Source organism: Sorex fumeus, unplaced genomic scaffold, assembly GCF_029834395.1.
Source record: "Sorex fumeus unplaced genomic scaffold, SorFum_2.1 ptg000047l, whole genome shotgun sequence".
Lineage (NCBI taxonomy): Eukaryota > Metazoa > Chordata > Mammalia > Eulipotyphla > Soricidae > Sorex > Sorex fumeus.
In genome coordinates, this window is record NW_026606104.1 from 42924094 (window position 1) to 43067974 (window position 143881).

The 143881-nt window shown below is 44.3% G+C and overlaps 2 protein-coding genes across 6 annotated transcripts; both read left to right on the forward strand.

Moving 5' to 3' along the window:
* The first annotated feature begins 13361 nt into the window (after positions 1-13361).
* Positions 13362-109786, forward strand: ARID1A (AT-rich interaction domain 1A). Of its 2 annotated transcripts, none has more exons than XM_056123723.1 (20): positions 13362-15215; positions 49366-49578; positions 50550-51005; positions 52938-53054; positions 87101-87341; positions 87634-87723; positions 88428-88595; positions 89593-89905; positions 92511-92656; positions 92751-92860; positions 94688-94897; positions 98240-98447; positions 99786-99918; positions 100249-100424; positions 100978-101128; positions 101217-101348; positions 101426-101525; positions 101926-102817; positions 103510-103640; positions 106718-109786. In XM_056123723.1, the coding sequence occupies exons 1-20, from the start codon at positions 14064-14066 to the stop codon at positions 108452-108454; spliced, it is 6876 nt and encodes a 2291-aa protein (XP_055979698.1). In that variant the 5' UTR covers positions 13362-14063; the 3' UTR covers positions 108455-109786. The 2 variants fall into 2 exon arrangements, with proteins under 2 accessions (XP_055979698.1, XP_055979699.1); XM_056123724.1 differs by having other exon boundaries at positions 100252-100424.
* A 7826-nt stretch (positions 109787-117612) lies between these two features.
* On the forward strand, positions 117613-133016 carry PIGV (phosphatidylinositol glycan anchor biosynthesis class V). Of its 4 annotated transcripts, none has more exons than XM_056123212.1 (5): positions 117613-117874; positions 118003-118097; positions 121446-121580; positions 127873-128994; positions 132337-133016. In XM_056123212.1, the coding sequence occupies exons 3-5, from the start codon at positions 121500-121502 to the stop codon at positions 132616-132618; spliced, it is 1485 nt and encodes a 494-aa protein (XP_055979187.1). In that variant the 5' UTR covers positions 117613-117874; positions 118003-118097; positions 121446-121499; the 3' UTR covers positions 132619-133016. The 4 variants fall into 4 exon arrangements, with proteins under 4 accessions (XP_055979187.1, XP_055979186.1, XP_055979189.1 ...); XM_056123213.1 differs by having other exon boundaries at positions 117629-117749; XM_056123211.1 differs by having other exon boundaries at positions 117613-118097.
* Positions 133017-143881: the final 10865 nt, after the last annotated feature.

Below are 143881 nucleotides of genomic sequence, written 5' to 3' on the forward strand. Positions count from 1 at the left end.
CGAGCCACCAAGAGGGAGCAGGTGGAGTGACAACACCCTTTCCTCCCTGGGGTGGCCAGGCGACAGTAACATACTGTGGGGTCCGGATGCGTTTCTGCCAAAAGCCACTGGGTTTTGAGATTTGTTTCTGAGTCTCTGGGATCATGGCCGTTAAGCAGCTGGATCAGGAGCCCGAGAGGCCATTCGTAGGCGATGACTTGGGGTCTCGCTGGGGTGGGGAGGACAAGCCCGGCTCCGCCCCCATCTTGTGAGGCCCTGTGTGTCTCGTCACTGGGGGCCCAAACCTGACTATCCAGTGGCCTCTGAAGGATGGCGGCCATTGGGCCGCCAGGGGGAACAGGACAAGGCACAAAACCTATTCCCACCTGGGTTGGCCCAGCACCGGTAACCTACTACAGGAACCGGATGCATTTCTACCTAAAGCCGCAGGTTTCCAAGATTCGTTTCTGAGTCTCTGGGATCATGGCCATTAAGCAGTTCAATCAGGAACCAGAGAGGCCTTGCCTCCAATTATATAGCTGAGCCGGAGGTGGTTTGTGGGTGTGTTTCCCACATACCTAACTTTTGGCTGTTTACTTTCTTGGTAAACTTTGCCCCAAGTTTTTGGGGTCTGGCCAAAGGCACAGCAGCAATTTTGGGGTATCTGGAAGTCTGAAGGCGCCATCAGGCTACTGATGCACTCGCCTCACAGGTACAGATTGACCTGCTGGCGGCACCATACCCCCTCTATTTATTTTTTAAATTATAAAAGACTCTAATGTTTCCAGTTGGTAAATGTTTAAAGTAAACAGGGCCAGGGGCTGGAGCGATAGCACAGCGGGTAGGGCATTTGCCTTGCACCAGGCTGACACGGGTTCGATTCCCAGCATCCCATATGGTCCCCTGAGCACCGCCAGGAGTAATTCCTGAGTGTAGGGCCAGGAGTAACCCCTGTGTATAGCCAGGTGTGACCCAAAAAGCAAAATAAATAAATAATAAATAAATAAAAAATAAAAACAAATAAAGTAAACAGGGCCAGAGTGATAGTCTAGTCGGTAGGGTGGTTGCCTTCTGTTCAGCCAACTGGGGTTAGATCCCTGGCATTCCCTATGGTCCCCCAAGAACTGCCAGGAGGAATTCCTGAGTGCAGAGCCAGGAGTAACCCCTGAGTACCTCTGGGTGTGGCCCCCAAACCAATAAATAATAAACATCAATCCAACTGTCATAAATATTGAAATACAAAAGTTTTTGAGGTGTCACTTTTATTTTTTATTTTATTTTTTGGATGAGTCACTCCAGCAGCACTCAGGGCCCCAGCTTGGTACCAACTGTTGATGCCAGGGATCAAACAGGGGATCTCACTCTGGTTACACCTGTGCCCACCCCTCACCCACCCTTTCAGCTATCTCTGTAGCCCCTGGAAATGCCATTTAAACAAACAAAAACCAAAACCTGTTTTATAGAGTATTATGTTGAGTATGTATTTTCTTTTTTCTTTTATTTTTTTTTGGACGGGGTGGAGGAAGTGCCACAGCTGGCAGTGTTCAGAGCTAATTTCTGCCTCTGTGCTCAGGAATCACTCCTGGCAGAGCTTGGGGACCATAGGGTGCCAAGGATCTATCAAACCTGGATGGGCCACATGAAAGGCAAGCACTCTACTCACTATACTATTGCTTTGGCCCCTGAGCATGTATTTTCTGTTTGGAAAAGAAAACCAGAGGTTCAATTTGTTTGAATGTTTAAGATTTTTTTCTCTTCTGCTTTGTATAGTGCTGGCTGAGGTGCTCACAAAGGTTAAATGGAGAGAAGAAGTGCTAACTGCTGGCTGGGGCTTCCCACTCACTTATTTTGAAATCCCCAAACACTGATCTAAAGATCCATCGCAAGCAATAGAGCACAATCCTAGCAAATGTAAAGCTCTGAGTTGGATCCTAGCACCACATGGCCCCCAGCAGCTCTGGGTATAGCCCTAGTGGTTCTGGTATATCACCAACATGAATACCACAGTTTAATTAAAAAAAAAAAAAGTAAGGACCAAATTTTAGTCTTCAATAGCAAAGACTGCAGGACTGGAAGTTGATACTCTGATTTCTCATCTAGCGTCAGGAATCTGTTGGAAAGTTCAGTGAAATGAACTCTAGATTGGCCTTACTCTTTCTTTTCTCATCTGTCCAGTTAAAGAGATTATTTGATTTGGTACATTTTAGCCATTTATTTTGGTAGACAGTTTCTCTTGTGACAAAGCCTACTGGCCAGAAGAGATAGTAGTAGGAGATAGGTGGCCAACCCCTATTTGAATCCCTTGTCCCTTGCACACTGCCAAAGAATAATCCCTGAGCAAATCCAGGAATGGCCAAAAACAGAACAGGCAGGACTGGAGAGACAGTGCTGATGTTAAAGCAATTGCCTTGCACTCTGCTGACCCAAATTTGATTCCACATATGGTCCACAAGCACCACCAGGAATGATCACTGAGAGTAGAGCTAGAAGTAAGTTCTGAACATAGCTTGGTGTGGCCCCCAAAATAAAAACAAAATTAAAAGACCAAACAGTCAACCAAACAGAATTGTCTCCCAATTCCATGTAACTGTTTCAAGCTGCACTGGGTTCCAATCCATGCAGGAATTCCTGGCAAGAACCCTATTGGATACTGAAGCCTGAATTTGAAGAGCCACCACATAGCATAGCCCCATGGCCATTTTCTAAATAAAAAAAAAAGTGCAGTTTAGTCCAAGTACATTTACCCAATGTGAGAGCCTTATTCACTCTGAGACAGTTTCAGAGAAAGATGAGAGAAAAGAGAAAAGCATTAGAAGCAGGAGGAGAGGAGAAGATACCTTAATTTTCCTTCAGTGGAAAACAGTGACTAAAATATAACTTTAGTGTAAGAATATAAGTAATACTAAGAATACCTTTAGTAATTATGCCAGTAATCTCAAGAGTACTTTTAACATTCATTATTTTCTTTGTAAGGTATCATAGAACAGGAATTACCATGTCTTAAATCTTTCCTTGTTTTTCAGTTCTTTTTGTCCACCAAGTTTCTTGAAAAAATTAGAGATCTTGAGGGCAGAGAGATAGTATGGAAGGTAAAACATGCCTTGTATCCTCCTGACCTAGGTTTGAGTAGTGGCACCACATATAGTCCTCCGAGCACTACCTGGGGCACTCTGGGAGCAGAGCCAGAATTAGCCCCTTCTGAGCACTGCTGGGTGTCGCTCTAAACAAAAAAGATGGAAAGAGAAAGGAAGGAAGGAAGGAAGGAATGAAGGAAAGAAGGAAGGAAGTGAGGGAGTGAGGGAGGAATAGAGGGAGGGAGGGAGGAAAAAAGAAAACTTTCATCTTTTTGGGAAGTATGATTTTTCTTTTAGGTAGAGATCAGAATACAAAGTAATTTCTGGGAGTTACAAAGCCAGTGTGTGTACAATGTTGTACATCACAGGAGAGTATTTTCCATTTAGAGTCACTAAATGAGACTGACATCCGAAAACTAAAAAGTGGAAAATTCCAGACTGCTTTGAAAACATCAAAGTGAAGAGATGGTCATTTGATTTCTTGGGAACAACTTCTCAGATATGCCTAGTCACAAATCACTCATATGATTAGATTTGGTGTCTACTGGTCATTTCAGTTTAGAAATTGATACAGTTACTTAGAAATATGACAGAATAAGTTTGATCATTTGTATCAAATATTAAGATGGTTCCCAAACTGTAGGCTCCTTGCTTTGGATACTTGGGTTAATCTTCCTTTCCATCTTATTCTCCTCCACACTCCTCACTTTTATTCCTCTCCAGGAAGAACACATCTAGTGGAGTTTTCATCTATCTTTGCAGTGCTCCTGCAAATTCCTTCACCGTGTTTTTATTCAGTTTCAGTTTTTTTTTTTGTTTGGTTTTGTTTTTCAGGCCACATCCAGAGATGCTCAAGGGTTACTCCCTGATCTGCTCTCAGTGGACCATATGGGATACTGAGGATTGAACCTGGGCTGGCCAGTACAAGGCAGGCTCCCTACTCACTGTACAATCACTCTGGCCCCATTGAGTTTCATTTTGTTTGAAAGATGGCAGTGTAGAATATGTTTGTCATACCCTAATTCTACCCAATACCTGTGATTCTTTAAAAATTTATGGAGTTATGCCATGGCTTGGAGGCCAGCCACACATGCTAGGGGAAAAGGGAGCTCAGGTAGAAAAGGGAGCACCAAATAAAGGGTGTTGGGAGGATCCTCCCAGGATGGGAGAGGCATGCTGAAAGTAGACTATAGACCAAACATGATTGCCACTCATTGCCTCTTTTGCAAACCACAACACCCAATAGGAGAGAGAGAACAAAAGGGAATGCCCTGCCACAGAGGCAGGGTGGGACGGGGGGATGGGGGGTGGGAGGGATACTGGGATCCGTGGTGGTGGGAAATGGGCACTGGTGGAGGGATGGGTATTTGATCATTGTATAATTGAAACCCAAGCACAAAAACTTGTAAGTCTACAACTGTACCTCATGGTGTCTCACTAATAAAAATTATAAAAAAAAAATTGTGGAGTTATGGGACTGGAGTATCAATAGTACAGTGAGTAGGGCATTTGCCTTACACATGGCTGATCTGGGTTTGATCCCCAGCATTCCATATGGTCTGAACACCACCAGGAGTAATTCTGGAGTGCAGAGTCAGGAATAACCCCTGAGCATCGTTGAGTGTGACTCAAAATGGCCAAAGAAAAAAAAAAGTTTTTGGAGCTAGAAGAGAGCTCCCCAGGCTAGAGGACATGCCTTGTATGCAGGAGACCTGCATTCAATCCCTAGCACTGCATTCAATCCTTGAGCACCACCAGGAATGACTCCTAGCAGTGATCTGGGAGTAACCACTGGGTGTATTTCCTAAACGCACAAATATCAAGTAAAATTTATATATTATTATGTCTGTATGTGTGTTCTGGAATTGAAAGGATAGAAGTATAAAGCCTAAATAAAATGAAAAGCATTCCTATCATCTAATTCCCTTCTGTATTTTTCACTGTGTAGAAAATGTTTCTCCTGTTGTTCCTGTTAAATATTTCTCAGATTTTGGCATCACATACCGAAACATGATGTCAGAGGTGTGCCTCTGTGAGTGAAGTGTGTGATAGAGGTGAGGGAGAGTCTAGGTCAGCTAGCATAGTGTGTTCAGTGGTGAAGAACTTACTCGCTAAATTAATTAATCTTCAATTAGCAGATCACTGAGGATATGAATCACTCACTGGCAGTCAGAAGGTGATGTCAGTGAGCGGTTCTGGCTCAGCATGACTGCTTCTGTTTGCCATTGCGTTTCGTCCTAGCACTACTGCTACTGTAGGGCTCTCCTGTGTATTTTATTGTGGGACTGTAGAATGTCTACTGCCAAGGAGAGCATTAACAAGTATTCTAGGTGATAGTTCAAGCGAAGGACAAAGTACTTAATTCAGTGTGTAAGTATGGCTTTTGGGTTGATGAAGTCATGCTATTCTTTTCTAACTGAAAGAGTAACATGCTCCTAGGATTGCTGAGCTCCAGGTGGAGACCCAATGTGGTGGAAATGGGGTTATTCCATTAAATGCACCATTCATTAAATGCACATGCAATTTAAGATTGTGAAGAAGGGCAGGAATGTAAGGTAAAGTTGCTTCAACATGAAAGGTAAAGGCTGAAAACTTGGTCAAGGAAGGAAGGTTCTCACCTGCATGTGGCCAGCTCCAGTTTGGTCCCCCAAACCACATACGGTCCCCTTAATACCACTGGAGTGATCCCTGAGTACAGAACCAGGAATAGGCCCTGGGAATAGTTTTATGTAGCCCAAAATAAAAAATGAACAGAGGCTGGAGAGATAGTACAGCAGGTAGGTGCTTGCCTTGCACACAGCCAACCTGGGTTCTATTCCTGGCACCCCATATGATCCTTCAAGCCCACCAGAAGTGATCCCAGAGTGCCAAGCCAGGAGTAAGCCCTGAGAACAACCAGGTGTGGCACTAAAACAAACAAAAAAGCCCTATAAAAACAAACCAAAAATCATGAAAAGTGCATTTTCAAAGTGGAGACTGTGCCTTTGATCTTCTACACTCTATTAAGTTAATAAAATAATTCCTGTCTAACTGCTTCTGATGAATTACTAAAGATCATCAAGTTGGATCTGCATGTCTCTAAATGTTTCCTCAAGATTATCTTTTTTAAGGCCATGTAATACCTTAAATCTCCTATGAGTCTCTCTTGGAAAAACTATTATAAAAATCCAGAGGATATATATGGACCCAACTCATATCTTTCTTTTCTAGAACACTTTAGACTTATAATTTTAGCTGCACAAAACATAACACCATTCATGAGCTCTAGTTTTTGCTGGGCAGAATGTTCATATTTTTAGGTAGCTATTATTGATTAGGGAAAAAATACTTAAACAAGCTCTAGGACTTTGTTCTGAGGTCAAAGGGGACATCACATTTAAAAATGTGTGATTTGGAGTTGGAGCAATAGTACAGCAGGTAAAGCACTTGTCTTTACCCAGCTGGCCCAGGTTGGATCCCTGGCATCCCATATGGTCCCCTGAGTGCATCAGGAGTAATTTCCTAAGCAGGAGTAACCCCTCAGCATCACTGGGTGTGGCCCAAAAACAGCGCTGTAGCACTGTCCTCCTGCTGTTCATCGATTTGCTTGAGCAGGCCCAGTAATGTCTCCATTGTGAGACTTGTTACTGTGTTTGGCATATCGAATACATCACGTGGAGCTTGCCAGGAGCTTGCCAGGCTTTGCCAACTTTGCCACGCAGGCGAGATACTCTCAGTAGCTTGCCGGGCTCTCCTAGAGGGGTGGAGGAATTGAATCCAGGTCGGCCCTGTTGGCTGTGTGCAAGGCAAAGGCCCTACCCGCTGTGCTATCACTTCAGCCCAAAACAAGCAAACCAAAAAAAAAAAAAAAGTGAAATTTTGAGCTGGAGAGATAGCACAGCAGATAGGACATTTGCCTTGCATAGGCCTGACCTGGGTTCTATCCTTAGCACCTTATGTGCTCCCCCAAGCCCTGCCAAGAGTGATCCCTGAGTGCAGAGCCAGGAGTAAGCCCTGAGCACAGTTGGGTATGTCTCTGAATATTAAATAAAAAAATTTTAAATGTGTAATTTACGTTCTGGTCTTAGTGTTTGGGGCAAAAATAGTATCTAACATTGCCTGGCACTATATACTCTTATATTTAAATTAATTTATATGCAGGAAGGCTTTGGGCCACGCACAGCAGGGCTCACAGGTTACTTCAGTCTTTGTGCTCAGAGGTGCCAGAGATTGAACCAGGGTTTGCTGCAAGCAAGGTCAACTATCTTTCCAGCACTATAGATTGTAGTTTATGGATGGGCTCTATTTTAGAAAACACACGGTGGCGACCAGGGTGTGTGTGTTTGTGTGTGTGTGTGTGTGTGTGAGAGAGAGAGAGAGAGAGAGAGAGAGAGAGACAGAGACAGAGACAGAGACAGAGACAGAGAGACAGAGAGAGAGAGAGAGAGATGTTGGAGAGATGTTGTTTTTAAAAGCCCTGCTGGTGAGGCTCAAGGAAGAGTATTGGGTTATTTCTCTTTTGTCTCCTTTCCCTTCCTCAGCAAGACTGGAAGAACAACACACACAGACCTCAGAAGTCTTCTGACTTCAACAACAAGCACAGACCTCAAAAGTCTTTGGGGGACACCCTGCTGGTTCCTCCTCCGCCTCATCCAGTGGATTCTGAATCCAGTTTCATATTGTTAAATTTCAGGGCAGAAAGTGATAATTTGGAAAAGTGCCAAAACTCACTGTCACTGTTCCTGGTAGCTGAATTTCCTTGGTGTCATTGTTAAGTTTTGCATCTCACCTACGGGCCATGCCACTACCACTAGAGTAGTCCCTCAGCTGACCTTTTTTGTTCAGTCCACCCTGACCTTTGGAAGTAATTTTTGGTAGGGATAGTTGGGTTTGGATTCTATTTAGCCAAAATGCTTTTCCTTAGGGGCTATTTTTTTCCCACCTTATGTCTAATAGGTTCCTTTGCATATTCTTTGATTCTTACAGGCAAGTCTGAGGTGGTGCTGCTGCTGAGTTCTCCTGGGGCGGCTCTGTTGCAGAGAACCACCCGGCAGCACATTTGCAGTCAGTCTCCTCCGTTTCCCAGGACTGCATACCCGCCTCCCTCCATTTTGTCAGTGCTCACACTGTTTTTCCTCCCCTTTCCAACTCTGTTCCACAGAACTTGTGTAAGAGCAAGACTCCATTCCAGATCCATTCCAGAGTTGCTATGAGAAAATTCTTCAGTCTCTGACTCTTTTTCCTATCTCAGTAAAATGGCAGTGTAAGAAAGCTTTATGAAATCAAGGGCTGAAGGAAAAACCCACCTAGAAGATTTTATTTTCCTTCCTAGTTTCTTCTTCACCCTCACTATGAAAATTTTCCCTTACAATCATTTTACATATGTGAAATTTCCCCACATGGACTTTAAAGTATAAAGCAAAATAAAAACAGCTTACATTGGTTTAATATGGGAAATCAAAGATAACAGCCTTTTCCTGTTCCTGAGTTATAACCTTCAGTATTAAGACTAATGATCTTATCTTTCCTTGGTAATACTGTTGGTGCTTAGCTCTCCAAATCTAAAAACTGCTGCGCATAATAAGTACCAAATACAAAATTGTTTAGTTTTTCTTTGATGGACTATAAATGGCTTACAAGCTATTTTACAAGGACATTTTTTTGGGTATACTCTTTTTTTTGTTATCAGTTGTGAATACAAACCTTTAATGAGACTCAGCAATGTCCAAATTCCTGATATACTCAGTCGTTTTTTATTAACATTCCAGTCCAGGTTTGTTTGTTTGTCTTTAAAACATTAGTAGTTTTACTCTTTCTTCTCAAAAAGAAGACCCAGCAAGCTTGGCAGATAAGGAGAATGCATATGCTTGGGTATGTTTGATACCTTTCTCCTCTTTGACAGTGTTGCTTTGTTTGAAACCCACCACAAATCAGACCATCTTGGTTTTTTTTTGGTGGGGGGACCTTTGGAGTGTTTTTGGGCCACACCTGGTGATTCTCAGGGGTTACTCTGCACTCAGGAATTACTCCTGGCAGTGGTCTGGGAACCATAGAGAATGCCAGGGATCAAATTTGGGTAGGCCACGTGCAAGACAAACATCCTACTTGCTATATGATTGCTACAGTCCCTGGATATTTATTTTTCACTTTAGTTTTGGTGGAGATGATGGTGAGGGTAATTTTTAAAAGTTATTTAATGGGTGGGGGGCATGGAGTGATAGTACAAACAGGCAGGATGTTTGTCTTACATGTGATCTACCTGGGTTCCATCTCCTGCATTCCATATGGTTCCCTAAACATCACAAGGAGTAATTCCTAAATGCAGAATCAGAAGTAATTCCTGAGCACTGCCAGGTGTGGTCCAAAAAACAAAACTAAACAATTATTTAATTTTTAAATAGGGGCTAGATCCAGTGCTTCTTAGAGTGGGAGCATGGTGGCAGAGTATGTGGTGGTGGAACTGAATCTGTCTGGCACACGTCTAGTTTGTGCCCCACACCTTGAGCCATATCCTAGGCCAGTGAGGGTAGTTTTTATTTTATACTGGTACCAAAAAAGCAGGTTGACTTATGTCTAAGGGTATTTTTACATAGCTAGTCTCTTGGTGGGAAAATAAGAAGTCTCATTCAGAAATTAACACTCTAAAAAATGTGTTCCTTATCATCTTTCTGAACTGCAACTTACCCTCGAATTGTTTAAGACTTTCAGAAGAATGGAAAAACAGGATCAAGACCAGCAGTTGTTGAACACCCACTACGCGTGACGCCTCTGGGGTTGCTTCTTTGGGATCCTAGGTGCAGGGCAGATGCAATTTTACCGGGGAGAGCTGCTGAGAACGATTCAGACTCCATTCCGCTTCCCTCTATGGAGATCCAGTTCGGATTTTTGAGCTTCCGCCTGGGAGCCGGTAATGTAATGAATTGCCTTGACTCTCGCTTCAATCCACTTTCCTCGCTTAATATGCAGCCCAAAGTTTTGCAGCTCGCTGTCAGATGGTAGTGCTAGACTTTCACACTGCTCTCAAAGCCTCCGCTGGGGCTGTTTCTGAACACGGAGTTACAAACTTTAAGAAACAGACAGCTCCAGACAGAAATCCACGCCGGGCTTTGAACTCTGCTTCTGGCTTCCGTCAACTGACATAGTTGCCCTTTTGCTCAAACTCGCAGCTCCAGTTCGCACTCGAGAGAGCTCTGTTGGGTGTCTTCTGCTTTCCACTGCGGGGAAGCATGTGGGGGGCCATAATTCTGGGGCTCCACCGGGTCCTCGCTCTTTACCTAGTTCAGAACCTAATCAAACCTTCACTGGGGTCCCTGTGCTTCAAACGTATTTCCCCCAAAAGGAGTGGTAGAAGGAAAGGAGCTCTGGGGAGTCCAGCCCGCCCTTTTGTCTGTTTGTTGAGTTTTGCATTTCGGAGACTTTAGGGGAAGCAAACTGCGAGAGAGGAAGGACTGTTCTCCTTGCAAAAGTCTTTCTCTTTTAGCAAACCCTCCAGGCCTCGCTTCCATATTTTGCAGTTGACTGTGGATTTTAATAGGTTGTTCCCTTATTCTCGGGCCCAATCCAAGCACACAGACTGTGCAGCCGGATAAAATGTGAGCACTTCCTCTGCCATTTGCAGTCGGTTGGTCCCGGCAGCCCTGCCCCCAGCCTAGGCTGCCACAGCCGCGGGAGTTAATGCTAAGAGCACAAACTCCGCCTGATCCTCCGAACCGGGGATCCAGTCCACGTTTGCCAAATGCCGTGCGGTCGGGGCTGGTGATAAGAACTCTCTTGTGAGGGAGAGAGCGAGACTTTAGTCCGGTTTCCATGTCAACGATTCAGTCCATATTTGCCATCAGGCTGTTGGTGGCAGAGGCGCTTTCGAGAGGGTAGCGCTGTCCTAGTCCTAGTTCTCCAATCTGCACCGGGATTCCTGAGCTGCCTGGGTGTGGGGTTAAAAGGCTGGGGCCGTGGGGGAGAAAACTCCACCAAGGGGAGGACCCACTACCCCAAACTCGGGTCTCGCAGCTCAGGCCAGCCACGTGCCCAGCACGTCCCCTCCCCCCCCTTCCCGCTGCCATTGCCCCTGGGGAAAGCTGATGGGCCAGTTTCTAAGAAAGTTCCCTTCAAACCGGCTGTCCCAGGGATAGTGGTGTGGGGCTCTAAAGGTAGGAACGGAAGAGGACCCTAAAGAATTTTTTTTTTTTAATGCAGCAAAGGAGAAATCCCACATTACTTCCTCTGAGCCAGGTGGATAGGTTTTTATACTTTATCTTTTTGCTAGATTAAAATGGCTGTTTTCAAAACAGCATGCCCACGTGTACGTAAAAGAATTCTGGCTCTGCAAATTTCATAGCCATTGAAGAAAGTGGATGTGCGCTTCCTTGGATACAAATCCATTCTGGCTTCCAGATTTTCACTGGGCTCCAGGTTTCCCATTACACTCCAGCTCTGAGGAAAATGGCAGGGTAATTGCATGTAAAAATTTCCTCATTTGTGTGCAGGACTCAGGACTGTTTGCCAGCTCAGAGGCAGTTGATTAAATAGCCAAGCTCCATTTATGAGGCAGCCTATAATTTGGTTTCTAGGACCTAATGCACCGGGAGAGTTAGTTCTTGCCCCTGAGGACTGTGAGTGAAACCAGGGCACCACGGCCTCTAGTTAGTGAGATCTTGGGAGTCCGGTTTGGTTTTTGGCTTTGGGGGTTGGGGGTGGCTGTGGGGGAAGGGAAACACTTGGTTCTTAGATTAACAGATGTAAGATGTATGTAAGATGCTCTTAGTGTTTTTCAGTGAGATGTTTTGAATCCTTTACAGTGACCAGTGGCTTGGCCACAACTCCAGAAACCTAGGGAACTTAGAAGTTCTAAGATGATGGTCCTTTTATAAAGTCTGAGGGGGGGAAAGAAGCACTAGTGTCTAGTGGGGAGCTGGAATTGCCCTGGCAGGTCAGAGCATGGCAAGTTGGCCTAGAGGAAAAGGCTGCTGCTGGGATTGATGGGGGTCTGCAGTTCTGAAGCTTTTTGTGTTTCTAGATCAGTCTCTTAAAATATAATGGTGAACTTTGAAGAGTCTTTACACTGGAGGGTAGAAAACAAATTTGGGTTGCATCCATTTTCTGAATGGCTTGTTGAAGTGCTCCCTTTCTCACTTAGGGGGAGAAAATGGTTTCCCTCCTTTTGTGGTCCTTTCTTCTGCAGTGGTTTGTTTGAACACTCAGGTGTTTCCAGTCTCTGGAGCCTCTTATGTGTCCTCATTACAGTCTTACAGGTACTCACCGGAGACTGGGACTGTCCATCATCATGGATTATTCTCTCAGGAAGCCAAAATGGTTGCAACTTGGGTTCCTCTGTGCAAAGGAACTTTATAAAAGTGATCATTCTGGTCAGTTGTAGGATAACCTGTCTTGGCCTCAGACCCACTGTGAAATTTTCATCCAATGCTGCAAATGGCCCAAACTGACCACCTTTTTGTTTGTTTGTTTAAGGCTAAGTAGACAGGGGCAACTTTTGGGACCAGGACTCATTGTTTATCAGGCCTCCTCAGCAGTACTCAGGCCTGGGGGCACTCCGGGGCCTGCTCAGGCTCAGCCAGGCCCCACCAGGCCTGATGTGGGGGGAGGGGAACCATGCGGTCTTAGGGATGGAGCTGGCCTTCCACTCCTCTGAACCATCTCCTCGGTCCTCACCTGCTTTTTACCAACACCCTGCTCATCCCTGTAAGTGATGGGCCATCCTTCCTCTCTGTAAAATGGGGACAATCAGACCTCAAGCGTCCAGGGCCGCGTGAGCGGACCTGGGAGGAGGGCAGGGCCGGGCAATTGGGAAATGAAATGCCAAAGAGCGATCAGTTATTCCTTTGGCTTGCAAAAGAGGCAAAATGTCCCCGGCTTGCGCTCTCCGGCTCTCCGCCGAGTCTTTGGAGCAGGTTTGTAAAAGGCTTTGAAGAAGGGAAAGTGCTGTAAAGGTGCTAAGTAGCAGCCAAGAGACCAGGCTCGCTGCCAGGGGGCCAGGCCTGGGCCCAGGCGGCAGCGGTCTCGGGCTCAGGCCAATTCTGCAGCCGCGAGTAAAGTTCACGTTGCCCGCTCGGGTCCGCGCGGCCCGGAGGGGGCTCGCTCGGGACCGCGGCGCCGGGCGGGAGGCGGCGCAGGCTCCGGAGGGGCGCGTGCTCCGCGCCGGGTTTTCCCCGAAGCCTTCGGCGGCGGCGCTGCCGAGCGAAAGCGGCGGAGGGCCTGCCGCCGCCGCGGCTACTTCTCTCCCCTCCTCCTTTGTGAGGGGAAGGGAGCGAGTCCGTTCCACGGCCTGCGCCCGCTCCGCGCTCCGTTCCGGGTTTGCCAGGCGGCCGCGACGGCGCTGGGTAAAATGGCAGTGCTGAGCCTCGTGTCGGAGTGAGGGGGACTCGGAGGCGAGTGGGGCGCTCTCGCCGCTCCGTCCGGCCGCGCGTCCGCCCGCTCTCCCGCTGCCGCGCAGCAGCCTCGGCCCGAGCCGCGGCCGGGGAGGGGAGGCTGGGCGCCCGGGCCGGCCCGCGCTCCGGCTCTGCCTCCTGGCGCCCGGGCTGCTGCCGCGCGCCCTCCAGCCCGCCCGTCCCGGGTCCCCCTCCCCCCCCGCTCCCTCCCTCCCTCCCCGCCCCCTCCCCCCTGCCTCCCTCCCTCCCTCCCTCCTCCTTTCTCCGGCAGCAGAAAGCGGAGAGTCACAGCGGGGCCAGGCCCTGGGGAGCGGAGCCTCCACCGCCCCCCTCATTCCCAGGCAAGGGCTTGGGGGGAATGAGCCGGGAGAGCCGGGTCCCGAGCCTACAGAGCCGGGAGCAGCTGAGCCGCCAGCGCCTCGGCCGCCGCCGCCTCCTCCTCCTCCGCCGCCGCCAGCCCGGAGCCTGAGCCGGCGGGGCGGGGGGGAGAGGAGCGAGCGAGCGAGCGCCGCGCAGCAGCGGAGCCCCGCGAGGCCCGCCCGGGCGGGTGGGGAGGGCAGCCCGGGGGACTCGGCCCCGGGGCGGGGTGGGAGGGGGGGAGAAGACGAAGACAGGGCCGGGTCTCTCCGCGGACGAGACAGCGGGGATCATGGCCGCGCAGGTCGCCCCCGCCGCCGCCAGCAGCCTGGGCAACCCGCCGCCGCCGCCCTCGGAGCTGAAGAAAGCGGAGCAGCAGCAGCAGCGGGAGGAGGCGGGGGGCGAGGCGGCGGCGGCGGCGGCGGCGGCCGAGCGCGGGGAAATGAAGGCAGCCGCTGGGCAGGAAAGCGAGGGCCCCGCCGTGGGCCCGCCGCCGCCGCTGGGAAAGGAGCTGCAGGACGGGGCCGAGAGCAATGGGGGAGGCGGCGGCGCCGGAGCCGGCGGCGGCGGCGGCGGCGGGCCCGGCGCGGAGCCGGACCTGAAGAACTCGAACGGGAACGCGGGCCCTAGGCCCGCCCTGAACAATAACCTCCCGGAGCCGCCCGGCGGCGGCGGCGGCGGCAGCAGCGACGGGGTGGGGGCGCCTCCTCACTCGGCCGCGGCCGCCCTGCCGCCCCCCGCCTACGGCTTCGGGCAGCCCTACGGCCGGAGCCCGTCGGCCGTCGCCGCCGCCGCGGCCGCCGTCTTCCACCAACAACATGGCGGACAACAAAGCCCTGGCCTGGCAGCGCTGCAGAGCGGCGGCGGCGGCGGGGGCCTGGAGCCCTACGCGGGGCCCCAGCAGAACTCGCACGACCACGGCTTCCCCAACCACCAGTACAACTCCTACTACCCCAACCGCAGCGCCTACCCCCCGCCCCCCCAGGCCTACGCGCTGGGCTCCCCGAGAGGTGGCACTCCGGGCTCCGGCGCGGCGGCGGCCGCCGGCTCCAAGCCGCCTCCCTCCTCCAGCGCCTCCGCCTCCTCGTCGTCTTCGTCCTTCGCTCAGCAGCGCTTCGGGGCCATGGGGGGAGGCGGCCCCTCCGCGGCCGGCGGGGGCACCCCCCAGCCCACCGCCACTCCCACCCTCAACCAACTGCTCACGTCGCCCAGCTCGGCCCGGGGCTACCAGGGCTACCCCGGGGGCGACTACGGCGGCGGGCCCCAGGACGGGGGCGCCGGCAAGGGCCCGGCGGACATGGCCTCGCAGTGCTGGGGGGCTGCGGCGGCGGCAGCGGCGGCGGCGGCCGCCGCCTCGGGAGGGGCCCAACAAAGGAGCCACCACGCGCCCATGAGCCCCGGGAGCAGCGGCGGCGGGGGGCAGCCGCTCGCCCGGACCCCGCAGGTACACAACTGAGTGGGGCGGGGGCTGGGGGGCGAGCGGGGACGCGGGGGTGGGTGGCGGCGGTGGGGAGCAGGCCCCGGCCGGGGCTTACCCCCAGCCCGGGGCCCCCACTGCTGGGGAGCTGCCATTGTCTGGTTTCTTCTCTTAAAATGGCTGCCTGTCTGCCTTCCTCTCCTTCCCTCCTTCAGCCTTTGTGTGGGGCTTTCCCAGAGCTGTCTGCTTCCCCCCTCTGCCTCTCCCCGGCTCCTTGAACTCCGGGGGTCTCCCAGGGGGTGCGGGGCCGTGTGTGCGGGGAAGGGCCCGGCGCGGGGTGCGGGGGCGCTGGGGGCTCGGGTGAGGGGCGTAGGCAGTGCTGGGAGCTCGGGAGGCCAGTGGACGGCTCTTGGCTCCCCTGACGCACCCCTCTGCCCTGTCTGCGTTTCGTTAGGCCGTCCCCCGCCTCTGCTTTCAGCGAGGGGCCCCTCGGGTTCGGGGGACCTCGAGGGAGGCCAGGGACCTGCTTGGGGGCAGCTAGAGGCCGGGCACGGTTCGCCCAGGGCGGCCCCGACCCCCTCTTGTCTTGGTCTCCGTCGACCCAGTGGCCTGGGCTTCTCCCTGGAAGTGCTGGTAAACAGCTGAGTGATTGGAGTAGTAAGTGCAGATTGCTTTGGTTTGGGATTTGAATTATGGAGGTAAAATCCTTCTGTCAAAGCCAGGAGACAGTTGGTCTTAGGTTGACATCCTATCTGTGATCTGATTGGCTCCCCATCTCCTGCTCTTGGCCATTTATAATTGCCTCTGATGTAATGGTACAACAATCCTGATGAGCTCATAAACTTTTACACTCTGCTTTTCTGCCAGTGATAACCCAAACCATCTCTACCACTATCTGCCTTTTATTCCAGAGCTGAAATTGGCTGTGACCTTGAGGAGGGAGGTGTAAGCAGCAATACTGTATCAGCAGGAGCAGAGCCCCAGACAGGCTGCCCTTGTTACATTGTGCCCGAAACAAAAGAGGAGGCAGTGGCCTTTTGCTTGTACCTTTGGATTTATTTTGCTTGTTATGTTTTATGCAGCCTGAAATAGATTCTGTGTTGTCAGAACAGTAGCTGAGTTTTCTCTACAATGGGTTTGCTGTTTGTTTTGGTTTTGTGACTTTCCTGATGGTATAAATGACTTCTTTGATGGTCTGAAGATGCATTTGTCGGGTAATTTGGGCCCTGTTTGCTTTGCAAAATTGAAATGATTTTCCTGTTTTTTTTTTTTTTTTTAAATTGAGTGGCAAATATAGGGTCTTTACGGGAGGGTGTGAGGGGGTAGGAAAAAAAACTTATTTTTTCCTCCTTGGAGACTGGGTGCTTTCTGAGAGAATTTCATATTAGGTTCAAATGTTCTGTTTTAAGGAAAGCTGGCCTCATTCTTTGTTTACATGTTGAGTCTTGTTAACACTTTCTTTTGTTAATTGAACTTTGGTGAACAACTCAATTTAAAGGGACGCTAGCATCTTTTAGGATCCAGAAGAGACTTTCTCCTAAAGACTCAGTTTGGTGAAATATATCGTATGTTCTGGAGTATCAAAACAATCTTTCCATTTTTGTCATCAGTCATTTCAGAGCTTTGAAAAGAATATTGACCTTTTTTCTCCTTGCATCACAGGGACTGTTCCATTTTCTTTTCTGTCATTCAAGATGATAAAGATATAATCTACAATGATATTTCATATTTGCTTATAAACCATTAACTTTTAGGTCCCTTCTTTTTTTGTATTTTATTTTGCTCTTTTCATTACACTCTTTCAGTGCTTTTTGTCAGGAAAATTGGATGTTCTGTGGAGTCATGCATCTTTTTACAGAGGGAGAAAAGCTTCCTTCAAAGTCCCTTCTCTTAGCAGTACCCAGTGAACCTTTGTGCTATAAGGTTTTGTTTGTTCACATTGGCAGCCTAATTAGTTATATTCCCTCCCCAATCCAGAACTGCTTTTCTACACCTCCACTGAGCTGGGAATTTTGAAAATCATTGTTAGATGGTTTGGAGCTCTGTACCTTGATCCTACATCTTCTATGATGTTCTTAATATTTCTGGGCAAGTCATAAGGGTATTTTAAAATATTAGATGTTTCGGGAATAATTTTCATCTTCTCTCTCATTAGCTGTTTCCCCTTCATTCCCTCCTCTTTTGAGGGTAGGTTATTGGAGAAAAGAAGTTAGGGGTAAGTCAAGGCTCACTTAAAAACAAAAATTCTAATTCTGATTTAGGGGTTATTCAGACAAACTCTGGGGCGGTGGGGGGGGGGGGGAAGTAAACCCTTTTTGCAATGTAGTGATTTTTGTTTTTAGTCACTATGAGCACCTTCTATAAGTGAGGTGCTATGCTATGTCCTGGATTAAAGATAGGAAGATACTACTATCCCTCTTTGAAAGCCCCTCCCCCCCATTGTTTTTGTTTTTGTTTTTTGGACTGCTTCTGGAGGTACCCAGGCTTCCACCTGGTTTTGTGCTCAGGACTCAACTCCTGGCAGTGCCCAAGGGACCATATGCAGTGGGGAAAGGAACCTGCGTAGACTACCTACAGGGCAAGTGCCTTAACTCCCTACCCTCTCTAACTCTTTGATGTGGATGACCTCTGAGCCCCCAGAGAATGATGACTGAGCTTGGAGCATAAAGTGTAACATCCAGTTTTGTGGGCTGCTTTAGGTTGTATAGTCCAGATGCGTCTATATATATTCTGAATTCCTCTTTGCTGCTTAAGGATAAATCTCTGGTCAGTCCATGATCTCCTACCTATGCTTAAATAATAGAGGGTCTTGCTTCTGTCACTTTCTTTCCCTCAGTCTTGAATTAAGAGTATTTCACAGATAATTAATTGATACAGCTTAAGTGTTAATGTTATCATTTGACTCTGCTATGTGAGATAAAGGTTAGGTAAGTACTATAGCTAGGTCTTTTTTTACAGGAAGAGAGAATATCCTTATTCTTTTTACCTTTTATAAGTAGTATAGTGTGTCAAGATCAGTTGAATCTTGCTACTGATGAAATACTTTTAGATTATCTATATTCTTAAAACTGATGTAAATAAAGCTTTTTTCCCCCCTTAAGTTGCGTTTAGCTTTCGTACCTTGATAAGTCAATCTTATCAAAGTTTAAAAAAAATAGAATGAGTAGTTTGGAATCAAGATGAATTTGATTATGAAGGTTGGCTGTTGGTTTCTGCTTTGGAAATATCAAATGTATTTCTGATTCCTAGGGAACAAATGCATCAGATATCCTGCATTTATCATGGAAATACCTCCTGACAGAAACTCTGGGTTGGCTGAAATATGGGACTCTTGGAGCTCCCTCAAGGAGGAGGGACCAGGAAAAAACCCACATTGAGAGGTTTCTGAATTAACAGTTGTGGGAGCTTCCTATTTTTCTGCCATCTGTGAGAGAAATAGGAATAATAAGAGTTGGATGGTGATGAGAGAAGAGAAAATAGGATGAACGTTCACTACTTTGAGTTGGGTTCTGCTAGGACTTTTTAGGTTCTCTCCCTTTTGTGTGACAGTAACCATGACAAGTGACACCTGGTAATGAGTTGTCCTGGATTGCATTAAAACATTCATATGTTGGGTTAACTCCTGTGGGTTGTGATGTCTACAGTACATCTTTTACGAAAAAGATTACTGAACTTTTTAAAACTGAAAAGTAGGCTAGCAAAGTTATGGCTTGGGCATTTTCTCATTTTCATGCTGAAATGTTTGTATTGAATAGATTCCAAATCCCCAAATTCAAGAAGTGATTGAAGTTTGCAAATATAGCTAAACTGTGGTATTAAGAAATAAATTGGTATGGAATAGTTCGCTCCTGCCAATGCTGTGAAATAGAGACTTGATCCCCTCAGCTTTTGTCTTTGGGTTTTTCAATGTTTAGGTTGGTCATTATTGTTACTGATACACTTCAGATTGTTTGCAGCAGAGTGGTTGGAGTAAAGATCATAGAATTCAGGCTTTGGTTCTACTCGCACTTCTGAATTAAGCTCTGTGACTTTAGGCAAGTCATTTGCTTTCTGTAGTTCACAGGCTCGTGATCAGTAAAATTAAGTTGGTGGACTACAGAGCCTCCCCTTCTGATGCTCACATTTGTCTCCTTTCATACCTGGTTTGTTATGAAGCAGCTTCTTTTTGGTGGTAGAGGGACCACACTCAGTTGCTCAGGGGCCGTTTCCAAGAGTGTATTCTGGGGACCATTTATATTACAAAGGATTTTGAACCATGGTCTTTGCAGTCACAGCACATACATAGTAGGTAAGTGCCATAGCTCCTGTTTGTACTGAAAAATATATACAGAGGACAGATTTTCTGCACGTATTTTTCAGTAAGGGTCTGAATACCATCTTTATTCCCCTGGGCTTAAGGAACTCAAAGCTATTTTTTTCAGAGAATTTACAGGAGCAAACTCTGAACAGTTGGGTGCCATGATGGTGTGGCCCTTTACAGAAAAGTCCTACCAGATTGTTTTGCCTTGACTGTTAATCTGTTTGCCATTAGTCATTCCACCTAGCTGGTGGTTTTAAAACACTAAATAGTAATCGAAAAATTAGACAGATTTTTATTAAAGTAAGGTTTTTAAATTCAAATAGTTGCTTCAGGATTTCCAAGTGGGAATTTGGGAGGATAGAATGGAAGTAGGGTAGATTCACAGATTCAGCCTGAGCATTTATTTTGGGGGAATACAATGATGGTGGGAAGAGGTAGTGTTTAGTTCACCAGAGTTCTGGTATATAGGCAGGTTTAGGTCTGGTTAGGGCAGTTGGTTGTAATCTGAGTGCCTGAACTTGCCCTGTAAATATAGCTGAGAGGAGGAAAAATTCCGAGACTAGAGTAGGAAAAGCTAAGTGGTGTGAGGTCTGTATTTTTGGTATATTTGCCTTTTTTTCTTGCCCTTGGTTTTTAGACATCATAGTGTGATTTTCACATGGTCCTGGAAATGCTGTGCTTTCTTCAGCACATCTGAATATCCATTTTCTTCCTGGCTTAGTAGTTTACAAATGTAATTTAGGCATTCTTAGAGGTATGCTAGAAGAAACCTTCCTTTATAAAAGAGGGAAAAGTGTTATTTCTCTGCTTGACACAGCAGCTTCTTCCTCTCCGAAGGAACCAAATGTTTCAGAGCTTTGTGTAAATACTTGCTGAGCTGTCAATATGTACCCAGGAGGTTTCTGGAGTAAGATGTAAACTGCTCTATAGAATGTTTGACAGGCAAATTAATAAACAGTTTCAAGCAAAGCTAATGCTAGTCTCTTCTCATGTGGTGGAGTAAAATAACATTGGGGAAAAAAGACTTTGGAGATTGGAAGATAGTGGTTTGTGGGGGAGGGGGCAAGTGCCCTGAGAAGAGAGAGAGATAAAGTGAAAAGATGCTGGCCTGGGAGAGGGGTCTCCCTGTCTCTGGCTTCATGCTAAGTTAGGGCACATGGAGCCCTTCTCATAGTCAATTATAGTTTCAGAATGAAAATAAACAAGTTTGGAAATGAGGCCCTATGTTTCAGTAGTAAGTAAGTGTGCTCCATAAGCTTGGTTTATAAGATTCATAGTTTTAAGGCCTTGTTCTTTGACGGAGATTTTTTAGTTTGGTGAAGTATTATAAAGGAGAAAAGAAGGTTCTGCAACCATAGATAGACCTCAGCCTCTGATCTGCTTATAGCCCTCAATTAAAACCCTCTCCAGAGGCTGGTATAAACTTACATAGTTTATACTGGACTCCTTTTTTGTATCATATACTTTATATATACCCGGGTCAGTGCAAGGTTCAAAGTTTGGAGACCCACTAAATTCTGCCTGAACGGTTATTCAGTCTTTGTCTTGATACTGCTGTTTTACGATACTTGGTTCCTTTAGCAAACATTATTTTTATGGAGGAAGAAGTATTTTAGATGTACTGGATGGCTGCCAGTGGTACTTTGTTAACCTTGTGAGATGACAGGATTTACCTTTTCCAAGTTTCTCTTTATATTTTTTCCTTATTTTTGATTTTTGGGCCATACCTTGCAGGATGGTAGCTACTTACTCTGTGCTGGGTACTGTGTGGTGCCAGAGATCAAAACTAGGTCTGCCGCATTCGAAGCATGTGCTCGGTTCATTAAGCTCTCTCTTTGTCCCTTTTTTTTTTTTTTAAGAATTGTGCAATGCTTAGGGTAGGGGCATGAGACACCAGGATTGAACTCATAGCCTCATACCTGCAAGGCATGTGGACTACCACTTGGACCATAAACCTAGCTCCTCAAAGTCTCATCTCCTTTTAATGAATTCTGATTCTACTTTTATTTTTGGGGGGTGGGGGTTGGTGTGTGGACAGCCATACCTGGTAGTGTTTTGAGATTGTTCCCAGTTTTGTGCTTGGAGGTTAATCCTGGTGTTATGCTCAGAGAATTATGTGTTCAACCTTTTGAGTCACCTCTCTGGCCCAAAGTCTCTCTATATAGTCTCTTTTATTATTTTTATTTATTTTGAGTTTGGGGGCCAATCCTGATGGTGTTCAGGGATCAATCTTGGCAGTGGTCAAAGGACCGTATGTGGTAGCCGGGACCAAACAGGAATCAGCTACATGTCTGTTTGTTTTGGGGCCACATCTGATAATGGTCAGGTGTTACTCCTGGTTCTGCACTCAGGAATGACTCTGGCAGTGTTCAAGGATCATATTGGATTCTGGGGATCCAACTGGGTTGGCCTTGTGGAAGGCAAGTGCCTGGTATTATCTCTCCGGCCCGCAAGCATCTTTTTTGTTTGTTTTTGATCTATACCTGGTGATACTCAGGGCTTACTCCTGGCTCTGTCTGTGCTTTAGGATGAGGGGCTGGGGATATAGCAAGCCCCCTACGCACTGAATTAGCTCTCTAGTCCCACAAAGCAACTTTTTATAAATGGGTATAGACCACAGTATTGAAGGGATCCAAGAATAAGCAAATCAAGTGGTGCAGGAATAGCTTAGTGGTAGAGTACCTTCCTTGAAGACATGAGGCCACAGATTTGATCCAGGAGGTACTCTCATTTGGAATCCCTAAGGCCACAACATAATATGTGGTATATCATGTATTACAACAAGGTGTGTGTGAACATCACAACTACAGGGTGCTGGGGCATTGCAACAGGAGAAGGGAAAGGAAGGGGGAAAATTACAACAGAATTTGTTTTATTTTTAATTTAATTTTAATGTAGGAGTACTGTTTATTCAGCCATTGATTAAGCTGATTGAATTGGGCATGAACATTACTTTAAAAATTTTTTTTAAATGATTTTAATTGAATATCATGAAATAGACCATTACAAAGCTGTTCATAATTGGGTTTCAGTCATACAATGATTTAGCACCCATTCCTCCACCAATTCCCATGTTTCCCTACCACCATCCCCCAACACCCCACTCCACACCCCCAGCCTCCCTCTATAGGAGACATTTTCTTTCTTGCTCTCTCCTTTTCCTTTTTTGCATTATGGTTTGCAGTACAGGTCCTAAGAGGTCATGGTATTTATTCAGGGTGTTCAGGATTTTTATTGGGACAGAAGGCTGGAGTAGCTTTTCAGTTGGGTGGCCATTTTGGGTATGGATGCAGAGGCTTCCGGAAGTACAGGGAGGTAGGGGTAGGTAGCCCATCCTGACCCTGAGAAAGTCTGGAGATTTCAGTCACAAGACCCGCATACCCGACTTTTCACCAGGTTATATCTTGATGAAGTACGTCCTGAGATGGTGGAGTCTGGCAGGGGGTGGGGAGGCGGGGGTGGTGGTGGAGGGGGGCAGAGTGGGGGTTGGCGGCAATTTTGGATTGTGGAAGCAAGCGGCTGCTATGGGTTCTGCTTGGGTGGGCCGCAGGCAACCCTGCCCCCCTCCGATTTACCCCAGTCTGTTCACCATGTGCAGGTCTGAGCTTAACTGCGGCTTTTGATTTTTTTCGAGATTTATTTAGGGGTCTCTGAAGCAAGGCCGGTAGTAGAGCTTAAATGGTGGCACTGGAGTTGGTTTGTGGGGGTGACTCCAGGAGTATTCGGAAGTGGAGGGAGGTAGCCTATCCCAACTCCGAGAAAGTCACAATTTCAGTCACAAAACCTGCATATCTGACTTTTCAGCAGATTATATCTTGGTGAGGTCCATCTAAAGACAATGGAGTCAGGCAGGGGATATGGTGGCGATTTTGGATTGTGGAAGCAAGCGGCTGCTGGGGACTCTGCTTGGGCGGGCCTTGTTTTATTTTTCAGTTGGTCAAGTTTAACCAATGACAGCTTTTCAGAGACAGAGGCTTGTAAAGCTGACTGTTTTAGAAAGAGAAAATTAAAAAATTGATCTTACTTTCTATAATACCCAGAGTTCTGTGTTATTTTTAAAATCCACATTACACATCTATTCCCAGATCTGTAGTTGTCTCATTCAGTGACTATGAGACTTTGAACTCTCACCATAAAATTCTATAAAAGAGAGTGGTTCTAGGGTCTTAATAGTCGCTCTTGTGATTATGCAGGGCCTTTAGTATAACTTGCCAAGTTCTTGGTCAGTTCAGGGACCCTTTTGTAGTAATTTTGAGTTTTAAAATGTCATTTTCAGAGTGTTCCCTGAACAACCAGTTGCTGATTTTGTTTTGGTAGGAACTGTAGGAATTTTCAGGGCAGAGTTAATTGATTTTTTTCTTAAACAAAACCAAGTGTCATTGTCTGATGGGGCTCTTAGGCCTCTGCTGTTAACTTTTTCTGAAGATTTGTGAACTGTTAGAACTGAGTTGCTCTATCAGGTCTTACAGTGAGGGTTGAGTTGTGGGTATGTTCATGGAAATGACCTTTTATACTGTTTTTTATTAGGCTGACTGTGGCCAAGAACCTCGTAAATGCAGCAAGCACATGCTTTCTTGTTGTGGAAGCCATATATATATATATATACATATACATATATATATACACATATATATATATGATTTTAGTTTCTCTTTACCTACTGGTCCATGTAAGATAGTACCAGACCTGGTTTCTGGTACTTTTCAAGGGGTATTAACATCTGAAGATGTTCAAGTAGCTACTGCCAGGTGGCTGCAGTGCTTCTACCTGGAATAAGGACAGGGTGCAGTGCTCCAGTAGAGAAGTATGGAGTTTTGCATACAGATTCCAGTTTAGAAGTATAACTTCCAGCTTTTGCCTTCCCATTCTGGCATTGTGCAGAAACAAGTTTTCAATATCTAAGAATATTGTCTCATGGACAGCAGGTGTGTAGGGAGTTGAGATGAATATCTTAGTCATCCCAGGTTTTAGAAGAATTCAAGGTAGGGTGAATGTTGACTTGACTGCCTTGCAAACATATCCTTTCTGAGATTGCTCCTCCCAGGTCTTAAATGGGCGAAATGAGGTTTTAGTGAATATTAAAGGACATCTGAGTGAACTTTATTTGTTTCTGTTAGTCACATGTGCAGATGAGAAGATGGTAGACTGGATTGAGTATTCCCAGTGGCATTTGCATTTTTTAAGGGTGGACTCATTGGGAAGAAGCCTAATGCCAAGAATGCATTCCAACATGTTGCAGAGTGAGAAATTTGATCCCTAAAATGTTGGCTTAGTGTCGGTTATGGTACATATTAGAAATCACCCAGTAATCCAGGACAGATTTTTGCCACCCTCCAGGAACTTAATGTTGATATGAAATACTAAGGAGCAAAGGGGCATCAGGGTATGTGCTTTTGCAGGCCCAGGGTACTGCTTGAACTATAATCACGAAGAGGAAATGTGCCATGTGGGATTTTGGGGTTTTTTTTTTGGTAGCTGTTGCATGCTTGCTGTTGGACTTCATTATGGCTTTGTTTGGGTTCTCAAGTCTGCAGTTAGTTTTTTGACTTCCTCCCCTCCTCCTCCTCTTGACACTGGCACATTTCTTGATTTTTTTTTGTGCCTCATCACCTATAACCAATATTTTTATACATGTTCCCTCTTAAGCTTTGGCTATTTTGGGTCACACTCAGCAATGCACAGGAGTTACTCCTGGTTCATACACTCAGGAATCACTCCTGGCGGTGCTCGGGGGACCATATGGGATGCTGGGAATCGAACCTGGGTTGGCCGTGTGCAAGGCAAATGCCCTACCTGCTGTGCTATTGCTCAGCCCCTTAAGCTTCATTTTGAGCTTGTTTATAAGCATCTCTATTAGAGGGAAACCCATTCCTCACCCCCAGATCTAGCACTAGCATGATGACAGCAGAGTAGATTAGAAGTGGGTAGGGTATCAACCATTGAAAATCCATTTTGTGTGTTTTTGGTACTTTCCTTAAGGTTACAACTTGCTAGATAAAAGTGCATCTGCATCTAGATGTTTACTCTTGACCAATTAACGTCTGGTGTACTTTGGCTTTAAAAAGAGTATGAGTTTGGCCAGATGGTAGATTATTAATGACTACATCATGCTTGGTGCTCCCTCTTGTTTTGCAGGGGAGCACACCTGTACTTAGGTATCATTCTTGGTGGGCTTGGGGGACTGTATGGGGTGCCAGCGATCGAACCCGGGTCAGCCTTGAGCAAGGCAAGTACCCTAACTCCTGTACTGTCTTTCTAGTCTCATGGGTGCTTTCTTTTAGAGGAAATAAGTATGCCTTTAAGCTCCTTTTGTCCAGTGATTACCCTTTTCTCTTGGGTAGCCCTTTTTATGACTCTGTTGTCTTTAGAGAACAAGTCACCTGAGCAGAAACACTGGGAATTAGTTGCTTTTCATAACTGCATCTATAGCAAATACAAGAGGGTTTTCTCTTTTGCTTTTTGGAGAACAGTCTGTTCTGATCCCAAGGTGGTAGAGTTCATGTTTGGTTAAGCATTAGTTCAGGAGTGTGAATCTGCTGCTTCAGATTTGGATAACTGACTTTTGGGGGGAAGAAACACCATATTCACTTATGCTGGGTATTATGGTGCAGTCATTCTAGCTTTATTTGAGGAACCATGCAGAACAAAGCAAGCATTTGAGGGCTCCAGTTCTTTGAGTTCTCTCCTGCTGACTAGATTTGGGGTACTCTTTTGTAGGTTACCTATCTGTAGCTTTGTCCTGGATCAGGGATAAGCTTAGGGCCTCACTGAGATCCATACTTACAAGCTGGCATATGATTTGCTGGGACCAGAGCATATACGTGCATGTGTGCGTCATTTGGGTACTTGGACCTCTCCATGAATTCCCCTTTTAATCTTCAAAACTAAAAGATGGTTGTTATCATTCTCCCATCTTACAGAAATGACACTATGAAATACTAACTTTGCTTCTAATTATTCAAGCCGTAAGAATTATTGGGACATAATTTTTTCAACAGCTCTAAACTTTTAAGAAAAATGATTTTTTCTCTTTATTTGGTTGTTGCAGCAACAACCTTGCTGCCTCAAGGTTCTTTCTGTAACTCCTTTTGATGGCATCACTATATTGCAGAGGTACTATGATCTATAGAAATAAAAGAGAAAGGGAAATGTTTAGCTTTGTGATTTTTCCCAAGAAATTTAAAACACGACTTTTCAGCTCTTAGAATATGTGATTATATATCCTGCTTTTGAGAACCAGAAACAAGGTTAGGGAAAGCACCTGACCTCTTAAGGGAGGAAGTACTTGCATTTTTGGGTGTACTGACTGAAGAAGTGGGGTGCAAGAAAGATAAAGCCAGAAACATCAAATAAAAAAATCAATAAAACCTAGCTCCCAGAACCGCGTGGCCGCATTTGCAGCCGCGCAACATCTTATTATGACATCTTATTATCTCATTCCTACTTTGGACAAACTGGCAGGCTACCGAATGTAACCTGCCCACACGGCAGAGTCTGGCAAACTCCCCGTGGTGTACCCAGTATGCCAAATACCAGTAACAATGATGGGTCTCATTCTCCTAAAGAGCCTTGAATATAGCACTTTTTAAAAAATCTCAGGGCTAGGATGAAGGAGACATTACTGGGGCCTGCTCGAGGCAATCGACGAATAACAGGATGGTCGTGATTCGTGATTTGTGATTTGGTTGTTGCAATGACAGGGGGTTGCTTACTTGGCTGTGTGCCCCCATGCTTTTGTTGAGTAAGCCCCTGATGTGATCTTCAGCACATTGGTCCCTTGAGTGGCACTAGCAGTGGCCTCTGAATGCCACTGGGTGTAGTGCATAGATAAACAAACAAACAAAACAAAAATCCCAAACAAAATCATCCCATAGTTAAGTATAGTTGAATTAGATTCCTGCTGAAAAGCAAATTTTGCCAGGTACCTGTTCTGACTTGAGAGATTAGACTAGTATAGTGGTGGGGCTGGAGCAATAGTATCGTGCTTGTCTTGCATCTCCCCACCACCTCCCTACCCACCACCCCCGGGTTTGATCCACTGCATCCCATGTGGTCTCCTGAGTACTGCCAGGAGTTATTTCTGAGTGCACAACCAGGAATAACCAGGAATAACCCCTACCATCCTCCCACCACACCCCCCAATAAATAGTGGTTCTGTTTTCAGTGGAATTCGTGACCATCATCAGCAGCAGCACTTAGGCCATATTCAGAAATGTAATCATTCAGCCAAAGCAGTTGAATCTCATGGGTTTGTTTTTTGTTTTGTTTTTGGGGCCATACCCAGCTACGCTTAAGAGTTAGTTACTCATGGCTCTATACTTAGCAATTACTCCTAACTGTGCTCAGGGAACCATATGGGATGCTGGAGATCAGATCCGGATTGACCATGGCCAAGGCAAAAGTCCTACCCAATCTGCTGTCTCTCCAGTCCCTAAGTGGATTTTTTTTAAATTAATTTATTTATTTTGGATTTTTGAGTTACACCTAGCTGGCTCAGATCTTACTCCTGGCTCTGTCCTTAGGTATCATTTTGAGCAGGACAACACCATATGAGGTGTTGCTGACTTGGGTTTGCTTCCCAGCAACCCATATGATTCCCCAAACCCTGCCAGTAGTGATCACTGAGGGCAGAGCTAGGAATAAGCCCTGAGCACAGCCAGGTGGCCCCAAAACAAAATAAATTGAACCCAGGTCAGCTATGTACTAGTCAGGCACCTTACCTGTTCTATTATTTTTCTGACCGTAAAACCTGTTGATTCTATCAATGCATTCAACAAACTTTTAAGGCCACTGTGATACATATTCAACTTTGAGAACTACTGGATTTATGATCAGTTGGACTGCAGAGTATACTGTGTTTATCTGGGGTGCCTCCAAATTGTGCCATAGGCTGTTTCTGGTTTATGTGTTCTTCCCGTGATAAGAAATTATTACTGGATCAAGAAAAGGTTAAAAATGCTTAGAATTGGGAGGATAAAAAATATTTATGAGTTGAATCTTGTATAATAATGATAAATTTTAGTGAGCGATAGCACAGCGGCAGGGCGTTCGCCTTACAAGCGGCCAACATGGCCGACCCGAGTTGGATTCCTCCGCCCCTCTCGGAGAGCCCGGCAAGCTGCCGAGAGTATTCGATATGCCAGACACAGTAACAACAAAGTCTCCAATGGAGACGTTACTGGGCCCGCTCGAGCAAATCGACGATCAACGGGAGGGCCTTTACCTTTACTTTACCTTATATATATAATAAAACAAGACTGGGTACTCCCTAATTTCCTTCCTCACTCACCCCTCCCATATCCCCATCCTTTTGGCCCCACCATCCTTAGCTTTTTGGTGGATAGCTTGAAGATAAGCTGAGTCTGTGATCTTGGTTATTTGATAAAAGTAGAAAATGTCTTTTAAAGATGATGACCTATGGTGGTCTCCAAATCTGGCAGTTAAGTACACTACTTAAGAAATTGGTGGGCTGGAGCAATAGTACAGCGGGTAGGGCATTTGCCTTGTACGCAGGCGACCCAGGTTTGATCCTCGGTATCCCATATTGTTCCCCAAGCACCGCCAGGAGTAACTCCTGAGTGCAGAGCCAGGAGTAATCCCTGAGCATCGCTGGGTGTGACCCAAAATGCGAAAATGAATACATGAGTAAATTTTTTTAAAAAGTGGTTCTTTGGATTTTGGGCCTTACCTGGTGGTGCTCAGGGGATTCATAGGGAATGTGGGGATTGAGCCCTGGTTGTCCATGTGCAAGGTAACACGCCCTCCTCTACTATCTCTCTGGTCAAAGAAACTTGTTCTTGAGGGACTGGAGAGATAATACAGTGGGTAGTGCGTTGCCTTGCAGGCCCACCTGAGTTCGATCCCAGGAGCCTATATGTTTCCCTGAGCACAGAACCAGAAGCCTTGAACTCCACATGTGGCCCAGAAATGAAAAAATGAAAAAGTAGATGATGAAATTGGTTCTTAAAAATGCTCCAGTATTGGAGCATGAACAGGACCTTTTGAGATACATGTTTTTGTTTGTTTCTTTGGTTTGGGAGTCACACCCAACAGTGCTCAGGCCTTATTCCTGGCTCTGCACTCAGAGATCACTCCTGGTGGTTCTTGGGGGACCTTATGTGGTGCCAGTGACTAAACCTGGGTCCACTACATGCAAGGCAAGCACCATACCTACTGTACTGTCTCTGGACCTTTGGTAACCATAAGACTTTCTTTCCCTTTCTCCCTACCCCACCAATGACTAACTTCCGTTTTACTGTGATTCATTTCCTTGTTGTGTCTCTTGTGAAATTCTCACAAATAAATCCTCTAAGCTAGTTCCCAACAAATTAAATCTCCATGAAGTTGGACATTTGAGCCAAGACTGTCCCTTAAAGAAGGAAGATTATGTTTGGCATAGAAATAATTAAAAATTGTCAGATAATAAACATTAACATTGCAAAGATCAAGTAGAGAACTAGTTTTCTAGTTAACCCAGACTTTCTGAAAACCAAGCATTGTTTTGATACCCTTCCCATTAAAAATAAGTATCCATGTACTAGGCCACTTTACTCTAGGCTTGAAAAGTGAACCTATAGCTATGATCCCAGTTGCTATGAAGATAAGAGACTTCTAGGACACAATATCCTGACTAGGGCCTGGGGCAGTATCACAGCAGGGAGGGCGTTTGCCTTGCACACAGCTGACCCAGGTTCGATTCCCAGCATTCCATATGGTCCCCTGAGCACCGCCAGGAGTAATTCCTGAGTGCATGAGCCAGGAGTAGCCCCTGTGCATCGGCGGGTGTGACCCCCCCCAAAATAGCCTGACTAGTTTGTTCTGTTTTTTTTTGGTGGTTGTTGTTGTTGTTGTTGGGGGGCCACACCCAGTGATGATCAAGGCCTACTCATGTCCCAGGCTATGTCCTGGCAGTATTCAAGGTACCATGTAGTTGCAGGGATCAAACCAGGGTCAGCCACATGGAAGGTATACACCTTAACCTATGTACTATTTCTTTGACTCCTGATAGTTTCATCTGTATTTGATAATTTAATGTATAGATGAGTACTGTACTCTTAATAGTGGATTGTACAGACTCTCTGTGTTTAAGCCTACTTTATCATCCTTTTCCCTTCTGGGGGAGGGGGTGCCATACCCAGCTCTGCTGGACGGACCATATGAGGTGCCAGGGACCAAACTCCTTCACAAGCACCTTACCTGCTGTACTATTTCTCTGACCTCTGCCTTTGCATTTTAGCTTTGTTCTCTCTGTTCTTGGTATTTTCCTTTTTCATTTTCTCCTTTGTTATCAAACTGTATTAATGCAAAGCACACTGTGATATCAGTAACTTTGCCACACCAGAACTGGTAAAATGTCACTAAACGAACTGGGGAGGCAGGGCAGAGTGATAGTACAGTGAGTCAAGTTCTTGCCTTGCATGCAGCCTACTCTGGTTTGACCCATATGGTCCCTGGAGCATAACCATGTGTGGTCCCTGAGCCCAGAGCCAGGGATATGCCCTATTGTGGCAAAAGTAATAATAACAACCAGAGATAGAATTATAACTGTAGATCAATTCAGTGACTGATTTCTGGCATCTAAAATCATTTATTTCAGTGACTGATTTCTGGTATCTATTTACATCTTTTGGAATGAACTGGCTAAGTAGAGGCAGGAAATGCCTTCCTAATTAACTAATAAACAGAAAGTTTCCTAAACAATCTCTACCTTTTCTCTTTTCTCACTTACTGCTTTTGGTCTGGGGACTGTTTTTTATCCTTTCTTAATCTGGCGAGGTTTTTCGTTTTTTGTTTGTTCTTTTTTTTTTTTTTTTGGCCCAGAATGCTACAGATTTGTAGCAGTCTTGATTTTCTTTCTATTTAGTGATTTGAATCTCTTCTTTTCCAATACAGCTTTGAATTGACTTCTTTTTTTTTTTTTTCAAACCTCCTTAAAACCTCAAGTGACCAATATGGGTCTCATTGTGGTATTTTGGGTTAAAATAAATGAGATAGCTGGGTTCACCCACCCAAACTCATTTTACCAGAGGAAAAAATGGTGTGCTTTGAATGAGAGAATCTAAAACAGTTTATGAGCCAAAACAGATTTCTCATAGATAAATTTTAGTTAGCTTTTCATGGTTTATTATCGCATGGCAGGTATTCATCCCAGCATGATTGTACTGAACACAGATAAAAGAGAAGAGACAAACTTCAGAAAAGATTATTGGTTGCTGGAAACTGTTCTCCGCCCCTTCCTAACCTAAGTTATTTTCATGCCAGTAAGGCCCCCCATTTTTTCTAAAACAAAAGTCATTTTGATGTAGTTCCATGTATTTCTGGTATGAAAGATGAAGCTAGAGTTTTGTTTGTGAGGTTTTTTTTTTTTTTTTTTTTTTTGCTTTTTGGGTCACACCCGGCGATGCACAGGGGTTACTCCTGACTCTGCACTCAGGAATTACCCCCGGTGGTGCTCAGGGGACCATATGGGATGCTGGGAGTCGAGCCCGGGTTGGCCACATGCAAGGCAAATGCCCTACCTGCTGTGGTATTGCTCATATTTATGTGGACAGTTGTGTAGAGGTGGTTGATATCAGTGTTTTGTTGTATTTTGGGGCCACACCCGGTGATCAGGTCTTAATAAAGGCTGTGTGTTCAAGGAGGATCATTCTTATTGGTGTTTTTGGAAGTTTGAAAAGATTTGGTGCATTCCTAGGATTCTGTAGGACTTTTCATTCATGGAATTGCTTATCTTAAAAAAAACAAACAAAAAAACCAACTGGGAGAATTAGCATAGAGGTTAAGGCTCTTGCCTTGCACATAGCCAACCCTGGGTTGATCCCTGGCACCATATGGTCTTCTGAGCACTGAGCACTGCTGGGAACAACCTACTAGAACAGAGTCAGGAATAGCCCTTGGGCACTTCCAGGTGTCACCAAAGTGTCTCTTCCCCCAACATAGTAAGAAGGTATGGAGGATCCTATAATTTCAAGATGGTTGGCTTTGCAGTTTATGTATGTACATTGTATGTATTATATATAATATGTATAGTTTATTATATCTAATTTATTGTGAAGGCCATAAGCACAAGTACTTTCAGAGTCTTGCCACTCCTCGGGCTCTTGGCTGTGACTTGAGCTATGCCAGCGTAGTGCTGGATGGGAATGAGAGCAAGTGGTGCCAGGGATAGAACCCAGAACCTCGAATCTGCCTGTTTCTACCATTTGAGCCACATCCCCAGTATGCTAAACCTTTTTTTTTTTCCTTTTTTGGTTTTTATTGGGTTTTTATTAGCATTTTGTGAGTGGTAAAGGGGTCTCACATCCACCACATCCACTATCTCTGCCATCCCTCTAAGTCACTTAACTTACTTAGTTGTTCAGAGTAGACTTGGAGGACCTAGTAGAAGAATGGTATTTTGGGGGAGTGGTCCAAAGTATCCCTAGGAATTAATGAAGTAACACATTGGTGTTGCTTTTGTTTCTCACTGTCTTTTTTTTTTTTTTGCTTTTTTGGGGGGGTTACACCCAGTGATGCACAGGCATTATTCCTGGCTCATGCAACCAGGAATTGCTCCTGGCTGTGCTCGGGGAACCATATGGGATGCTGGGAATCAAACCTGCATCGGTTGCGTGCAAGGCAAATGCCCAAGCCGCTGTGCTATCGTTCCAGCCTCGTTTCCTATTGTCTTTTCAAAACACAGGATTTTATTGAATTGATATAAAACATGACAGATGTGTGGAATTCCTGTAACGTATAGATCAAGTTCCTACAAGTCAGTGATGTGTCTCAATTTTTAAGTATAGAAGAAAACAATTTTGACAGGACACCGAGAGAAATTTAGAATCTTTTCATATAATCAAGTAAAACCAATCCTTGATTGGAGTTGCAAGTAAAGGAGTAGGGAGATGAGAGGGTTTTTAGGCATCAGTGGCAGTGCTTGAGGAATATGTGGTGCTTTGATTCTAATCCAGGGCTCCCACATGCAAAGCAAAGCAAGTACTGAGCCCTATTTTTCCAGCCAGAGATTTTTCGATTTAATTTTAATTTTATTTACTTGTTTTTGGGAGGCCACACCCAGCAGTGGTCAGGGGCTATTCCTGACTTTGTGCTCAGGGTACTCCCTAGTATACTGGTGCTGTAGATCAAATTGGGATAGACCACATACAAGACAAGCTCCTTACCTCCTGCTCTGTCTCCACAGCCCTGAGACTTTTAAAAAAGAGTAAAGCAAATAGAGGTGTAAATTTTGTGTGTAGAAACAGTTTTTGTCTTTGTTTTTTTTTTGTTTTTGAGCAAATCATCTGCAACAGTTTGATATGGAAGGAAAAATATTTTAGAAACTAGAAGAATTAGGTGTGACTTAGGTGTGTTTATTAAAGTTGGTAAACAATCTGGGTGAAGCTCTTGTTTGTAAGATTACATGATCCTTGCCACTGAATATCTTCCTAAAATGTGTTGTACCACTGATAAATCACAAATAGGGCAGCAGATGTCTTATAAAATTGTACTACTCTACTCAGGGGCCAGAGCAATAGTAAGTGGGTAGGGGACTTGGATTATACACAGATGACCTGGGTTCAATTCATGTCATCCTGTATGGTCCTCTGAGCTCTGCTGTTTGTATCCCAAAACTTCCCCAAGAAAATTTGCACTACTCAATAGGTCTTGTGGTCCATGCACTCTAAAGGACCTGTCCTTAGCATACGCACCAAAGAATGGTATATAAGAGGAAAATCTTTTTCTGGTGTTAGTCAACTCATACCACCTTGTGTGGGCAGTAAGGTCTATAAAATTCAGTTTCAGTTTGTTGAGCATGCCCAGGGACACAGCAACATATTTTCCTACATATCATCAAGATTTCCTAGACTTTGATCAAACTTTCCATTTCTCAAATTTTCAAATATTTCTAAATTCTTTTATTTTGGGCCAGGCCTGGTGGTTTTGGGGTCTGCTCCTGGCTCAGTTCTCAGGAGCCACTCCTGGTAAGATTTGGAGACCATGTTGTACAGGATTCAAACCCAGAGCTCATTTATGCAAAGTATGTGCTCTAACCCTCAAACCTGTGGTAGCAGTTGGGCCATACCCAATAGTGCTCAGGGCTTACTCCTTCCTCGATGCTTTAGGGTCATTTCTGGCAGGGCATGGAAAACCTTCTATTGTGCCAGGGTTTAAACTAGGGTTGGTTGCATGCAAGACAAGAGCTTTATTCCTGTATTATCTCAGGCCCTCCGGACCCTATCTTTAAGTTCAGTTAATTGTCCAGTTTTGTTTTTGAAATGTCTAAAGCATCAGGTACAGGGACTTGCAAGTGTTAAGTCTTAAGGCAAAACCCTTTAAAAAAAAATCTGAGTGTACCTATTTACCATATGCTAGTTGCTTATATCATGCAACAAATACTAATTAGTTTCTACAATGTATCAGGCTCTGTGCTATGAATATAGGATTTATAATTTCTACCTGAATGGAATACTTACTGTAATGGGGAAAGATTGTAAGTAAATAATTATAATTATACGAGTGTCACATTACAATTATAATATGTATGTATTACAGGAGAAGTAGCACCTTTGGCATATTCTCCTCCCCCCCCACCTTTTTTTTTTTTTGCCACACCCAGTGGTGCTTGAAGGTCTCTCCTGTTAGTGTTCAGGGATTAAACCTGGGACTTCTATAAACAAATCATGTGCTTCAGCCTATTGAGCCATCTCTTTTACCTATTTCCAATTATTTTTGAAGTACTACTGATCACCATAGTTTGTTGGTGACTGTGTACTATTGGGTTCTTGAGATAGGTCAATTCTGATTTCCTTTCTTTTCACTGCTCAAATGTCAGGTGTACAGGAAATTCTCTAGTTTAGACTTGTAGTGCACCCGAACTCATTGTTTATCTCTGAGGCTTTTGTTTGTGGGGAGAGGCATTGCAGAACATTTGACATTCTGTTCTCTGGGTACCATCCTCAGCTACTAAATGCAGGTAGTGTTACAGAGTTTCTAGTAAAGTAAAGTAAAGGCCCTCCCGTTGATCATGGATTTGCTCGAGCGGGCCCAGTAATGTCTCCATTGGAGACTTTGTTGTTACTGTGTCTGGCATATTGAATACATCACGGGGAGCTTGCCAGGCTCTGCCGTACAGGCGAGATACTCTCGGTAGCTTGCCGGGCTCTCCGAGAGGGGCGGAGGAATCGAACTCGGGTCGGCCATGTTGGCTGTGTGCAAGGCAAACGCCCTACCGCTGTGCTATTGCTCCAGCCCTAGAGTTTCTAGTAACTTTAAAAAAAAAGTGACTTTTATGCAAATCTTCATTGTTGTTTATATTTGGGTATTTTTGTTTGTTCTTGGTTTTGTGCTACACCTGGCAGTACTTAGGGTTTACTCCTGGTTCTGTACTCAGGGATCATTCCTGGCTGTGCTCAAGGAACCATCTGGGATGCTGGGAATCTAACCTGTGCTACTTGATGTACTATTACTCTGGCCACTATAGAGTTAACTTTCAAACACTTTTCAGGTGTGAGTTTTTCTCCTGGCTGGAAGTTGCTGGGCTTCACTCTCAAGATACATAGCAGGTAAAGTAAAAAGTAAAGGCCCTCCCGTTGATCATCGATTTGCTCGAGCGGGCCCAGTAACATCTCCATTGGAGACTTTGTTGTTACTGTGTCTGGCATATCGAATACTCTCGGTAGCTTGCCGGGCTCTCCGAGGAATCGAACTCGGGTCGGCCATGTTGGCCGCGTGCAAGGCAGACGCCCTACCCACTGTGCTATTGCTCCAGCCCTGGAGCGATAGCACAGCAGGTAGGGCGTTCGCCTTACACGCGGCCAACATGGCCGACCCGAGTTCGATTCCTCCGCCCCTCTCGGAGAGCCCGGCAAGCTACCGAGAGTATTCGATATGCCAGACACAGTAACAACATAGCAGGTACTGTTGAACAAATTTCTTTAGATGAACAGGTGTAGGTGGTGCGTATGAATAGGACCAGCCAACTCTTTTGGTGTATTAATTTGAAAACACTTTCGACTCCATTTTGCTTTTTCTTCTATTAGGGGTAGAGAGAGTTCCGTATCATTTGAATTGTCATAATTTTGTTAGGTAGTTTTTGTTTCTGTTTGGAAGGACCACACTGGGTGGTTCTTGAAGGTTACTCCCAGTACATTGCTGAAAATTGTTCTTGTAGTGCCTGGTATCAAATCTAGAGATCCTGCAAGCAAAGCATAAACTCCCAGCCCTTTGAGTATCTTCTTGGCTGCTAAGCATTTTACCCGTCCTCATATTACTGGTGATTCTGGGCCAGCTGATAAAATGACTTGCTTAAAGAGGTATAAGAATGTATGCCTTTTTTAATTATTATTTTAAAGCTTGACCTTAATTTATTTCATTGCTAGTCTTTAGTCAGTTGCTTTTGGTCTCTGGTTTTGAATATATGGGACCAAACTACAACTTAACGGTTGTAGTTTCCAAACTTAATTGCTAGAAACTTGGAACTGTATAGGATAATAACTATTAACATTTTGAACATTAATGGATATAGCAGTCAATTAAAATCACACACACATACCTTCTAAGCTAATATATTTTAGTCTATAGGATATAGGTATTAAACCAGATAAATGAGTAAACCATATAGTATGCAGTTACCACATGCTCAGGAGGAAAAAAAGTATACTGGTGTCTAGGAGAAGGACGTTTATTCCAACGAGATATAAGTGAAGACAAAGACTGAGTTAGTATCATGTCTACCTGGTTTGCAGTACAGTGGTTTTTGCTTCAATGTATTAAAAGATATCATTCAACACTCATAGTGCTATCTCTATTATCTCTTTTCTATTGATATAGACTCTGAGGGACAAAAAAAATCGAAGGCCTTATGGAAGTTGTCTCAGACTGGTCATGTAAATCTAAGACACTTCCAGTATGAAGGAGACTAGGAACAAGACCTTTGAAACATCATTTTCCCTTCTATCCACTGGGGATACTCCTAACTTGAGTGCCCAAGGCTCACTCCTGACAGTACTTGAGGGATGTATGTTCCCTGGTTTGGGGGATTGAATCAAGGTGCAGAATGCATGAGCAAGCACCTTTATAATCTCTGCACTATCTCTCCTGCTCCTCCTTTCCTAATTAAAAAGTAGGACAGTTTGGAACAAGGAAGATACTTCAAGTGGAAGTCTTAACATGTGTTAAGACTGAGTTTTATCCTTTCCACTGTATGACATCCCAGATACCACTGGGTGTGACCCCTATTAAAAAATGGGAAAGTTTTGCACAAAAATTTCTGTCATCTTGGAGCTTATAGTCTAGCCTAGGGTTATATAAACATATCTAGAATATTAGTGATAAGTACTCGGTGACCAAGAAAAATTGGGGGAGCTTGGCTTTTATAATGCTGCATATTTGGGAATCGCAGGTGCATGTCAAGTGTTTGTCTGTTTACCAAGTACTGCCCTCTTCAGACCATTGTCTGGCTAAGGAAACTGAAGGTGCTTCTGAGCTCTAGAGTCACTCTATTCTAGAGGTGGGAGGAGCTTTGGCAAGAGGCCATAAGCCTGAACACTGTACAAAGAATCACCTGAGATTCCTGACCTCATCTTAGAGCTGCTGATTCAGAACTGGAGGGCAGAACTTGATTGTATAGCTGAGGAGGTTAAGGTACAGTCTACTTGCCCTACTCTCTTCACCACCCCACCCCCAGTTGGTCATAGAAGTAGAATCAGAATCCAGGTGTTCTTTCAGCCTAGTTACTCTTTCACCCATGTGGTATTGCTGCCTTACTTACTCTTGAGATTAAAAAGCTGTAAAGAAGGGGTGTTTAATTTTATCAAATAGTATTTCAGTTCCTGTTTGTAGTTTTGGAATCTCTTCTTTTTTATAATCTAGAGCTTTATGTAGTGCCCAAGGAGAATTATTTTTCAAGTTGCTTGACATTTTTTAAAAAAAATTGTTAGAAATTGCTCTTTGATTATTTATTATTTATTTATTATTATTTTTTTGCTCTTTGGGTCACACTCAGTGATGCTCAGAGGTTACTTCTGGCTCTGCACTCAGAAATTACTCCTGGTGGTGCTTGGGGGACAATATGGGATGCACGGGATTGAACCAGGTCGGCCAGGTGCACGGCAAATGCCCTACCCGCTGTACTATTGCTCCGGCCCTGATTCTGTTTTTTTTTTTTTTAAGATTATAATCATTCAGGAAGAGCATTTTCTTTCTTTTTTTTTAACTTTTTTATTGAATCATTGTAATATAGACCCTTACAAAGCTGAACATGATTGGATTTCAGTCATATAGTATTCCAAAACCCACCCCTCTACCAGTGTACATTTCCCAGCACCGGTGTCCCCTGGTTCCCTCCCATCACCCTCACCCCCTGCCTGCCGCTATAGCAGGCGCTTTTCTCTCTCTCTCTCTCTCTCTCTCTCTCTCTCTCTCTCTCTCTCTCTCTCTCTCTCAGCATTTTCTCTGTGAAGGGTGACTGATGAAAGTGTTCTGGTTGAGAAGGATCTTTATCATATGTTGGTGAATTCTTTAGTTTGGTGTTCTAGCTGCTTTATTTAAAGGGCCTTTCTAGAGGCAAAGAAAAAAAAATACAGGAACATCAGCCACCTGGCTGTGGTTTTTCTGGCATCCCCCTTTTGGGTGGACAGCTGTGGGGTGGTTATTACAGTTGGCGCTCATCATTTGTTTGACTTGCTAGATGATTCATTGACTCATATTACCCTTTAGTCTCCTTTTTTGACTGACTCCTGGTGACTTTTCTCAGATCTTCTAGTCTGGAAGGGTGGAACATAGTAGCCTAAATATCCCTGAGACATAGAAAGAAAAAGGCCTCTTGTCTGGTTTTCTATCAATTTAGAGACACTAAGTAGACACACTAAGGAGTGGGTTGGGGGAGGCTGGAGACATAGTACCGTAGGCAAGGCACTTATCTTTTGAACCCTACCAAGAATGATCTCTGAGCACAATCAGGTATAGCCCCCCCCTGCACCCTCCCAAAAAAAAAGTGTGGAAGAGAAGGGCTGGAGAGTGATCTTTCCTTGCATTCTGCCTAGGGATTTGGTCAGGCTGGTTCCTTCTAGAACATTTTCTTTAAACAGAATGGGGTAGATAAATTCTGACTTTGGATTTGAACATGTATGAAACTTGGGAAAAAAAATAAAAACCATGTCTTTGGACTGTTATAAACTGTTATTTCTCTTTTACCAAAAGCAGATTACCAGTTTAGATCTTGAATGAACCATTAACTTAGTCATTAAAAGAATTTGTGGCTGGAGCTATGGTACATTGGGTAGGGCATTTTCCTTGCATGTGGCCGACCCAGGTTCGATACCCAGCATCCCATATGGTCCCCTGAGCACCGCCAGGAGTTATTCCCTGTGCATCGCTGGGGTATGACCCAAAAAGAAAAAATTGCTTTTTGTTTCTTATAAAAGTAGAAAACAAGGGTGAGGCTGATTTGGTTTAATTTCCTGAGTTAAGTGCTACCTGATGAAAGATTTTTGTTTTCTTATCAGTTTGGCTTCAGGAAATCATAATGATGTCTCTGGTGAAGTCCAATAGGAATTTAAGAATCTTTTATTGTCTTCATCTTATTAAAAGCCATGATGGGGTGGGGGATGGGGTGGAGAGACTAGGGATGTACCTTAGCTGTAAGTAAAGCTCACACTTTGCATACTTGAGACCTGGGTTCAGTCTTCCACAATGTGGGAGAAAAAGGAGTAACCACATTTAATTTGGGCCAGGGAGGTAGCTCAGTGGTAAGAGCACTTGCCTTGAACGTGTGAAGCTCAAAGTTCAACCCCTAGAAAAACAGTAAAACTTAAAACAATACAAAAAGTGGGTTACTTTTGTTTGTGTTTAAATGCAAGACAAAGGGAGGGAAATCTTAGGAGGTAAGCTATGGGGCTAGAATGAAACTGTGTTTCTGGCAATTTCTTCTTGATTGGTATAGGGACCTTTAGCCAGTTTTCAAAGCCATGAAGTAACAGAAGAGCGAGAAAAGACAAGATGAGGGGTTATTAGTACACATGTCTATATGGCTGTGGAAGGGGCGTTGTACAGTGTTAAAGATTTATGCTGGTCCAGGAGTGATCCCTGGTGCAGAGCCAGGAGTAAGCCCTGAACATCAGCAGGTGTGGGCCCCCTCCCCCAAGTAAAAAAGATTTATGCTGGTCAGTTGTGTACCATGACACAGAGGGTGGGTGATTTTATTTTTTTTTTCTTCCCAAGCGGTTCCCCTGGAGGTGGGCAGCCCACCAGGGATGGCTGATGGCTCCAATGCAAGAGCCCAAGGATGAGGTGCTGCTTGAATCATGCTGTGTCAGGTCCGGCAGAGGCTCCGGCATACACCCAAACTCTGGGCGGTTCTTCTTAGAGAATTTCACTCTCTCCACCGTGACTGCTGAGTAGAGCCACGTGGAGCTTTGCAGGAAGCAGAAGGCCTGAACTTTTATTTGTCCCTGCTTGAAATGCTCCTCAATAGGGGAGGGTCCCATACGAGAACTGGATCAACAGCTGCTCCTGTCCCTGTGATCGCAGGAAGCTTCCTGAGGCGGAGTGCCTTTGTAGGGGAGCCACACAGCCAGACAATAGTTTGTGCTGGCGGGGCCATGTGGCAAGTCACGTGACCCGGAGCTGTTTTCTGCTGGGGTCCTTACCCATCTGTTCTCTCGGCTCTTTCTGGGTTATCAGGCGCCTGTCCAAGTCCTCCCAGGCAGCCAGCTTCATGGCCAGAGATTACGAGCACTAACCTTCCTGGCAGGGGCGTGTGGCTTCGCGTTTATGCAGATTAGCCATGTGTTTCTCACTTCAAGGCGTTCCACAGGAAAAGCCTTTTCCTGTGTTTGGCTCTCAGTGGGCGGTTCCCAGCTTACTGTACTGGGATTCAGCAAGCAGCAGGCGTGCACTAGAGGGATCACAGTACACTGGCCCCCTCCCATTCCACCTCCAGTGCTACGTCACCACAACACAACCGCTCGCTCTCATACTGTTGGTGTCATTCATTCGGTGCCAAGATTGCTTTAAAAAATTCCCTTGGCCCCAGTTCAAACAGGAGTACAGCTGGGATGTGTTAGATTTTAGGCAGTCTGCCCTCAATTTGAGATGAGTTATAAATAGCAGTGCCGACTTCCTTAACTACCGCTCTCTGAGGTAAAATGCAGGTTAATTACTGTGGGAATCAATTAGGGGGTTCTTTCGGTTAAAGAGCCAGGGATGCTTTTTTTATTGTTATTATTAAAAGTCATACAACAAATCCGGCCAGGAATAAATCAAAAGCTCCAGGGCAAGAAATAATATTTAAAAGTCCAAACCCAAGGTTATGGCTCTAGGTTTATGCTGGCTGAGACCATTCGACACTTGGAGTGATAAAACAAGTGATCGTTAGGATTTCTGCTTTCTGGTTGAGATTTTCTCACAACTCTGGCTCATTCCTCTGTACTCATTCTTACCAGTCCTTGAGAACCAGATCTGTCTTCATGAGGTGTCTACCTGGTCACTTTTTTTTGGTTCCACTACAGCATAAGGTGTGGTGTATTTTGATGGTACTCTTTTTCTGTTTTCATATCGGTGTCCATGGCCCTAATTTCTCAGTCATGTTCAGAAGTTGGAGAATTTGAAGTACAGACTTATATCTCAACAACCCCTGAGGGTCATTAACAGCTTTCCTTGATGCAGTAAGAAGTTGTAAGGGATTCTGTTAATCCAGTGGCCTAGAGGAATTTGTAATTTCGTCTGCCTGGAATAGGGGAGACCTCTCCATGCAGGTGGTTAGTCTTAGAGCTGTTTGTCTGAATATCTTCAGCAGGACCAGTCTTGCTAGGTAAGCATCCTTGCCTTTGATGCATTTAATTTATCAGGCATTTACAACATGACCAGTGAACTAGAAAGATGTAAGTGGTGGATGAGATGGGGGTCTCTTTTCCCCTTGAAAAGAATTTTTTTTTTTAATGAATCTAAGAGTCTATAGCAGGGGGTCTATAGCTTTCCTGATCAAGGGGTCAGCATTTTCCTCTCAATAATGTGTCTGTGACAGAGCATTTGCTTTTGAATTGTAATCACAGTAATCTACTCCTGTGGTTTCCCATTGAAAGGATTTCCTTTTTGCTTTCCCAGAGTGGACTGTGGCTCTTTGCAGCCAGGGCTTAGTGTTTCCCATTCCTCTGCTGCTTTCTTGATGTCTGTACATGATGTCTGATATTTGTCTTTCTGTCTGACATGTAGAAGGATTTTTTCTGATCTGAAATTGCTACTTACAGATAAAACTGATTAATGAAGGCTTATGGCCCCTTCCCTGTTCTGAGAGATTAGAAAATGACATTTTAATCTGTATGTGCAAATTACAAGTACTTCACAACAGAATCAAGTTTGTAAAATCTTTTACAAGTCTTTATTGATGAATTGGGAGTGGGGTGATGGCAGGGATCGAACCCAGGACCTCACACATGCAGGAAATACTCTACACTGAGCAACATTCCCAGTCCTAACAGTGGTTTTATTTGGTTGGAGAGTGGGTTGGGCCACAGCTTGGTATTGGGGTTTGGGGTGGGGTACGTGAATCCAGCTAAACCCAGGTCACCCATATGCAAGGCAAGCATTTTAACCCGTTGCTCTATCTTTCCAGCCCTCTCAGTGGTTTTGATTTATTTATTTAGTTTTTGTGGTCACACTCAGCAATGCACAGGGCTTTTCACTCAGGAATTACTCCTGGCAGTGCGTGGGGGAACCATAGGGGATGCTGGGAATCGAACCCAGTTGACTGTACGCAAGGCAAAAGCCCTACCTGCTGTACTATTGCTGCAGCCCCTCTCAGTGGTTTTAAATGTCAGAACTATGTGGGGCTGGAGAGTAGGGTTAAGGTGCTTCCCTTGCATGCAGCCCACCCCATTTTGATCCCTTCTGCTACATAAGATCCCCTGAGCACTGCTGAGTGTGCTTCCCCCCCACATAAAAACCAGAAATGTGAGTCTCAGCCCTGCCCATCTTTTTTTCTAATACGAGCATCTTTTAGTATGAGCAGGGGTTTAGCTTTCACATAAAACATGAATAATGTGATTATTTGAACTATATACATTTCAGTTTGCTAAGTTGTATATATATTTTTTTTAATTCATTTTTTGCTTTTTGGGTCACACTCAAAAAGCAATGCACAGGGATTACTCCTGGCTCTGCACTCAGAAATCACCCATGCTGTGCTCGGAGTGACCATATGGGATGCTGGGAATCGAACCTGGGTCGACCACGTGTAAGGCAAACGCCCTACCTGCTGTGCTATAGCGCCAGCCCCTTAAGTTGTATATTTTCTTGATCAAAATAAACCATTGATGTAGGAAAAGACAGATATGATGATCATGGAGGAAATGTCTTAATTTTATTATTAAGGTTTTAAAAAATTAACTTTAAAGTCGTATACATTGTATTTTACTTGATTTCATTTTATTATATTATGTGCTTAAAATAGTGTTAAAGTTTATGATGTTCACATACAAAATTACTACACCCACCACCACGAAAGTGCCCACAACCTTCCACTACTGCTCTAAATCTCTATTTTTCTGGTCTTTTTTCTCCCTCCTCCCCGCACAGTTAGGTAATTCTGTTTCCAGTGCCTGGAGTTTGTCATTGTTCAGCACTGTATTCTTTTATTTTGACTCTCTTCCACAAATTACTGAGGTTATCTGGTATTTGTCCTTTGACTTGGTTTAACAGTTTGATACATGTTGAAGCAAATTTCATGATTTCATCTCTTCTTACAGCTGGATAGCATTCCATTATTTGTATAACACTTCTTGATCCATTCATTCCTAATTAGAAAATTGGGTTGTTTCCATATCCTCGCTCTTGTACTAAAAGCTGCAATGAACATGGGTGTACATAGATCTTCCAAATTAATGCTTTTGTATCTTGGAGGTAGAATTCAGGAAGTATAATTTTTGTTTAGGGCCCACACCTGATACTGCTCACGGTTTACTTTTAGCTCTGTGCTCTGGGATCACACTTTATGAAGTATTGGGCGTTTGAACGAGATTTGGCCTCATGCAAGGCAGTATCTTAACCCCTGTATCGTGGTTTTGTTTCCCGCCCCTAAGAATTTCTTTGACTTGCCTTTATTTTTGGTCTGTAATTAATTGGGAAAAAAAATTTTTTTTGAAGGCACCAGAATAGTTTATTGACTCATCTGATACCAAAGGGCCTATCCATGAATGGCTGTGGAGCCCTCATCTCCTCGCTTCCCTTCTTCACACCTTCATCCTGGCCCAGACCAGTGCTGAAGCAGAGCAAAAGCTATGGCAGGGTGCGGGCTGCAGGCAGGGCCTGAGAGGCCTGCTCCTGGTGCCCAGTGGGCTTGGTGTGCAGGGGTGCAGGAGCTGGAAGAGGAGGGCAAGGAGCTGACTGACCAGCTCCTGGGGGGCTCCTCAATGGCCCTGAGGCAAGGCAAGGAGCCCAAACCCAGGGGAGGGAAATTCCCTAAAGCTGATGGGAAAATCTATGAATTGCTTCATTAACAAGATCCCATATAAGTATGTTTTCCATTGGGAGAGCAAGCTTCCATGTACAAGAGAGAAAAAGAGCTTTCTATTGGCTGTTACTTTTAAGCAGTGTACTTGAAGACCTCACTAGAAAAGGTTGATGGCACCTAGGGTTATTCTCAGAAATGGCATGGTGTCCTTGGCAGTTTATTCTACTTTCCCATCTCTTTGAGTTCAGGCCACCTTTTACTTTTTGCCTTCAGAGTCATAAACTAGCATAGGATTTAGGTTGTCCCACTAGTTCTGTGGTTAGGTGATTTGGTCTGGATTTATACCCCACAGAATCTCATACGCATTTCTAAAGTAGAGTAGCCTGGTACTTTTTTTTTTTTTTTTTTTTTGCTTTTTGGGTCACACCTGGCGATGCACAGGAGTTACACCTGGCTCTGCACTCAGGAGTTACTCCTGGCGGTGCTCAGGGGACCATATGGGATGCTGGGAATCGAACCTGGGTCGGCCGTGTGCAAGGCAAATGCCCTACCCGCTGTGCTATCTCTCCAGCCCCTAGCCTGGTACATTATTGACCCCTAGTTCAGCACTTAGTTTTTTGTGGGGCTTGGGTAAATAAATGGGGATTTTGCATTGGGACTTTGACTTCAAATACTTGGTCTGTTGCCTTCTCAGAATTTAGTTGCAAGGTGCTTGTAGTTAGCTAAGTGCTAAACATGAGTTAGACTGAATTTACAATAAAACATTTAAAAATGAAAAAATCAGAGCATACCAAATGGTAGTGACTTCATGTTGAAGGCTGGATTGGTTTTCTGCCCGTAGAAGTCATTGTGGACAGTACAGGGTACCATTCCTAGAGTTGTGGGAGGGGGTTGGGAACTGGGTGAGAAGAATATTAGCATGATACTAGAGGACTTTTGAGCCAGGCAGAAGTGCTATTTTGTTTTCATTAATAATAGTTACTGATGGGTACCTAAATACCAGTCACTATATGGAATTATGTAATGCGTGTTTTGTTTGTGGGTACGTGGGGGTACTCAGTGGTGCTTGGGAGAATCACGCAATGCCAGGGATCAAACCCAGACTTCCCACATAAAAAGCATGCATTCCAACTCCTTGATTGATCTCTGTGTACCTTATTAGTGTGCTTTTTTTTTTTTGCGGGGGGTGGGGCACAATTGGTAATGCTCAGGAGTTATTCCTGGTTGGGCTTCGGGAACCATACGGGATATCAGGGATTGAACATGGGTAGGCCATGTGCAAGGCAAGCACTCTGCCCACTATTTCTATTATTATAACAATGCTATAAACCACTCTGACCCTACAAGTGCCCCTATTATGTGCATTTAGATGAAGAATTGATGCATTCAAGGTCAAACAGTAAAAGAATTAGGATTTGAACCTTAGTGTAGGGATTTACTTAGTGTTTTTTGCGATGCTGCATAAAACATAATAGGTAGGAAGTTATTACTTATGTAAGTTATGAGATGAAAGTGATTTGTGAGCTTTAGATTTGTGAACTCTAGAACTTTGTGGTGTATTATTATGATAGCCACTTTCTCAGTGGTTATTTGAATATATTAAAAGTAAATAAAATAAAAAAATTAAGTTCCTCATTCACACTAGCTATATTTCAAGTACTTTAGAACCGCGTGTCACAGAAAATTTTATTGGGCTTTTTTTTTTTTTCTTTCTAAATCACTGGTTCTCAGCTAGTAGTATACTAGAATCATTAAAGGATGTAAAGGAATAAAGAGAGCAGCCCAAACCAAATTGGAATCTAAGTAGAGGTCTAAGCATTCCTAAAGCTTCACAGAAAATTCCAATCTGTAGCCCTGGTTAATAGTGCCTGCTTTAGAAGCTCTGTGGTAACCATGGTAATGACTGCACCTCATGTTTTGTGGGAAACGCTGGATTGACAGAGATACTCAGAGTAAGCCGGTCTTCCTGCTCAGCTGAGGGCCACATGGACATCAGCTGCAATCTGGAATGAGATGAGGATCTGATGATGTGGCCCTGAGAGCTCTTTGCTGGAAAGGATGGTGATTTTTTTTTTTTTTGGTTTGTTTTAGGCCACACCCAGTGGTGTTCAGGACTTAATCCTGACTCTGCACTCAGGAATCATTTCTGGTGGGATTTTGGGGTCTATACAGAGTGCTGGGGATCGAATCTGGGTTAGTCATGTGTATGGCAAGTGTTCTGCCCTCTGTACTAATATCTCCAGTCCCCAGAATGGTGATTCTGGTTTTGACTTCAGTGCCAGATATATCTGGGGATCACACATGCTGTTTATAACTTTATTTCCTGATAAATGTGAACTTTCTAATAGTCATAAGAATTTACATATTATTATAAATATAATTGGAACTTCTGATACAGAGGCAGGATTGGGGGCTGCTGCAGATATTATTCAATTACAGTTGTTGAAAATGTTGAAGAGTCCTTTAGTGATATTGACATGTAGTGATTTGGGGGATGCAGTTTTACTGTAGCTTAGAAACTTTGGAGAATACTATCACTATTACCTTTAGTTGACAATTTCATCTGTAGGCAGATCTTTATTTCTATTCTTTTTTCTTGGTATTTAGGGGGTAAAATTGTGATTATTATCCATTTTCTTTATAACAGTTCTTTCTCTTTAATGTAATAATATTCTGCGACCTACCCAAAAATACGGAGAACCAACTGTTTCCCCTTTTCCAGTTTTGTAAGGCTTTCGGTTGTTGAAGGTCTTACCTTAAATTATGGAATAATGAATTAATTATAGAATAAAGAACTAGAAAGAAGTATGGCCCCTGGACCAGCTGCATCAGCATCTCCTGAGAATGTGTTGCAAATATATGTACAAGGCTCCTTTCTATATCTATCGAATCACACAGATTCTGGAGACAGGTTACGATAGTCTGGTGGTTTAAGAAGCCGTACAGATGATTTACAGATGCATGTTAATAATCACTGAATATCTTTATGTTAGCGTTAGTGACATTCATACTCATAGTTATTATTCTCGACCTCTCCACCACATTTTAAGTAAGATTCAGGGTTTTTTGTTTTGTTTTGGTTTTGGGTTTTTTTTGTTGTTGTTGTTTATTTATTTTGCTTTTTGGGTCACACCCGGCAATGCTCAGGGATTACTTTTGGTTTTGCACTCAGGAATTACTCCAGGCTGTGCTCAGGGGACCATATGGGATTCTAGGAGTCGAACCCGGGTCTGCCACGTGTAAGGCTAACATCCTACCCGCTGTGCTACGGATCCAGCCCCAAGATTCAGTTTTTTAAGTGTTATGTCAGGACTAACCATACTCTCCTACTTGAGTATGTATATAAGGGGCTTAGAGAAAATCCTCCTTTCCATCCATACCACTAGTAGATATTAGCAGCTATTTCAGCAAGGAAAAGTATGCAGCAACTGTCTTTTATAGCTCCTGTAGATAAAGTTATGCCAAAAAGTGAGCCAGCTGATTTAATGTATTGCTTACCAAACTGAAAAGAAAGCTAATTATAGTCAAACTACCTGTGAATTGAATTTTGAACTTTCGTTACATTTGCTATATACCCCTGTATCTTGGGGTTTGGGGGTGTTTTTGTTGTTTTGAGGGCGGCAACTCCCAGTGGTGCTCAGGCCTTACATCTGGGTCTGCATTTAGGGATCACTTTTGGCAGTGTTTGAGAGAGCATATGGGGCGCTGTGGATCGAATCTGGGCCAGCTGTGTGCAAGGCAAATGCTCTATGTGTTGTACTGTCACTCCAGATCTATATTTTGTGGGGTTTTTTTTGTTTGTTTTTTTAGAGACAAAAGTTCCATTCATCTTGTCCCCTCAAATTATTTTTATCTTTGTTTTGGGGTCACACCTGGCAATGCTCAGGGGTGTCTCCTGGCTCTGCATTTAGGCTCTGCATTTGGTGGTGTTCAGGGGACTATATAGGATGTTGGGATCAAACCCAGGTCGGCCAGGCACAAGGCAAACATCCTGCCCACTGTACTCTTTCTTCAGCCCCTAGATGTTTCTTGTTGTTTGAGTTTCCAAACATAGTATTGTAGCATAAACCTCAGTATTGTTGAACAAGATCATGGTTTAGCGGCACCCTTCTCTCCCAACTGAAGTACCTTGATCTTAATTTATGTATTTAGTACAGAGATTCTTTGATTCATACCTGACCTGTCCATTGGTTCTCAAGTAGAATTGCACTTACAAAGTCGTATGTAGCTCATAAATTTGTCTTTTAGAAATTTGTGGTATCTTCTACTTAGATGTAGCAAAATCAAGGTTCTAAGGAATGTTTAAGCTCTTGCCCTGCTGTTACTAGAGCTGTACCATTACTTTTTTCTAGAAACTTGTTTCCTATGTGACACAAAGACTCAGAAAAACTGAGTTGTGTTCAAAGATATAATAGCTTCAGGGTAATAAAATGCTTTTTATTTTGTAGCCGTCCAGTCCGATGGATCAGATGGGCAAGATGAGACCTCAGCCATATGGCGGGACTAACCCATACTCGCAACAACAGGGACCTCCATCAGGACCACAGCAAGGACATGGGTACCCAGGGCAGCCATATGGGTCCCAGACCCCGCAGCGGTACCCGATGACCATGCAGGGCCGGGCACAGAGTACCATGGGCGGTCTCTCTTATGCACAGCAGGTAGATGATGATTCTGATTACCTTAACCTTTGTTGCTAACCAGGATTTTGTTTGTGACTTATGAAATTAGAACAGGTCTTTGGCCAGAGGAACATGGGTCATTGGCCAGACTCTGTATTACAACAATTAGTTACAATGTGCTGTTTTCCATTGCTCAATGAAAAACTGCTCCCAGACCACCTCAAAGGAGATGGACAGAAGGTGGCCAAACAGTGCATATCCACTGCTTCAGGAAAACTTCTACTATGTGCCCTGGAGATGGAAGTGCTCTTTCAACATAAAGCTTGAATATGCAGTTCAAAATGAGTGTTTAGGAGGGTTGAATATAGAAGAAGTGAGGAGAGAAGAACAAACATGCTGATTTGTGGGGGGTGGAAGGAGTCTCGGGCGGTGCTTGGGGGACTATTTGGGGTGCTAGGGAGCAAACCCAGGTCTGCAGCACTATTACAAATGTTCATCTCATTAACAAAAAATGTTAATCTTTTGGGTTTTTTTAAACAGCATTTTTTATTATTTATATTTGAATGATAGTCAACAGAGAAAATATAAAACCTAACCAGAATATAGAGTCAAACTTAAAAAGACTTTAAAATAAAACTTACCCTAAAATATAATCAGATAGTGTCACTGAAGTAGGTTGTGATTAGGATAGAGATTACTAGTGTTAAAAGTCTAGTTTATGATAAAAAGAGTAGACTTGACTTATTGGTGAAAATAGCTGCTCTTGAGCTCTTATTAATTGGCCAAATATTTGGGCACAAATTTTCTGTGCAGTCCACTTAAAGCCAACAAGCAGCCACCCATCTTTTCTTTTTCTCTCAGTTAAGAAAGGGGTGATAGAAAAATCATGGGCCTTCCTAATGTGAGACTTTGCTCGGCATTGTGTTCTCATGCTCCAGGCAGAGGTTCTGATAGATCTCACCTTTCTTTATCTAGATTTGTTGCTAAAATTATTCTTTTCTTTTTTATAGATTCCTCCCTATGGACAACAAGGCCCCAGTGGGTATGGTCAGCAGGGCCAGACTCCATATTACAACCAGCAGAGTCCTCACCCCCAGCAGCAGCAGCAGCCGCCCTACTCTCAGCAGCCACAATCCCAGAACCCTCATGCTCAATCATCGTATCAGCAACCACCGCAGTCGCAGCCACCACAGCTCCAGTCCTCCCAGGCTCCATATTCCCAGCAGCCATCCCAGCCTCCACATCAGCAGTCCCCTACTCCGTACCCCTCTCAGCAGTCTACAACCCAGCAGCACTCCCAGAGCCAGCCCTCCTACTCACAGCCACAGGCACAGTCTCCCTACCAGCAGCAGCAACCTCAGCAGCCAGCATCCTCGACGCTTTCCCAGCAGGCTGCATACCCTCAGCCCCAGTCTCAGCAGTCACAGCAAACTGCCTATTCTCAGCAGCGCTTCCCTCCACCACAGGTGAGATCTACTCTCCCTTTTCCTTCCCTTTGTATGATCGCAGGCAGTTTGGTGGGTGGTGTCATGAGAACTTTGCCATGTAACTGCTTCTTTAATATACACTTAAAAACTAATTAAATCCCGGGTAAACATAGTAACTAAATTGACTAATAATAAATAACTAACTAATAAAGGTATAACCTTCTAAACTACATAGAAACCTGTAGTGCTCCTTATTGATGAAGAAATAGGACAATAAGAGGGTATAAGCAGGAAAGAATTTTATTTATTTTTTATTAGTGAAACACCATGGGGTACAGTTGTAGACTTATACAGCAGTAAAGAATTTTAAAATGGCATTCTTTTTAGCTAGTATATCAGAGCTTAAGTACTCAGGTGAATTCTTTTTTTTTTTTAATCACTTGCTAGAGTGTGCAGGGAGTAGAGCACATACCCTCCATGTGACCAACCTAGGTTTGATCCCCAGCACTACCAGGAGTGGTCCCTGAGCATAGCCAGGTGTAAGCCCAAAGCCCCCAAAAGGTACTTTTTGAGGCAGTGCTGTACATTCATTCTGCTATTATATTTGCCATTGCTCAAAATACTTTGGACCTGGGGCTAGAACAATGATGCACTTGCCTTGCGTGCTGCTGACCTGGCTTCGATCCCTGGCATCTCATATGGTGCCCAGAGCACCACCAGGAGTAATTCCTGAATGCAGAACCAGGAGTAACCCCTGAAAATGACCGGATGGCGCTCAGAGACACCACCCGTGTCGTTCCCCCCCCCCCCACCCATGTGTGCGCACACACACTTTTTTTTTTTTTTTTTTGGGTTACACCCAGCGATGCTCAGAAGTTATTACTCTTGGCTCTGCACTCAGGAATTACTCCTGGCAGTGCTTGGGTGACCATATGGGATGCTGGGAATTGAACCCGGGTCTGCCATGTGCAGGGCAAACGCTCTAACCACTGTGCTCTCGCTCCACACACTCACACACACACACACACGCACACATACACACACACACACACACACACACACACACACACACACACTTTTAAACTCCTTTATTTGGTATTGCCATTAGAGTTGACATTTTAGAACATTCTCAGTGGTTGCAGGTCCTTTTACCTGTTGAGGATTTGATTTTGAGAAAGCAGAGACTTCTCACCCTGTCTGTGAACAGGATAGGTGATGGAATAACAAATTGGGCATTATTCTTGAAAGAGTGAAAGAGGGGGCTGGAGAGATCCCTGGTACCAAGTTGTTCCTTGAACATCGTCAACCCTGAAGTTCTCCCAAACACCACTCTGTGTGGCCTGAGTAGTCCGTGTGTGGCATGGGGACCACAAGAACCAAGACATTCTTGTGCCCTAACAATGAATTGCTAGCCTGGTTGGCCAAGAATTGCGAGTACCACTTGGGAGTCCCTGCCCACACCACTCCCCTTTCCCCCACAGCCCCGCCAAAGGGAAAAAGAAAAGAAAATGAAGAGAGAAGAACAGAGGAGAAAAAGTGACTGAGTGATAAGTTCACTAAAATATTTGTATATGGATGACATTTGTTAGGATAAATACCTTATCCCAAGACGTCTATAAAGGAAGCAGTATTTGTTTTAATGCAGGGATTGTAACATGGGTATTTTGTTGTTTCTAAAATAATTTTCTCAATGAATGCATAACTTATAGTTAGCCAGTATTTATGCCCAAGGAACAGTTTCTCTGGATGACGAAAGATCACAAAGGTGTCATCAAGAGCCCATTTTACCCACTGTTGACATTACTGTCTTAGGAGCCATAGCTTAAGTTTTTGCCTTTGTTGAAGACAATTATAGGCAATCTCACGCCCAACTTTCCTTGTGTGGAAAGTTCTTCAGTCTTTTTACATGAAGTAAACTTCTATGGTTTATAACTATCAGATCTTCACAGTTTTTTATTTTTCTTGTTTTAGGAATTATCTCAAGATTCATTTGGGTCTCAGGCATCCTCAGCCCCTTCAATGACCTCCAGTAAGGGAGGACAAGAAGATATGAACCTAAGTCTTCAGTCAAGACCCTCGAGCTTGCCTGTAAGTATTTCTGCCACCCTCTAAAAGATCATCAGTGCAGAGAGGAAAGCAAAGAAAACTAGATTCTGATTGGTCTCTTTGTGGTACTGAGCTAACTGGATGATTACTCCTAGAATTTAGGTCTAAAATTCTTAATAGAAATTTATGGACTGATCTTGTGGAGTGTCTGTGTTGGCTGCCGCCCAGGGAAGTGCTTTATGATCTCTATTTAGAGGGGTTTTTTCAGTTTTGTTTTCAATCTTGGGTTATTGAGGCAAGGGTATGGGAAAGGGGCAGAGAAACACTATGTCAAAAGTTGTTTAAAAAAAGTTTTTTTGTTTGATTTTGGGCTATACTGGCAAGCTCAGGACTTTCTCCTTCCTGGATCTGCTCAGGGATCACTCATAGAAGTGCTCAGGACTATATACACTAAGAATTAATACTGGTTGGCAAACACCCTTCACGCTTACATACTGGACTGTCTCTCTGACCCAGCGGTGTGGGTTTTTTTTTGTTGTTGTTGTTTTTGTTTTTGCTTTTGCTTTTGGTTTTTAATTAAACTTGAAGATTCATTCTTAGCTTTTTGTCTTAGAATTTAGTTAGAAAGTAGGATCCGGGTGCATTAAGCATTGCAAAGTAAAAGCAGTTTATCTGATTACTATTTTGTATGATTAAATGCTTTTGTAGAGTGCCTGTTGCTAGCTATTCAGTTAATATTCATGGAATCAGTGAGTATCCTGAACAAAGACAGTGTAGTCTGCTGAAGAAGAGCTTTGACTTCAGAGCCAAAGTTCCTGTGCCTGTTCTCTGTTTTGTTTTTTGTTTTGGGACCACACCCAGCAGAACTCAGGGCTGACTCCTGGCTCTGTTCTCAGTGATCACTCCTGGCAAGGAGGACACATGGGATCAAACCCAGGTTGGCCACGTGCAAGGCAAGCGCCCTAACCACTGTACTGTATCTCTTCAGCCCTGGGTCTGCATTTTGACTTTGCCATTAACTACAGTTTGGATTATACGTTTAATCTCTTCATGCCTTAGTTTTTGACCCTATAAAATGAACCTAAAGGTAAGGTAGTATAAACATTGAATAGAATCAGGCCTGTGTATCTTAGGCATTTCATAAATATCAGCTATTAATACTATCATCCCATACATAGTTTCTTCGACCTAAAAAAGTCAACCTGAGAAATAGTGCCAGGTTGTTGATGTGCGCCTCTGCTCTCCTAGGCCTAAGTATTGAACCACGTCAAGTCCACACTACTTGGCTGAGGCACTACACCCTCAAAAACAAACTCCCAAACCCTGAAAAACAGCCAACTTATGAATAGTAGGCTCGTTTTTGGGAATGATTGTACCTAGTTTTAGCTCTGTCACTACCTGTTCTGAAAATGAGTCTACTTGGCACAGGCAGAAGATGCTCTAATTACTAGTAAAATAGTAGGTAGCAGGTATGGGAGATCAGTTATAGGGCTGGAGTGCATGCTTTGCTTGTGGGAGCTGGATGATCAATCTTTGTCATGGCATGGTATCCTAAGTACCAAGAGACAAGGTCTCTGGAGTCCCTCAGCATTTGTTGTTCTGGCTTTCTAGGTCAGTGTATAAGGTGGAATTTCTGAGGCTATTGACTTTCTAATTGGAAGAAATGTGTAAATAAGGCAGTCATTTATTTCTGTAGTCTTCTAGCAGGTTCCAGTGACCAAATAGGGTGTTAGAGATCAGACCTAGTCAGCTTCCCTGTAAGGCAAGCATACCTGCTGTACTATCTCTCTGTCCCCCATTTTTGTTTTGCAGTTCTTTTCTACATCCTGAGCTTGACTGGAATGTCTTTTTAAACCTGACACAGTTGGAAATGTATACTCCTTTATATTTTGAGGCTAAGTCTAGGTGAAGTATCATTATGGCAATAACCCAATTTGTGGATTTCTACAAGTGCTACAGGTTATCCACATCAGAAAGTTTCTGCTAGGGCTGAAAAAATAGCATAGTAATTAATAATTACTACTAATAATAATCCATTGGGCCGGAGCGATAGCATGGCGGCTAGGGCGTTTGTCTTTTACACAGCTGACCTGGGTTCGATTCCTCCACCCCTCTCAGAGAGCCCAGCAAGCTACCAAGAGTATTCGGCCCTCACGGCAAAGCCTGGCAAGCTACCCATGATGTATTCAGTATGCCGAAAAAGAGTAACAAGTCTCACAATGGAGACGTTACTGGTGCCCGCTCATGCAAATTGATGAACAATGGGAGAACAATGCTGGACAGTGCTGGATAATCTATTAATAGAAATAGATTAAGGTGCTTATTTTCTTGTGGCCCAGCACCACATGGTCCGCTGAACACTGCTCACTGTAGCTGGCACTGCAAGTAGAAACCAAAAAATTACTTTTTAGGGAACCAGAGAGATAGTATAGCAGATAAGGCACTTACCTTCAACAGGACCGACTCAGGATCAATACTTGGCACCATGTATGGTTCCTCAGTCCCACCAAGAATGATCCTTCAGACTGCTGGTTATGACCCAAAAACAAACAAAGGAAAAAAATTTGTGCTTGTTCCTAGTGACTTTTAGACAGAACTACTTTTTTGGCATTTTCAGCTCCTGAGAAGCCTAGTGCACAAATCTGTCTTTGAAAGGTTCAGAACCTTGTCCTGTTGGATCCAAAAGCTTCTGATACGCCTTACTGAAATGAGTATTTGTTACTAACCACTTAGGCACAGAATGGTGTTGGGTTGTTCAAAGGCATCCTGTCACAAGGAGCGTTCCCAAGTTGATAGATTCATCCAAATGCGCCATTTACTTTCTGGTGGCAGCTCCACATGGGAGGTGAGCAGACTGGGTTATTGGCAGTTGAATTACTTTTTTGACCACACATACTCTGGGATTGCTCAGGGTACCATGTGGTGCTGGGGATTAAACCCTGGTTGCAGGTGCAAGGCAAGTGCCCCTACTGTCTCTCTAGTCATACTAAATAACTTTTTTATTCCTCTGCTATTTAGACCAAGAAATAGAAGGTGGCTATTCTTTGACATTTTGGTTTGATGCCTGATTTGTTCAACTGTGTTTGGGAAACAGATATTTGAAGACAAGAGAAGTCAGAATTCCCCTACAGAAGAGCACTTTCCTTTCTTAAGCAGCTGTGTTGGGTGATCTGTATACATCTGTACAATGTCTTCCACTAGCAGATGTTTATGGCTTTTCTATTTGAATTTGGCTACAGAGTAAATGTGAGGCTGTCCATAGGGCCAATCCTCCAATTTGTGACAAACACTCTTTCTCATTTACATTTAACTGCTTTTTCCTAAAGACATCAAAACCCTTGATTTCTGACCATGATTTCTGATTCTGGTTATCGTGAAAGTTAGGTTTTGAGGAGGTTTTGCTCACCTATTAATATCAAACCATTGAGGTAACTGTTAGTCTGAATATTATTCTAATGTTTAAATCCTCTTTTTAAAAAAATTGTCTCAGTAAAGTTCAAACCCTTAATATTACCTAGGCATCAGAAGCATAGATTACTGTACCCTCCTACTCGTTCCTCCATTCTGATTCAGTAGATAGTAGATCTGGAGTAAAGCCTGAGAATTTGAGTATTTAACAAAGTCCTCTTTGCTGCTTGACCATCAGCAGAGAATCGCTATTTTATTGTTGTTTACTCTCTGCTTTGCTTTATGCTCTTTGTTTCTTAATGGCCCCACCACTCCACCACTCCGGTTCTTTGCTCAGGAATCATTCCTGAACATGCCAGGGAACCATATGCAAGCAAGGTGTGGAACCTGGTAACTCAGCCTAAATTACTTCTATGGTGTTTTCACTCACCAAGGCAGTTTTTATTTTACTTTGAAAAAGCTGCAATAAGCTTTTCAAGCCTGTGTTCTCCCTTGAACACATATCTCACTTGCTTGTCTCTCTGCTTGCTTATTTCCATCCTGGAGAATTCCGTTCTCTCTTGAACACTATTCCCCTTTCTGTTCTCTCACATCTTTCTTAGCAAGTTTTGTTCAATAAAAATTATCTTCCTTCACTTTATCTTTTTTTTTTTTTTGCCTTTTGGGTCACACCCAGCGATGCTCAGGGGTTACTCCTGGCTCATGAACTCAGGAATTACTCCTGGCGGTGCTCGGGGGACCATAAGGGATGCTGGGAATCGAACCTGGATCGGCCATGTTGGCTGCGTGTAAGGCTAACGCCCTACCCGCTGTGCTAATGCTCCAGCCCCCGACCTTCCTTCACTTTAAATAAATTAAAAGCTGCAGTAATTAAGACATACCAAAAAGTATGAAAAAAATTTAGTGCCTGATTTAGTTCTTAAGAACCAAAAAGCTGTTAATACAGGTAAAAGCACTTAGTTTTGTTGATATCTTTTCCATAATCCTTGTACCCATACAAGAGCTATATTATATTTCAGGATAGTGGCCCAGCAAAGCAAAGCTGTTATATTTGCTCCATGTTGTCCAGATCATTTTGTTGGTACCTCTACCTATTTATGAGTCTCATTCAGTAGGTGATAAGCTCCTGCAGGGCAGACACTGTATTATTGACCTCTGTGTACTAACATGTATCTTGTGTAGCTAAGAACAGTGGTTCTTTACCTTGATTTTGTGTTAGAATTTCTGGGAGTAAGTGATCTTTAAAACTAGAGGCCAGGAATCATAGGTTATTGATTTGCTTGATTTGGGTGGGGCTTGGACATTTGATATAATTAGAAGCTGTCCTGATTGATTCTCATTTACAGCCTTTGTAGAGATCCCTTATTCCAAACTAAGAGGTTCCTTTGCTATAGAAAACTAACTTAGCACACATGCTTCATTTATTCCCCTTCCCTCAGTGCTAGGAATCCAGGCAAGGGCCTCACACATCAGCTGGGTAACTCTATCCCTGAAGTGCATCACTAAATGCTTCATACCCATGCTTATTAGTATAATTTCAATTAATATGGGCTCAGTAAATTTTCATTGCCATCATAATTCCTGGTGTAAGTAGATTCCAACTCACTGAATGCATAAACCTTAGCAGTTATTGTGCTTATCCAGAAAGCGTATGTCTGAAAGGGCACAGCTTAACCATATCACTAAATTGTTGTTTTTGCTGCTAGAGCAAAGTAGGTATCACAGAGTTTTACTAGAAGGCATATTTGTGCTTCCTGTAGTGGCCTCAGGAAGAAATAGGGTTAGGGTTTGCATCTGTCTTGTGAAATAGCTACTACTTCACCATATGTTAAAAATTCTTGTGCCTGGAAAGATGGTGTAATGAACAGGACATTTGCATTGTATGGGCAAATTGGATTCAGTCCCTGGCACCCCATATGGTCCCTCAAGCCCCAGTAGGAGTAATCCCTGAGCACTGCTGGGTGAGGGCCCCACCCCTCCAGATGTTCTTGCAAGGGAAAGGGATGCATAAACAGAGCTGGGAAGTTGGTTCCAAGGACTGGAGCCCCAGGTTCCATCCCTTGTACTGAGTACTTGAGCAGCCCCAGGAATAATCCCAGAGCAACAAATTTGGGAGTTATCTCACGACCATTGAATGTCACCCAATAAATGACAATGACAACAACAACTAAAAATAGGTGGTGTTCGAGGTTAGGAATGATAGTACAGAGGTTAGGGTGTTTGCCTAGTATATGGCTCACCTAAGTTTGATCCCTGGCATCTGTATGCCCCCGCCCCCCAAGCCCTACCAGGAGTGATCCCTGAGCTTAGAGTCAGCAGTGACCCCTCAATACCACTGGGATGTGCCCCTCTCACCAAAATATTGTGTGAACATATCTCTAAAGTTTTTATATGTCTTTGTCTTTATTTGTGACCCTTCTAAATTAGTATGACTGTTGATTATAGTCGACAGACACTCTTGAGAATGACTTGGAATTGCATCTTTAAAAAAACTTTTGTTAGGGGACTGGAGCAATAGCACAGCGGGTAGGGCATTTGCCTTGCATGCAGCCGACATAGGTTTGATTCCCAGCATCCCATATGGTCCCCCAAGCACCACCAGGAGTAATTCCTGAGTGCATGAACCAGGAGTAACTCCTGTGCATTGCCAGGTATGACCCAAAAAGGGAAAAAAAACACTTTTGTTAGGGAAATATTGCCTGCCATAGAGGCAGGTCCACGGGGCAGGGGGGAAATGGAGGACATTGGCAAAGGGAGTAGACACCAGTGAAGGGATTTGTATTGGTACCTGTACACCTGAATCATGAATCTGTCTAATTGATAGTGATCCAATAAAAATGTTTTTAAATGAAAAAAAAAACTTGTTTAATAATTCATCTAGATGTATGTGGCTTCCTTAGAATAATGAATACTTCCCCAGTTTTTTCTTAGTGAAGCATATTTGTCAGTAGTCTTGAAAATGTGTGTACAAACAAGTTTCAGATCAATGATGGAAAATAGCTATAGGATTGAAAGCCTTGATCTGGATAAATTAGTTAGATTTGTGCTTATCAAACTTTTAGAATCACTGGGCCTGGGGATAGGGCTGGGAGTACAGTGGCTCAATGATAAAATTCATGCCTTGCAGATTGTGAGAGCTATGTTATATTATCTAGCACCACCCAAGAAAAGAAAAAAGCCCTAGAGATTATTTAAAATACTGGCTTCTGATTCTGTAGTAATAGGGTGCCAAATTTGAGTTTCTAACAAACTATTGGTGTTGAAGTTCTAAGACCATTGGTGATTGAAGCAGAAGCTTTAGATAGTCCTTAGAAAGGGAGAGGAAAAAATTGAGAGTAGTAGTGATTTATTTTATAGTTTTACTTCTGGTGAAAGTATGAATTTAAAAAGGTAGAAAGAAAGGGGATTTGAGAGAGCTAGAGAAATACTACAAGGATTAAGGTGGTTTCTTTGCATGGAGTCAATTCCAGTTTGATTCCCAGCCAGAAATGATCCCTGAACATGGCAGATTATCCCCTGCTCATCTGAGTGGCCACACTGAACCCCGTCAATGCTGTGTGCCCCCTTCCCCCCCGAAAAAGTCTTGAGAGTGACACGTGTGCCTTGCAGCTGTTACCTTGGTGTTTTATTCCTGGATTACGATAACACTGCCAGATCATCCTGGAAACTCTTCTTCTCTATGTTACTGAATCATTTCCATAATTTAGTCACCAAATTGTACTCTGCCTCTGGAGTTTGATTCTGGTTGCCTTTGCCTTTCCTTGTTGTCTTTTTTTCAGTCCCCAGTTCTTTCTCATACCTCATGACTTGCCGTAGATTCCAGACAACTGTTTCTTTTTATTCTAAGGCTCAGCTCAACAAAATCACTGAAAGCTATCATCTTTTAAAAAATCAAATCTGGCAAGTAATATTGCTGCTTTAAAACCCCCGGCTACCCATGGCAGCTTAAACCTCATAGGCTTAAGCCCAAATTTGACATAGAAGTTTCTTTGTGATCTGAAGGATATTGTTGTTGCTGCTATTGACACAGAAATGTCTTTGTTATCTAGAGAATGTTGTTGTAACTGTTATTAGAAGAGGGCTTGGGGACCACACCCAGTAAAGGTCAGTGGCAATTTCTTGTTGATCAGGGGATCGTATGTGGTGCTGCAGGTCAAAACTGGACTCTGTTTGACTCTTCCATGCACTCTAGCCCTGGAGCATTTGTATAGTCCTCAGAACAAAGGTTAAAAGCAGGGGCTAAAGGGGAAAAAGTAATAATAAAATCAGGGGCCAGAAAGATAGTACAGGAGGTAAACCACTTACTTTGCATGCAGCTACTTTGGACGTCATCCTGGTTCAATCTCCTGCACTGAATTCGGTTCCCCTAACATCAAGTGTGGCCCAAAAAGGGGGGGGGGGGGGGAAACAATTGGTAAGTTCTATGTCTCCAAAGTAAAAACTGGGACATTGTTTGTTCTAGATGTTATATATAAGGCAAGTAGACATTTGAGGTAATTTGATGACCTTAGAAGTAACCTCGGGTCGGCCATGTTGGCCGCTTGTAAGGCGAACGCCCTACCCGCTGTGCTATCGGGAGGGCCTTTACCTTTTTGCTGGAGCGGTAGCACAGCGGGTAGGGCGTCTGCCTTGCACGCAGTCAACATGGCCGACCCGAGTTCGATTCCTCTGCCCCTCTCGGAGAGCCCGGCAAGCTACCGAGAGTATTCGATATGCCAGACACAGTAACAACAAAGTCTCCAATGGAGACGTTACTGGGCCCGCTCGAGCAAATCGACGATCAACGGGAGGGCCTTTACCTTTACCTTTTAGAAGTAATCTCGGGGCTGGAGCAATAGCACAGCGGGTAGGGTGTTTGCCTTGCACACAGGTGACCCGGGTTTGATTCCCAGCATCCCATATGGTCCCCTGAGCACCGCCAGGGGTAATTCCTGAGTGCAGAACCAGGAGTAACCTCTGTGCTTTGCTAGGTGTGACCCAAAAAGCAAAAAAAAAAAAAAAGTAATCTAGGGGTAGGGTGTTTGCCTTGAATACAGCTGACCTGGTTCAAAAAGAAAAAGAAAGAAGAAGTAGTAATCTAAACTCTTTAAGTCTAGGATTCCAAATAAAACAAGCTTTGCTGCCCTCAAGGATTTCCCTGTTTCATTAGTAAAAGAGAAACCTGAATGTGAAGATGAGTGCTGTTTGGGAAAGTTAATCAAGCATTTCTAGTGAGGAAGGACCTTATGCCAAATACAGATTGAGCTAAGTGTTGATATACTTGGGTTATTGGAAAGGAAAAGTAGAATTTGAGCATAGACTCAGTGGGCATGGGGTACATTCTGACAATGGTTAGAATGAGACTTCCTGGAGTTGGGGGTAGGAAGTAATAGGAGAAAAAGTTAGATCACAAAATTTGGGACCCTTGACGATCTAAACAAGTAACTTGGATTGATCTTGTAGATAGGTAATAAAATTGATGTTGTTGGTTTGCTTTTGGTGGGTTTGTTGTTATTTTGTTTTGGTTTTTTTTAGTGGTGCTTTTGGGTTCTTTTATTTATTTGTTTTGGTGGTAGGGCTGGAGCATTTGCCTTGCACGCAGCCAACATGGCCGACCCGAGTTCAATTCCTCCGCCCCTCTCGGAGAGCCCGGCAAGCTACTGAGAGTATCTCGCCCAGACGGCAGAGCCTGGCAAGCTCCCCGTGACGTATTCGATATGCCAAACACAGTAACAACAAAGTCTCCAATGGAGACGTTACTGGGCCCGCTCGAGCAAATCGATGAACAACGGGAGGACAGTGACAGTGACAGTTTTGGTGATAGGTTGCTAGTCTCAGGAGGCTTAGAGCCTTAAAATTCTCAGCCAACTGAGAATGTAAGGGCCATGGATGCAGTGCTGTGCAAGAGATTACATGGACCACCCTGCTGGTGCTTAAGGACCTCCAAAATTGCATCTGGTGGTGCTTGGGGAATCACATGGTACTGATTCAGCTACCTGTGTGCAAGGCATTAGTTAAATGTTTTATAATGGTCCTTGGATTCATACTGGATTTACCTGCATCTCAGCCTGAGACATATACTTGCAATTAATTCACAGGTGCTCTCTTCCCTCCCCCTACACTCATTATTTCCTCCCTTCCCCCCTTCCCTCCCTCACACCCGGCAGTACTCATGGTTCTTCTTGTTCTGCACTCAAGATTTACTTCTGGTGGTGCTCAGGGAACCATATGGGATGCCGCACATTGAACCTGGGTTAGCTGTGTGCAAGGCAAACGTCCACCCACTGTACTCTGGTCCCTCTCCATATTTCTTTTTAAGAAAGAAAGAAAAAGATGATATGCTGGTGTGTGGTATGTTTGAAAAGGGAAAACTTGGAAACAAGGAAATAGGTTAACTGTTGACATAGTTCTGGCAAGCGATTTATTTTAACCATTGATATCACTTATATAGTCTTCTGTTCCCAGTTGTGATATGTGTAAGAAAAAATCTGTAGAACTGAGAATTAGTGGATTTGATTAGGTGGAAAATTTCATGATTGAGTGGGGGAACAATTCTGTTTTTGCTTGGGGGCCACATCCATCAGTACTCAGAAGTTACTTTGGCTCTGTGCTCAGAGATCACTCATGGCAAGCTCAGGAGATCATAGGGAGTGTCAGGGATCAAATCTGGGTTGTCTGCATGCAGGACAAACACACTTCCCACTGTACTATGGCTCCAGCCCCAAGAACATTCTTACTGATGATAAAATAAGTTAATAAAAGAACTTCTTTGAGGGACCAGAGCGATAGTATGCAGGGAAGCGCTAACCTTAAATCCCTGATATACCCATATGGTCTCCTGAGCCCACCAGGAGAGTCCTTCCTTGAATGCTGAGTCAGAAGTAAGCTCTGAGTATAGCCCCAAAAAGAGCAAGAAAAACGTCTTTGAGAAGTTAAATTTCTTGAAGTGATGTGTTGTTGTTGTTTTTTAAACATACTTGTTAAGGAGACAGGAAATTTAAACTTGGGTATGATGGGAGTCTCAAGAGTTTTGAGAGTCACCTATATGTGGCATGGACTTAAATCAGCTTCCTTGCCTGTAGAGGATGGAGTAAGTAAGTAGTCAGAGTCCTGGACAATAAGCCATGGGTGCCCAATTGGATGTGCCTGTCAAGACAGATGGAGAGATCAGAGAAGGACCAGAATGGTGTGGTTGCTCCCTGCAGTGCTGGCTCAGGAGTGCAGTGCTCGGGGCCAGCAGAGCTACACCCAAAGTTGCTTGAGAAGCTATACGGTGTTTGGATTTAACTAAGAACTCTTCACATAGGTTAGACACTTGAACTATATTCCTAACCCCCAGATCTATTTTTCAGTGAAATCAGCCATGAAGTAGCTATTGGCATTCTTTTTAGATAGGGACAAGACCTGATTTCTGAGAACTTGAGGGAAGGTATAAAAGGAAAAAGAGCACTCTAGAAAGACATTGAAAATGGGGAAGACGCTGAATCAACCCAAATTCCTTCATTTCATCTCAAGACCTATGTAGGTGGTCTTATAAGTGAGGTGAAGGGCAAAGATGCAAGTTACAGTGAACTAGAAACAGGAAGTAAAATAGTAGGGGGTTTTGTTGTTTTTATAGAATTCAGGAGTGCAAAAGTGAGACCAGAAAAGGATCTCTTGCCAGCAAACCCATGATGTCAGTAATGCAAAGGTTCCAAAGTGTAACAAAATGTACAGGGATATAATTCAAGGTCTGGAGCACATGTTGCATGCAGGTGTCTCAAATTGAATCTCCAACACTGATCCCGAGTAACAGAATACCACCAGGTATGGCCCAAAACAAAAAACAAAATTTGCCATTGCCGTTAAGAGTCAGAATCAGGGATCAGAGAGAATACAGTTAAACTGGGTCCAATCCCTGGTACTCTATGTGTCCCCTTAGCCCATCAGGAGTGGTCCCTGCACTCAGAGCCAGGAGTAAGTCCTGAACACAATTGAGTATGGCCTGCTAAAAACCAACCAAACAAAAAACAAAAACAAGAAAACACAAAAAAAGTATTTTTTGGGAGAGATAATACAGTTTGGATAGGTGTTTGCCTTCTCTGCAACAATCTGGGTTTGATCCCTGGCACCACATGTGGTCCTGTGAGCACCACTGTAAGCAAGCTTTGAGCAGCGCTTGGATGTGGCCAGTTCTCATCCCACCACTACCACAAAGTTTAAAAAGTCAAAACCAAGATTTGAATTAGCTGCCTCTATTTTTTTTTGGGGGGGGGGGTGTTGGGGTCACACCCGGTGATGCTCAGTGATTATTCCTGGCTCTGCACTCAGATATTAGTCCTGGTAGTGCTCAGGGAACTCTATGGAGTCCTGGGGGTTGAACCCCAGCTGGGTGCATGCAAGGCAAGGCAGATGCTCTACCCATGGTACTATCACTCCTGTCATGATACTTTAGATGAAATAATTTTTTCTCTAGCACCCAAAGTAGCAGAGGATGGACATAGGCTATTTGAGCCTCTGTTCATATTTAGCCAAAAACCTCAACTCTTTTCCTTTTAACTTGTATCAAATTTGTCATAAAAGAAAGGAACATGAATGAATTTCTGTATCATGTGAATGTGGGGTGGGGAACATTTGACCAGTCTTCATGGATTATTCCTGGCAGATCTGGGGATCATATTCTAGAGTAGGCCATAAGCTAAGCAAGTACCTGTACTACCTCTCCGGCCCTCCATTTCACTTGTGCCCCAAACTTCCTTGTGATAACGGCACTGATTTGAAAAGGATAGCTGTGACTCTTTACAATAGCCAGAATCTGGAAAAAACCTGAGTGCCCGAGAACAGACGACTGGTTAAAGAAACTTTGAATGGATTGCTGTGTAGCTGTTAGAAAAGATGAAGTCATGAAATTTACATACAAGTGGTACTACATGGAAAGTATCATGTTAAGTGAAATGAGTCAGAAAGAGAGGGATAGACATAGAAAGATTGCATTCATCTGGGGAACATAAATTAACAAAATAGAAGACTAGCACCCAAGAATGGCTGAGATTAGTACCAGGAATTTTATTCCATGGCTTGGAGGCCATGCACACATGCTTGAGGAAAAGGGAGCTCAGAGAAGGGAGCACCAAATAAAGGGTGTTGGGAGGATCCTCCCAGGATGGGAGAAGCATGCTGAAAGTGGACTATAGACCGAACATGATTGCCACTCAATGCCTCTTTTGCAAACCACAACACCCCAAAAGGAGAGAGAGAGAACAAAAGGGAATGCCCTGCCACAGAGGCAGGGTGGGATGAGGGGGGTGGGGGGTGGGAGGGATACTGGGATTAGTGGTGGTGGAGAATGGGCACTGGTGGAGGGATGGTACCAATGATGGAGGGTACTCGATCATTGTATAACTGAAACCCAAGCACAAAAATTTGTAAGTCTACAACTGTACCTCATTGGTGTTTCACTAATAAAAATTAAAAAATTTAAAAAAAAATAGAAAGTAAAGGATAGCTGTGCATCCAGAGGAAGGAAAATGGAAGGATGCCAACTCTGTAGACCAGGCTTGTTGGAGGAATTAACCAGGAAACTGCCTCCAATAGTGGGAATGCAACAGGAGTTTGGGGTTTTGGGCTCCCTACTTTAGATGGATAGAAACCATATCCTATACCATTCTCTTTGGGACACATTGTCGTGAATAATGCTAATTTAAATGGTTAAATTCTTCTACTGAAAACATATGGCCCGTTATCTAATAGTGCAGTCCTCACCAGGGAACTTGATATAAGGACAGGTTCTTGGGCCTACCCCTGCTTTATTGATAAACAAAGCTCCCTAGGTTATTCCTATGTCAGTACTGTAGAAACAGGGGATTAGACTCTCAGAACTGATAGTAATATTTACAATGAAATATCGAATGGCTGCTTGTATCAGGAGCTTCTTGTATCCCTGATAAAAGAGGCTGCTCACAATTCCAAGTCCTTCCTGCCATATCCTTTTGCTTAAGATGGCACCCTCTCCATATCCATCCATCAAACATCCACCTTAAAACAAAATGCATTTGCATCAGTTTTTCTTTCTTTAAGTTTTATTTTAGGCATCATGATTTAGAATATTCTTTGCAGGGTTTCATGCAAAAAAACCCCCACCATCCCCCAGTGTCAGCTTCCCTCTACCATATTCCATTGTGCCCCCCAACCCCTGTCCTGTGCTCCCCGACCTTCCACTTTTGCATTTTGTTTTTACTTGATTTATTTTATTTTGGGGCCACACCTGGCAGTGCTCAGTGATCACTCCTGGTGGGGCTTCAGTGGACCGTATGTGGTGCTGGGGATTGGACCCTGGTGAGCCATGTATAAGGCAAGCATCTTTACTGCTCTACTGTCTCTCTGGCACCTCCAGTTTAACTTTATAACCTGGCTGAAATATTTCTTTGGTATTCTGTTTGTTCTGCAATTTCTTCATGAAAACGTAGTGCTTGATCACTCAAGTTTATAATTCCTGTATCAGGCAGATACTGAGATACTGCTTTGTTGAGTAGCCCCTCTATAATTGCTACCTACCTGAAATTGGGTGCCAGCTTTTTGTCATCTAGTTTTATTGGGAGTGACAAGTCCTCTAAAGGCTTAAAAATTTTCAGTGTTCAAAGGACTTTAATTTTATAGTATGTGTTCTCATTGATCACACTTCACAGTAAAAAGAGACAGGACCAATAGTTTTTGCCTGGGTTTTTGATGTTTATTTTCAAAGAGATACAAGAAACGCAACTAACAATTTTGGTGCCCAGAGAAGCTAGACCGTTATTGGTTGGTGACCTGTTTTCTTTATGTATGACTATATATCTATACTTAGCTCCCTTGAATTATAGCCCAAGTGCTCAAAAGGTCGCAAAAGGAAATCCTCACTCCCTCTCTCATTTCTGTCCAGGCCTTTCAGAGCAGGATGCACCCTGTGCAGGTAGTCACCCAGTCTCTAGAATGCGCTTCTCTGACTGAGCTAGCCAGTCTTCATCTCCATTTTTGCCATATTGCCCTGGCCCTGGTACTGCATGGTATCTTCTGCAGGAGTCTGTGCTACTTGCCACAGATCACTGTATGCTTATTCCTGGGCCTACTTCCTGTTTCTATTCTAGTTGCTGGTGATTGGGCTTAGCTTCCTGCCTCTGTATCTCACACAGATTCCTCTTGCTGGAATCTTTTGTTTTCTTCAGAACAAGCTGAATTGAAAACCTATAGAGCTTTACCTTTAGTGTGATGTCCCTGGGGTTAGTTACCATATTGAGAAGATTGGTAAAAAGTAGCCCTTTTCCATTAGAGCAATACTACTTGGATTTGGCCTTGTTTTTCAGTTTGTCTCCAGCCCTACTACAGGAAGCTGGTGGTTGATTGCTCACACCAGAAATTGCTATAAGATAAACTAGTAAACTAGGATATGTGTATGCCAGACTTGTCTTCACTGTTAGCCATATAGGCCTGTCAGATTGCTGTGCCCCAAGTCTTTGTACCTGGAACTTAAAACATTTCCTATGTCAAGATATTTGGTGTTCTTGCTAATCCAAGTGCTCCTCCCCCCCCCTCCCCCCCCCCCGCCCCAAGTCCAGAGAGCACTGTTTTTAGTTTGGTAATGCTATTCTAAGCAAAGTACAGGCCAGTAGAGAATAGAGGGATTGAAAAGAAAAGGCATGTGCTGACTCAGCTATCCATCTTGTATGAGCAGTTCAATCTCCAAAGCTTTAAGTAGAAAGGAGAAACTGCAGGGAAGTTGGAGAGAGAGAGAGAGAGAGAGAGAGAGAGAGAGAGAGAGAGAGAGAGAGAGAGAGTGCTCTCTGTGTATTTTATTTATGTTTTTTGGCCACACCCAGTGGTGCTCAGGGCTTACTCCTGGTCCTGCACTCAAGAGTTCATTTCCAGTTTGTGCTTGAGGTGCTTGGGATCAAATTCAGCAAAGCCCCTTGCAAGGCAAGTGCCCTGTCCACTATACTATGTCTCTGGTCCCATGGGCAAAAACTGAAGTTCTTAGCTTTTTCCCTGTCTTAATTTTTTCCCATTAGACTCTTGATTAGCAGAGAGAGTGTGCTTTGTGAATGATTGATTGTTTTCTTCTCAACTCTTTCAGAATCCTGTGATAATGCAATTATAGTGTTTTCCACACTGAGGCCTACATAAATTTAATATAGAGATTTAATATAGAGAATTGGGCTAACAAAATGGTAAAAGGTTGAAGAGACTATGTTCTAGGCTGTCTTCCAGGAGCTGACCTGTATTTGACCTAACCACTAGGAGGTTGATTGCTGTGTATTTGCTGTCCAGGGATCAGTATCTTGCAAGAAGGACTAGTTGTTGCTATTAGAACTAGTACCCTGTTGTCCACAAGGGAAAAAACAAAAATGATCCTCCAGAAACAAGTGGAGGTTACAGAAATGTTCCCTTTTCCATCCTTTGATCTAATTTTGATTGTTTAGTGGAACCCAAATTATATCTAAAGCACCTCCACAAGGGATTCTGGGAAATAAATGGACCATTATGAGAGAAGGTAGAATGAAGACTGCATGAACGAGTTCATAGAATGTTCACATTGGCACAAATACTTTCCTTATCCCCCACTTTATATAAGAGAAAACTAAGATTCAGAAAGGCTAAAGGACTTAACTCATTCAGAAATCAGAATTTTAGGTTCCCAAGTACAGTATTATTAGGACCAACTCCTGTAAATAACCAGCAAAATGCTCATTTAAGAGAAGGAAGAATGCCATACTTAGAAAAAAGACTTTATTTCCCATATTCTTTTTTTGGTAAAAGGTAAGGAAAAGGATCTGGAGAAATATGAGTTGAGATTTCTAGGCAAATCTGTAGATTGCAGATTTAAGGATACTCCCCAGAAGGATTTAGGAAGAATTTATTTTGAAAAAACTTGACAAACTAGAATTTCTTTGGATTGGGAAGATGGTTTAAAGGTCTGGAACATGTTTTACATGTGCAAATCCTGGGTTAACACATGTTCTAATCATGTTCCCCCCAGCACTGGGAGTACTGCCAGTTGTGGCCTAAAAACCAAAACAGATAAAAACTAGAATTTTCCAGTTCCTTTGTCAACCTGTGGATGAACCTATTTGTCATGGTGACAATGGTTTCCATCAATAACGTACCCCAGCTTCTCTCATCCTCCAAAAAGACCATCAAAATCATAAAGCCTGCTACAGGTATAATCACCAAGCTGTTGCTTTGTCCTCAGCCAGGTGGTGGTGGGTACTTGGCCTTTTAAACCAGCACTAAAATGAGAATCTGCTTCTGTGAACTTTTGGTCATCCACAGGGGGGGACCCCTTTATGGAGTTGTTCCTACATACCTGATAAATCTGTCTTTTACTCATATATGAAAGATCATTGGTATTCTGCCTGAAAGCTGTTGTGAAACTGGCATATTATCTCATGCTGCCCCTTTGGGAACTGGTGCTTGATCTCTGGGCTCCAGCCATTTTTTAGCCTGAACCCACTGGGTATCATCATGGAATTGACTGGTATTGTGACATAATCTGTGAATACCATGAAACAGCTCACTTCAAGCCTGCTAGCTTTCTTCCCTTTGACCTCTTCCAAGGAAGCTAAGATGTCATGTCTTGTTGAAGGTGGAAACAGGGAGCATAGGCTTAAGTGGAGAATCATCAAATCTGTCCCTTAAGGTCAGCATGAAGTGGGAGGAATATTGAATATTGTTTGAGATGTATGAGATGGTTTTCTAAATGGTAGAAAGAAACCACACACCAAATTGAAGGGCTCAGGCTGGAGAGAGAATCATTTTAGGCGAGGGCCTCCAAAGCTATGCTCAGGGGACCCAGGCCACTGCCAGTGATACTTGACCAACCAGGTTGGCAGTTCAGTGCTGGGGGCCAAAGGATATGGTGTTGCTCAGACCCTGCAGCTCCAGCGACCACCAGGGTCACTCCAGGCAATGCTCAGGACCTCCAAAGCCACTTCCATATGATACACAGGAAGCCTTGTGGAATCTGGGATTAAACCTGGGTTGGGAGCATGAAAGATAAGTGTACTAAAAACTAACCCTTGTACTGTTTCCACAACCCATTGTTATTTTTTGTGCTTTGCTTAGGACCATACCAGGACCTTTTTTCCTTAGGACCTTTTTTTCCTTTTTGGGTCACACCCAGCAATGCATAGAGGTTACTCCTGGCTCTTCACTCAGGAATTAGTCCTGCTGGTGCTCAGGGGACCATATGGGGTGCTGGGAATTGAACCCGGGTTGCAAGGCAAATGCCCTACCCGCTGTGCTATCACTCCGGCCCCATACCAGGTCTTCTTGTGTAAGGCATGCAGGCATGCATCTTACTACTGAGCCACATCTTACCAGTGGTCCATGTCCCCAGGCCCTCTTTTTATACATATGTGTATGAGTATAATATTTTTATTGATTGAGATTCTATTTTATAGTATTCTTAACGATGGTTTCTCATGCACATAATTGCACCCCCATCCTTATTTTTCCACTCGATTCCTGTTTTCAGGGCAGCATCCTCCAGTATTTGGAGTACTCTTTGTATTTGAAGGACCATTGAATCTGGACTTCCTGCATGCAGTGCATGTACTCAAGCCCTTTGAACTATTACTTCAGCCATTTTTTAAAATTTTATCTGACTGGTAGACCATGATAGAAAAGACCACTTGTTACAAAGAATTTAAGGCTTTGTTTATTTTTGCAAATTTGTTTATAATACAGTTGTTCCAGGTATTCAGTGTTCCAACACCAATCCAACACCAATCAGTATGACCTTCCTTCTACCAATGTTCCCAGTTTCACCCCCGAAGCCCTCTCCCTTACCAGGCATAAAATAATTTATTTTGTATTTCTTGTTACAACAATAGAAAATTTTTAAAAAAAGGTTCAGTGCAAGAAAATTTGTGAAAATTATTATATCTCACAATGGTGTTACTAAAGTCATTGTTCAAGGATTTACTGAATTGTTTGGTGCTAATTGAGTTTTCAGTATTACTGTTTTTGCTCATTTAGCTTAGTGGACTTTTATGAAACTTTCCCATTTAATTTGCTGTGTTCCTATTGCGCTGTCAGTACTGTGAAATTTTGAGGTGTCTCATGGCCACATATGTGACTGCACACTATAGGAGTCGTGAAACTGGGATGATTCAGCAGCTTGAAATCGCTTCAGGAGCAGATGTGGAGCTATGAAGCCAGGTCATTTTAATATGCCATAGTACTATTTTCAAGTACCAAACCAAGGAGGCCATCCCCTACCTTTGATCTTGGCTTCAGTTCTATTCAGTATAATGCCAGACTTACTTTTTCTCTTGCGCAGAGAACAGTGTTATTCTCTCTTGTTTTTTCATGCTAGTTTCAGTAATTCTTGGCAACTAGGTGAATTGGAAACATCAGGCAGTATCTCTTCCCTCTTAACATTTTGCATATCTAGATTATGCTTGGTTTTCTGTGCTCATTCCTCTAACCCATTGTCCTGCCCTTCTCGCTCAAGTTTTAGGATTAAGGCTGATGATTATCGTGGAATAAGATCTATATGGTTACTAGTGGTCCATGTTAAGTCCACTTGACTTGCCTAATGGGAAATGCTTCAGTTGAAGGAAGTTAATTTCTACCTTCTTTACCTTCTCTAGTTCTATAGTGCTTGTTTCCTTCTAGGTTTGGAACAACTGTTCCATAAATATGCACTGCTCTTCACTGCTCTAACTCATACCCAGCTCTGACCCAGTTTTGTTATTTTCAGATTTGAGTCTGTTAGCTAGTGACCCTTAAAACACACTGTATATTCTGACTAGATAAGATTGTCTTATCTTGCCAAATAAGAAAGCTTTTCTGGGGAGGGCAGTCAGGGAGCAATTGTTCAGGTAGGTAACACAGTATCATACTGAACTGATAGGCAGTGTGAAAATCCAGAGAACTAGATTTCATTCAGTTAGTTTTCTATGGCATATCGAATACTCTCGGTAGCTTGCCGGGCTCTCCGAGAGGGGCGGAGGAATCGAACTCGGGTCGGCCATGTTGGCTGCGTGCAAGGCAGACGCCCTACCCGCTGTGCTATCGCTCCAGCCCAGACACAGTAACAACAAAGTCTCCAATGGAGACGTTACTGGGCCCGCTCGAGCAAATCGACGATCAACGGGAGGGCCTTTACTTACTTAGTTTTCTATGGAGTTACAAGATTTGGTTGTTTCACACCAACATATTTTAGAAATCAGGGCTTTATAAGATTTCCCAGTTAAGAGTGGGATATAGCTCAGCAGTGAGCTCTTGACTTACATATGTGATGCCTTGGGTTTAATCACCAGTATTACAGAAAAGAAAAAAAAATCTCCATTTATAAGAAGGGTCTATATGGGGAGTATTGGGCAATGGATCGAAGGGTTCTCTGGGGCCTGTGAATCTGTGCCTGTTGTATCTGGACAGCTCGTGTAGCTTTGGCTTCTTCTCCCTTGGATACTTGCTTGGAGCTGAGACTTAGAATTTCACTGAGGTGGGAGCTAGTTATGGGGAATATCATCTAACCATTGCCAACTCTCATTGTGTCTGGTGTTTGTTTTATTGGTTTGGGGAGGGGGGTGTGCAGGGGAGATGTTGAGCAGAAGCACTCAATGTGATTAAACCTCTAGCCAAGCAGATCTGTGGGAGCAGAATATCGACCCCTGGAAAATCAATGACTGCTGCAGTGACTGAGCTGCTGTTTAAGTTTTCAGGGGCTCACACCATAGGAATGTAAGCAGCCCAACAGTCTTTCTTCTCCCCTTTTTTCACCTCAGCAGTGTCTTCAGTCTACCCAAAGAATCAGACCAACCTCAGGAGAGTTTACTGAGGGGAATTGGAATGGCAAGTTCTTACATTTGTGTAATTAGATTGAAATTTCACTAATGACACAGAGCCCCACTTCCCAGTAGCCTTCTTTCTAGACCTTATTTTCCTGAACTGCTTTGTATAAAGAGCTTTTTCTCAAATGACCACGGCCCATTCAGGGTTTCACTTTTCAGTGTTAATTGGTGGAGGCAGGGGACATACCTGTCAGTGCTTAGGGACTATTCCTAGGGTCCACTCTTGATGATGCTCCAGGGACCCAATAACATAGACTGTATTCTGGTCTTATAAGTCAGGGTAAAGGTCATCACAGTGTTGTCAGCCATTTAAAACTAGGTGCATCTTGGAGGAACTCAGGGCAATGCCTGTGACATCGTAGTGGGGGCAGGGAATTTACACCTTTGGAGGTTTCGCTTCCCTTATCGCTACTTTCATTTTTTAAGATTCCCAAGATAAAACACAATTTCATTATTTTTGTAGTTTAGGGATCAAACCTGGCAGGCTACCCATGATGTATTCGGTATGCCAAACACAGTAACAAGTCTCACAATGTTACTGGGCCCACTCGAGGAAATCGATGAACAAGGAGAGGATAGTAACAGGGATCAAACCCAGTTGATTGTTACTGAGCCTATCCCTGACCAAAAGATTATTTTAGTTGGTAGGTGTGTCTTCAAGCATCTTCCCACCCAGTTTTTCTCTTTTGAGTTTCCTGCTGCTTTGTTAGAGAGCTCTGTTATCCCATTGTTGCATCATTGTTGTGAATAAGGGGTTGAGGTTTGCATAGCTTTTGTCCTAAAAGAGGGTGCTTTTCCTTCTTAGTTTTGAGGAATAGTAGGATCTCAGTTGTCCTGAAGTTTGAAAGGGTGACTGCAGGGCCATTGAGAAGGAATGTAGAAGAATAAAGATCTGAGGATTTGAGATCACCTGAGATGAGGCTGTCTAGAGGCCAGGATTGTTTGACTTCTCTCTGGACTACACCCTAGTGTTTATAAATAGGATTAAAAGACATTCCATATGAATACCAGCCAGAGACCAGATACCAGCCTTGGAACTTGACTTCCTACTTGTCTCCCGAAGTTTTTTTTTTTTTTAATTGCTTGTATGCTTTATTTTCTTTAAACATCACATCCATTCTACCGGGTTTATTCTACCGGGTTTATTACCCTTGGTTATATTACCTTTTTTTAGAAAAGAATATTGAATATAAATTATTAGATTCAGAATGGTTAATCCAAAATCTTTTTTTTTCTTTTTTTAATTTTTATTAAGTAAAGGCCCTCCCATTGTTCATCGATTTGCTCGAGCGGGCCCAGTAACGTCTCCATTGGAGATTTTGTTGTTACTGTGTTTGGCATATCGACTACATCATGGGTGGCTTGCCAGGCTCTGCTGTGTGAGCGAGATACTCTTGGTAGCTTGCCGGGCTCTCCGAGAGGGGCGGAGGAATGGAACTCTGGTCGGCCATGTTGGCTGCGTTCAAGGCAAACGCCCTACCACTGTGCTATCGCTCCAACCCAAAGGTACAGTTTATTAGAGGTACAGTTGTAGACTTATACATTTTTGTGCTTGGGTTTCAGTTATACAATGATCGAGTACCCATCCCTCCACCAGTGCCCATTCTCCACCACCACTAATCCCAGTATCCTTCCCACCCCCCCATCCCTCCATCCCACCCTGCCTCTGTGGCAGGGCACTCCCTTTTGTTCTCTTTCTCCTTTTGGGTGCTGTGGTTTGCAAAAGAGGCATTGAGTGGCAATCATGTTTGGTCTATAGTCTACTTTCAGCATGCTTCTCCCATCCTGGGAGGATCCTCCCAACACCCTTTATTTGGTGCTCCCTTCTCTATCTGAGCTGCCTTTACCCCTAGAGTGTGCTGCTGGCCTCCAAGCCATGGAGTAAACCTCCAGGTATTTATCTCGGCTATTCTTGGGTGTTAGTCTCCTATTTTGTTACTTTATGTTCCCCAGATGAATGCAATCTTTCTATGTCTATCCCTTTCTTTCTGACTCATTTTGCTAAGCATGATACTTTCCATGTAGTACCAGTTGTATGTAAATTTCATGACTTCATCCTTTCTAACAGCTACATAGTACTCCATTGTGTAGATATACCAAAGTTTCTTTAACCAGTCATCTGTTCTTGGGCACTCAGGTGTTTTTCCAGATTCTAGCTATTGTAAACAGTGCTGCAATGAACAAACAAGTGCAGATATCACTTCAACTATACTTATTTGCCTCTCCAGGGTATATTCCCAGGAGTGGTATTGCTGGGTCAAGTGTGTCTCCCTAAGTTTTAAGTCTCTTTCTCCTCTGCTCTCTTGCACATTAAATACCTATCTACCATTCTTTCCTCTCTTCTACCCCCACCCCTTACCACCTTTCCTCTCTACTTAAACTCAAGACTTCAAGCTTGCCTTGAATGCTTTTAAGCCACTGAGCCTTCTTCCTGGCCCTTTATTAATAGAGATTCCTAATAGAGCTGTCAGGATTGCTTCTGTGCTTATAAGCATCTCCAGGGTTTGGACTTGTAGCTACTGTAGCACAAGCCCCATACCTGTTGTACTATCTCCCTGGCCCAGAAAACATAGGTTTAAATTAAGTGGGTTCTTGGTGAAAGAACAGATTTGAAATTAACTGTGAGGGGCTGGAGCACAGCAGGTAGGGCATTTAATTTGCCTTGCATGCGGCTGACCTGGGTTTGATTCCCAGTGTCCCATATGGTCCCCTGAGCACCACCAGCAGTGATTCCTGAGTGCATGAGCCAGGAGTAACCTCTGTGCATCGCCGGGTGTAACCCAAAAAGCCCCCCTTCCCCCCCAAAAAAAAACAAAAACAAAAACCCTGAAATTAACTGTGAAAGGTATGAGAGTCTAGGAAAAGGGAAAATTAGCATTTGAATTTTAGAGTTAAATAAAATCTGTAGTTTTCATACTCTGCAGAGGCACCAAGTGAGACCTGGTAAAGTTAATGTATTAAGTCACACTAATGGGACCAGAGCAATAGTACAGCAGTTCGAACACTTCCTTGCACTCAGTTGGTATAGGTTCAGTCCCCAGCACCAAATATGGTCCCTCAAGCCTTGCCAGGAGTAAGCCCTGAGCACAGCTGAGTGTGTGTTCCTCCACACCCCCAAAATAAGTAAAGTCACTAATTCACTAGCACGGTCCAGAAATTTGTTGATTTCTGACCATCTGATTGCATTTAGAGCATGGAGTTTATTCTTTGATAGTGACAAGTCATATTATGGTTAAAAAAACTTTTAAAAAGTGCAGGTTTTAGAGTGAAAGGCTTATATGTGGGTTTGAATCCCAAAACCTTAAGTTGAATCCCAAAATCTTAAGCTCTTTGATCTTGGGCAAGTCACTTAACTTCTGAACCTCCTGCTTTTCTATTAAAATGGGGATGAAGGCTGGAGAGATAGTACAAGGATTTAGTTACTTGCCTTGTAAGGACCCAACCTATGATTTGATCTCCTGTACCACATATAGCCTCCCCAAACACTCCAGGAGTGATCCCTGAGCACTGCTGAATATGAACCCGAAACCCAGGTACTAGGGAGAAAACAGTATTAGGCTGGAGTTTGAAATAGCACTACATGTTCTTGTTCTCTTTCCCCATCCCCTCGGTTTCCCTTTATCCCTCATGTCACATAACACATGAACATTGCTAGATGTGGCCCTATTAACCCCTAGTACCATCATACCTGAATACAACCACGTCACCAGATGTGAGCACTGTTGGGGATTTCCCTCTATCCCCAAATGGCGTTAAGACCCACATCAGAAGGCAAATATGAGTATTGAATGTCTCCAGTACTTAACCTTGGGATTGAATACTCGATAGTTACATACTTATGCCAATTTTGGTTTTCTTCAAGGAAACACAAAGAAACTATATTTCTGTAGCCTCTATATTTCTCTTTCCAATATTCTTTGAATTTGAAGGTTTGGAGGTCTTCCAGAGCTTCCAGTTTATGAATTCTAACATGTAAGTTGGGGATTTCCTCTTGGAGATGAGCCTCTGAAAAACACACTGAAAACAAAACCAAAAAAACAAAAGTTTCTGGCTTTCCTTACTGTGCATTCCACATCAGACAGTCAGAAGATACCAAGATTATCCATTTTCCTCAGGACAACAGTCTACTGTAGAAAAAGAGAAGAGGAAGTTTTGGAAATTGGGAATATGGAATTCTTTAAGCCTTTGCTAGAGCAGTTTCTGCTGTCCAAGTATTAAGGGTAGTCTTGGCAAGAGATAGTGTTTGGTCCCAAGTTAAAGGGGCTGTGCTGACATTAGCATCTTCCCCCCCACCCCCCATCCCCCTATGTATTTAAACCCTCGTGTGGAAGTGCCACCAGTTATAATAGTGTTGTGTTCATTGTGTTTCTTCTTCCTTGCCATTCCTTCAGCTTCTCTCCTCTAGGCAAGGATAGCGGTTAATCTGTTGCAAACATTACCCATTGAAACAACACTGTCATTGTTTTGTAATCTGGACTCCCTACCTGTCTGGGATAGGCCACATTACCTTCTTGCTTACATTTGACAAAGACTGGAGAGAAAGAACTCTTAGGCTGAGACTTTGTGAATATTTTTTAAAGTGGTGTTTGAGGTAACCTTTTCTCCCCACTGCCTTTGACAAATATGTTGCCTATGGAAGGTTTTATGAAAACACAAGTCTAAAAATCATTTACTGGACACAAGTAGCTTATACTGTATAAAATTTGTCTTAATTCTTTTCCCTTTAAGTTTTTGTCAAAGCTAGTACCTCTTTTCATGAATTAGATTTTTCAGCCTGCCTTTTCTGTATTCTTCAGGATTTCTTTCCATTCTCCAGAATGGGGAGAGCCTCTTGCTTTGACTTAAAATTTATTAGATTATCCGTGTTGAGGGAAGAATTTGGTTGTTAATGCAGATTTGGTCATTTCAGACTGAGCATTTGGCTTATTTAATTCAGAAATCTCTGAATTTAGTGGATATAGCTGAGTTTTGAGGCTTCCACCAGACACCTAAACTTACTCCAAGTATGAGTGTAGAATTTACCTGGTTCTCCTGGTCAGTAGTTTACCTGCTCTAATGGTCAACCCAACTTGGCAGAAACACTTCACACCTGAAAGAATATGAGCACTGAATCTGGAGATTAAGAAAATCTCCATTCATTAAGGAATCAGCTGAATTTAGAAGAAAACCTGAATCTGAGCAGTGCCATAAGCCTGTTCTTCAGACTTGATTGTTGGTGTTCTTTAATCTGCTCAGCAAAATAAACTGATGTCATCCTTGAGAGAAACTGGCGGGAGATTGTTTAAAACCCCCTCCTCTAACCCTGATCATCCGGTTTGAAAATGTACTTCTTCTGGCAGCCAAATCATGTCAAAACTTGAAATTCTTCCTGTGAGAGCAGCTTTAGCAACCCTCATCCCATCCCCACCCCCAATGAGGTATGGACTGTGTGATTTTGGGCATGGTTTTGTTGTGGTGTGAAGAGAAGGTGTTAGTTGCTGAGTTCTGTTTGTCAGCATAGCTTGTCAAGCCCATGCTGGCACCCTCTGGGGCTGGGCAACCAATCACAGCTGGAACAGTTATCGTCATAGAGTCCCTGTGGGCTTCCTCTATCAGGTCATATCCCAAAATAACATTGGGCAGTATTTCAAGTGAAGAAACGAAGGCTTTCGGGGCTGTAGCCAGCCTGGAGTGTGAGATTCTGTGTGAAATAGTTGGACCTGCTCCAGTGCTTTTGATCTGCATGGTAGATGAGCAATAAAATGCTTGAAACACGTTGGGAACACGTGAGGAAATTCTCCCTGGCCCTTCTGCTTCCTTGGAACTGGCAGGGCACTTAGTGGGCTCCCTCAGCACAATTATGCTTGGAGAAGAACAAACCTGGGAAAAGATACCTTTCTACTTACTAGGGCATTCATTGCTACAATTCTTCCATTGTTCTTTCTAGAAGGTGCCTGATAGGTGGGCCCTTTTGAGAACTGAGAACTGAATCCTGAAATATTAAAAGCAGCCTCCACCAGGGAGAATATGGTCTTTGCTTGAATTTTGTGTGATAAACACAAAATTTTGTTGTGGAGAAGCTGAACTTGTAGTCTCATTAAGGGCTGACTCAACAACCAGACATCCGGCTTTTTGTGGAACAAAAGACCAGAAAAACTGGCTTTTTTTTTTTTTTTTTTTTTTTTTTTTTTTTTGTAGGGCAGAAAGCAGAGGTGTGTCCTGTGCAGTTAAAGGACATAGAGTTCAGAGCAGTATCTGTTGATGTGTTAGGGTGTGAGAAGCACTATTTGAAGTCTTTTGACCTCATCAGTTAAAACACTGGGCAGGAAATAGCTGAGAGGGATAGAGTGCATGCTTTCCATGCTAGAAGCCTGGGTTCGATTCCCCAAAACAACTGAAAAATAATGTGGATGTACCATAGTTTCTTTAACTGTATCTCATGGTGATACAATTTTAAAAAAAGAAAGAAAGAAAAAAGAAAGTGGGCCAGGGGTGTATCTTATTGGTTACAGCATTTACCTTGCATGAGTGAGACCCTGGGTTTGATCCCCAGCACCACACACACAAAAAAAAAACAACAACAAAAGAGAAAATAGTTGATTATATAGTTTTACTGTGATTAGCTACTGGAACCAAAGGGTATGTCTTACATCTTAATACTTGTATGTGTGTTGTCAAATCTCTGATTCCAAGGTATTGCTGATGGTATTGTGTGTTCCATATGGCCTTAGCCATATGGAATTGTATGTATATGCCCCAGTGGTGTCACTGATTCAGGTTTGTTCAGTCCTCTCACTGTGTAAGAAAATGTAAGTTCAACTTGCGCTAGTTTTGCTGAATGTGACAACTGCTACATTATATGGCATGGACCTTGATATCTAACCAAAAAGGTGTGGAGCTTTCTCAGCCCACATAACATAGCAGCATAATGGAGAGAGAATGGGAACACAGACTTTGTTGTTGTGCTTCAACAGACATGAACTTAAAATCTAGTTTCTTTCTTGTGGGACAGGGGATTAGGCCACATTCAGTGACCCTAAGGGCTTATTCCTGGCTCTGTGCTCAGGGATCGCTCCTGATGGTGCTTGGGAGACTAAATGTGGTACCAGAATTGAACTCGTGTCATGTGCTAGGCAAGTTCCCTGCCTGCGTTATTGCCTCTCTAGCCCCCCAAATATGATTTCTTTCTTTTCTGTTTTCTTTTTGGGCCATATCTGGCTGTGCTCAGGGCTGGCTTTTGGCTCTACACTCAGGAATCAGTCTTTTCTAACTCAGGGTACCATATGCAGTGTTAGTGACTGAACCAAGTTTTGCAGTATGCAAGGCAAGCGGCTTACCTGCTATACTCTCTCCCAACCCATGGTTTCTTATATTAATTTTCTTAGGTATGTAATCCAGTCTAAGCACCAGCTGACTCATCTTCACCATGTGAATGGTTAAGTAGTAACTACTTCCAAGCTTGGCTTGGACACAGCTGACCCAGGTTTGATTCCAGGCAACCATATTGTCTCCTAAGCCCCTCCAGGAGGAAGTCCTGAGCATCACTGGATGTGACCCTAAAACAGACAAGAAAGAATTGTAGAAAATAAGTAACTCCATCATAAAGAGTGCTTGGCATATGTTTGAATGTGGCTGTTGTTAATATTAATAGTAATTAATCTGTCCCATCTTTACTGGTACTATCCTTTTTAATTTCTTTTTTATAGTCAGCTACCTCCAACTAACCAGTCAGCCATCTAGTGAAAATGACAGTTTGAGAAATTGACCTCCATCCACCAAATTAGAAAGATAAGAAAATTAGTGCTACTTCCTTTTCCTCTATTTCTCTATGCCCAGGCATGCTAGCCCACGTGGGACTACTCTTGAGGGGGACTTATTAAGCATTCTTCTTTCTAGGAGCTGTGTTTTTCCAAAACTGGCAGCTCTCTTCAGAGTGCTTTTGTGAAGTATGCCGCATTTTTCCACCACAGATGCCACCAAGTCCTGAGAGCCTAGCCTTGGGTTTGCTGGCATTTTCTTTAGTTCCTGGGATCCCTCCAAACATTCTTGGGAATATGGGGAAATAGGGCTGAAGGAACATGCATACCCTTTCAGCCCCAACCCATTAGCATGGTCAATAAATGGTGGTGATTTCTCTCCTTCACTTCCCTCATTAGTTCCTTAGAAGAGTTCTGTTGCTGGAAGTAACTCTGTTGAAAGCAGCTGCAAAAGAGTAGAGAGGAGGGGCAGGAGCCATAGTATAGTGGGTCAGGCACTTGCCTTATACAAATCAGCCAACTCAGATTTGATTACCAGCGCCCTGTATGGTCCTCTGAGCACTGCTGGGTGTTTTACCATTTAGGGCTTCATGGTGAGAAGTATACCTTGCATATATAGCCTATAATTTTGATCCCTGGCATCAGGAGAAAAAAAAGAAAAAATGTTTTTATCCTGAGGATGTTTACGCTTTTCTGGTATTATTAAAGATAATGTTAAAGATGCTTTGAATCTTGCAGAGAAGGTGGGGAGACTGGGCCACTGCACTTAGAGAATCACTTCTGATGGAGCTTGGGGGACAGTATACAATGCCAGGAATTAAACTCGGTCAATCACGTGCAAACAAGACATGCACTTTACTCTTTTTATTATCTCTCTAGCTCCATGGTATTTATTTAAAAAACTATTTGAAGGGTCAGAGAAGATAGTACAGTGGGTAAGTTGCTTGCCTTGGATACAGCTGACCTGGGTTTGATCTCTGGCACCCTATGTGACCCCCTAAGCATTGCCGGGGGTGAGTCCTGAACACCACCTGGTGTGACTCAAAAACACAAAAAATCAGTCCATATAGGCCCAAGTTCTTGTTTTATGGGCTGGGCCTCTGATTTCTTTTCTGTTCTGAAATACACTGATTTCTTTTTCCTTTGAGCAACGAGCTCTTATTACCAGAAACTGGCAGTTGATAAGGGAGAGTGTAGAATGGAATGCAGCAGGAACCTACTAGTCTTTAAAAGAGAGCACTGAGACTGTGGTTTCTGTTACAGGGCAGGGCTTAGCAAGTGACTTGCGAAATTCTGGCCTACACAGTTGACTCCTTGTCATCTTGCTGCCTCTTTGAGTTTACTTCTCCAAGGCTCAGAGGTCAGGTGCCCTGGTATAGTTTAAGTTTCACATAGAGCTGGAATCCCCCTCTTAAAATTAACCCACAATTCTGTAGCATCAGGTACTAAAGTCCTTAGGGAAAATGCCAATGCCTTCCTCTGTAACTTAGGCTTCTTTTTGAGACAGAAAACTTCACCATCTTTCATTAGACACCCACCTCAATTCTTGGTCCCACCCACTATTCTCTCCCTCCCCTGATAACCTTGATGTAAACATCTGCTGGCTTGCTTACTTACATTTATCTGCCTTATTTATTTACATTGTGGCTATCAGTAGGCACAGTGGGTAGAGCATTTGCTTTGCACACGGCCGACCAGGCTGACCCGAATTCGATTCTTCCGCCCCTCTCGGAGAGCCTGGCAAGCTACCCAGATATGCCAAACACAGTAACAACAAGTCTTACAATGGAGACGTTACAGGGCCCGTTCGAGCAAATCGATGAACAACGGGTGGACAGTGCTACAGTGCTACAACTGGCAGTATTCGTGGCTTACTTCTGGCTCTGCTTGCTCAGGAATCACTCCTAGCAGTCTCAGAGGGACCATAAGGGGTGTTGAGGATCGAACTTGGGTCAACCACATGCATGGCAAGCATCCAACTTGCTGTACTATCTCTTTGACCCCAGAATTTCTTTCTTAGTTTTTGGGGCACACCCAATAGTGTTCAAGAATTATTCCAGGGGTCACTCCTGGCAGTGGTTGGGGGGGCCTTATGCAGTGCCAGGGATCAAATCAAGTCAAATCAAGTCTGCCTTTTGCAAGACAAGCGAGCATCTTACCCCTATTCTCCAGCTCTCAAATGTCTTGTTTTTGAACCAGACCAGATGTACTCTTTTTGTTTTTATTTTGAAACTTTTTTTTTTTTTTTGAGAATTGCTGTGCTCAGGGCTATGCCCAGGTCTCAGGTATCATATGGGATTGCCAAGGATTGAACCCAGGTTGGCTGCATGCAAGGCTGTATCATCACTCTGGTCCTGAAAAATCTCTCTCTCTCTCTCTCTCTCTCTCTCCCCCTCTCCCCCTCTCCCCCTCTCCCCCTCCTTCCCTCCCCACTTGGTGATGCTCACGGGTTACTCCTAGCTCTGCACTCAGGGATCACTTCTGACAGCACTCCAGGGACCAAATGGTATGCCAGGGATCGAGCCCGGATTGGGCCATGTGCAAAGCAAATGCCCTCTAATGTACAGTCTCTTTGACCCCAACTATTTTATGTTTGTATGCCAATTCCATAGTACACGGGGTTTTTTGGGGGGGTGGACAGGGGGTGGTTTCTTTTCGTTTGGGGCCACACTGAGTCTCAGAGGACCATATGAGGTGCAAGGGATCAAACCTGGCATGAGCCATATGCAGTGCAGGCACCTTCCCCATTGTACTATTGTTCCAGCCCTACATGTTTAAAAGAAATTTGGGAGGCCAGAGTGATAGTACAGCAAGTGGGGCATTTTCTTTACACGCAGCCAACCCGGGTTCAAGTCCCCAGCATCCCATATGGTCCCCCAACCATGCCAGGAGTGAGCCCTGAGCATTGTGTGTGACCCCAAAACAAAACAAATTCTTTTAAAAAAAAGTCTCAGGTGTTTAGTAGGGTTTTTTAGTTAGTTTTATTTTTGGCTCGTGATTTACAATACTGTTAATGATGGGGTTTCTTGTGTGATACAGTCGCTCACCACACCCGCCCCAAGAGTGTGCACTTTTCCTCCACCATTTCCCAGTGTTGTGCTTCCCCCTCTCCCTTATTACCTCCCTTTTCTCCCCTGTGGTTGCGCCTTACTAAAGACCCGTTCTCAGTTTCTGTTGTCTTTGGTTTTTTTTATATCTGCTGTTTCTTTATATCCCATATATGTCAGAGATCATTGTGTCTGTCACTCTCCTTCTCACTGACTTGACTCAACATGATACCCTCCAGAATCATCCATATAGCAGCAAATTTTGTTATTTTGTCTTTTCTTATAGCTGAGTAATATTCTGTTGTTTATATGTACCATGGCTTTTTTTAATCCAGTCATCTGATTTTTGGACAGTTGGGTTGTTTCCAGATTTTTGGTTATGGTGAACAATGGGATAATGAACATAGGAATGCAATGTCTTTTCTGATTTTTTTTTTTTTTTTTGCTGTTGGGGTAGATGCCAAGAAGCAGGGTTCCTACCTCAGATAAGATCTCTCTTCCTAGAAGTTTTTTTGCAGGTTTTCTTTTTTGTTTGTTTGTTTTGGGGCCACATTGGTAACTCAAGGGTTACTCCTGACTCTGCACTCAGGAATTACTCCTGATAGGCCCAGGGGACCATTTGGATTCAGGGGATCGAACCCAGGTCAACCATATGCAAGGTGAGCGCCCTACCTCCTGCATTGTCTCTCTGCCCCCTCAATTTCTAGTTTTTTGAGTGTCTATTTTCAGGGCAGAAACGGATCAGTCAATATTCCCACTGGCTGTGAATGAGGGTCTCTCCTCTCTCCCCTCCCCCCACCATTCACAGCACTAGTTGTTTTTGTTAGGGCTTATTCTATGTTCAGGGGTTACTCTGGGAAGGTCTCAGGAGACCATATGTGGTTTCAGAGGTCAGACCCAGTGAGCTAGGCTGTGTTGAAGGCAAATGTCATACTGGCAGCACTCTGCTTATACCCCAAATCTCATTGTTTTCCCTTCCCCCCCCCAAAAAAATTATATTTTAGTAGCTGAAACTTACGTGTGTGTGTGTGTGTGTGTGTGTGTGTGTCTGTCTGTCTGTCTGTCTGTCTGTCTGTGTCTGTGTCTGTGTCCATACAATCACATCTTGCCTTGCCATTTGTTGATGGATACCTAAGCAGTCTTTGGGAGCTACTTCTGGCCGTGCATGAGCGTCTTACCTGGTGGTGCTTGTGGGACCATAAGAAACCAAGACCAAACCCTGGTCTCTCACACTCAAAGCATGAGCTCAGCCTATTAGGCCAGCTCTCTGGCCCCTCTAATTGCATGTTGCATTTTTAAAGCATGCTATGGTTTCTTATAGGAAAGCTAACATTTTCTCACCTCCCAACTGAGAATTGGACTTGACAAAGGCACACTTAATTGCCTTGCATTAAAATCAAGTCTAAGAAGGCTCAGTATTATTATGAGACTTGGGTCAAGATCACCTCAAAATGATCTTTCCAAAGGAACATGATGTAACAATAGGAATAGACTCATTGTAAGAGCTCTAAACCATTCGAGTATTCGAATTTTTCGAGACTGAACCCTATACCCAAAGTGTTTACATTTTCTATACAGCATGATTAGTTCCTAGTGTGAAGTATGAGGTTCTGAGCTAGTGGTATTTCTGGAGAGACTGATCGTGGTAGTTGCTGGAGAGTGATCATAGTTAAGGACACATTACCAAAAATCTGATTGCAAATCTATTATTTATTTATTTGTTTGTTTTTTGTGGAGGTTGGCCACATGCAAGGTAAACACCCTACCCACTATATTATTGCACTGGCCCCAATTGCAAAAGTTTGGTGACTCCTCTAGTGATTAATTCAAAGTGGGCAAAGCCTCTAAATAAACACCAAGTTCACATTAAAGGTCTTAAGTTTAGGGAGAGAATTGGGTTTATTCATTTGACAGATATTTTTTGTTCATCCCTATTTTTCCAGGTATTAGGATTTTAGCTCCAGACTTCCTTTGCAGTTACAGAATTGCCTTTCCTGTTAAATATACCTTTCCTACCTCCTTACACTTATTGCATAGTATCTTGGAATCAGTCCTTCTTGAACTTTACATTACAATAATGTAATAGGGAGAGGATCTGTGAATATTGCCCAACTAGTTAATATTCTTATAATAGCTCTGTTCCTATTTTGGCATTGTTTTTGTAAAATTTCTCCATTTGGAAGAACCCTCCTCTGAAAGACCTATTCTTTTATGACTAGACGTTGGAGCTGTGAAAGATGAAAGGCTTAAATTTATGACTGCATAGACTATAGGCACAGCTAATTATAGCTTATGACTGATTATTTTTGCAGCTGCAGGGATCGAACATGGGGCCTCGTGCATACAAGGCATGAGGTTTACCACTCAGTCACATCTCTTGCCCTGTCTTTCGTTTCTTTGGGAAAGTGGGTTACTGGGACTACACCTGACAGTGCTCAGGGGCTGTGCTCAATGGTCACACATTGCAGTGCACCAAAGACCATATGTGGTACCAGGGATCGCACCAGGGTTGGCCTCATGCAAGACAGGCCCCTTAATCTCTGTACTATCTCCAGCACCCTAGCCCTGCCATTTTTTATGAATAAATTTTACTACTATACCACAACCCTTTATGTGTTGTCTGTAATTGCCCTTGCTACTATGATAGCAGAGTTGAACCATTTTGTAACAAATACTATATGGTCTATATCAAATATTATATCAAATCAAAACATATTTCCTGAAACAGAGAGATAACTCAATTGTAAAGTACCTGGCTTGTAGGCATGAGGCCATAAATTCAATACCTGAGTTACTCTACATGCTGAGTGCAATCCCTAGTACCACGGCAAAAAAATTGTGTGATGCCTGGTGCAGTATATCCAAGTATGTGCAAATGCTGCATGTATCCAGTCAACGCATCAGCTGCTACTACAAAGGGAATGCAAGGAAAGAAAAAATAAAACTTTCTGTATGGCCCTCAATATTGTAGGCCATAATTCAGTAACTACATAATATGTGTAGTATTTGTTTTTGGTTTAAATAAAATGTTAGTCATGTCATAAGAATGTTGAAAGAGGTCTCACTACCTAATGTTGCTAATCCATGATCTTATGTGTTTGTTTCAGGATCTGTCTGGTTCGATAGACGATCTCCCAATGGGGACAGAAGGAGCTCTGAGCCCTGGAGTGAGCACATCAGGGATTTCCAGCAGCCAAGGAGAGCAGAGTAACCCGGCTCAGTCTCCTTTCTCTCCTCACACTTCCCCTCACTTACCTGGCATTCGAGGCCCCTCCCCATCCCCTGTTGGCTCTCCTGCCAGTGTTGCTCAGTCTCGCTCAGGACCACTCTCGCCTGCTGCAGTGCCAGGTACCTTGAAATGCTGGGCTTTGGAGGGAGGAAAAGGGGGCTGCCCCTCAATGATAGTGGAGAACCTCCAGCCTTTCTCTAGCAAAAATAGTACATCTCTGATTAGTGTCTGGAAGTTTCCGTTTAACATTTGAAAATGGAAATTGGAAGCCCTTGACTGAATATCTCTGTGTATGTGATCCTGGGAGGTGTTTGGCCTTCCCAGGAGCCCTATCCAGCTCCAAGTTGACCTCCTACTTAGAATTTCCAGGCTTGGCCACAATTGACTTAATTCTTTCTCTGTCTGGAGCAGGCAACCAGATGCCACCTCGGCCACCCAGTGGCCAGTCAGACAGCATCATGCATCCTTCCATGAATCAATCAAGCATTGCCCAAGATCGAGGTGAGAGCCTCTGCGTTCAAAGGGGACATAGTAGAGGGCTATAGCCAGCACTTGGTTATTTTGTGCAATAGCTTTTGCAGACCTATCGGACCATAAAGCTTAGGACAATCCAAGCAATACATTGTCAAGTTAGTCATGTTGGTAGCTCCTATAGTTGTATTCCCCCACAGATATTTTTTTCTTGGTATTTGTTTTTTAATAAATTCCACCATAAGTTTCACCACTGCCGGTGTGCTTAGTTTGGCCTGACATTAATCTTTGCCCTTTAATTCACACACCAGTTTACTTTTTGTCATGCTATTTGTCTTGTCAACCTCCATTATAGAAACAGTGTGTTTTCTTGCTTGGCTATGTTACTTTAGAGGGGCCGTGTCTATAAAGACACATGAGGCCAGAACAATAGTACAGCGGGTAGGTAGGACACTTACCTTGCATGCAACTGACCTGGGTTCCATCCCCGGCACTCCACATGGTCCCCTGAACTCCACCAGGAGTGATCTCTGAGCAGAGAGTCAGGACTAAGCCCTGGATACTGCCACATATGGCCCCAAGAACAAGTAAATAAAAGGATACATAATTATATAGCAAATAAGAGACTTTATGCAGGGAGTTGCTATAGGTTGCTGGTGAAATTCTAAGATAAAGGGGAGAGCATTTGTTCCATTTTACCAGGTTCATAAACTGTAATGTCTCCCCACAAATAGGTTACATCCAGAGGAACCCCCAAATGCCCCAGTACAGCTCCCCCCAGCCTGGGTCAGCCTTATCTCCGCGTCAGCCTTCCGGAGGACAGATGCACACAGGCATGGGCTCTTACCAGCAGAACTCCATGGGAAGTTATGGACCCCAAGGGAGTCAGTATGGCCCACAGGGTGAGTATACTACCCAGTTAGGAGTGTATAGATGGGAGAAAAGAAAAGTCCTATCTAGTATGTTGTTAGTTGGTTATAAGGGTAGGACTGTCTTTGCTTTAATACTTACTTTAATACTTTCAGGGCCTAAACTAGGGTAGGTCTGTGAAAGATTTCAAATATCCCTGAGCCTCAATTTCATCTATAAAATGGTACTGAAGTATTAAATCTAAGGCAGAACACAGGGGACCTGAGAGGTAGTAAAGTGGGTAGGGTGCTTTCCCTTGCACAAAGTATAACTAGGTTCAATCCCGAGACCCCGTATGTTCCCCAAAAGCATGCCAGGATTGATCCTAGCCTAAAACCAGGAATAAGCCCTGAGCACCACTGGGTGTGACACACACAAAAAAAATAAAGAAAAGAGAGGGGAACCAGAGCAATAGTGCAGCAGGTAGGGCATTTGCCTTGCACACGGCTCACCCTGATTCAAACCCTGGCATCCCATTTGGAGTAATTCCTGAGTGCAGAGCCAGAAGTAACCCCTGAGCATCGCTAGGTGTGACCCAAAAAGAAAAAGAAACTTAGTAGAATTCCAGAAGGTAATTATTGGCTATTGCAGTGTTTTATTTGAATACATTGTAATAAACCTTTGCCTCAGAATCAGCCCTAAAAGAATCTAGTTGAGTGTCATGCATAGAGAGAAAGCAAGCAGAGCATGTAGAACAGAAAGACTCCCTCTGGGAGTTTGAAGGGTGTGGGTGATAGCAAAGCCAGCCAACCTTGCTCTCTGCTGTGCTGTCCTGTGGTGAGGAGACCACAGAGGTTGCCTTTATATGTTTCTGTAGCCCCCTTGTTTTGTTGTTGTTTTTAATGGGATAAAGGCTACCATGAAAGCCAGCCTCTTTTCATATTGAATGATTCGTGTTTTTATCTTTGGGGTTTTAGAGTTGAGCAATGTTGGTGAGTTATTAGTGGATCACTAACCAAATCTCTGCATCTTCTCTCCTTCCCCTCCCAGGAGGCTACCCCAGGCAGCCAAACTATAATGCCTTGCCCAATGCTAACTATCCCAGTGCAGGCATGGCTGGAAGCATGAACCCTATGGGTGCTGGAGGTCAAATGCATGGGCAACCTGGCATCCCACCTTATGGCACACTCCCTCCTGGGAGAATGAGTCATGCCTCCATGGGCAACCGGCCTTATGGCCCTAATATGGCCAATATGCCACCTCAGGTTGGGTCAGGGATGTGCCCCCCACCAGGGGGCATGAACCGGAAAACTCAAGAAACTGCTGTCGCCATGCATGTTGCTGCCAATTCTATCCAAAACAGGTAAGGCCTAGGAAATAAGAGAGGATGTCAATGCAAGGAAATACAGAATCATTCAGATCATTGAGATACTCCTAGTCCTAAACCATATCATCTTGGTCACTACGCATTTTATATAGAGGTGGGTTTTTGTTTGCTTGTTTAGAAAACTAGGTATCCTTATAGTGGAAAACAAAAGTGCTGGTCCATGTGTATATATGCACTTATGTAGGGTTCAGCTAAACCCTCCCCAAAAATTTATTTAATATTTCCCAGTCTAGTTTCTAGATTTTCTCCCTCTTCCCAAGTGCCAGGATCAAATCCATATCCTCCTTCAAAGAATAAAACAAAAAGGAAAACAAAAACAAAAATCCATATTCTCCAAAATGCAAGGCATGTGATTTACTACTGAACCATATTCCTGACCCTCCAGAAAGATTTTTTTTATATACATGACTCAGAATGTGGTATGAGAAATTTCTCTTACTAGATTTTGTTTTTAATTTTGGAGCTACTCCTGGCTGTGATCAGGGATTACTCCTGGCTCTGTGCTAAGAGATCACTCCTGACAATGCCAGGGATTGAACCAGGACTTGGCTACATGTAAGGCAAGTGCCTTAACCCTTGTACTATCTCTTCGGCCCCTCTCCTTTTTATTTTTTTTTTTAATGAGGTTCTATGTTTTTAACTGATAGTGAAATGCAAAATTACTGTGTGATTTTGTATGATGATTTTAAAGAATCTTCTTCATTACTGACTTTTTGAACATTATTCTCAAGGGTCTGTTTTTGTATCCCAGTGTTAGTGCCTATAGTTCTTGAAGTGACTCTTGTATTACTGGTGGGGGGAGGTTGATGAACCAAGGTAGAATAGACTAATGATTATAAAGAGGTGGGTTTGGTAATACTTAAGAATAATAGAAGTAATAGTGTGAAATTTGCAGCAGACCCATAAAGAGCATAAAGCTCTTCTAGGTACTATACTGGTAGGAGTCCAGCGCAGTTGGTATATGAAATAAGGCTGGAGAGATAATAGGTAAGGCGCTGCCTTGCATGTAGCCAACCCAGGTTTAATCCCAGAACCAGAAAATGCTCACCTGAGCACAGAGCCAGGAGTAAAACTGAGTACTGTCAGGTTTTCCCTCTCCCCCTTTCCCCATCAATAAAATTTTTCTTCTTCTTTTTTTTTTAAAGAAAGGTAGGCTTGCTTTTCAACCCATGTTCTCCCGTGAACACGTATCTTGCTTGCTTCTTTTTTTTTCTTTGCTTGCTTATTTCCACTCTAAAGAATTCCATGTTTTCTCCTGAGCACATTTTCTCTCTTTAAGCAGTTTCGTTCAATAAAAACTGCCTTGCTTCACTTAACGGGGGGCGGGGGGGGGGGGGTAAAACTGATCAGCGAGAGCAATTCAATTTTGGCCTTTCGCTGCAGATTGACTTTTAATATTTAATACTTCTTAAATACTTAATATATTAAATACTGTTTTTAAGAGTCATAATAGGACTGGTAAATAGTTCATAGGGTAGAGTACATGCTTTGTATGCAGGTACTTCCGATTCTGTTACTCCTAAGCACTGATTGGTATAGGAAAAAGAGGCCCTAAGAAAACACTCAAGGGACTGGAGCACATGCTTTTCATGTAGGGGACCCAGATTCAATCCACAGCACTGCATAGTTAGCCCTCAATTCCAAGCCTGATTAATCCATAAGCACTGCTAAATGGATTAGAAGCCATGAGTCATAGGCTGGGGCGATAGTTCAAAGGGCTAAAACACTTGTATTGCATGTGGAAGTCCTAAAGTTCGATCCCCACTACTTGATTTCCTTAGCTGAGTGGGAGTAGCATCTAGCACCTCCAGTTGTGATCAAGAACAGCAGCAACAGGGGTTGGATAAATTGCACAGCGGGTAGGGCATTTGCCTGGCACGCGGTTGACCCAGGTTCAATTCCCAGTGTCCCTTATGGTCCCCTGAGCACTACCAGGAGTAATTCCTGAGTGTATGAGCCAGGAGTAACCCCTGTACATCCCTGGGTAGGCCTCTTATTTTCAGAGTGTAATCCATTGAAATTGAGCTGTGGTTCCTCTTTGGAGCTTGAACCTCTTAGCATTTTTTATGGGAGAAGATAAGAATGGGGTGGCTCGAGTAGTAGAGCATATAAGCCTTGCATATTTGCAGTACAAGGTTCAATCCCTAGCACCTATATTCCTCCCCACAAGCACTACTGGGAATGACTGGTACCTCTCTCCACAATAAAGACAAGACTGTCTAGTGGGGCCTTCAGGGAAAATTTAGTAGTTTTGCTTTGTAGGCCATCTTCTCAGAGAGTAACCCAGTGGAACTACTGTTTGTGATTCCCAGTATAACAAGGTGTGATCTCTGTCACATTGCAACCAAGTATGTAGACTCTTCCCCCACCTCAACATCAGAGCAACAACAAATGGAAGGGAAAGGAGGGAAATTAATATGTAGATAAGTGTTATGTAGTAGTGTTGTGATTTGGAAGAACCCCTGCTTTGTCATTATAAGTCTGCCTAAATGGTTTTGTTTCGCACAGCCCATTCACTCAAGTCCAAATCTGAAATCTAGCATCTCTAATTTTTGTCTGTTTCACTTTCTATCTTCCTCAGACCACCAGGCTATCCTAATATGAATCAAGGGGGAATAATGGGAACCGGACCTCCCTATGGGCAAGGGATTAATAGTATGGCCGGCATGATCAACCCTCAGGGACCCCCATATCCTATGGGTGGAACCATGGCCAACAATTCAGCAGGTAAGTCTTAGTCGTTGCTTATTCTGGGATTTTTTTTCCAGTGAGGTCTTTATGTCACAAACATGTTGGACAGAGATTGTTTCCTCTCTTAAAGGAATGGCAGCCAGCCCAGAGATGATGGGTCTTGGAGATGTCAAGTTAACTCCAGCCACCAAGATGAACAACAAAGCAGATGGGACACCTAAAACAGAATCTAAATCCAAGGTAATGATTTATGTCATGACTCCTCTAAACGTTCTGTCCTAGCCTTTCCAGTGATAGAAAGTAAATAGAAAAGATAATGACGAGACTACAGCCTTTATAGAGACCCACCTGATTTTCCCAAAAAAAGATTGTTACTGTCATATCAGGTTCCCCCTCCACTCCCCAAAAACAAAAGACTTGGTTTGAATTGTCTTTAATGGTCCAAATGTAAATAACGATGTTCTTATAGCTGTCTGTTGTAGAGGAAAGGCCTGACCAGCAGTCTAGAATTCTCTGTCAATACAGAGAATTGTGAAACTATGTCCCTATCATTGTGCATTGATAGAGGGTGTGTGCCATGGGCAACTAACTAGATGCTCTTTTCTCCTTCTCTTCAGAATAGCAGGAATCATTGATGACTTGGGTGTATTAAGGGAGGGATAAGTCAAGTGGGTTGTTGGTCCTGAGTTTCTTGGTCCAAGGTGTATTATTAGGTCGTTTGACAGTTTGGATCTACTTAGTATTTAACACACTTGAAATATTTTTGTTCTTTATTGAACCTCATCTCCTTGTCATGCCTCATTTTCCTTGTCTTATAAAGTAGGAAAAACAAAAACCATTGGCCTTTGTCTAACCCTTAGACCCTTTTGCCTTACTGTCTTGGACAGGACTATATCCAAAGTCTTTCATCCAGGTCAGAGATGCTTTCTTAGGGGAAGGAAGAGTTGGGGTTTTTTAGTCTTCTTTTAGTCCATCTCATTGTCTCTCAGGTATCATGTTTTGAGTTTCTCAGGCTCTCTGAAACAATCTTTACTGAGTAGTACCATAGCAATAGGAGTGACACTGGTGGACAAGGATTTGACAGCCAGCCCTGCTGCTTAGAAGCTGTGAGATCATTAAACATGATCTTGTGCCTGCTTTCTGGTCCTTTAAAAGTTAAGTATTTGGGGCTGGAGTGGTAGTACTACTGGTAAGGCATGAGCCTTGCAAACAGCCTGTCTGGGTTTCATCCCTGAGCACAGAGCCAGGAGTAAGCCCTGAGCACAACTGGGTGTGGACACCCCCATTCCCCACTCCCGCCCAAAAAAAGTAAGGTAATTTGTAATACCATTCTTCCTAGTATTGAGTTCTCAGCAAGCCTGTCCTGCCTGTAGGGAAAGAAGGGATATGGCCATTGGGTTGAGTTTAACATACTTTTGGTTGGATGGGTTTCTGGATTCACTGAACATATGATGAAATACATTGGGAATCCTTTCTGCAAAAGAATATAGTTATTTATTTATTTATTTGTTGCTTTTTGGGTCATACCCAGCGGCACACGGTGTTTACTTCTGGCTTTACACTCAGGAATTACTCCTGGTGGTGCTCAGGGGACCATATGGGATGCTGGGAATCGAACCCGGGTCAGCCGTGTACAAGGCAAACGCCCTATCCGCTGTACTATCGCTCCAGCCTCAAGAATATAGTTTTTAGATGTTATGATGTACTTGAACTCTAAAAGAGAGTTCAGGGGCCAGAGCAGTAGTATGGTGGATAGGATGTGTGCCTTGTATGTAATCTTTGCAGGTTTGATCCCCAGCATCCCATATGACCAAAATGTATGTTTTATGTTAAGGTATGTACACAGCACCCAGTATATAGTATATAATAAGTGTTGGTGTTCTTCCCTGATAGGAACCTCTTGCTCCCATTTAATTTTGCAAATACAGGGTACGTGTAGTGATGACCCCTGACATAATAAACTTTCCACCAATCAAGGGACTTACAAGACCTATAGTATAGGACGTATAGTATAGTATAGGATTTGAATCCAACTGGTTCCTATAAATCTTGACCCTCCCATACTAGAAATCCAGTTCTTCTACTACAACCAACGAGAAAATCACCAAGTTATATGAGTTGGGCGGTGAGCCTGAGAGGAAGATGTGGGTGGACCGTTATCTGGCCTTCACGGAGGAGAAGGCGATGGGCATGACAAATCTGCCTGCTGTGGGCAGGAAACCTCTGGACCTCTATCGCCTGTATGTGTCTGTGAAGGAGATTGGTGGATTGACTCAGGTGAGTACCTGGCTCTTGGCTTCTGTGCTTTCAGAAAGCCTCTCTTTAGGTACTGTGAATCTCCCTCAATACTGTATATCCCATACATTCTGCCCTCTGAGTCACATATCAATAAGCCAGGGAGCAGGGGCTTTCAGAAAACAGAAGGCTAAGGCCTTCCTTGGTGTGGTATGAATTACTAGCATTAAATTTGCCATCTGCCTGTGGTCCCACGGGGTTGTAAAAATTGGGGCAGGAAGAATTCATGGGCATTCTGATTCCATGAAACTCAGCTTTAGTAGACAAGGACAGGGTTTTGGGAGATGGGCCTGCTTTTATTATTCTCTTGTCCATTTACAACATATATGACTTTTGTCAGACTAGTATATAATCCCTTTGACTCTTAATTAATTGTCTTATTTGTACAAACAGTTGTAACCTGTTAGTCTCTCCAAAGCTAAAATAATAAAACTTCCAGCAAGATTTCTGCCACATAATTGGCCTGCCAGAAGTTGGTATACAGGCAGCCAGAGTAGTTGTTGACCCTTTCGTTCCAGAAAGCTTCCCAGTGGAAATGGGATTTTAACAACTCTAAAAGAAAGATTATGAAGAAAGAAGTAGGTTGAAAATTTAGCTACTTAGTATGGGAGACTTACTGAATGGATTTGCCTAAAACCTCTTGAGTTAAATGCCTCTCTGAGCCTTGCCCCCAGTCCTATACAGCTTTTTTATACTCGGCCCAAAAGGCAGACATGTGAGGCAATGCTTGTGGCAGCACACAGTGCCTTAGAATCTCTCCTGTGTGTGTTCTGTAGTCATCAGAACAGGAACCTGCTGCTGAGTTTAAGTGTGGCTGACCTCAGGTGGAAGCATAGCAAGCCAAACCTCCTAAATCAGAAGAGGAAAACAGCTGTCATTTGCAGAAAAGAAAGTGCCTGGAATGAAGCCAACTAACAGTCATTTATGAATTCCTTCTCCCTTTAGGCTCTATTCCCCTCCCCCACAAAGGAAAACAAAACAAAATAGAACACGTGCAAATCACCATCTAACTGGCATGGGAAGCAAAGCCCCAGAGGGCTTTTGAGGTTGACCCAGGCTTATTCCTACCATTCTTCCTAATGCTGAGTTCTCAGCAAGTCTGCCCAGCCTATAAGGAAAGAAAGGGCAGGGATGTTGGATTGAGTTTGACATACTTTTCGTTAGATGGGTTTCTGAATTCATTGCACATATGATGAAATACATAGGGAATTCTCTTTTAGATCTTATGATATACTTGAATTCTAAAAGGGTTCAGGAGCCAGATAGTAGTACAGTGGGTAGGGTGCTTGCCTTGTATGTGATCTACCCAGGTTTGATCCCTGGCATCGCATATGCCCCAGCTCCACCCCAAACCCCTCCAGGAGTGATCTCTGAGCACAAAACCAGGAATAGGCCATGAGTACAGCTGGGTTTGGCCAAAATAAAAACAAAAAGTTCAGAGATCAAAGGGTGTTTTTAAGTTAATTTGTAAGCCAGGCATGCTTTGCATGTAGAGGGCCTGAGTATGATCCCTAGCACTGCAACAATGTTTGTGAAATCTCCAAGAAAGGAAAACATCAGTCCTAGCTTTTCTAAAGGATTAGTAGGGTTTAAGTAGAAGGGGCCATTTCAGTTGACAATCTCAGATGGGAGAGAGTGCAGTTTTCCCTGCCAAGGCCATCTCCAGCATTCAATAACCAGCCCAAGTGTTAACTGATCTTGGAAATATTCCTAGTCACTTCCCATCTAAGTGTTGTCATCCCCTCTTTGCTCTGTTTTGGTTTGGTTATTGGGCCACACTTGTTGGTGCTCTTGGGCTCACCCCTGGCTCTGCCTTCAGGGATTACTCCTGGCAAGCTTCAGGGACCATGATGAGATTGGAGGATTATATGTGGTGCTGGGGATTGAACCCAGGTCAGCTGCATGTAGGGCAAGCATCCTAAGGCTGTACTATATCTCCAGCCCCTACTACTTTGTTAGTCTTCTCTGGTGGTACTAGATCATAAGTCACAGCATACTGAAATTCCTTTGTAGGCTGGGGGGTGGAAAGAGCAATGTTTCTGGGTTTATTGTTATTGTTGTTTGGGGTTTGGGGCACGCCCAGCAATGCTCTGAGGTTACTCCTGACTCTGCACTCAGGACTTACTCCTGGCATTGCTTAGGGGACCAAATGAAATGCCGGGGATCAAACTGGGTCACCTGTGTGCAAGGCAAGCACACTGCCCATAGTACTATCACTCTGGCCCCATAGAAGGAGCAATGTTTTACATTAATAAGCTTAATAATCATCAAGTAAACCTTCTTAGATAAAGCAAAAGATTCAATTTTAGTGTTGGGCCTGGTATGTATGTAAGGTAAAGGTAAAGGCCCTCCCGTTGATCGTCGATTTGCTCGAGCGGGCCCAGTAACGTCTCCATTGGAGACTTTGTCGTTACTGTGTTTGGCATATCGAATACTCTCGGTAGCTTGCCGGGCTTTCTGAGAGGGGCGGGGGAATCGAACTCGGATCGGCCATGTTGGCCGCTTGTAAGGCAAACGCCCTACCGTTGTGCTATCGCTCCAGCCACTAATAATAATTTTATGGGGATTGAGAAGAGATCTCTGGTCAATATATCCTAAGCTGAAGAAAGAAGAATTAGAGAATGATTGCTAGAAAGGTACAAAAGAAGTTATACAGGGCTGGAAAGTTAGTACAGGGATAAGTCACTTGTATGAGGTATGGTCCAAAGAAAGTAGTTATGAGTCTGGAGCCTCCTGGACATTAATAGCAGTGTTTTCTGAGGGTCAGAGGCTTGCAGTCTTAATGTCATTGACCTTTTCAAGGGAGCAGCAGCATAAGAATATCAAAGTGGGGTATGGCAAGTGAGGTGCTTGCCTTGCACGCAGCCAACCCAGATTTCATCCCCAAAACGTCATATGGTCCTCCAGGCCCTGCCATAAGCAATTTCTGAGCACAGAGCTTGAAGTAAGCCGTGAGCACTATAAAACTTAGATGGGATGGCTCTTTGTCTACCAACTTTCTGTTGGTAATTTTATGTCACCCAAATTCTAGCATGAATTTAGTCTATTAAATAAACTTTTAAATATTCCCATTTTAAATAAATACCATCTGATCTTGGAATGGTCTTTAAATAAAGCATGCTAAGGATTAGAGGGAAACCAGTCACAGATTTAACTTGTTTTGGATTTGGACTATCTGCCAACTCTGGTTAATTTTTGCAGTTAACTGAGAGTTAACTATAGGAAATAATGTATAAGGAATGAATACCAATAGCCGAGTGGGTTTGGGGCTTTTGAGCAGGGAAACTCCGTAGATTTATCTCAACTTCTCTGGTTATTGTACAGGTCAACAAGAACAAAAAATGGCGGGAACTTGCAACTAACCTCAATGTTGGCACCTCAAGTAGTGCCGCCAGCTCCTTGAAAAAACAGTATATCCAGTGTCTCTATGCCTTTGAATGCAAAATTGAACGGGGAGAAGACCCACCCCCAGATATCTTTGCAGCTGCTGATTCCAAGAAGTCCCAGCCCAAGATTCAGCCTCCCTCTCCTGGTAAGGATCTGATAAGTATTTCCCACCAAGGTTCACCCTATTGTCTCCATTTTCAGCAGTGCCTGCCACCAGAGATACGTACTGTGCCCTTCCCTACCATGAGACTTAACAGGTTGGCAGACTGCAGAATGGGCAGTGACAAATTCTCTTGGGAGGCACTCTGCAGCAGCCTTCAAGTTTTAATTTTCATTGTGCACCTGGCAACTTGCCAAATGTTTGTAAACTAGTGAGTGGGAGGAACACCAAAGGAGTGGGTAAGTCTGACAAATAGCAGTAAAGCAGGGCCATCTGGGAGCTTTGGCCTACTGATGTCAGCGCCTTAGAATGCAATTCAGACTCTAGCCTGGATTCCCCAGGGAGCTGAGATGGTAATGAATGGGAAGGGGGGGGTGAGGAGGATATGAATGGAACTCTAAAGGGAGTGCCTCTGCCCACCCTCCTTTCTGATAGGAGGCTGGGGCCTGGGCAAGCATGGAAAGGGAAGAAGGCCAGGGCTCCTGGAAGGTGGGTGTAAACACATGTGCCCTGGTGTTGACCTCTGAGGGTGTAATGAGTGCCTGAGATGACTCATCAGCTGGGGAGGCCTAGGCAGTAGGATATCTGCTGCCGGGGATGGTAACTAAGGGAAACTTTAATTACTGGTAGTTCTCTACCCAAGAGCTTATAGAGGAATTCAAACTTGAGTGGTCTCACTCTGTTAGATGTTTGAGAATAGGATCTTCTGGATTCCCGAAATGCAACCATTTTAGGGGCAGGATGGTACCTTCCTACCCAGTATTCTAGAGGCTTTAACTGGGAAACTTGTGTACACTGCAGTCTTCGAGTATTAGATGGGAATGGGCTGGAGAGATTGCACAGGAAGTAAGGCACTGGCCTGGCATAAGGCTATAGTGCCCGGCATCGGGCTGGTTTGTATCCCTGACATCACATATGGACCCTCCAAAAAAGACTGGGTTCTTGTGAAGTGAAGTAGTCCGGATGCTGACAGAGACTCAAGGAATCGCCTCATGGTGACATTACTTACTACTTCCTAGTCTCCAGATGAGAAATAGCAGGGAGGAATCAGAGAAATCAAAAATTTCTTTTTATTACCGAACCCTACTGAGAATGTCATTAGGCTTTAAAGAACCCTGACTTTAGGGCTGGAGAAAATAGATTGGAGCACATACTTTACATTTGATTCTGGGTTCCACGTGGTATCCTCAGCTCCACTAGGTATGACCCCAGAACAAACAAAAATAAAGAACCCTGACTTTTCCAGAGCTTTTCCAAAAAGGTTTTAGGACACTTGTGTTTATCAGTTTACTTTCTTGTTTACCCCTTATCTTTTGTCCACAGCGGGATCAGGGTCTATGCAGGGCCCACAGACACCTCAATCAACCAGCAGTTCCATGGCAGAAGGAGGAGACCTGAAGCCACCAACCCCAGCATCCACACCACACAGTCAGATACCCCCCTTGCCAGGCATGAGGTAAGACCAGGGGCAGGAGGGGGTGGCTTAGATCTTTCTCAGCCTTTTTTCTACCATGGTTTGTTTTGTTGTGGGCTCCCCTATCCTATTGGTTGTGTCCCTAATCTCCTGGGATTCCCCATTTACACAGTTTTCACCTATGGCTTCCTGAGACTATCCTAGAGGCCCTATGGACCCTAGTTGAGAAGCACTGGCTTAGAGGGGACCTTGGACAGAAATGTGCCTGCTCCTATATGCTCTACCTTCCCAACAGTGACTCTTCCTGTACCCAAATAAAAGTGCATTAATTTGCTTTAGTTTTGATGTTAATTGGTTCTCCTTACTCTGGAGCAGGAGCAATTCAGTTGGGATCCAGGATGCCTTTCCTGATGGAAGTGACCCCACATTCCAGAAGCGGAATTCCATGACTCCAAACCCTGGGTACCAGCCCAGTATGAATACCTCTGACATGATGGGGCGCATGTCCTACGAGCCAAATAAGGATCCTTATGGCAGCATGAGGAAAGGTGATCGATGCTATTTGCCTTTGCCCTTGAAGATGACAGACCTGTGTAAACTGGTAGGGTGGAGGGGTATTTTGAGAGAGATGCAAGGTTTGTTTTTAGTAGGAGCCACTACCAGCCTTGGCTCCACTGGGGCAACAATCAGTGGAGTTGGAGGGACACAGGGCTACTTATAAAACTCAAGTGGTCAAGTGTTGCTGAGGATCAGCCTCAGGTCCATGTGCATGCTAGATACATGCTCTGCCACTTGAATTGTCTCCTGAGTCCTGGTTTGAAGATCTTGCCAAACCATCTGCTGAAATAAGGCGTTTCTGGACCTGACCATCACCCCTCTTCATCCCTAGCTTTTTTCTTATTTCCCTCTTTCTGGCATTTCCTTGTCACCCCTTAACACGTGTGTGCTCTTTGTTGGTTGGGTTTCTCTTGAATTTGTCAGGAAAATAACACAAACAAAAGTCAAATTCTGAAGAGCATCTGGGTCTTCGGGGCTGATGGGGTTTAGTTTGCTAGGCCTGCTGATCTCTAGCTTGCTAATTGCCTTTCTTTCTGCTTTCAGCTCCAGGGAGTGATCCCTTCATGTCCTCAGGGCAGGGCCCCAATGGTGGGATGGGGGACCCCTACAGCCGAGCTGCTGGCCCTGGGCTTGGAAATGTGGCAATGGGACCGCGGCAGCACTACCCCTATGGAGGTCCTTATGACAGAGTGAGGTAAGCATGGCCCCCTCTGCCCCACTTACGTCCTGTCCCAGCACCTTACCACTGTAGTGAACTCAACCTGCTTCTCCTTAATGTTTAGGACGGAACCTGGAATAGGACCTGAGGGAAACATGGGCACTGGAGCCCCACAAGCTAATCTCATGCCTTCCAACCCAGACTCGGGGATGTATTCTCCTAGCCGCTACCCTCCGCAGCAGCAGCAGCAGCAGCGGTGAGTAAAACTAATCTCGGTGTGAGTGTGGCTCACTCTACTATTTCCCACCCTCATCTTTTATCTCCTTCCTGCAGACATGATTCCTATGGCAATCAGTTCTCCACTCAAGGCACCCCTTCTAGCAGCCCCTTCCCGAGCCAGCAGACCACAATGTATCAACAGCAGCAGCAGCAGGTAAGGAGGATCTGACAGGTTCCCATTGAGAGCTAATTCAGAAACTAAATTGAAGGTACTAGAAGCTTACTTTAGATATTCTCATGTTCCTCTCACCCAGATAGCCAGTTCTGCCTAAAAAGACTTGTACTCAGTCTCTTCCTTGTAGCCCAGTTTCACAAGTTCTCCAGAAGGCCTTGAAAATGTCCTTATTTTGATATTTGAGCTTTTCTACCTTTTTCTGCTTAGACCATAAAAAAATGCCAGAGAGCAAATAGAGAATGTCACTTTTAGAAAGAACTTCAAGAGATACTATTTAATAGTGATTTCTTTGCCATTTTACTAACCTATTACTGGTGTAGCTCCAAGTCTTGGGTTCTGAGTGCAGTATTAATTTTTCTTCTACCTGCTTCTGTCTTAGAATTACAAGAGGCCAATGGATGGCACTTATGGTCCTCCTACCAAGCGACATGAAGGAGAGATGTACAGTGTGCCATACAGCACAGGGCAGGGGCAAGCCCAGCAGCAACAGTTGCCCCCTGCCCAGCCCCAGCCCTCCAGCCAGCAACAAGCTGCCCAGCCTTCCCCTCAGCAAGATGTGTACAACCAGTATGGCAATGCCTACCCTGCCACTGCCGCGGCAGCTGCTGAGCGCCGACCAGCAGGCGGCCCTCAGAACCAGTTTCCATTCCAGTTTGGCCGAGACCGTGTCTCTGCACCCCCCGGCACCAATGCCCAGCAGAACATGCCACCACAAATGATGGGTGGACCCATACAGGCATCAGCTGAGGTTTCTCAGCAAGGCACTATGTGGCAGGGGCGTAATGACATGACCTACAATTATGCCAACAGGCAGAGCACGGGTTCTGCCCCCCAGGGCCCTGCCTATCATGGTGTGAACCGAACAGATGAAATGCTGCACACGGATCAGAGGGCCAACCATGAAGGCCCTTGGCCTTCCCATGGCACTCGCCAGCCCCCATATGGTCCCTCTGCTCCCGTGCCCCCCATGACAAGGCCCCCTCCATCCAACTACCAGCCCCCACCAAGCATGCAGAATCACATTCCTCAGGTATCCAGCCCCGCTCCCCTTCCCCGGCCAATGGAGAACCGCACGTCTCCGAGCAAGTCTCCATTCCTGCACTCTGGGATGAAGATGCAGAAGGCAGGCCCTCCAGTACCTGCCTCACACATAGCACCTGCCCCTGTGCAGCCCCCCATGATTCGGCGGGACATCACCTTCCCACCTGGCTCTGTCGAAGCCACACAACCTGTGTTGAAGCAGAGGAGGAGGCTCACGATGAAAGACATTGGTAAGGAGACCCCCTAATTGGGTTACTTAATTTGCCCCGTTCTGTCTGGCCCATTGTTCTTCCATCCTGATATTCTGGGTGAAGTTAAATTTAGTCAATTATTGACTAAAAATTAGAGCCCAACAAGAGAGCTGCTCCACACAGCTGAGTTGTGGGGAAGGGAGTTTGAGAGAGATGGGTCTTGGGGTCCTTGGGAGAACAAAGGGGTACATGATGCTCAGTGTGGTATTGGAGTTTTGTGCATGACGAGTCCTTATTAATGGCCTGTAAATCACAGAAACTCAATTTTTTAAAAAGATAATTTTCAAAACCAAAATCTTTGGGTAAGGAAAGATTCAACTGATCTCAGACTTTACTTGAAGTAATCACCAAGTGGTGATGGTCCTCTGAAAGCCTAGAAGTCATGAAGGGTAGATTGGTACCAGATAAGGACCACTTTCCCCAGGCTGGAGCATTAGTACAATGGGTAGGGTGTTTACCTTGCATGTTTGATACCGGTATCCCATATGATTCCTTGAGCCCACCAAGAATAACTCCTGAGCAGTGCTGTGTGTTTCCCAAAAACAAAACAAAACAAAACCACTTTCCCACCATGTGTGATCTTCAGAATGATGGGCCAACCCTGGGAAGGAGAGGGCAGACCTCCAGCAACTCTGGGCTTGGTGAATGGACTATATTGAGATTTATTTTAGGAACCCCGGAGGCATGGCGGGTAATGATGTCGCTCAAGTCTGGGTTGCTGGCAGAGAGCACGTGGGCATTAGACACCATCAACATCCTGTTATATGATGACAACAGCATCATGACCTTCAACCTCAGTCAGGTGAGCACAGATGCCTGGGGAAGATTGGGCGGATCTGGACTCCTCTTGAAATAGACAGTGCAAAGTGGCACAGGGAATTAAACTATCCCCAGCCAACATGGCTACATCTCTCTCTCAGATGTTGCTATCTCTTGGCTACATCTCTCTCTCAGATGTTGCTATCTCTTGCTGGTATTTTTCATGCCAGTACTTTGATTTTTTGTGCCAGTAATTTGCCTCTGCTCTTGGGCCCAGAGTACTGAGAACAACAGTAATTTTTGTGAAGGATTGACTTCAAAGGAAATTGGTGAGAAACTTTTCAATAAAAGCAAAAAAGACAAATTTGGTTGATGTCAGTTAGGATGCCATATTTTCTTGGCTTTTCAAGAAGAGCCTATGACTTTTACAGTGAGCAAACTGTTTCTTTACCACACCCCTTCCCTCACTTTTTCAATTTTTGGTGGGGAAGTGGGGACACTGTGACTATACCCAGTAGTATTTATGGTTATTCCTGGCGGTATACTCTGGCATTGTATCTGTTGGTGCTCAGGATATTGAATTGGGGTTAGCCATGTGCTCAGCAAGCTCTTTAACCTCTATACTATTTCTCTGCATCCTTTCCACATGATATATACCTTAAGGGGCCAGAGAAAGTACAGCGAGTAAGGTGTTTGCCTTGCACATGGCCAACCTGGGTTTAATCCCCACCACCCTAATGGTCTCCTGAGCACCACCAGGTATGGCCCCCCCAAAATATTAAAAGATGTACTTTGAGTTTTTCTAGTAGCTAGAATGAGTTTCCACTATTTTATGTTAATGCTTTATATGATAATCCTTATCTTTACTAATTCATCCTTATCTTTACTAATTCATCTATCTTGGACCTGGAGGGAATAGTGTTATATAACATAAACACAAACTTATGTTTATCGTTTCTTACTTTATGCCAGCCCCTGTTTGTATCACAGCAGCCTTCTGAAGTAAATGTGACCATTTGTAGATGACTCTTGACTCTTCCCCCAGGGTTTCCATAGCTGTTAACAGTCTTTACTCAGGAGCCAGAGTGTTGGTACAAGTACAGCATTTGCCTTGCACACGGCCACCCTGAGTTTACACCCTGGTACCTCATATGTCCCCAGAGCCTTGCCAGGCCCAAAAACAAACAAAAAATACCAGTCTGATTCTGAAACCTGTTACATGATATTTTCTCCTATGAAAAATAGAAGGAAAATATTGATTAATTTCCATTTGCTAGGCATTTGACAAAAATTCTTTTAAGACCACAGCACAGGACTGGAGTAGTAGTACAGTGGGTAGGGCATTTGCCTTGCACGCGGCCAACCCAGGTTTGATTCCCAGCATCCTATATGGTCCTCTGAGCACTGCCAGGAGTAATTCCTGAGTGCAGAGCCAGGAATAACCCCTGTGCATCGCCCGGTATGACCCAAAAAGCCAAAAAAAGAGAAAAAGACCGCAGTGCAATTTTTTTTTTATTAGTGAAACACCATGAGGTACAGTTGCAGACACACAAAACTTGCGTGCTGGTTTTCAGTTATAAAATGATTGAGTACCCATCCCTCCACCAGTGCCCATTCTCCACCACCAGTAATCCCAGTAGCCCTCCCCCCACCCCATCCTCCCCACCCTACCCCGCCTCTGTGGCAGGGCATTCCCTTTTGCTCTCTCTTTCCTTTAGGGTGTTGTGGTTTGCAATAGAGGTATTGAGTCGCCATCATGTTCGGTCTGTAGTCTACGTTCATCACGTGTGTCCCATCCCAAGTGAATCCTCCAAACACCCTTTATTTTGGGGCTGGAGCGATAACACAGTGGGTAGGGCACTTGCCTTGCACCCGGCCGACCCCAGTTCATTCCTCCGCCCCTCTTGGAGAGCCTGGCAAACTACCGAGAGAATCACGCCCGCATAGCCAAAGCCTGTCAAGCTAACCTTGATGTATTCAATATGCCAAAAACAGTAACAAGTCTCACAATGGAGATGTTACTGGTGCTCACTCGAGCAAATCGATGAACAATGGGAGGACAGTGCTACAGTGCTACCCTTTACTTGGTGTTCCCTTCTCTATCTGAGCTGCCTTTTCCCCCAGCATGCACAGCACAATTTTTAAAGTTTAGGAATTTCCGTACTTGCCAGTGGGAAGGTGGAAAAATAGTTAAAATCAAACAAATAATTACACAAAAGACTATACTGAGAGAACTGAAGCTTCATCTCACTCTTTGTGTTGCATGATTCATGGAGGTCCAGCTTTCTAGAACATTGGGAGCTTAAAGAAGAGATCAAGGGGCTGGAGCAATATCATAGCGGGTAGGGCGTTTGCCTTGTACGTGGACAACCTGGGTTCGATTCCCAGTATCCCGTATGGTCCCCTGAGCATTGCCAGGGGTGATTCCTGAGTGCAGAACCAGGAGTAACCCCTGTGCATCACCAGGTGTGATCCAAAAAGAAAAAAAAAATGAAGAGATTGAGAGAGCAAAGGAGGGGCTGGAGCAATAATTTAGAGGGTAGGGCGTTTGCCTTGCATGCAGGCAACCCGGCTTCAATTCCCAGCATCCCATATGGTCCCCGAGCACTGCCAAGAGTAATTCCTGAGTGCAGAACCAGGAGTAACCCCTGTGCATCACCGGGTGTGACCCAAAAAGCAGAGAGAGAGAGAGAGCGCAAATGAACATCAGACCATACAGTGTTCCCTTAACCTTGGGCTCCAGTTAATAGTGGGATGTAGAAAGACGGTGTCCTGAAAGGGAAAATGACAGTAACCAATAAACGAAAAATAGGACCTGGTGCAGAAAAGATTGGTTGGGAAAGAGAAGATTTAAGAAATTGGTAACCTGATAGGTAAGTTGCAGAGCTCTTCATTGGCAGAGCTCTTCATTGTCTGCATCCTGTTGGGGGGTGCTTAAGTGAAAGTCATTTGGTCATTTGCCACTGAGTGAGTGTGGATGAGAAGAAACAACTCTGGCTCTTCCAGTGATACCAGTGACTTAATCTTGAGAGGGAAATGGGAAATGAGGCTTTTGGAAGGTCTCATGCCTAAGGTTCTTTTGTCTTTTTCTCAATTTATTTTCTGTTCTTTATCTTTTAGCTCCCAGGGTTATTAGAGCTCCTTGTGGAATATTTCCGACGTTGCCTGATTGAGATCTTTGGCATTTTAAAGGAGTATGAGGTGGGTGACCCAGGGCAAAGAACACTACTGGACCCTGGGAGATTCAGCAAGGAATCTAGTCCAGCCCCTGTAGAGGGGGAGGAGGAAGAAGAAGAAGACCTTCTAGGTCCTAAGCTAGAGGAGGAAGAAGAGGAGGAAGTAGTTGAAAATGATGAGGAGATGGCCTTTTCTGGCAAGGACAAAGAAGCCTCGGAGAATAGTGAGGAGAAACTGATTAGTAAGTTTGACAAGCTTCCAGTTAAGATCGTGCAGAAGAACGACCCGTTTGTGGTAGACTGCTCAGATAAGCTTGGGCGTGTACAGGAGTTTGACAGTGGCCTGCTGCACTGGCGGATTGGTGGGGGAGACACCACTGAGCATATCCAGACCCACTTTGAGAGCAAGACAGAGCTGCTGCCCACCCGGCCTCAAGGGCCTTGCCCGCCAATCCCCCGGAAACATGTCACAGCCATGGAGAATATGCCAGGGATAACAGAGCAAGAGGGACCCCCACCAGATGGCCTTCCGGAAAAACGGATCACAGCCACTATGGATGATATGTTGTCCAGTCGGTCTAGCACATTGACCGAGGAAGGAGCTAAGAATGCAGAGACCACCAAGGAGAGCAGCAAGTTTCCATTCAGCATCAGCCCGGCACAGAGCCACCGGAACATCAAGATCCTAGAGGATGAACCCCACAGTAAAGATGAGACCCCACTGTGCACCCTTCTGGACTGGCAGGATTCCCTTGCCAAGCGCTGTGTCTGTGTCTCCAATACCATCCGAAGCCTGTCGTTTGTGCCAGGTAACGACTTTGAGATGTCCAAACACCCGGGGCTTCTGCTGATCCTGGGCAAGCTGATCCTGCTGCACCACAAACACCCAGAACGGAAGCAGGCACCACTAACTTATGAGAAGGAGGAGGAACAGGACCAAGGGGTGAGCTGCAACAAGGTAGAGTGGTGGTGGGACTGCTTGGAGATGCTCCGGGAAAACACCTTGGTCACACTCGCCAATATCTCGGGGCAGTTGGACCTCTCCCCATACCCTGAGAGCATTTGTCTGCCTGTCCTGGACGGACTCCTGCACTGGGCAGTCTGCCCTTCAGCTGAAGCCCAGGACCCTTTTTCAACCCTGGGCCCCAATGCCGTCCTCTCCCCTCAGAGACTGGTCTTGGAAACCCTCAGCAAACTCAGCATCCAGGACAACAACGTGGACCTGATCCTGGCCACTCCCCCCTTCAGCCGCCTGGAGAAGTTGTATAGCACCATGGTGCGCTTCCTCAGTGACCGAAAGAACCCGGTATGCCGGGAGATGGCTGTGGTACTGCTGGCCAACCTGGCACAGGGTGACAGCCTGGCAGCCCGTGCCATTGCAGTACAGAAGGGCAGCATCGGCAACCTCTTGGGCTTCTTGGAGGACAGTCTCGCTGCTACACAGTTCCAGCAGAGCCAGGCGAGCCTGCTTCATATGCAGAACCCACCTTTCGAGCCAACTAGTGTGGACATGATGCGGCGGGCTGCCCGCGCGCTGCTGGCACTGGCCAAGGTGGACGAGAACCACTCGGAGTTCACGCTGTATGAGTCACGGCTGTTGGACATCTCAGTATCACCATTGATGAACTCATTGGTTTCACAAGTCATTTGCGATGTACTGTTTTTGATTGGCCAGTCATGACAGCCGTGGGACACCTCCCTCCCTGTGTGTGTGTGCGTGTGTGGAGAACTTAGAAACTGACTGTTGCCCTTTATTTATGCAAAACCACCTCAGAATCCAGTTTACCCTGTGCTGTCCAGCTTCTCCCTTGGGGAAAAAAGTCTCTCCTGTTTCTTGTTCCTCCTCTACCCTCCCCTTCCACACCTTTCTGTTCCTTGTCCTCACCTTACTCCCCTCAGGACCCAACCCTGTTTGAAGACAAAGCTCTGCCTACATAGAAGACTTTTTTTATTTTAACCAAAGTTACTGTCGTTTACAGTGAGTTTGGGGAAAAAAAGTAAAATAAAAATGGCTTTCCCGGTCCTTGCATCAACGGGATGCCGCATTTCATAACTGTTTTTAATGGTTAAAAAAAAAAAGGAAAAATACAAAAAAAAAACCTCTGAAGGACAAAAAAGATGACTGCTGAACTGTGCGTGGTTTATTGTACATTCACAATCTTACAGGAGCCGAGAAGTTCGCAGTTGTGAACAGACCCTGTTCACTGGAGAGGCCTGTGCAGTAGAGTGTAGACCCTTTTATGTACTGTACTGTACACCTGATACTGTAAACATACTGTAATAATAATGTCTCACATGGAAACAAGAGAAAACGCTGGGTCAGCAGCAAGCTGTAGTTTTTAAAAATGTTTTTAGTTAAACGTTGAGGAGAAAAAAAAAAGGCTTTTCCCCCAAAGTATCATGTGTGAACCTACAACACCCTGACCTCTTTCTCTCCTCCTTGATTGTATGAATAACCCTGAGATCACCTCTTAGAACTGGTTTTAACCTTTAGCTGCAGCGGCTGCGCTGCCACGTGTGTATATATATGACGTTGTACATTGCACATACCCTTGGAGCCCCACAGTTTGGTCCCCTCCCAGCTACCCCTTTATAGTATGACGAGTTAATAAGTTGGTGACCTGCACAAAGCGAGACACAGCTATTTAATCTCTTGCCAGACATCGCCCCTCTTGGTGCGATGCTGTACAGGTCTCTGTAAAAAGTCCTTGCTGTCTCAGCAGCCAATCAACTTATAGTTTATTTTTTTCTGGGTTTTTGTTTTGTTTTGTTTTCTTTCTAATCGAGGTGTGAAAAAGTTCTAGGTTCAGTTGAAGTTCCTGATGAAGAAACACAATTGAGATTTTTTCAGTGATAAAATCTGCATATTTGTATTTCAAACAATGTAGCTAAAACTTGATGTAAATTCCTCCTTTTTTCCTTTTTTGGCTTAATGAATATCATTTATTCAGTATGAAATCTTTATACTATATGTTCCACGTGTTAAGAATAAATGTACATTAAATCTTGGTAAGACGTTTGTGAGACTTTTTATTGTTTTCAAACTATTTTAAAACTTACCGTGTGGGGAGGAAGAACCTGGGCCTATTCCCTCAAATATGCTTTGGTGTTGTCTCATTAGTGATGACTCCCTGGCTCCTGTCATTTCTGCACCATTCCACATTTCCCTTCCTCACTCCAAATCTGAATCTTGAGAAAGTTATGAGGTGGTTTCACTGGCGAGAGGAATTTAGGCAGAAAAAGGATATTAGTCTCTTAATTTAAAGGGGTTTTAATTAAAGAAATGGGTGATATTTGGAAAACAACTTTTGGAAGTAATTGGAAAAGAATCTTTTAGAAATTTTTGGGGGCAACACCCTACAGCATTCAGGACTTACCCCTAGCTCTGTAATCGGGTCATTCTGTATGAATAACCCTGAGATCACCTCTTAGAACTGAGGAATCCATACTATCTCTCTAGCCCTTTGTCTTATAAATTTTCATAACTAATAATTATTTATCTGAAAGTAGCCTTAACCATTTATTTCTCCAGAATAGTTCTCTCCCTTGATTTTAGATTAGAACATTCAGCAATCTTCTTGACATCTTTGGAAGTTTAAATACCCCAGGCTAAAGTTCCCCGTCTTCCCCCTAGAAACCTGCTCCTCCAATATTTCTCAATAAATTATAACTCATCATTTCGCCAAAAGGATCTTCAACTTATTTTATTCCAGAGCCAGGCAGTTAGTACTTCAGAAAATAATTGTCAGTCCAAACACTTATCACTGTAGCTCCCAGTATCCCTGCACTACATGGTTCCCCAAGCACTACCTGGAGCAATCTGAGCACCAAGGCAGGAGTCACCCTTAAACCCTGCCAGATGTGGCACAAAAACCAAGCCAAGAGCCACCCTAAGCACTGCTAGGTGCGGCACAAAAACCCTGAGAACCTAATTAAACCTAAGCTAAGTTGTAGATCAGTGGTAGAGCACAGGACTCAGTGATCTGAGTTCAATCCCCAGCACCCAAAGATAATCTCGCTGTTTTAAAGGGTGTTGCTACCTTTCAGGCTCTTCATCTTTTAGCTGCTGCTACTCCACAGGTCTTCTCACTTAAGGCTTTCATAGTTTCCTTGTTTTGTTTTGGGGTGGGGGTGGGGGCTTGGTATTTGGTTTTGTTTTTCTGTGCTCAGGGGTTACTCCTGGCTGTACACTCTGAATGAGGTTCCTCTGACACCACGACCCATGCTCTTCCTGATTTATCACATTGCAGAACACCCTCAGGAGTAATTGGTTCTGTGGAGCTCAGAAAGCTATTTTTATTTTGTATTTAGCATGAGATAAAATTGCCCCAAGAGAGGCCAGAGCAATAGTACAGCAGGTACCTTGCACGGAGCCAACCCAGGTTCGGTCCCTAGCACCCCATATTGTTCCCGAGCCCCATCAGGAATGAGTCATGAGCATTGCCAGGTGTAACCCCCCCCAAAAAATACTGTCCCAAGAATTTTAATAAAACATCAGTAAGTATGGTTATTAATCGGGCACGGATGAATAGAGGAGAAAATAGATTAATCTTTCACCTAGATGCCTTCCTAGGAGTCCTGGGAAAAAAAGCTTTCCTTATCTATATTTTAATGAAAAATAATTGTGTATTTTTCTTGTAGTCTCTTGAATTCCATTTTCTAATCCAGAAAGTGCATTTCTGAGCTGTGTTTGGAGCATTACCTAGGAGTTTGGTTTCCTGGGTACCTTTCATCTGCTCTCCTACAATGCAAGGAAAGCCTCGCCTGGTCTCCAGTTTCTGACTGGAGTTTCCATGTCAAGAGAACTGCTAGCCACTGAGCATGAGTAATTTGCTTTTGAAAAGTAAAGAGAACCCATGGGTGTGTCCAGTAGTTCTTTTCCCAGGCTCCTCCCTCTCCACCTCCCAAATGACCTTAGCCTTCTTTCATAGCTGGAGTGCTGCCAAGTCGGGCCTAAACAATACTTTCAACCTCATTGGCTCTCTAGCCTTGCAGCCACTGCCACCCCCAAGTGGCTAAGGCTCCTCCCACTAGACCTCTCAGTGGGGTCAAGGTTTTCTAACTACTGAAAGGCAAATACTGAAAGAAGGGTGGAAAAGTGTCCATGGGCTTTACTTCGTTAAGTGGGAAGCAGAGCAGAGCCTTTCCTTGTGTGGATGTGCGTTTTCAAATGATACAGCAGAAGTCAAAAAGGATGCTTTTGGTAAATGTCCAAAATTCAGTACCGCTCCACCATCATTGGAAATGTCTCCCAGTATCCTTGGAAACTGCCACTGAATGCCCTCTTATCCACAGCAAAAAGTAGCATAAAGTTGTGGTAGGGCACCACTGCTTGTCATCACTGCCTACTAACTTTTGGCAGGGAGAGCATCAGAAGCCAGTGTGGTCATTTTCATCCCATAATAGTATAGTTTTAAAGCCATGCTCAGGCCAACAACTCCATCATGCCCACAAGATTAGGGCCATGAAAAGTTCAGTGTCTGGAAACTGTGCTACTGAGAAAAGACATAGGGCAATTCCTCTGCCCAGTCTGTGGCCAAGGCCATCTCCATTGGCAGGCAGCAGGAGCAAAGCAAGACAACAAAAGAGAGAAAAATGAACTTTCAGTTTGCTTCAGGTGAACACTCCAAAAGAACTATCAGCCTGCCTTCTACTCCTCCAGTGTGAGTATCCTCATTCCCCTTTTTTCAAGTGTATTATGCTAAGCACTAAAAAATATTTTTCTGGGGAGCTAGAGAGATAGTATAGCAGGTAAGGCCTTTGTCTTGCACGCAGCCAACCCAGGTTCAATCACTGACATCCCATATAGTACCCCGGGCAATGTCAAGAATGATTCCTTGGGGCTGGAGCTATAGCATAGCGGGTAGGACGTTTGTCTTGCATGCGGCCAACCGGGTTCAGTTCCCAGCATCCCATATGGCCCCCCAAGCACCGCCAGGAGTAATCCTGAGTGCATGAGCCAGGAGTAACCCCTATGAATCGCTTGGTGTGACCCAAAAAGGAAAAAAAAAAGTGATTCCTTAAAAAAAAAAAAAAGAATTCCTTAGGGGCCGGAGCAATAGTATAGTGAGGAAGGCCTTTGCCTTGCATGCAGCTGACCTGGGTTCAATTCCCTGGCATCCTATATGATTACCCCTCCCCCCACTTCCAGCACCGCCAGGAGTAACTCCTGAGCTTTGCCATGTGTGACCAAAAAAAGTCAAAATAAAAAGATTTCTTAGTGCAGATTCAGGAGTAACCAGAGTAACACCAGAGCATTGCTGGGTGTGGCCCCCAAACTATATAAATATCTTTGGGGGCCACACCTGGCAGTGCTCAAGGCTTACTCCTGGCTCTTCATTCAGGCATCACTCCTGGCAGTGCTGAGGGGACTATGTGGGGTGCCAGGGATCTAACTAAGGTCGGTTGCGTGCTAGGCAAACACACTACCCACTATAGCTCCAGCCTCTATAAAATACTTTAGATATAATCATTTTCATGAGAGTAAGGTAAGTCTCGCTCAATATTGAAACCATCTCATTATATGGTAGAGATATATGTTATGCCAGGGATTGAACCTTTGTGCAAAACATGTACTCCAATCCTTTGAGCCATCTCCCCAGCCAGACAAATATTTAGAGGAAGAAAGACAAAGTAGAACTGTTAAGACTTGGGCCCCACTAGATTGATAGTACCATGGGTAGGGTATTTTGTCTTGCACATGACTGATCAGGTTAGATCCCAGGCATCCTATATGGCCCCTGGAGCACCACCAGAAGTCATTCCTGAGTGCAGACCCAGAAGTAACCCTTGAGCATGCTGGGTGTGGCTCAAAAGCCAAAACAAAAAGAGACTTGGACCCCAGAGGTGGGCAGCAGGGAGGACAGAGAGGGCAAATGAAGGGGGTCCAGAGTGACATTAAAAAAAAAAAATCTTGGGCCCCATGGACCAGAGATTGTGTAGGGGGCAGGGTGCTTGCTTTGCTTTGCACCCAGCTGATCCAGTTCAATCCCCAGCACCCAACATGGTTCCCTGAGCCCCACCAGAAGTTATTCCTGAACGCAAAGTCAGAAATTGCCATGAGCACCAGCACTGCCAAATGTGGTTTGGGGAAAAAAAAAAAAAAAAACTTGGGCCTTAGGCCAGGGAAATGGCTCAAAGGGCTCGGCACATGCCCTGCATCCCCAAGCACCTCTGGGTGTGTCCCCAAAATAAACATTAGTGTGGAGTAGTAGGAAAAAATAGTAGCTTGGGAGGTTAGAGACCTGAATCCAAGTTTCACCTCTGCCACTAGCTATTAGACTCACACTTCCTTTTTCCAAGTTTGTTCACACAGCCATTAACAATAGATACAAAGTCTGAAGAGTACATGAGTTAAGGCTCTTGCCTTGCAAGCAGCTGTCACTAGTTCAATCCTTAGCACTGCATGAGCAACCCCCAAACAGAGCAGGGAGTAACCCCTGAGCACCATCAGATATTAGCCCCAAACCCAACAAACAAACAAAAAAAAGTCGATAGACACCAGGTTAGGGGCTGGAGAGTTAATACAGGGGGTAGGGTGCTTGCCATGTTCAATCCTGAGAACTGCCAGGAGTGATCCCTTAGTGCAGAGCCAGGAATAGGTCTGAGTATCATCAGGAATGGCCAAACAATTTTTTTAAATAATAAGATACCAGTTTAAACAAAATGACCTATTCACCAGCTTTTCACTAAGTATACACAAAGTATACTCAGGGAAGCATGGCTCTGAATGATTGGTAATACTTTGGTGAACAAGGCCCCTGCTCCTGCAGAGGTTATATTCCACAAGAAATAGACAATGAAGCAAGTAAAAGTCATGGGCAGGTGGTGCCAACTCCTGAAAGAAAACAGCTAAAGGATGGCGAACGGATGGGCTTGTGCTGTGTTCAGGAAAGAGATACAAGAACAGAGTAAGAGGCAGGAGATAGAGTACAGTAGCACATGGCTGCCCTGGGTTCAATCCCCAACATTACATATGGTCCCTCAAACCCTTTAGGGATGATCCCTGAGCACAGAGCCAGGAGTAAGCCCTGAACACCACTGAGTATGGCCCAAAAACCTAAAAAAAAAAAAAAAAAGCAAGCCAAGTCAGGTTGGGTTCAAAAAGGAGGAAAGCTGAAAAATCTAGGATTCCAGAAAGCATTATTTAAGTAGGGCATTTGTATTATAAATCATTTCTTGGTAGTAAGTATGGATTATTTGCTTCTTAATGGGGGTGGCTGGAAGGTTGGAGAGTCTTGAGACCTGGGGTACATCTGTCTCCTTGACTCCCACAGTGCTTCTTGCTCTGCCAGCTCCCTGCATACATGCAGGCTCCATTTTAGCTGTAGACTAAAAGCAGCCAGGAGAAAGCTGCCTTTTCTTCTACCTTTTCACAACCTAGAACCCCCTCCTAATCCACCTAGTCAGCTTCCATTCGACAAGCAAAAGGCTTGAGAGCCTTAGGTTCAGTTTTCTTGTTTTCCTGATGGAGCAGGAGGCAGAAAATGAAACAGGAAACAAAGCGGAAGGAGGGGGCGGGGGTGCTTAGCAGAGAAGGAAAGGAAGGAGAAATAGCAGGAAAGTGGAGCTGAAGGTCTAGACAAAGTTTTCTCTCTTAAAAGGAGACAGTTCAGCTTTTAGAAATCATACTGATGTGTCACAAGAGACCCCTGTCCTTTTCACAAGCAGATTATTGAGGGAAATTAGCATGGACAGAGGGGGATGGTTAAAAATGAATGTCTCTTTCCCTTGTGAATTCACAAAGCAGAACCAGTTCATGTCTCCATTTAGTCTTTGCAAACACAAAGCTGCTTGGAGCCTCGTAGTCTTCAAGAGATTCAAGCCACAACCTTAGACCCCAGTAAGGAGTGTTCCCAAAGCCCAAGGCAGCAAGCAGGGCACTCGGCCAGGGATGACCTGGGTTCATCTCCCAGCACCACGGATGGTCTCCCCAGACCCGCCAGGAGTAAGTCCTCAGCACGGTCGGATGTGTCCCAAAAAACAAAACAAAACAAAACAAAACTGTGCTCCAAAGCCTTGCGGGTTCACTCAGGCCTCTCAAATTAACACGTGCGTGTCTCTGAAAAAACATGGACCCGTCTTTCAAACTCCATTTTCCCCTGCTCACCCAGCACACGCCCATCACTACCTGCTAAAGGGCGGCTGAGGTCCCCAGGTCGAGGGGAGTTGGAAAGAATCAGAAGATAGGGTGCCCCTTCCCCAACCGACGCGGGCGGGCGGGCGGACTCTGCCCAAGATAGCTGCGCTCTTTGTTCCCACCCTCGGGGGAGCTGGGGCGCAAGATAAGCCCCTCCCTCCGCACAGGGCTGTGGCCGGGCGAACCCCGACCCTCGCTGCGTGGGGCGGCCGATAACCGAAACCGCAGGCGGCTTTGGAATCCTGAGAAACGAGAAATCCACCAACGGAGCCGGGTTTCTATCTATTTCCTCTGCGGAGGGGGCAGAGTTGTTCTAACAGTTTCCGTTACGGGGCTACCAACTGGCCGCTCCTCCCTAACAGACAGTTTCGTGGAGTTGCCGCTTTTCTCCCTTCCCCTGGGCCCCCCTACGGGGAGAACAGGCCTGAAAGAGGAAGGAGAAAGGAGACCCGGGGTAGTTCTCCAGGTTCCTTCCCCCACCTCGGGAGCCACTTGAGGTGGGGCCAAGGTCTGTAAGGAGGACAGAAGGTCCGCGGTAGCTCAAGGGGAAAGTCAGGGGGATCCCCCACTTTCTTCACACTCAGGGCGTAGGGTGCAGCTGCCACAGAAACCCCAAGTCGTCTTTTTTTTTTCTATTTAGAGAACTTCTATTGTGTGCCAGACCCCGAGCTGAGTCGTCGCCAGACAGCCTGTAGAGTGTGGCTCTGGTTTCTGCGAAGAGGCCGCGGGGCAGCCCCCAATCCCCAGAGCCAGGGCGGACCTCAGGAACTCCGTGAATGTTTGTTAGTGCGGTGGAACTGGGGCCAAGAGCACCGGCTCTGAGACAGCAGCCCTGATGGGCGAACTTCAAGCGGGGCACCAGGAACATGAGGCGCGAGTGGGAACTCTTCAGGTGTCACCAAGGGCGGAAGGGCGCGGAGTCCGCGGGGTGTGCGGGGCTTGGCCCGCTCGCCCGGAGTCAACATGGCCGCCGCGGAGGGGGCGGGGCAGCCCCGAGTCTGGGCAGGAGCGGGGCGGGGCCACCGTCCACGGCGCCAGTGCGCAGGCGCGGGCTGCCCTGAGCCCCGGATGAAGGAATTGAGGTTCGGACCCCGCCTGGGACGTGGAGACTGGCCGGTGCTGTGGAGCCGGCGCCAGTTTGGGATCCCTGGAGCTCGGGGGGCGGGGTGGGGGAGGGGGAAGGGAGGGAAGCCGTCAAATGGAAACGGGGGGAAATTAGTTGGAGGCTGCTGAGAAGCGGGGAACCACGCCCCTCCGCCATAGCGGCCTCCCGGTGCCGCCTCTTCCTTTACCGCCTTCCGCCCTCCCCTGCCTTCCGGCCCTAGCCCGGGCCTCCCCCTTCCTCTCCCCGGCCCCCTCGCGAGTTGTCGCTGGTCCTTGGCCCCTCTGGGGAATTGAGGCGCCCCATCCCCTCCTGGACTGGAAGGGGCTTCCTACTTTTCCCCGGTGGCAGAAGGCGGCCCGGTTGACCCTGCTCAGAGCCACTTGCCCATCCCGCCGAGGATGTTGATGTTTTTACCCAGTGGCCCAGGGTTTAAATCCCCAACATTCCCGAAAGACCCGAAGAGAATCGAGTTCTCAGAGCCGCCCCACGCAGTCAGCTAGGACGCTCTATGCCCCGAGCGGGCCCAGCAAGTGCGCGCCCCACACTGGACAAACACGGGACAAGTTGGGAGGCACTAGGGGGTCCCGTACGCGCATCCCCTCTGACCTCACCCCGAGTGCTGGGCGCACCGCGAGGTTCCAGGCGCCAAACTGAGTTACATTCTAAGTATAACCTTGAGTGTGCCACTTGACCCTAGTGAGCCTCAGTTTCCACACCCATAAAATGGCGATGGTAATTACAGTGGCCTCGCAGGGTCTAATGAGACCTCTGAAGTTCAAACCAGGGAGATTTTTATTACTCATCTCACTGGGAGCGTATTTATCTCACGGGAAAAATAGAGTAAAACTCATTGCACTGTAAGCTCTGCCGGTTCAGAGAGTCTGTGATTTCGATTTCGCAAATGGGGTGGCTGGGAAGGGAGGTTGGCAATTAGCTGAGGGGAAAAACTCACTGCCTTTATATTTTTACTTGATTTCATTGTCAGGTAGGTGTAGGCTGCAAGTTCCCTGTGGTCTCTAAGGCTAGAGTTTGACTCTGGAGACAGGAGAGGAAGAATGGAGACCTGGCGAAGAGGTCGAGGTGGGTTACGTGCTTTTCTGTCGCCCGACTTGTGCATGTGGCTGGGAAGGGAAGAAGAGTGAATTCACCCCAGGACGAAGAAACCTAACTGTGAGATTGTCTCTGCCTGTTTCTAGAATTTCTCTCAATTCAGCGAGTCAGATGTTGGAAATGTTGGGTGGATTCACAAACTACCGCAGCTCTCAGGGGTTTTCAGAAGCTTGTCTTTGAACTGAATTTTGATGAGCAAATCAGTGTGGCGTGGGTGGCCCCTCCCTTCCTCCAGGCTCCTGGTTGATGAGTAAGCAGCAGTCGCCCCCTCGTGTTGAAGAACGAGTACTGTTTCTGTTATCCATTCTCGCCCCTTTTCCTGAGAAATTTTATTTTTCTGTGACTTCCTTGATTTTGTTCTCTTGCTCTTAGAGTGAGATATGGTGGGAGGAATACTTGGATCAGATATTTTTTCATCCAGAGCCAATGAGCTGTTCATGCCAGTGACCTGTTCTTACCACCTCCGCTCAAAAAGAGAGCACTGTAGTACTGTAGCACTGTCCTCTGTTGTTCATCGGTTTGCTTGAGCAGGCACCAATAAAGTCTCACAACAAATTGTGAGACTTGTTGTTACTGTTTTTGAGATATTGAATATGCCACGAGGAGCTTGCCAGGCTTTGCCGGCGAGATACTCTCAGTAGCTTGCTGGGCTCTCCGAGAGGGGCGGAGGAATCTAAAAAAGGGAGCACAGACTTAAATATGCTTATTTATATATTAGGCTCTGGGGGTGTAGTTGAAGTAAGATGGACAAAGCCTTGCCCTCAAATTTAAACTAGTAATAAAGATGGCATGCACAATGTTACGAGTGACTATCACAGTCAAATGAACAAAGATTCCCAAAACAAGTGGTACTCAAAGGTTTGAAACAGAATAGACATAAGAAAGGAAAGTAGGGGCTGAAGAGAGCAGAGCAGAGCCAGGAGTAACCTCTAAGCACCATAGGATGTAGACCCCCCAAAAAAGAAAGAGTAATTTAGCCCTCCTTGTTAATTTCTGTTCAAATATTTCTTTCCCTTTAGAATAGTTCTTCACTCCAAACCTGTGAGCTTCCTCTGATGCTTCCCAGACTGACATTTTGACCTATTGTGGGAACCATGACTGCTTGTCTTAGCCCAAGGAATTATTTTTTCTTTCTTTCTTCCTTTCTTTCCTTCCTTCTTTTTTTAAGCCTTAAAGTGCATTCCTTGCCTTAGAATGGCCTTGAAATTGTTTATACATTGCTGCCATTCCAAGAAAGAGATGGGAAATGACAGTTTTCTTCTCTAGTAGTTGACTCTGTCTTCCCCCTAAGTTTGTTTTAGCAGTATGAGCTGGCAGAAGTCTTGCTGAGTGGTGGTTTTCTTTTCCTTCTCCACTTAATTTAAGAAACCAGCCAAACACACATGAAAGAGCTGACCTGCATATGTAGACATTATGGTCTTCCAATTCAGTTCTGTGCCCACTTTTAGACACTGGTTTGGGACCTAGTTTATTATTTTGGGCAAGAAGAAAAGGGCACACTGCGAATAAAACAACCTCAGTATAGATTTGGTAGTACTTTTTCACACGTAAGTCCTATCTCCATCATGACAGTTTGGTGAGACAAAATAGTCTCATTCTGGACCAGAGCGATTGTACAAGGGTTAAAGTGTTGGCATTACATGTGGCTAAATCTGGTTCAATCCCTGGCACCACTGGGTCCCCCAGGCATCACTGGCTAACAGTCCTGAAGGCCCCTCCCCAGCACCACTAAAATGGACTGAATAATCCCTGCATAATAGGGCCCAAGCAGAACATTATTCTCAGATCCTTGCATTGAACTGCCAGCCTGTAGGAGGGACCTCTAGGCCTCCTGAGCTTTTCTTGGGAGCCACACACACACATACACACAATCCCCCAGACCTAGTCTGATCCCATTTTATGCATTAACAACTGAGGCTCAAGTGTCAAAAAGCTAGTTCAAAGGACTAGAGCATATGCTTTGCATTTGGTAGTCCTAGTTTGTTCTTTGAGTACCATGGTTCCCTTTACAGGAATGACCTGATCACCAGTGGATGTGACCCAGAAACAAATTGAGGTATCAGTACTGAGGAAATGGCTCAGAAGTGGAATGCATATTTTTCATGTAGAAGTCCCAGATTTTATCACCTGACCATGCACCCTGGATACTAACCTGGAGTAGACCCTGAGTACCATCAAGTATCACAACAAAAAGCAAAACAAATCAAAAAACAGGTTCAGAAAGGCTAAATGAGAATTTGAGTGACAGCTAGGATGAATCCCAGTCTTTTAGTCTTTGGTTTTGTTTTTTGGGGCAGCGGGCACCTAGTTGTGCTCAGTGCTTATTCCTGATGCTGGGCTTAGGTGTCACTCTTGGTGGGTTCAGAGGATCATATGTGGTACCAGGAATTGAACCCAGGTTAGTCATGTGCAAGTCATGCACCCTACCTACTATATTCTTGCCTCAATTTTAAGGTCTGGGGTACCTGCATAAGGAGCATACCACTGGCAATTTTGGGGGGTAGCGTGGAGGTTGGTTTAGTGTGGTGCCCGACATACGCAAGGTAAGTGCACCCACTGAGTCACAATTCTGAACCAATATGATAGGCTTTTATTTTTTAATTTGGGGGTTGGCATTGAGACACACCCAGCAGTATTCAGGAGCTACTGGCTCTGTGCTCAGGAGTAGCCGCTAGAAGTACTTGGGACATATGTGGCACCAGAAATCAGCTGCATGCAAGGTACATGTGGTTCCCATATACTCTCTCCAGTCCCCATTACAGATTCATTGTCTAACACAGCGATGCTCAGGGCTTCTGGCAGAGCTCAGGGAACCATATATGATGCTAATGACTGAACCTGGGTAGGCTATGTGCAAGACAAGTGCCCTACTCACTGTGCCATTTCTCTCTGGCCCCCCATTACAGGCTTTTAAAGATGTCCTGTGAATTTAGCTTTCCAACTTTATGCTGCCTGTGTGGAACTTTTCCTTGAGAATTCAGTGCTTCAAAATGATGCTAAGTGGTTGTACCTGCAACCAAGATGCTTTTCCTAGACCAGGAACGTATTTCAATAGGCTGAGTACTAGCTGTGCATGCAGAAGGCCAGGGTTTGGCGGTGCCTTGTCTCCTGACCACTGCTGGTAGCTACTCTTAAGCAATGAGCCATGAGTGCTAATGGGTATGGCCCAAAAGTAAAGCAAAAAAATGATTTTCCCTCATCTGAGCAGGTAGGTGGATTTGCCATAATAAAGTGGAAAAAATCTGCTGTGAATTTGAATGCTTTCAAGAATTTATTTTTCATTCATGTGACATTTTCTCTTTGGGTTTTGGAATTTAGAAGCCTGAGTGAGTTCAACCTTTGTAATGGTGTCTCTGAACTCCTGGTGAGAGGATGATGTGGTCCCTGAAACCATCCCAGAAAGAAGTGCTGAGGTTTGCGATCAGCTGCCGTATCCTGACTCTGGTATTACAGGTCAGTATTTAATCCTTTGTCCTAAACATGTGTATCATTGCCACATGACAAGTCTAGGTGCTAACAATAATACCATCTCTTTCCCTCTCCCAAGTGTACACTTTTATAGAGATGTAGATTTTGTAACTGAAAAGTGGACAGGACACTTAGAAGTGATCTGTTAATCTCATCTTTTATATAATCAGCAGCAGAGAACCAGAAGGGTTAAATTATTTCCCCATGGTAACATAGCAGTTTAGGGAATGGACAGAATCAGATCACACCGTTCTAACTTACGCGCTAGTAGTCGTTCCTATAGATCATAATGTTCTGTAGTCAAAGATGTCGCGATGTCCAAAGTGCAAAGATTTGTCCTGGCTCCCTCTCCCAGGAAACTGAATATTTTGTCAGTTGAGTGGGAGAGAGGTGGCACAACCCTGAGACTAGCTGTGTATTCTTTTTGTATGTAATATCTACATTTCTTGGGTGTCTCTTCTGACTGCTTTACCTACACACAACCCTCATAATGCATTTTCCCTTTTGCAGCTTACTGCCCTCTCCAATATTTCTCTTGATAACATATTTTATCAAATTTCTCACATATACAAATTATGGGCTGGAGGGATAGCACAGCAGGTAGGGCGTTTGCCTTGCACACAGCCAACCCAGGTTGGATTCCTCCGTCCCTCTCGGAGAGCCCGGCAAGCTACCGAGAGTATCCTGCCCGCACAGCAGAGCCTGGCAAGTTCCCGGTGGTGTATTCAGTATGCCAAAAACAGTAACAAGTCTCACAATGGACATGTTACTGGTTCCTGCTCAAGCAAATTGATGAACAATGGGATTACAGTGCTACCGTGCTATACAAATTATATTTTGTGTCTAGTAGTGTCCAGTGCTTAGTAGTTTCATCAGTATGTACTATTGAATGTAATCACCATCCTAAGGAATCTTACCAAAATTCTATGCACCTTTTATGAAAGCAAAATTTTCTGAGGTTTATATTTGGTTCCTTTGTGGGAACCTTTCCTTTTCTCCTGCCAGCACTACCTGAGGTCTGCCAGTTTTTGCTGGGTATCAGGTTAAAAGTGTTTCAACTTGGAGACTATTATCTGTGACAGAAACTTCTCTCTTTATTCTTTACCTGTTTGAAGTGGCATGATGAAAAAGATTTTAAAAATTAAAAAGTAAATTAAAAAAAGAAGTCGCCTAGGAACTAGAGAGAGTGTACAAGGGATTAAGGTGTTTGTCTTGCCTATAGTCAACCCTAATCATCTCTGGTATCATGTAGCTTCCTGAGCATCATCTGGTGTGGCCCTTGAGCCCATCCCAGAAAGAGATGTAGCACCTGGAAGTAGGTGTCACCACCACCTTAGAGGTTCCTACATAGCAGTGGGGTGGTTTGGGAATAATTTCCAGTATTGCCAGGCCCAAGCAGCACTGTATCCTCAAGCCCATGTATTGATCCACTGGCCTAGTTTGCTGTGAATCACTTGGAAGAGTGAGTAGACCTCCTGAACACTGCTTAGGAGATCACCCTCCCCCTGATAAAGTAACTGGTCAAGAGAAAGAGCCTTTAAAATAGGGTTATATTCAGGGCTGGAGCAATAGCACAGTGGGTAGGGCTTGCATGCTGCCGACCCGGGTTTAATTCCCAGCATCCCATATGGTCCCCTGAGCACCGCCAAGAGTAATTTCTGAGTGCATGAGTCAGGAGTAACCCCTGTGCATCACCGGCTGTGACCCAAAATGCAAATAAATAAATAAATAAATAAAACAAAATAAAATAGGGTTATATTTGGTTTGAGGATATAGTACAGGAATAGGCTAACCCAGATTCCACCCCTGGTACTGTGCGCAGTCCCCTGAGTCCTGCTAGGATTGATTCTCGAGCACAGAGCCAGGAATAAGCCCTGACCACAGCTGAGCATGGCCCCAAAACAAACCAAAAAAAAAAAATCAATTTAAAAATATATAGGTTTATAGAACTAGAAAGATAGTCCAGGGGTTAAGGCTTGCCTTACATAAGTCTACCCCAATGTGATTCCCTGCTATCATAGGTTCCCTGAGCACCACCAGGAGTGATCCCTGAGCACAGAGCCAGGGTAAGTCCTAAGCATGGCCAGGTGTGCACATGTGTTCACATACACACAAAACAGCATGGTTTTGAGCTAGCATCAATGGAGTGATTGACAGAACCAATAGACCAGTATGTGAATCAACATCTGTGTTAGGAAATCAGGATAATGGGTTCTAGTTCTTGTGATAATTTAAAAACAAGTATGTTTCCTCTGCAAAAAAAAAAGTTTGTTCACTCAGCCACTGAAATTTTATTTTATTATCTAGTCCAAGAACTGTGCTATGAAAAGATGTTGGGTATACAAAATGATAGTCTTCTTCAAGCAGTTGACAATCTAATGAAATAAAAAAGGTACCTTACAACGCTATTTCATTATTTCTTCCTCTACTTCTACCCCTGACTTCCAATCTTAAGAGTTGGTACCATCATATTATATCACCAGTGAAATTATGTTCGCTATTTTCTGTTATTGAAATTCATTCCTTGAGGACTGTTTTTTGTTTTGGATCACTCCTGGTAGTACTTAAGACTTACTTTTGGCTGTCTACTCAGGGGTCACTCTTGATGGTTCTAGGGGGACCGTGTATGGTGCAGTGGACCAAAGCAGGATTGCCACATCAAGGCAAGTGCTTTAACCCCCATACTATGGCTCTGTTCTGTCCCTTTTTTTTTTTTTTTTTTTTTTTTTTTTTTTTTTGCTTTTTGGGTCACACCCGGCGATGCACAGGGGTTATTCCTGGCTCATGCACTCAGGAATTACTCCTGGCGGTGCTCGGGGGACCATATGGGATGCTGGGAATTGAACCCGGGTCGGCTGCGTGCAAGGCAAACACCCTACCCGCTGTGCTATCACTCCAGCCCTCCCATTTTGTTTTTATTTTGGGTTTGGGTTTTAGTTTGGTTTGTTTGGGTGGGTGGGGGGGCTAACTCTGTTGCTCAGGGATTACTCCTGGCTCTGCACTGAAGAATCACTCCTGACAGGCTCAGGGAACCATATAGTATACCAGAGAGTGAACCCAAGTCGGTCACATGCCATATACAAGGAAAGTTCCTTATTCACTGTACTGTGTTTTTTGTTTGCTTGTTTGTTTGTTTGCTTTGCTTTTTGGGTCACGCCCGGCAATGCATGGGGGTTACTCCTGGCTTATGCACTCAGGAATAACTCCTGGCAGTGCTCGGGGGACCATATGGGATGTTGGGAATCAAACCCGTGTTGGCCGCATGTGAGGCAAACGCCTTACCCGCTGTCCGCTGTGCTGTCACTCCAGCCCAAGTGGTTTTTTTTTTTTATTGAAGACTTGAGTTACTGATAAATTGATACTCTTCCTAACACTATTGTTGACTTCTTTTTTTTTTTCCTTTTTGGGTCATGCCCAGCTTTGCACAGGAGTTACTCCTGGCTCATGCACTCAGGAATTACTCCTGGAGTTGCTCAGTGTACCATATGGGATGCTGGGAATCGAACCCGGGTTGATCTCGTGCAAGGCAAGCGCCCGACCCGCTGTGCTATCTCTCCAGCCCCATAATGTTGATTTCTTGATGGTTTCAGTGATAATAGAAGATGCATCTTTCGGGTATCCTATCTTCTCAACTCATTCCCTCTATATGTCTTCTATATATTCAGGACTTAGAATTAATTGATTCTACATCATTTTACTATCCCTCGCCTGTGTCATAGCATCAGTTCCATGTACTTTTCTCCTCCTCCTCCTCTTCCTCCTCTTCCTCCTCTTCCTCCTCCTCCTCCTCCTCTTCCTCCTCCTCCTCCTCCAGCAATAGTACAGCAGGTAGAGCATTTGCTTTGCTCCTCCTCCTCCTCCTCCTCCTCCTCCTCCTTCTCCTCTTCCTCCTCCTCTTCCTCCTCTTCCTCCTCCTCCAGCAATAGTACAGTGGGTAGAGCATTTATTTTGCTCCTCCTCCTCCTCCTCTTCCTCCTCCACCAGCAATAGTACAGTGGGTAGAGCATTTATTTTGCTCCTCCTCCTCCTCCTCTTCCTCCTCCTCCAGCAATAGTACAGTGGGTAGAGCATTTGTTTTACTCCTCCTCCTCCTCCTCCTCTTCCTGCAATAGTACAGCAGGTAGAGCATTTGCTTTGCTGCTGCTCTTCCTCCAACCTCCTCCTCCTCCTCCTCTTCCTCTTCCTCCTCCTCCTCCCCATCCTCCTCCTTTGCATCCTCCTCCTCCTCCTCTTCCTCCTCCTCCTCCTCTTTTCCTACATCTGTCAGTGCTCAAGGCTTACTCCTGGCTCTCTACTCAGAGTTCACTCCTGATAGTGCTAGAGGACCATACTGCAATGCTGGGGATTAAACCCGGGTCAGCTAAGTACAGTACAAGGCAAGTAAATACTCTACCCTCTGTACTATTTCTTTGGCCCAATTCATCTGTATTTTTAAACTCCCCAGGTGATTCTAGTGCATACCCTATTTCATGAATTAGATCATAGATAACTTATTTTTGTAATACTGGTAATTAAACACAGGGTCTCACACTGCCTCAGTTTTGCCTGTGACCTACTGATCTTTTATACATCTTCCTTTTTCTTACCTCAAACACCTTTTTTTCAGCTTGCATTCTTTAGTGAAAATTCAGAAAAGTAATGGTCAGAAGCAGCCTCCCACATGTCCCACTCCATCCATCAGCATATTACGTCTGCATCTGCTCCTCAAACTGAATGTGTGAACTGTCTATACTCATCTCTGAGCTAGCTCCTTTACCTCTGTAGTAGATACTATCCTTTCACCTGCTAAATAATTGTTCCCTCTCCTGAATATTTCAGGATTTCCTTTTTATGATTATTTTCATTAGCAAATATTTATCTTCCCCCATTAAAAAAATCAAAATTTGGGGCCAGGGATATAGCTCAGTGGTAGAGTATTTGCCTTGTATTTGTAAGTACCCCAACATTGGGGAAAAAAAGATATTTCTCTTGATCCTGCATTATTGGTTACCTCTTACCCACTTCCTCTTTTCCTCTTTGTGGCAAAACTTGTGTAAATAGTTGTCTTGGATCTGGAGCAATAGTACAGCGGGTAGAGCATTTGCTTTGCATTTGACCAACCTGGGTTCAATCCCCAGCATCCCATATGGCCCCCCTAACAGGCCAGAAGTAATTCCTGAGTGCAGAACCAGGAGTAACCCTTGAGCACTGCCAAGTGTAGTCCAAAAACAAAACAAAAACAGGTAGTCTCTATATTGTCTTCCTTCTCTTATCCTTCTCTACTGAGCTCAGTCTGCATACACTCTTTGTGCCTTCACAGCTCCTGTCAAAGTTACCATTGACCTTTACATACTAAATCCAATGGTCAGTTTCAATCATCTTGTTTTACCTATAAGCAGTATTGAACAGAATCAGTATCTCTGTCACCGTCTCTCTCTGTCTCTGTCTCTCTCTCTGTCTCTCTCCCTTACCCTCTTTCCCCCGACCCTTTTTCTCTGTCTCCACCTCCCTCACATACCCTATAGTGCTCAGGTGTTATTTCTATATCTATGTTCAGGAGTGACCATGAGGGATGTTTAGGGAACCATATTCAGTGCCAAGGTTTAAACTGAAGCTGGCCACATGCAAGGTAAGTACCTTAACTCCTGTACTGTCTCTCAGGATCCTCTTCTTTATTTTATTTTTCAGCACAGTTTCCTGGTTTCCCCCTATCCGGCTAAAAATTGCTTCTTTATTTTCTTTGTTGGATCCTTTCCCTCTTTCATACTGCTAAAGGTTAATGTGTTCAGGGCCCAGTCCTAAGATTTCTTCTTTCTCTAGCTACACTTCCTTCATGGATAATTTTGTTTAGTCTCACACCTTTTTTTTATTATTTATTTTTGCTTTTTGGGTCACGCCTGGTGATGCTCAGGGGTTACTCCTGGCTCTGCACTCAGGAATTACTCCTGATGTTGTGCAGGGAACCATATGGGATGCCAGGGATTGTACGCGGTCAGCCCCATGCAAGTCAAGAGCCCTACCCACTGTACTGTCGCTTTAGCTCAGTCTCATACCTTTAAATTGACTGCCCATCCACTTCAGACTCTTAATTTATATCTTCACATCTGATGGCTCTTCTTTCCCATAGAGTCATATCTCATTTCTAAGCTGATGCCTATATTAGAATGTCCAACTCAAACCTAACAAAAATGAAGTCCTGTTTCCCTACCCCCTCCCCACCTGTTTCTGTATTTTTATTAAGTGGAAATACTTTCTTAAAATTGTTCAATCAAAATCCTAGTTTTCCTTCATCCCACAGGCTCTCTTCAATGCCATCATCCCAGATCATCATGCAGAAGCCTTCTCTCCTCCTCGCCTCACCACCTCAGGCCCTCTGGACCAAATTGTGGAATTTCTGCTGGGTGGCCTCTCTCACTGGGATGCTGAACACTTTTTGTTCATTGCCGAACATGGCTACCTGTATGAGCACAACTTTGCCTTCTTCCCTGGTTTCCCTCTGGTCCTCTTGGTGGGGACTGAACTGTTGCGACCCCTGTGGGGGTTACTGAACCTACGGAGTTGCCTGTTGATCTCAGTAGCATTGCTCAATTCCTTGTTCTCAGTTCTGGCCACAGTCGCACTTCATGACCTGGGTTGTTTGGTTTTACACTGTCCTCGGCAGGCTTTTCATGGAGCATTGCTCTTCTGCCTCAGTCCTGCCAATGTCTTTCTGACTGCTGGTTACTCAGAAGCTTTGTTTGCCCTCCTGACATTCAGTGCCATGGGGCAGCTGGAGAGGGGTAGAAGCTGGACCAGTGGGCTCCTCTTTGCTCTTGCTGCTGGTGTTCGCTCCAATGGACTGGTTAACATTGGTTTTCTCATGCATTCTCAGTGCCGAAGCTTTTTCTCTTCTCTCATGGTGCTAAATCCTGTGAGAGAGCTCTTAAAGCTGATGGGCTCTGTCTTCCTTTCATTGCTCACACTTGGACTTCCTTTTGTCCTCTTTCAGTATTATGCCTTTACCCAGTTCTGTCTGCCAGGCTCAGCCCGCCCTATTCCTCAGCCCTTACTACAGTTAGCTCTGGACAAGGGCTACAGAATCACCAATGGAGAAGAGCCGCCTTGGTGCTCCTGGGACCTTCCTCTAATATACAGCTACATTCAGGATATCTACTGGAATGTTGGTTTTCTAAAATACTATGAGCTCAAGCAGGTACCCAACTTTTTACTGGCTACCCCAGTAGCTGTGCTAGTTGCCTGGGCTACTTGGACCTTTGTAACTGCCCATCCTTGGCTTTGCCTTACACTTGGGATGAGAAGGAGCAAGATCACTAAGACTCTAGAGAAGTCTCATCCTGGATTCCTCAGTCCTGGAGTGTTTGTGTACATCGTCCATGCAGCAGCTCTGCTGCTATTTGGCAGTTTGTGCATGCATGTTCAGGTGAGGTAGATCTGGGATTAGGGTGTAAATTTAAGCAAATAGTTGGTCAGAGACAGAAATGATAGCTAACTTCTTTCATTTGAGTAATCTGTACCTAATTCATTTATTTGATAATTATTTGGGGTCTCTTTTTGTGCTAGAACCTTGGGGTGAACTATATAATAAGGATAGAACAAAATAAGATAAGATTGTGGTGCCAGAGAGAAAACCAATTGGGTAAGGCATTTGCCTAACGCACAGCCAGCCCAGGTTCCATCCCCAGTAGTACATCCAGTCCTCTGAGCCCTGGCTAGAGTGATCCCTCAGTGCAGTTAGGAGTTAACCCTTGAGCCCAGCTGGGTGTGTCCCCAAAACAAAAAGTGAGATTGCATGGGCTGATGGACATGCGTTGCACCTGGGAGTCCTGATCAATTCCTGACTCTGCATGGATTCCCCCTAACACCATTAGTAGCCATTGAATGAGAATAGGTCCCTTGCACCTCCAAGTGTGGCCCCAAAATAACCCAAAAAGTATTTAATATTACTTCCCTATGGGTCTCAAGCTGTTCACTCGAGTCATCCTGAATAGTATTGGCAGAACACTAGATGAAGGACAACCATGTGAGCAAGCCAGTTTTTGAAAAGGATTCAGCACGATCAGCCATATCCACATGATAACCAAGCTCATTGAGGTTTCTCGGGAGTTCAAGATGCCGCTCTGTCTAACGTTCATTGATTTAAAGAAGGCCTTTGATTCTGTTGAGACAGAAGCAGTCATTGAAGCCCTAGCCAGTCAAGGCATTCAAACTCAATACATCAGGATCCTCCATGAGCTGTATTACGGATTCACTACCAGGATCTCACCATTCTACAAAGAATTGATCATGTCAAGAGAGGGATTCGGCAGGGTGATACCATTTCACCGAAACTCTTCAGTGCCACCCTCGAGAACATCATGTGACGACTGGAATGAGAAGGAACGGGAGTGAAGATAGACGGTCGGCAACTATACCACCTCCGCTTTGCTGATGACATCGTTCTAATAACACCAAACATTAGCCACGCGGCACAAATGCTGGCTAACTTCAACCATGAGTGTGGAAAGGTCGGACTATAGCTAAATCTTACGAAGACAATGTTTATGAGAAACGGTCTCATTCCTGACATTCCATTCACTCTCAATGGGACAAACATCTCCGAATGCACCAGTTATGTGTACCTAGGTCGAGAAGTCCACATGACAGATGACCTGGCACCTGAGTTGCGCAGGAGGAAGAGAGCAGCTTGGAATGCCTTCAAGAGCGTGGAAGAAATAGCTAAGAGGACAAAGAACCTCTGGCTCCAGGCATATCTCTTCGATCCCACTGTTCTTCCTGCATTAACATACGCCTCAGAGACCTGGGCCCTACAAAAACAGGATGAGAATGCTATTTGGGTCTCCCAAAGAGTAATCAAAAGAGCTGTGCTTGGGATATCATGTTTCACTCAAATGAGAGAAAGAGTCTGGAGTTCCAGTCTCTGTCGAAGGTCAAGAATCGGACACTGTCTCATTTGCCAAGGCGTTGAAATCAGATGGGCTGGACACGTAATGAGATTTGGAGACGACTACTGGACTAGAGCCATTACCAACTGGATTCCACGGGACGTCAAAAGACTGCGTGGCCGCCCACCTACCAGATGGTCAGACTTCTTCGTCAAGACCCTGAACAATCTGTTTGAGGCTCTTCGTGTTCCTAGAACAAACATACGCCATTGGGCTACACTACCACGTGACAGGGACAAATGAAGACGTTACTGGTGCCCGCTCAAGCAAATTGATGATTAACGGGAAGTCAAGTGATCAAGTGATGGGTCTCATGGGAGAAATGGGGAGACAGATATTTAACGGATTAGATAACTGTATAGTGAGGTATGCAAATGTAGCTCAGTGGTAGAGTATATGTCTTACATGTGTGAACTCCTGGATTTGATCATGAGCACCCCCAAAAAAATGAAAAGTAATACAATGGAATGAAAAAGGTGTTGCTATTTTGAGATAAAGTACTGCAGAAACTTAGAGGGGGAAAAGTCCTGACAGAGTTAAGGAAGGCATCTTACTGAAATTGGATCCTGAAGCGATTAAGGAATTCAGAAGCAGAGAACTAATATTCTGGACAAACAGGATATGTACAAAGTCCTGAGAATTGTGAAATGAAGAGATTTGACTTAAGATAATGGGCTATAGCAATCACACAGTGCGAGTAAGGGCACTTGCCTTGCACACAGCTGACCTAGGTTCCCTGACATCCCATATGGTCATCCAAGCACTGCCAGGAGCATCTCTGAGTATGGCCAAAAAATAAACAAGCGAAAGATACAGGAATAAGGTACCAGGGAGATATCTCAAAGGACTAGAGTACAAGTTCTGCATACAGGAGCCCCAGGTTTGATCTTTGTCCCTTCAGCATCACACATCTGCTCCCTAGCACCAGAGGGTTTGGCCCCCGAAACAGAAAGATATAGAAATAAGCACAGAGGATAATTCCTGGTCTTTCCCTAATATACAGTTACACCCAGAAGGTCTACTTGAATGTTGGCTTTTGAGGTATTCTGAACTCTAGCAGGTGTTCAGTTTTCAGATATGTCTTATGCAGTGTTTGGGTGGTGGTGGGAATAGAGAGGAATAGGAAGGATTTAATCATATCCTTGATTTTTTTGTTGTTGTTCCTGGCAGTGGTCCCAGTCTCAGCATAACCTCAAGGAGGCCTTTTTGTCCCCTTGCTAGCCATTTCTTAACAGTTTCTGCCTCTTGGAGTCCCACAATGGCTGTTTATAAAGTTTTCTGAGCTGTATCAATAAAAGGCACAGGGGAAATAGAAAGTAACATTTTGTGTTTGTAGCTGGATTAGCCAGTAGAGAGAGTGCCAGCAAAACTTGGAGTTTGCAGGTTAGATGAAGGAGACCAATTGGAAACTTGGCTTTGATTATCTGAGGAGGGAAAATGTTTAGCCACATGATCTCTTGGCCCTTTTTTCTCTGCTTTGCCATACCAATGAGATGAGGGAGTTACTTCAAGTTCCCAAAGCTGCCCTCACCGCCTTCAGTTTAAAGACCAGACCCTGGGCTAAAATTCGATCCCATCAGTGTTAGTATAAATTGGCGGGTTTGGGGTAGTGAGTTACTGTATTTATTTGTAACATTGAAGTCTTCTGGCTTGGTTTCTGTTGAATTTCTTTTCCAGTGTAATAAGTTTCTAGTTTGGGGATATAGTGCGCTCAGCAGCAGGAAATCCTTAAGCTGGCCCAATTAAATGCTGTGACATTGCATTTGATGCTGTGGCATTGCAATAATCTGTGGACCTCCCCTACCCCCTTTTATTTCCAGGTTCTCACCAGGTTTTTGGGCTCCTCCACTCCTATCGTATACTGGTTTCCAGCTCACTTGCTCCAGGATCAAGAACCACTGCTGAAATCCCTAGAGACCATGCCTTGGAAGCCTTTTGCCAGGGACTCCCCACCAGAACAAAAGGTCACCAGAAATTCTATCATGGGACTTTTGTACAACTGGAAAACCTGTTCTCTAGTCACACGATGCATTCTAGGCTACTTCCTGGCTTACTGGTTCCTGGGACTAATTCTGCATTGCAACTTTTTACCTTGGACGTGACCTGGAGTTTTAGAAGACAGGTTTAAAAAAGACTTAATCCAGGGTCCAAACATACAAATATACACGGAGCCTCTGTGTACCACCCTGGGACCTCTACTCTGTCCATTAAAACCTTCCCACCACCTTTGTAGGTTAATTAAGAGTGGGATAAATAATTGAATTAACTCAGGGGTCAGGACACACACATGCCTTACATGTGTACTGTCCTGAGTTTCATCTACAATACTACCCCCAGGAACCACTGAGTGTAGCCTTGGTGATCCTCAGTACAGCTGGGCCTGAACAGTCATTGCCAGACTTCCAACATCTCATTGTTTGGCCTGGTTGACTGAGTATCGTGGAGGGCAGGGTGTGTGTGCATTAGGGCTTTTGCCCCAAGCACTGCTTGGAAAGACCCTCTTCCCCAGCAAAAAAAAAAAAAAATTGAAGGACTGTGAGCCACTGGAGAATCCTGATACTCAAAATTCGAGAGTAGTAAAAAAGTATTTTTCCAAGTCTGAAGAATACCTGGATTTGTCTTATCAACCAAGTATTGCGTATACCACTGAGTCATATATAAATTTAGAGGTAAATTTTTTTTGTTTGTTTTGGGGCCACACGTGGCAGTGTTAAGGTTTTAGTCCTGACTTTGCACTCAGGGATCACTCCTGGCGGTGCTCGGGGGACCATCTGTGGTGCCAGGGATTGAACCCTGGTTGACCTCATGCAGGCAAGTACCCTACTGACTCTACTGTTCCTCCAGACCCAGAGGTAAATTATTTAGATGGAAAATGTAAATTTCCTTAAAGGCTATAGGCTAACAGACTAGTAGTAGGTGGCGACCCCAGTCGCTGTAGTAAATGAAGTGGAACCATCTTTTCAAAATGGAACTGTTAATCATGATTTTTCAATAATTTGTTTCTTTTATTTGTTTATTATATATGAGAAAGCTTTCAAATTTATGAAAATTTAATTTTTTTTTTTTTACACATTCAATGACTTTCCTTCCTAAACATAGTCCAGAGCCAGAGAGATAGTACATGTGTTAAGGTATTTGTCTTACAATGAAGCCATTGCTAGTTCTATCCTCAGTACTGTACATGAACTTTCAGGGATCAGTCCTGAGCACAGATCCATAAATAGCCCTTAAACACCTCTGAGTGTGACCCAAAAGCCCCAAATTAGGAACCACAGAAGTATAACAGTAAAATGCTTAACGTTAGGTCTCTTCCCTTATCTGGTGCGAGAAAAATTGTGATGAACCAAATAATCTATTGCAGCTCCCTTTGAGCCATAAAATATTTTTCCTTGGGGATCTTCCACCCCAAACATCTGGCTTTGCTCAAGGGCCACTTCTGGCAGTGCTTGGTGGACCGTATATAGATGTGGAGATTGAACTGGGATCAGCCATATGAAGAGCAAGTGCCTTACCCACTGTACTCTCTTTAACCATTAAGAGCTGGTTTTTGTTGTTTTTGTTGTTATTGTTGTTTTGGGGTTGGGGGTCACACCCAGCAGCGATCAGGGTTTAGTCCTGGCTTGCACTCGGGAGTCACACCTGGTAGTGCTCAGGGGACCATATAGTATACCAAAGATTGAACCCAGGTAGCCACATGGAAGGCAAACACCCTATGCTCTGTACTATCGCTCCAACCCCAAGATCTTTAAGAGATGTTTTATCAGTAGAATTATTCCAACTGAAACACAAGGAGGGGTTCTAATGTGTGATTTTAGGAAGAAATACCCAGTTTCCTACTTTTCAGCAGTTTGAAGAAACTCCTCTGTGCCACTCCAACATTGAGAAGTGAAAAATTACCTTTCCTTGGGCCAGAGAGATAGTACAGCGGGTTGGGGCATTTTGCTTTGCATGAGGCTGACCTGGGTTCAATCCCCTGCATCCCATGTGGTCCCCTATACTTCTGAACCTGTCAGGAGGGATTACTGAGAGCAGAACAAAGATCACCCCTTATTTAGAAAAAAAGAAGGAAGGAGGGAGGGAGAAAGACGACCTTTCCTTTGACTGAAAGAAAACAATATGCCTGGCAAATAAGGGTCTTTGTCCTACATAAGTAAACCTGTTCTAGGCAGCTGAATGGTCAAATTGGTGACTAGTTTTCATGCCCTTCTTTCAGTGTCTGTGCTTGCTTGGTTGGTAGAGGAGCCATGGTAGTATAAGTTGATAAATTGTAGATAAGCACAAGGTTGAATAAAAGTATATTCTTGGCCCATTTGGTTATAAGTTGTCACTGAAATTGTAAAATTGTTGACCCCGGCTGAGCTATTTTTGTATTCTTTAAGCTAGGTAAAAAGCTCTGCATCATTACCACCCATCCCATTTGAGCCAACAAATTTTGTAAGCAGAAACTTAAAAATAGATGAGTAATCATAAGCAGTTTCTGGAGAGCCCAAGAATTGGAATTTTGACACACTCCCTCTGACCATGACAGAAAGCTAAACTTGCCAGCTGAGGGGAAGCTCCTGGCTGAGCCCCAGCACCCTCTGTTGGAACTCCTAGCCAGCCTGGCCAATAAACATTTCCCAACCATCATCCCAGCTTTAGCACAGCTGAGAGAATTTGGTCCCGAGTCAAATGCTTCTGAAAATGTACACACAGATTGGGGCAGCCCTCTGCCTTCTGCCAAGACACCCAAGTGCCCTTATTGGCAAAAGATGATCACCCCTGCCCTAGTGTCCTTCCAGTTGGCAGAGACTATTCCCTCCCTCCTCACCAACAGCTGCAAGCACTGATACTTTCTGTGCAGGAATAGTGTAAACCCTGTTTCACTTTTTACTGCAAAGTAAGGAGCTCAAGATCTTTTGCTGTCATGGATACTCCTTTTTGCTTTTCACGGGAAGATAACTTGGACTGCTTGTTTCTCTGATAGAAGAGGATGCTTAATTCTCTAGGGGGAAAAAGTGATTTCACCCTGACAACACTTATCTTAACCCAGAGCTGGAGTAATAGTACAGTGGGTCAGGCCTTTGTATTGCACACAGCCAATTTGGTCTCAATCCCCAGCACCCCACATGATCGCCCAATTTGGTCTCAATCCCCAGCACCCCACATGATCGCCCAAGCCCTGCTAGGAGAGATCTAGGAGTAACCTCTAAACAATGCTGGGTGTGACCAAAAAAAAAAAAAAAGGTTAACCCTCACAAAAGATTCCTTCACCCCAGTAACAAGGTTTTAAAGATCAGAAACACCCTAAATGGGAACACTGTCTTCTTAACTATAAATACTTAATCATGCATATTCTGCTAAGGCATCGTTAGTGTTGATCATAGAACAACTCGGTGAATGTACCTGGTGTGACCTGTGAAAGACATTTTTCTCTCTGACCTTGGAAGGATCTAGTTGCTGTTCTTAAAGGATCTAAGGAATAGGCTGATTTTTATGGCCAGCAGCTGTCCTTTTACCATCCTACTAACAGTCATTAATAGTCTGGGAGAGGGACATGAAGGGCTGAAGGCAGGAAGCTTCCTGTTTACCCTGAGGTCTAACAATACTGCAGCTGGGTTGGGCGTCTACAATTTCAGAGAAAAGTCATTTCCTTCTGAAACCCAGCTAAAACAAACCAGACGCTTCTTATACCTAGAGGTAGATGCTTTTTTGTTCTTTAATGATGGTGGGAGGAGAGGAAGTGTTTGACATGTCTTTACCAGTCACCCTCCTCCCCCAGGGAGTGGGGAGAAACTTGAACAGACCCTCTTAACCTTCATTTAAAAACTTAATGTGTACAGGCTAACAGGGTTTTAAATAGATTCTTTTAGTAATTTTTTTTTGGGGGGGGGGGAATGTTGGTTTTTAGACTACACCAGCTTGGGCTGTGCTCAGGGGACCTTATGCAGTGCTAGAGATCAGATTAGGTCAGCTGCATAGAATGCAAGCACCTTACCTGTTGTATTATCTTTCTGGCTCCACAATTGTTTGTTAATGTCTACTTGTGGTGCTGGAGGTTGAGCCCAGGATCCCATACTGCCTGCTACTGAGTTCTGTCTTCATCTAATTCCTATTTTAGGAGAATAAAGTTGACGCCCCTATATGCCTCATGTCCTCAAATAACTGTCTAATAGCATTACTAACAGAAATAGAAACACTGAGAAAGAACATGATAAATTCTGGGGAGTGAAGCAAAAAACTTCAATTTCTTGCTCTGTCTATCTATTTCAGTTTTGTGGGAGGGGAGTTGGGCCACACCCAGTGTGCTCAGGGTCTAATACTGACTCTGTGCTTAGGTATCATTCCCAACAGCATGCAAGGGACCAGGATTGAATCTGGGATCCAGGTTCAATGCAAGACAAACACCTTAATCCCTATATTATTTCACTCCCTTACTTGAATTTTTTTTTACTTGCTCAAATCCCAGTACCACATATGATCCCCTGAGCATAAACTCAAGAGGTCCTATAACACAAAAAAATATTCTAAAGCATGAAGTTTCTTGCATGCTTTCTTGTCTGACTGAAATTTAATCATGAACAACTTTGTAACTGTGTAACTGTTATTTCAAAGTGATTCAATAACTTAAAGAAATTAAACCTGACCACCAAAAATAAAGCATGCAATGTTTCAATTTCAAACCCACTACTATCAGCATCATCTACCAGTGATCCATAGTTTCCTCCCACTTCCCATGTGACCTCCTTAGTAAACTCATTTTTCAGTGTGATTATTTTATTTTGGGTTACATGTTTATAATAGCATTGGCTCTTATGGCTTTGTTGTATAAACTTACCTACAGGTGCCCAAGGCCCTTGAACAATGCTATTACCTGTCCTCTCTCTTCTCTTTCCACTCATTCCTTGGCATTCTCATTTCTGTTATCTAGGGCCAAGGGTTTGCCCACTTTTGATACCTTCCATTCCCTTATCTTACTATTCTATACCACAGGTGAATTGTGAGCATGTGGTATTTCTCCTCCTCCTAACAACCTTACAACAACACTCTCCAATTCCATCCAAATTGCAATGGGTTGTATGATTTCATCTTATGACTTCAGTGTTCCATAGTATATATATACCACAACTTCTTTATCTACTCAGTCTGTTCTTTTCATATCCTGTCTATTGTACTAAGTACTAAGCAATGAACATAGGTGTGCATCTATCATTTCAAATTAATGTTTTTGTGTTTTGGAGTAGATGCTGAGAAGTAGAATCACTGGGTCATGTAAGAGTTCTATTCTTACATTTTTGGAGAAATCTTCATACTGTTTTCCATAGGAACTAAATAAGACCATTCCCACCAATAGTGAATGAGTTTCTTTTTTTATGTTTTTGGGGCCAAACCTGGCTGTGCTTAAGAGTTTTCTCTTGGCTCTGCAGTTAGGGAACACTTCTGGTGGGCTTGAGGGACCACACAGGGTGCCAAGGATGGAACCCAGGTTGGTTGTGTGCAAGACAAACACCCTCCCCACTGTACTGTTTCTCTAGTCCTGAGGTAAAGGTAAAGGTAAAGGCCCTCCCGTTGATCATCGATTTGCTCGAGCGGGCCCAGTAACGTCTCCATTGGAGACTTTGTTGTTACTGTGTTTGGCATATATATGTGTTTGGCATATCTCGTGCGGGCAAGATACTCTCGGTAGCTTGCCGGGCTCTCCAGGAGGGGCAGAGGAATCGAACTCGGGTCGGCCATGTTGGCTGCGTGTAAGGCAAACGCCCTACCGCTGTGCTATCGCTCTAGTCCTGAGAGTTCCTTTTTATGATGAAGACAAACTACAGCTTTACTTGTATGCTTAGGGGGAAAAACCAAAGTTTGAAATTTAGTAGAAATAGGTACCTCCCAACTTTGAAGACCTGAAAAATAGATTTTGTGAAAAAATAATCCCCTGAACCAAAGTTTTTGTTGGGAGATAGCATATCCAGTGGAGTTCAGAGTTTACATTGGGCTCTATGCTCAGAGATCACTTTTGGCAGACTTGGATCTTCATGGGATTCTGGGGATTGAACTCAAGTTAGACACATGCAAGGCAAGTGCATTCCCTTCTGTATATCTCTCTAGCCCCCTCAACTGGGCTTTAAAAGATAGGAAGGATGTGAAAGGTAAAGATAGCAAATGACTGTAAGAAGCAGGAAATGGTGCTAGACATGGAGAGTTCAGGTCATATAGAACTGAGATATTGAGATTTAGTTCTGGAAATCAGTCTTAACTATAGCTTTTCTTTACATTAAACTCTAATGATGAGTTTTTGTTTTGGGGGCCGCACCCACCAATATTCAGGGGTTACTCTTGGCTCTGTGCTCAGAAATTACTCCTATCAGTGCTCTGGGTACCATATGTTCTGGGAATTAAACCAGGGTCGGCCACATGCAAGGAAAATTTCCTACTCACTGTACTATATATAACTCTAGTCCCAGATACTGAATCTTGAAGTCTCTATTTATTGCTCTGTAATTGTGGATATTCTCATAGATACAACTAATATCTGGTTATTGTGGGAATTAAATGAGTTACCATGTGAAAAGTGTTAAGAGAATTGGTGGAGGGAAGTAGACTCTGGTGAAGAGATTAGTGTTGGAAATTTTACTCGTGAAACTCAAATCATTAATAACTTTCTAACTTTGTAATTCATGATAATTCATTTTTTGAACTGAATTAATATTTTAAAAATTTTTTAAATGAAAAAATAACTTTAAAAAATAACAGCCACCACCATGCTGAGACCACTCTCAGCACACATGAAGGTACCGGCAGAGGAACAAAGGCACGCGGATCCCGGGGCTGAGATCTCCAAGCCTACTCGGATCGGGGCTGAGCATCCTCCACCCAGATCCTCTAAATTCCAGTAGGCGTGGGTCACACCCACCAACTGGCCCCCTGATGCCGTGTAATCCCATCAATGGCCAAGACTCAGAGACTATAAAACCCAGCTCCCGGACATCTTATCTTCTCATTCCTACTTTGGACAAACTGGCAGGCTCCCGAATGTAACCTGCCCACACGGCAGAGTCTGGCAAACTCCCCGTGGCGTACCCAATATGCCAAATACCAATAACAATGCAGGGTCTCATTCTCCTAACTCTGAAAGAGCCTTGAATATGGCAAATCTCAGGGCTAGGACGAAGGAGATGTTACTGGGGCCTGCTCAAGGCAATCGACGAATAACTTTAATCAGAAAAAAGTGTTGAAGATCAGGGTGTAGCTCAAAGTAGAACACTTGATTTGTGTTTGTGAGACTGAATATCATCAAATATATGCAACATATGCACTACACACACACGTTTACATTTGGAGAAACTTGCATCAGGATTCACATATATATAATGTAATATACTTATTTTGCAGCTTTCCTATAAACCTGAAATTATTTAAATGTTTAAAATATTAATTTCTGGGGCCAGATAGATAGTATAGTAGGTAGGGTGTTTGCCTTGCACACAGCCAACCCAAGTTTGATCCCTGGCAACCCATATGTTCATCCAAGCCCATCTAGAGTGATCCCTGAATTTCAAACCAGGAGTAAGCCCAGAGCACTGTCAGGTGTGGCCCCCCAGAAAAATAAATTTAAAAAATACATGTAAAATATTGGATAAGTGAGTCATCTGCTCTAGATCACTTTCTTTTTGTTTTTTTTTCTTTTTTTTCACACCCAGCGGGGACCATATGAGATGCCAGGGATTGAACCCCGGCCAGCTATGTGCAAGGCCAACACCCTACCCACTATACTGTCGCTCCAGCCCCTCTAAATCTCTTTCTTATCTTTGAAATAGTGATGATATGGGCGCAGAAGTTGGGCTCAGTAGTATACAGGTCCTCCCCAGCCAGCATGAGCTGCCAATTAAAACTGGTGCCGGGGCTGGAGTGATAGTACAGTGAGTAGGGCATTTGCCTTGCACGCGGTCGGCCCGGGTTTGATTCCCAGCATCCCATATGGTCCCCCTAGCACCTCCAGGAGTAATTCCTGAATACAAAGCCAAGAGTAACCCCTGTGCATCTCCGAATGTGACCCAAAAAGAAAAAAATCTGGTGCCACTTCATGTGCTGAAATAATCCTGATAACCCTAACTGTCTGTAATCCCCATGAGAGAGAACTAAATAAAATGGGCATGATATCCTCATGAAAGTGTCAGAAATAAATTCAGAGGAAGAGAGAGTTCAAGAAGAAATAATTGGTGAGACACACAAAAGAATCTCGGAACTGAGCAGCTCACTGCAGAGATGCCTCCGAACTTTAGGCCAGGCCAGTTTCACTGGGGTGCCTCAGACAGAAGCAGGCGTAGTCCCTCCACTTGCCCCGGAAGAATCCCAGCAGCTGCCAACTTCCAGAATCCAATGAGCAGTGCAGGTACACAGGATCAGTGATGGCAAACTCCAGGCCTCAAGGGATAGGGTATGGGCTGGCCCTTCTCTTCTCCTCATCCCTATGAGACCCTGGAGGTCATGTCCATGAACTGCCTCAGGCTGCTATTTAAGCTCCTTAAAGGCCATGATCTGGAGACACACAAGAGAATCTCAGAACCGAGCTGCTCACTGCAGAGATTTTTCCAGACCCTAATTATCTAAAATTTTATAATTCCAGGACATCTTATGTTATTCATAACAAGCAATGCAAAATAAATTATCTAGCATCTGCCTTTTTGTCAGGTTTGAGTGATGGCAGGAAAATTCAAAATAATGGTGATAGGAAGGTGTTACCGTGCTGTAACTCGTGTCAGAATATTGAATGTAATCCATTATTGTGAACAACTTTATGAAAATAAATAAAAATTTTTAAAAAATCATTGGTGACCAGGGTCATGTGCTGTTGAGATTAAGGAAAGGATGAGAAAAACTACTGAATTTAAGTATTAGGGATATTATTTAGGTATAAATAACTTCCAAAGCTCAGTGGTTTAATAATAAGCTACTTGCATGTATGAAGTCTAAGTTCAAGTCTCAACATACAAAAAAAAAATTCTTATTTACAATATAAATCAATGAACAATGGGAGGACAGTGCTACAGTGCTACAGTTCAGTGTAGGTTTGGGAAAAAAGACCTTTTTCATCTGCAACCTGGACTACTACTGTTTTTTGATTCTGCCCTTACGTTCTTGGTGCACTCAGCTTTCAGAGATTTTTTTTTTTTTTTTTTTTTGCTTTTTGGGTCAGACCTGGCGATGCACAGGGGTTACTCCTGGCTTTGCACTCAGGAATTACTCCTGGTGGTGCTCAGGGGACCATATGGGATGCTGGGAATCGAACCCAGCCGCATGAAAGGCAAATGCCCTACCTGCTGTGCTATTGCTCCAGCCCCTTCAGAGATTTTTAAAGGGCCAGGCCTGGAAGAAATTCATACCTGTATCACATTTATACCACATTGATCACATCCAGCTTGAAGGGAGGTTAGGAAGCAGTCACCAGATAGTCAGGGTGTTCAGGGTCTAAAGAGATAAAATAGGCACTTGCCTTGTTTTGGTCTTGGGCACCACAAATGCTCCTTCGAGCACCACCAGGAGTGATCTCTGAAAACCTCTGGGCATGGCCCAGAAACCAAAAAAATATTGGGTGTTTAGTTAAATTTTGATTTAAGGTGATCAAAACTTTTAGTATAATTATGTCCCAACTATTACATAAAGCATGCTTATATTTAAAAATTCTTTATATGAAATATAAATTTAACTGTGCATCATGTTTATTTTTTATATTTCTATTTTGGGGACTTTCCCAAGCTATACTCAGAGGGCAAGGAGCCTAATGATATATGGGAGCCACTGTGGCTATTCACATGCTTGGGGGCCATGTGGTGCCAAGGATTGAATTTGGATCTCTCCACGTGCAAAGCTTGTACTCCAGCCCTTTGAGCTATCTTCCAGGTATGTTTGTGTGTGTGTGTGTGTGTGTGTGTGTGTGTGTGTGTGTGTGTATTTGGGTTATATCACTGTATCACTGTCATGTCGTTGTTCATCCATTTACTCGAGCAGGCGCCAGTAACATCTCCATTTGTCCCAGCCCTGAGATTTTAGTAGCTTCCCCTTACTCATCTTTCCCAACACTGCCATATTGGAGGCTCTTTCCAGGTCAGGGGAATGAGACCTGTTATTGATTCCTGTTTTTTTTCTTTGAGCACCACTGGGAGGGCTACACCCAGTGGTGATCAAGGCTTACTCCTGGCTGTGCACTCAGATTAACTCCTGGTGGTCTGGGGTGGGGAGTGGGGGGCATATGGGATGCTGAGGAATACAAGGCAAACACCCTATCCACTGTACTAGAGTTTGGGCTCTATAGTTCCTATTCTTTTGTTTGTTTTTGCTTTGAGGTCCCACTTAGGGATGCTCAGTATTGCACTCAGGAATTACTTCTGGAAGTGCTTGGAGGAACATGTAGGGTTCAGGGATCAAACCCTGGTTGGCCACATGCAAGGCAAACACCCTACCTACTGTACCATTGCTCTAGCCCTATGGTTCCTTTCTTTGAGAGAGAAGGGAGACGGGAAGATTTTAAGCCATTAGCTGATGTGAATGCGGAGACTGGCAAGTCCAAAATCTACAGAGTAAGCCATAAAGAGTTGTAGTCAGAAGATGAAATTTTTTGCTTTCAGAATGCTATTCTTCAGGGAAATCTTTTCTTCTACACCTTCAATGAATGAAATGTGTCCCATTCCTATTACTTTATTCAAATTCTCCTGATTTAAGTGTTAATCTTACCTTTTAAAGGTGTATACTTTGGGGGGACTAGAGCAATAGCACAGCGGGTAGGACGTTTGCCTTGCATGCGGCCAACCCGGGTTCGATTCCCAGCATCCAATATGGTCCCCTGAGCACTGTCAGGAGTAATTCCTGAGTGCAGAGCCAGGAGTAACCCCTGTGCATTGCCAGGTGTGACCCAAAAAGCAAAAATAATAAATAAAAATAAAGAGAACCTACTGCCAGTCCTTTTTTTTTTTAAAAAAAAAAGGTGTATACTTTGGATGAAATCACTGTGCTGGAGTGATAGCACAGCGGGTAGGGCATTTGCACTGCATGTAGTCAACCTGGGTCTGATTCCCAGCATCCCATATGGTCCCCCAAGCACTGCCAGGAGTAATTCCTAAATGCATGAGCCAGGAGTAATCCCTGTGCATTGCCAGGTATGACTCAAAAAGCAAAAAAAAAAAAAAAAAAAAAAGTATACTTTGGGGACCAGAGGGTATAATACACAGTGATATAGAGTGTATAATTTTAAGTGTTATTCTTATCTTTCAAAAGGTGTATACTTTGGGTAGGACATTTGCCTTGCATGTAGCAGACCAGGGTTTGATTCCCAGCACACAACATGGTCCCCCAAGCCCACCAACCTGAGCATTTCTGAGTGACTCAAACCTCCGC

Coding starts and splice junctions, on each gene's coding strand:
- ARID1A (XM_056123723.1), top strand. CDS start 14,064: ATGGCCGCGCAGGTCGCCCCCGCCGCCGCCAGCAGCCTGGGCAACCCG. Junction 51,006..52,937: donor AGCGCTTCCCTCCACCACAG/GTGAGATCTACT, acceptor TTCTTGTTTTAG/GAATTATCTCAAGATTCATT. Junction 92,861..94,687: donor AAACAGAATCTAAATCCAAG/GTAATGATTTAT, acceptor CTCCCATACTAG/AAATCCAGTTCTTCTACTAC.
- PIGV (XM_056123211.1), top strand. CDS start 121,500: ATGATGTGGTCCCTGAAACCATCCCAGAAAGAAGTGCTGAGGTTTGCG. Junction 121,581..127,872: donor TCCTGACTCTGGTATTACAG/GTCAGTATTTAA, acceptor TTCATCCCACAG/GCTCTCTTCAATGCCATCAT. Junction 128,995..132,336: donor GTTTGTGCATGCATGTTCAG/GTGAGGTAGATC, acceptor TTTTATTTCCAG/GTTCTCACCAGGTTTTTGGG.